A 141,170-nucleotide genomic window follows, 5' to 3' on the forward strand; every position below is an offset into this window, starting at 1 on the left:
CAGGAGCGGCTGAGGCGGCCGCACCGCGCAGCTCTCAAGGATTGGACCAAGTTCCTGCACAAGCCCGGGTCTCAGTTTTCCCATTCGTAAATCGTTCCTCCACACAGGGTTGCGGTGAGGATTAAGTGAAGCTGCCCGGGTGGAGGTTTGGCATAGAGCAAGCACAGCTATGATGATAAAGCGTCTGCATGCAGTGCAGGAGACCCAGGTTCGATCGCTGGGTCGGAAAGATCCCCTGGAGAAGGGAATGGCAACCCACTCCAGTATTCTTGCCTGGAGGATCCTAACTGGAGGATTCCTGACTGGAGGGCTCCAAAGTGAAAGCGAAAGTCCCTCAGTCGTGTCCGACTCTTTGTGACCCCATGGACTGTATATGGAATTCTCCAGGCCAGAATAATAGAGTGGGTAGCCTTTTCCTTCTCCAGGAGATCTTCCCAACCCAGGTCTCCAGCATTGCAGGCAGATTCTTTACTAGATGAGCTACAAGGGAAGCCCAAAAGGCTACCAAAGCCCAGCTTTGGTGCAGAATCACCGTTATCGCCGGTACCCCGCCGGGGCGCAGCGCGTCTCCCTTCACCCGGAGGGCCCGGTCGGATGGGAGCTGCACCCTGAAACCACGCCTCGGATGTCCCGCCTCTAAGGGTTCGGGAGTCCCGGCTCCTTCGCCCTTCCAGCGCCTGCTCTTCCCTAGCCAATCGGGAGAAGATTTTTTTTTATCCCGCCTCCTTCGGCTGCACCGCCAGCCAATCAGACCACGCCATGGAGAGACAGCGCGGAAATGGCGAAGCCAGCCGGCCCAATGGCAGCGTCTCGGGAGGCAGGCTCCGCCTCTCGGCGGACGGGCCGCGCTGCACCGGACGGAGCGGCCGCGCTTCAAGGTGGGTGATGCGGTCTCAGCCCTTAAGGCCGCGTCTAGGCAGCGCGGCGTCGGGGGGCGGGGGTGCGGCCCCCGTGGGCCCTGCCGGCTCCGCGCCCAGGTTTCACCTCGGCCTGCTCAGCACCCGCGGCCGCCGTGTCCTTGGGCGTGCAGCCGGGGGCGGGGGTGACCGAGACGCCGGCGGCCTCCAGGGCGCATGCGCCGCCGACTCCGTGGGGTCAGAGGTCAGGAGGAAAGTTAAGGAAGGAGCCGGTTTGGGCACCTGACCCTGAAGTCAGCGGTCGAAAGAAATGGGCCCGCCAGAGGTCGCAGGTCCCGGGAAGGGCACTTTGCGGCTCTGGCTAAGTGCCAGGCTCTGGGCTAAACCCGTGGCCTCTTCGAGCCCCCCTCCATCCCCCTGACCCCCTTATCACAGAGGAGAAGACCCAAGGTCATTCGGCAGGCAGGGAGGCAGTTCCAGAAGGACCTTGATGCGGGGGGCAGGGGAGAGGAATTTGATCTTGAGGGTTATTTAAGCCTTTAAGGGGTCCCAGCAGGGGAAGGCTGGGGGATGTGAAGGGTGGGGTTTGGCCTGGTTCACATCAGGAACCCTCCCTTCAGGATGCGACTTTGGGCAAGTCACTTAACATGACAGCGTCTCATCCGTGACCCCTAGCACTGTGCCTGGCACGGCGAGCTCTCAATAAGTGCAGGTGGCAGTTGGCAGCGTTACCTGGGTCAGGTTGGAGGTTGAGAGGGGCAGCTGCTGGGAACAGGGAGGCCATCTGTGCCTCTGGCAGGAACGAGGGTGAGCAGGGGCCGAGACGCCACAGTGGCACTGGGGTCAAGGGTCAGGGCACCAGCCGTGCTGGAGTTTCATATGGGCAGGACCACACCTGTCTGGGACCCACCTGTGCCTGCCTCTCTTTTCACACCCCACAGATGCGCTGCCTGACCATGCCCACGCTGCTTCGGGCCCTGGCCCAGGCCCAGGCCGCACGTGCAGGTAGGACCAAGGGCACCTTTCCTGGGGGTGGGTGCCCAGCCTCCCGGCATGAGGTCACATCTGCACGGCGTAACCCTTCTCCTTGCAGGGCGTGCCAGTGGCCGGGGCCTCCACAGCAGTGCAGTGGCAGCCACCTACAGTGAGTCCCGGGGTGCCTCGAGCCTCAGGCTGGGTGATCATGGTCCTGCCGGGGGCAGGGGAGAAGGCCTGGGTTCTCGTCCTGGCTTTGCTGGGGGCTCCCCCTCTCGGAGCCTCAGTTTCCCCTCTGTAAAATGAAGCGGGTGATCAAGATGATTCATGGGGGTGGGGTCTGTTATTGCAGGGTGTGGGGGGGTGGTCGTGGTCCTTCCCTGTGGCTATACATGTGATCTCAGACCTCCCTGCGTGGGACAAGGAGGGGACTGCCAGGTGTGAGCCCTGGGAGCCTGTACCTCCTCCTCAGGACCCGAGCACCTAAGCCCCACCTGCGTCCCCTCCGGGCCTGAACACAGGCGGAGGGGGAAGCAGGCCAAGACTGCCCCTGGCCGGAGGCCAGCCTCAAGGGTTGCTGAGGCAAGGGGCGTTTGGTGAATGAACAAGCCCCCCAGGGACCCAGCTCTTACGTCTAGGAGGCCAGGCCTCATCTGAGCTGGAGTCCTTGAAGAGGGCCTGTGCGCGGTCCCTGCCATGGCCTCTCTGTCCGCCTCCCCTGCAGAGTATGTGAACCTGCGGGAGCCCGCGATGGACATGAAGTCGGTGACCGACCGGGCAGCACAGACCCTGCTGTGGACCGAGCTCGTCCGAGGTGGGCCCGGGGGACGGGAGGCTCGAGGCGGGCTCAGGGTGGGTAGAGATGTGGGAGGGAGGAGGGCCCCCCCACCATGCCCGTGCTGCCCTCAGGCCTGGGCATGACCCTGAGCTACCTGTTCCGCGAGCCGGCCACCATCAACTACCCGTTTGAGAAGGGCCCACTGAGCCCGCGCTTCCGCGGGGAGCACGCACTACGCCGATACCCGTCCGGTGAGGAGCGCTGCATCGCCTGCAAGCTCTGTGAGGCTGTCTGCCCTGCCCAGGTATGCCCCGACCCCAGCTGACCACCACCCTGACCCCGGCTGCTGGGAGGGGGCGGCCACAGTCTGCTGCAGAGAGAGAGAGACGTGGGCAGCCCTGGGTCCCAGTTCTCAACCCCCTGCTGGGTGTGTCCCCAGGGAAGTCCCCTCCCGCTCTGAGCCACTTACCCCGGGATAGGAACCATGAGGCCTTTTTGCCGGAGCCGACTCAGAGGTGGTGAGTCAACGGAGGGAAGCTTCCAGTCCTGAGCAGACCACAGGACACACTTGGGGCCTGCCCTTGGGGGTCTGGTCGTGAGTGTGAGAGCCAGGCCGGAGCATCCACTTTGACATGGTGCAGCAGCAGTGTCAGGAGCCCTGCCTACATGTGCGCCCTTCACAGGGCCAGACCCGGGGCCACTCGGGCCACAGCCGGGCCGCCCGCTGCCCCTGGCTGCAGCTCCTTTGAGCCCCTGGCATTTGGTTCTGTCGGAGGGTCCCTCATGGACTGCCAAGAGTCACAGCCTGTGGGTGCAGAAACAGACAAAGTGGGGAGCGCTCAGGTGGTGGATGTGCCCGGCAGTACGCAGCAGGCACAGGGTCCTCACTGCCAACACAGCGTCCCCCTCCCAGCGGTTGCTCCGGCCACGTCTCTGTGACTCAGGACGGCTCCCGCCCGAGTCCTGGCTTGTCTCCTGCATCACTCCCAGGTTCTGCAGCCGTGAGCTGTGGCCTTGCGGCCCCCAGTCTCTGGAGCACGTAGGAGCACCCCCAGAGATAACAGTGGCATCCGGGCAGTGAGTGCCGACCACAGACCAGCACTGTGCCAAGCTCACGACCTCTCTCTGCAGCAGCTCTAGGTGGTCAGGGTTATTATCCCCATTTTTATAGAGGAGGAAACTGAGGCACAAAGAGAGAGGCTACTAGGCAAAGGTCCCTCTGTGAGCAGTGGGCCTTACGCTCCTGGGGACGTCTCAGGGCCATGGCCACATCCCTTTGAAGGTCCTCGCCTCTGCGGAAGCCCTGGGCCACCCCTTCCTTCGGCGGTGCCAGGCTGCACCTGGGAACTGAGAGTTAAGGACCCGTGTTTGAGTCTGGGCTCTGCCCCTCATTTACTCCTTGGCTTTGGGAAGGCCCTCCACCTTTCTGAGCTTCAGTTTTCTTATCTATTAAGTGGAGATAACTAGGTGTAGTTGGGAGGGTTGTTCAACATGCAGCCAGCAGAAAGTGGGCATTATTTACAGGGTGAAACCCCCTGGGGCTGCAGGTGCTATGGTGTGCCAGGCAGGCAACAGCCCTCTCCTCGTGGGACTCGCGTCCTCGGGCAGGAGGTGCTGGCTGATAGCAAATGAGAGTGTTGGCTCGGGCAAGCATGCAGAGGCCGGCCTCATGGCCGTGCCACGTGGCCTCTTAGGAGGGGAGTCAGGAAAGGCCCACGAGGGCTGAGAGTGGACAACAGAGGGGCCTTTCTGTAGGCCCATGGAGGGCTGAATCCTGTGCCAGGGGCCAGTGTGGCTAGCAGCTGACAGTCCCCTGTGCCACCGCCCAGGCCATCACCATCGAGGCTGAGCCGCGGGCTGATGGCAGCCGCCGGACCACGCGCTACGACATCGACATGACCAAGTGCATCTACTGCGGCTTCTGCCAGGAGGCCTGCCCCGTGGACGCCATCGTGGAGGTGAGCGGGGCCCCGAAGTTGGGGAGGAGGGGGCAGGAGCTCCTGGGAGGGGCCTGACTCACCTGCTCCTGCTCCCCGCCCACAGGGCCCCAACTTCGAGTTTTCCACGGAGACGCACGAGGAGCTTCTATACAACAAGGAGAAGCTGCTCAACAACGGGGACAAGTGGGAGGCCGAGATCGCCGCCAACATCCAGGCCGACTACCTTTACCGATGACCGGCTGGCCGAGGCCCCTCCTGCCCAATAAAAAGCTCTGACCTCCCCCACTGCCTCTGTCATGCGTCTGCTGTCTGGTCCGGGACCGTCCGCAGTCTGTGGCTTCTTCCGTTGGATCAGATCCTTGGACCAAGTTGCCTTCCTGTGGGACCTGCCAGGCCCTCCCTGTGGCTGGGCCCCAGCCCACAGCAGCCTGCGGTCCACACGTCTTCCTGGGCATATTCCACAAAGGCTTAGCTGAAGGTCGGCTCAGGGCACTGTTTGCATAATCCTGTGTGTCCAGTTGGTGAGGCCGGGGCCTGTCCTCTCCTGAGGACCACCCACAGCTGAGACTCTTGAGAACCTAGAGCCTTCTGAGAAAGGGGGCTCTCCAGAAATAAGTTGGGCAAAGTCTCATTTGTCCAACCGCAGGCAGAAGTACATCAAGTAGCAGGAACTTGGAAAGGCCAGGGCATCCTTGCCAGGGGTGGAGGGGGGGAAGCCTGCTCTGGGGTAACAGTCACGAGGGGATGACACAAGCCCTGCTGCCCGTGAGCTGGCTTTGCCTGTCCTCCAGCCACATCCCTTTTCCTCCCCAAGTTCCTCAGAGCAGACTGCTCGCGTGGCCTCTGCTGCTCAGGACTTCCTGCTTTGTAGCCCCAGCAAAGCGATGTGGTCCCTTCTGGGGACCAGTGCCAGTAGAATAGCCCCCACAACCACCCCTTCTGACTTGGTGCTGAGCGGTGTGAGAACATTTCAGTTCATTCTCAGCAGTGAGGAAGCTGGCTCAGAGAGGTGAAGTGACTTGCTCAAGGTCACACAGCTTGCATCTTGAGGAAAAAACTAACTGAGGTCTGAGAGAGCTCAAGAATTCCCTTCATCATTTCCAAAAGTGCTTTTTTACAAAACACTAATCTCCCCAGATGCATCTTAGAAGGGGGAGGGTGTTCTTTGGATCAGTAAGTGTAGGAAGTGCCCCAAGGGGCCTCCCCTGGGACAGGCTCTGCCCGGGAGCATATTCAAGGCTCTGAGAAGGCCTGCAGCAGAGAAGCCCAGACTTTGGCCAACTCATTCCTGGAGACCCCCCTTTCTCAGACCACCTGCTGACATAATGGGCCTGCTTACCAGGCCCTACTGGGCCATCTCCCAGGACCTGTGTGGTCCCACCACTGGCCAAGGTTTTGGGGACCTTACATCCCACAGGGTGGCTCAGAGGTAAGAAGTACAGGACCAGAAAGGACAACTTGAGCCGTGGCAGTGTCAAGGAGTCCAGGACTGTTAGTCCTGGCGGTTGCTGGCAGCAGGAACTCCAAAAAACAGGCCAGCTGTCAGAGGCAGGCTTGAATATCCTAAATCACTTCTAGTTTTGCTTTTTTTCAGACACAGCCAGTATTAGATGCTTGACATTGAGTCTGTCTGTGCACAGGGAAATTGTTCACTCAGTCATGTCCAACTCTTTCTGACCCCATTAACTGCAGCACACCAGTCTTCCCCGTCTTTTCCCCATTTCCCAGAGTTTGCTTAAACTTACGTCCATTCATCCGATGATGCCATCCAACCGTTTTGCCCTCTGTTGCCCCCTTCTCCTGCCCTCAATCTTTTCCAGCATTGGGGTCTTTCCTAATGAGTTGGCTCTTTGCATCAGGTGGCCAAAGTATTGGAGCTTCAGCATCAGTCCTTCCAATGAATATTCAGGGTTGATTTCCTTTAGGATTGAATGATTTGATCTCCTTGCTGTCCAAGGGATTCTCAAGAGTCTTCTCTAGCACCACATATGAACCTGTCCAGCCCCTGACTTAATTCCTTCCCTCACTGCCGGGTCAGAGTGCAGCTCTTAAGGCCATTTTGAACCATGTTAAGAGTTCCAGTTTGCTATAACATAGGAAGCACTGACCTGAGGCCCCCAGTGGCACTCAGTTCAGTTGTGTTGAAGTTTCTCCTTGAAAGTAACCCTACCAAAAGTGTCTCCTACTCTTCCGAAGACACCTTGGCTGTGACTCAGTTTCCAGCCCCCAGCTCTGGGGCTCCATTTGCCCACCCCTCAGAGACCCTTGGGCTTCCCTTATAGCTCAGTTGGGAGAGAATCTACCTGCAATGCAGGAGACCCAGGTTCAATTCCTGGGTCGAGAAGATCCCCTGGAGAAGGAAATGGCCACCCACTCCAGTATTCTTGCCTGGAGAATCTCATGGACAGAGGAGCCTGGCGGGCTACGGTCCATGGGGTCACAAGAGTTGGATATGACTTCGCGACTACACCACCACCACCACCACAAGAGGCCCTTCCTCTGCTGGGGGTTCAAGGATCACCAGATCTGACGGGCCCCAGTGGGTACAGTCTTGGCCCGTCCAAAGTGCAGGCAGCTGGACAGTGGTGACCCACAGGCTGGGACCGGACAGGCTGCATGAAGCTAATTAGGAGTAAGGACACAGGGACAAGTCCAGTCACAGGAGGAGCGCCAGTGAGGGCAGAGCACTCCCCAGTGCCTGCTGGCTGCGGTCTGCCGCCTGGCCCTCGGGGTCCTGCTGCCTCTGAGGGAAGAGGCTCAGAGAAGGGCAGCCGCCCACCCAAGGGCCCAGAGCACTGGGCCTGGAGTCCAGGCGGGTGCTCAGAAACAGGAAGATAGAAGGACCTGTGTGACTACAGCCTCACTCAAGAGGGAAGGGGTCCCAGAGGTGGGGACACGTGGGTCCGGCCTGGGGCCCGAGCGTATTGGGGGGTCTTGTCAGCCACAGGCCCAGGTGGTGGAGGTCCCGACATGTAGCCCCTGGGCCTGGGCTGGGCACCTCCCCACATCCCAGCCTTGTAGAAGTGCACGGTGGACGCCAGTGTCTGCCCTGGGGTCTGGGCCTCCTCGCCCAGATTTAGGCGGCTCACGGCTCTGAACGGTTTCCCACCTAGGGGGCGAGCAAGCGAGGGCCCAGCCCGAGGCCTGCCTCCCACCCGCCCTCGGCCGGGGCTCGCGCACCCGCTCCAGGACTCCGGGGGCGGGTCCGGGGCGGCCTGGGGGCGGGGCTTCCATGGCTCCGCCCCTCCCGGCCCCGCCTGTGGGGAAAAGTGAGTTGCGTGGGCGCCGCGGAGGCAGAGAGAAGTTGAGCCAGGAGATCCGAGTGGAGTCGAGCGGTGCCGCGTGCGGCCGACCCGGGGTGAGTGCCCCAGAGCGGGCTGCGGGCCCCTCCGCTCTGCCTGCCGCCCTCGCTTCCCTCCGCCCCGGAAGGGAGTCTTGGCGCCCCCACCCGTGTGGTTCAGTAGAGGCAGCTCAGTCCGCAGGCCCGCGGGTGTCAGCCCTTGTTGGGGGGTGGGGGGTGGGGGTGCACAGATGCGACTCAGAGGAGGAAGAGGAGGAGAATGGGGGTGTTAACAGCCTGTGATCCCTCGTATTGAGCTCTGCTGGGCCAGGCTCTCCTCAGAGCTTTCTCTGCTGCATCTTCTTGGGAGGGAGGAACCCATTCTACAGATGTGGAAACTGAGGCCCAACCCAACGAGGAAGAGGCAGAGTTAGAAGAGAGTGCAGACCCTCGCCCGCAGCGCGGCTCATCGTGGCGAGCCAGGGTCTCAGAGGAGAGGTGTCTGGGGAACTGGCCTTAGCCTCCAGCCTCCCAAGGGAGGAGGTGGGGGGGCACAAAAGTGACTAGTCTGGACCCTGAAGGACCTCGGCCCCTTCATTTGCTCTGTAAATGTCGCGGGTGTGGGTCCTGGCCCAGGCAGGGGCCAAGGTAGAGGAGGGGGAGGGGATGAGCCGGTGGAAGGCTGAAACCCCAGGGGAGGGGTCTGACCAGGTCTCTGGACTCCTGTGCTGACCACCCAAGGGGAGGGCCAGGCCCCGTGGCCCTGTGAGCCGGGTACCAGGCCAGACTGGTCACAGCAGCTGTCCTGGACTGCTGCCCACCGAGATCCCGGATCTAGCTCCCTGCAACCCCTCATTTGGCCAGCCCCGCCTTGCAGGGAGCCTGGGGCAAAGAAAAACCCTCCCTCTGAGGACACACTTCAGGCCGGAACTTCCAAACCTGCAGCCCGGAGACCGGGCTCCTGCCTGACTTGGCCATCTGCTGACCCGTCTATAAAACAGGGGTACAGTGCCCCTCACCTCCAAGGCCTGCTGTTAGTTTTAATTGAGGTAGTGGAGGTGAGGAGGTACATGGGGACCCTGGTTATTTTTATCTCCTCACCAGGTCCTGCTTCTGCTGAGTGGCCGAGTCCCGTTCACCCAAAGAGGAAGTGGAGGCTCAGAGAGGGTGGGAGAGTCCCCCAAGGACACACAGCTAACCCCAGCTTGGGCAGGGCTCAGAGCCTCTGTCCCTGGGCCGTCTGCTCACCCTCCCCTATTCAGGGCCCCCAGCCGTCTCTCGCCATTCTCTCCAGCTGGGGAAGGGGCTGCTTTTCCTATTTATTCTTAAGTTAACCAGACCCAGGGGAGGAAGTGACCCGCTAGCGCGCCAAACGTTCACCCTCAGCGGGGCCCTCGCCTGGCCCTGCCCCTTTCCCACCTCAATGGAAGAGCTAAGGAAATGGAGTCCCACAGAGGGGCCGGGGCCGGCCTTGGGCCCCCAGGGCAGCAGCCGTCAAGTCCTGGCCTGTGGGCTGAGTGTCCACAGGGCCCATTGGAGGCCAGGGGAGCCTCCCCCGCCGACGTTGGAGCAGGGCCCCCACCAGGCCCTTCCTGCCCATTCAGTTTCCATAGTTTCACTTTCGGTGGTTTCGACACCTGGAGGACTCCTCCCTGGGCTGCGGTTGGGCTGCCCAGGCCCCAGGGGAAGGTCCTCTGTGCTCAGAGGCCCTGCCTGTCCACGGAGTCTTCCCCAAGGCCCAGGGGTGGCCCCCACCCCCTCAGCACACGGATGCCGCAGGACAGAGGCAGGCTCCGACTGCCCAAGGGGACAGGCCAGACCTCAGCCCCATGTCCTTGTCATGGATATGCCCTGGGGTGGAAAGGCGAGGGCTCCCCCTGGCCACGGCGGGTCAGGGGGCCAGCGCTGGAGGTGGCCTTTGACCTGGGGCCCTGAAGAGGTGAGGGCAGGTCACGGAGTGGGGACAACAAGAGAGGGGGCCAGGTGTGAGAAAAGCCAGTGTCGCCAGGAGCTGGGGGTGCAGGGGTCTCAGACAAGTCAGACCCAGCTGGGAAGGAGCTTGGTGTTGGACTCTGGGTCTGGCCGTGGCGTCAGCTGCGCCGCCTACTTCTGGTGTGACCTCAGCACCCGCTGCGCCGCCCTGGGCCTCAGTTTCCCCATCTGTCAGATGGGGTGATCACAGCACCTTGCAGGATCATAGGAGCGTGGAGTTCCTAGGCGGTGGGCAGCTGCCTGTCTCCTGCCTCCCAGCCTGAGCTCCCAGGCCTGCCTGCCCCGCAGGACCATGGGCTCCATGTTCCGGAGCGAGGAGGTGGCACTGGTCCAGCTCTTCCTGCCCACGGCTGCTGCCTACACCTGCGTGAGCCAGCTCGGGGAGCTGGGCCTGGTGGAGTTCAGGGATGTGAGTGGGGCTGGGATGGGTGTGGGGGGAGGCCTCATCCCTGGGCATCCCAGAGGGTGGACCATCACCCTGTTCTGACCCCCTGCCCAGCTCAAATCCCAGCGGCCTCTGTCCCTGGGTACTCTGTTCTCAAGAAGGCTGGCTTTACTCACGCTTGCCCCAGCCTGGGTTCAGCCAGGCCTCCTCGGCCCTGGTCCACGTGGGGCTTGGTTGTCCTCAGCTGGGCATCGAGAGGGTCATGGTGTGGTCAGCACCTTTTGGGGGAGGCAGCTATGGCCTAAGGAGAGCCAGCCTGGCCCTCGTGGGGGACCTCCTTGGCCCCCCGGCCTGGAATACTGATCCCTCCATGCACAACCACAGCTCAACGCCTCGGTGAGTGCCTTCCAGAGACGCTTCGTGGTGGATGTTCGGCGCTGCGAAGAGTTGGAGAAGACCTTCAGTGAGTTGGCCCTGGGCCTGCACACCCCAGGCAGGCTTCCTGGAGGAGGTGCCAGTGGAGCTTAGTCTGAAAGGAAGAGTCCCAGGCACCCAGTTGGAAGGCAGAGAAGGGAGAGCCAGGCCAGGGCAGCTGGGATCTGTGGGGTGTTCCTGAGTGAGCTGAGCTGATGCCCAGGCCAGGGTTTGGACGAGCCCTTGAGCGCCGAGTGAGAACTCAGGACATCATCCTGCAGATGCTGAGCACCACCTGTAGGTCTCTAAGCAGGAGAGAAGCATGGACAGAACTTTCTCTGCTGCCGGTGGACTGGGGTGAGCAGAGGCCACCAATCTTGGCTCGGTGCCCCAAGGAGTAGCTTTTCCTTGGACCTGGGCAAGAAGGACCCCTGCCCTAGGTTGTGTTCCAGAAACCCCTACCAGGAGGACCCGGCACGGTGGGAGGACAGAGCGTCTGGTTAATGGTTGGCTTGCCTGATGGGTTTTAAGTACTCAGGCAAGTCCTCCGTGGGCCTACATGCAAGCTGCTCTCCGAGGCCCTGCAGTGCTAGGCCGCCTGCCGGGAGACCGCTGTTGGACCCAGGCCAGGGGCTGGGGAAAGAGGGAGAGCAGCCCAGAAGAGCCCCAGGGCAGGGAAGCAAAGTAAACACACAGGGGTGGACGTTTAGCCTGAGGTTTTCCTGGGGTCTTCGACTCAGTGAATCAGTTGGCTGGTGGCCAGGGGAATTTGAGGTGACGTTTGGAATCCCCTAGATGTTAGCCAGCCCTTGGCTGTGTGTGCGCTCAGTTGCTCAGTCATGTCTGACTCTTTGTGACCCCATGGACTGCAGCCCACCAGGCTCCTCTGTCCATGGAATTCTCCAGGACAGATTACTGGAGTGGGTTGCCATTTCCTCCTCCAGGGGATCTTTCCGACCCAGGGATCGAACCTGGGTCTCCGGTGTCCGCTGCACTGGCAGGAGGAATTCTTTGCCTGATGAACTGCTGGGGAAGCCTTCCAGCCCTTGGCTAGTAGCAGCCATTAGCTGGTGGCGGCCCCCGAGCGGTGCTCCCTGACACCCCTCCCCTCCGCACCCAGCCTTCCTGCAGGAGGAGGTGCGGCGGGCTGGGCTGACGCTGCCTCTGCCCGAAGGGGGGCTGCCGGCGCCCCCGCCCCGCGACCTTCTGCGCATCCAGGAGGAGACTGATCGCCTGGCTCAGGAGCTCCGGGACGTGCGGGGCAACCAGCAGGCCCTGCGGGCCCAGTGGCACCAACTGCAGCTCCACTCGGCTGTGCTGGGCCAGGGCCACAGCCCCCCGGTCAGTGTAGCCCCCCGGGCGGGGGTGCAGGGCAGGGGTGCCGGGCCCCCCAGGCTGGGGCTCACGGTGCCTCTCGGCTCCTAGTCGGCAGCCACGCACATAGATGGGCCGTCGGAAAGGACCCCCCTGCTCCAGGCCCCCGGAGGGCCGCACCAGGACCTAAGGGTCAAGTAAGTGAGGGGCAGCTTGGCGCTTTTTCCGATCAGCGCAGACTCCCTGTCCAGTGCTCCCTCAGACTGTCCCCTGCCTCCTCCTCCCTCAGGCCTGGGATTCCCCTTGGCCCACGTGTTTCTTCCCCTCCTAGCTGTGTGTGCGCCGGGTGGGCTTCTGCCTACCCCGTGGGGGTGAGGGGTGGTGTGCCTGGCCCGGATGGGGAGGCGGGGTGGAGGGGAGGGGAGGTCGGCGCAACCCCTGCCCAGCCCCGCCTGGCCCCGCAGCTTCGTGGCCGGTGCGGTGGAACCCCACAAGGCCGCAGCCCTGGAGCGCCTGCTCTGGAGGGCCTGCCGCGGCTTCCTCATCGCCAGCTTCCGGGAGACGGAGCAGCAGCTGGAGGACCCGGTGACGGTGTGCAGGCGCGGGCGGGGGGCGGCCTGGGTGGGGGTGCGCCCCCCGGGGTGGGGACTGCAGGGTGACCTGGGCCCCCCTCCGCAGGGTGAGCCTGCCACGTGGATGACCTTCCTCATCTCCTACTGGGGCGGGCAGATTGGGCAGAAGATCCGCAAGATCACTGACTGGTGAGCCCCCCGGGGCCCTGGGTGTCCCCCCCCACCCTTGACGCTGAGCCCACACCATCCTCCACACTCATGCGGGCGCGGCCTGGACCCCGGGCCCCGCTCACCGCCCGGCTCCCTGCCAGCTTCCACTGCCACGTCTTCCCATTCGCGGAGGAGGAGGCGGCCCGGCGCGCGGCCCTGCAGCAGCTGCAACAGCAGAGCCAGGAGCTGCAGGAGGTGGGTGCCCGCGGCCGCGGTGGACCTCCGGCCGCCACCCCGCCGGCCCACCGCCCCCCTGACCGCCGCTCTGGCCACAGGTCCTGGGGGAGACGGAGCGCTTCCTAAGCCAGGTGCTGGGCCGTGTGCAGAGGCTGCTGCCGCCCTGGCAGGTGCAGATCCGCAAGATGAAGGCCGTGTACCTGGCCCTCAACCAGTGCAGCGTGAGCTCCACGCACAAGTGCCTCATCGCCGAGGCCTGGTGTGCCACACGCGACCTGCCCGCCCTGCAGCAGGCTCTGCAGGACAGCTCGGTGAGTGGGGGTGGGGGGCCTCCCCCCCGCCCCACTGCCAGGCAGGGGCTCCTCCTCACAACACGCTTCCCATTCCCCGTGCCATGGGTGTGCTGCCTTTCCCGGGGCTCACCCTCCTCCAGGGAGTCCTCCAGGATGACTCTGGCCCCGCAAGCCCCCTCCCCACCCCCACTTCTCCCTGAGGCCCTGGGATGGGCCGTCGTACCCTGTGGGCCGTGCTGGGTGTTAGAACCATGTTGAGATCCAGGCTCTGCAGGCCCTGGCCCTGTGACCTTGGGCTGATTGGAGGGAGCCTTGGGCTCATCTGTGAAATGGGTGTGCTGACCCTGCCTGCAGGGGGTGGCCACGGTAGGCAGGGTCACCGGTGGCAACAAGGGGCTTGCTCTCCCCAGCCACCTGGATGGGGAGAAACATGCTTGTGTCTCCCAAGTGACTTCTGGTCCAGTCTCTGGCCATCTCTAAAGCCTCCTGAACAGGGGGCAGGTGGGGCTGGTCATCCGGTTTCACAGGGAGAGAAGGGGCTGCCCCGGGTGAGTCCCCACAGTGCTCTGCCTCTCCAGCTCTGCCTGGCTGGGGAGGTCCGAGGCCCCTGGAGGCCCCTGCATTCAGCCTTCTCTGTCTGTCTGTCTGTCTGTCTGCCTGCTGGGTGCCCCAGAGCGAGGCGGGTGTGAGCGCCGTGGTTCACTGCATCCCCTGCCGGGACATGCCCCCCACGCTCATCCGTACCAACCGCTTCACGGCCAGCTTCCAGGGCATCGTGGACGCCTACGGTGTGGGCCGCTACCAGGAGGTCAACCCCGGTGAGGGCCGCCGCCTCCCGCAGCCCCGGCCTTCGGGAGGGTCAGCTGCTGCCCTGGGTGGAAGGCTGGCAGGGCTGCGTCTCCATGCTGGGGCTGCCCCAGCCTCCTGGGATGAGACACGCTCTGCTTCTCATGCTCTCAGGGGGCGCCTTGGGGCCTCGAGTTTATCCCCAGAAAACCCCACCTTGTTACACGTACAAGGGAGCCAGCTGAGTTGTGCAAAGAACAGTAGTTTTGCAGTAGGAGTGGCCCGGGTTTGAGATCCTACTTGCTTACTTTGATGAGTTTTTTAGCTTCTCTGAGCCTCAGTTTCCTCATCTGCAAAATGGAGATAACAGTTCAGCTCTGAGCAGTCTTGGGAAGATGAGTGGTCACCAAAGGTTGCAAACCAGTGGCCCACGAGGCCAGAATCAGTCTGCTGGTGTGTTTTGTTTGGCCACGTTGTCCAGACATGTTGAAAGGTTTGAGTTGGGTACAGCCCTAGGTCAGGTTTTCCCAGAAGCAGATCCTGAGGTGGGGTCTCTGGTGCAAGTGGTCTCTTAAGAGAGGTGCTCCCGGGAGAAACCAGTAAGGGACCTCAAGGGGATGGGGAGGCATGCGGGGAAGGGACGGCTGAGCAGGGCCAGGCCTGGGTGAAGTCCGGCCACACTGGAGCGTGTCTGTCTCAAGGCCGACGAGCAGGGCTTCCACATCCAGCGCCCTCAGTTGTCAGCCAGCCCTGGTGGGCGGGCAGCGAGGCTGTCAGCTCCTGGCACTTCCCGGGTGCTCACCAGCCTGGCAAGGCTGCTGCTTGTAGACTGGTGCACCCAGCAGGGGCCCACATAGAGCTGCCAAGGGCCCCGTGCCACCCGGGCCGCACGTCTGCTGCAAGTACCAGGGAGTTTTGGCAAAAGTCTGCATTTTCCTAAGACTTTGGCAAAAAGTGAGAGATTTGGCAGCATGGTGCCCGCCCCCAGGAGGCTGGAGCTGGGTGTGGCCACCCCTCCTGTTTGGGTCCATCCTGGGGCCAGCGGGCACTGGCTCCCTCTCTCCCTGGCCCTGGCCACCTTCCCGAGGCCCGTGGGACCTGGCCTGTCACCCGCCCGGTCCCTCTCCTTCCAGACAGCACTCCCCCTGAGGCAGGCTGGCTGCCGTGTGCCCAGTGGCCCAGCGTCCCCAGTGTCGCTGGGTGAGGGCTGCAGGGCGTCTCCGTGTGAGCCTGGAGGAGAGGTCTGGGGGTGAAGCGTGAGGAGGGCCCTTTCAGGAGTGGGACTTAGTCCGATGCCAGGGAGGGGTCCTGCCTCACCCAGTGGGCAGGAGAAAGGGTTTGGGGCCCCCAAGGTGGTACGAGCAGGACCTGAGGGTGGAATCTGAGGCTGTGTGGACCGAGGCCTGGATCGCATGTCCTCTGGGGCCTGCTGACCCTCCAGGACAGCACCTGGGAGCTTGATGTGCGCTCCTCCCACCCGTTTCGACTGCCCGTAGTTCCTCTGCCTTGGCAGGTGGCAGTCTGCTTGGAGCAGTCTGATCCCCAGATATCCACGGCTGCTGATGTGCCCCCAGCTCTCAGCAATAGCTCTGGGGAGGTATTCATTTGCTCTGGCTGCCGTAACGGAGCATCCCCGATGGGGTGGCTTCAACAGTAGGTATTTATCATCTCTCCATTCTGGAGTCTGGAAACCTGAGATCAGGGTGTTGGCAGGGCTGGTTCCTCCTGAGAGCTTGAGGGGGCTTCTGTTAAGGCCTCTCTCCTTGGCTGGCAGGCAGCCGTCTTCACGTTCGCATGGCCTTCTCCAGTGTCTGTGTCTAAGGTCCAAATTCACCCATTCTCTAAGGGCAGCAGTCATATTCGATTAGGACCCACTCTACTGACCTCGTTTTCACTTGGTTACATCTGTAAAGATTGGATCTCCAAATGAGGTCACTTTCTAAGGAGCTGGGGGTTATGACTCCAACCTACCTTTGTGGGGGCGGGGTGCACAATTCGACCCATAACTGGGATGTGCATTAGAATCCTAACATCTGTGAGAAATTCTCCCTATTTGCTAAAGGGAAGCTAAGGCCCCAAAGATGAAGTGACCAACTTGGCCTTCTGGAACTTGCCACGGGCCAGCCAGGACTTCCACTGGGCTCTCTGTGCTTCTGCTTAAAGCTCTTTTCATAAATAATAGCTAGAACTAATGAGTTTATATTGCTTATTTATGGCCTGCTGTCTCATTTTTAATAGCCCCAGAAAGTAGTGGTATTGTTATCTCCATTTTGCCCATGGGTAGATGGAGGTTCAGAGAGGTTAAGACACTAGCCAAAGTTTGCACAGCTAGTAGATGGCTGGCTCTTGCATGCGGGCAAGTGGTGTGGCGGCCCTGCCCGGCAAACACCACCTTTGTGTCTCCTGAGGCCCTGGACCCTGGCTTGGGGGCCTCTCTACAGGGCCGGGGTCCTGGCTGACAGTGTGGCCCGTCTGCCCACAGCGCCCTACACCATCATCACCTTCCCCTTCCTCTTTGCTGTCATGTTTGGTGACGTGGGCCACGGGCTGCTGATGTTCCTCTTTGCCCTGGCCATGGTGCTGGCCGAGAACCAGCCGGCTGTGAAGTCAGCACAGAACGAGGTGAGGGGTGGCGGGGGGCTGGGGGTTGGGGGAGAAGCAGGGTGCAGGCATGGCTGGGGCTGGCTCTCACCATACCCACACCCCCAGATCTGGAGGACCTTCTTCGGGGGCCGCTACCTGCTGCTGCTCATGGGCCTGTTCTCCGTCTACACCGGCTTCATCTACAACGAGTGCTTCAGCCGCGCCACAGCCATCTTCCCCTCGGGCTGGAGCGTGGCAGCCATGGCCAACCAGTCCGGCTGGAGGTGAGGCCCGGCCACTCCCCTACTGCAGTCCTGAGGCCCCTAGGCCCCTGACTGCCCCCTCCCCGCTCTTGTCACAGCGATGCCTTCCTGGCCCAGCACCAGCTGCTTGCCCTGGACCCCAATGTCACCGGCGTCTTCCTGGGACCCTACCCCTTCGGCATCGACCCTGTGAGTTCTGGCCATCTGTCTGGGGTGGTGTGGGCGGGAGGGTGGGTTGGGGCTCTCCGCTCAGGGTCCCCCAGACCAGGGCCTGCCTGGCAGGGCCCACACTGCGGCCACTTGAAAAGCAGAGAAGTGAGTCCTGATAAGGACAGTGTTCTGTGCCAGGCAGGCACCGTTCTGAGGCCTTGTTGAAATGATTTTGTGTCCAGTCCTTGTGACAACTCCATGGAGTGCATGCCAGTGCACACTCTCCCCGTTTCATACATGAGGAAGCTGAGGGTACATGCCCAGAGTTGCCCAGCCAGGAGGAACTGGGGTAGGGGCCCAGGCTGTGCTCCGAACCATGCCGCTCTGCTGCCCCTCATCGGGTGGGTGACGGATTGTGCAGGGGGCCCTGGAGGGGCACACACAGGCCGATGAGAGTGACTCGGGTGGGGAGGCCCCTTTGTGACCCCCTGGCCCTCCTGCTCCCCCAGGTCTGGAGCCTGGCGGTCAACCACCTGAGCTTCCTCAACTCCTTCAAGATGAAGATGTCCGTCATCCTGGGGGTCACCCACATGACCTTCGGGGTGGTCCTGGGAGTCTTCAACCACGTGTGAGGGCCGGGGTCCTGGGGTTGGGGGGCCTGAGCAGGGCCAGAGTGGCCTGGTGACCCGACGCCCCTGCCCCAGGCACTTCGGCCAGTGGCACCGGCTGCTTCTGGAGACCCTCCCTGAGCTGGTCTTCCTGCTGGGGCTGTTCGGCTACCTGGTCTTCCTGGTCATCTACAAGTGGCTGTGCTTCACGGCCGACAGCGCTGCCACGGCCCCCAGCATCCTGATCCACTTCATCAACATGTTCCTCTTCTCGCGCAGCCCCACCAACCGGCCGCTCTTCCGGGGGCAGGTGGGCGGGGCCGGGCCGGTGGGCGGGGCCGGTGGGCGGGGCCGGGGCGGGGCCGGGTGGGCCCACCCCCACTACGGGGCCCCGCCCCTTGGTGGCAGGCTCCTGGTCTGAAAAGCGGGATGCAGACCTGAGGCCGTGAGACGAGGAGGGAGGTCGGAGGACCAGCAGAGATGGTCCAGCCGAGGGGGTGCTGGAAGCCTGGGGTGCCATCCTCCCAGAACTCCGTGTGGGGCGGCGTCCCTGCTCCGTGAGGGGCCCCGGCGGAGGAGTTGGGGGCAGGCTCCTTGGGCTCCGGGAACCGCGTGGCGCCCTGACTCCCGCCCCTCCCTCGCAGGAGGTGGTGCAGTCCACTCTGGTGGTCCTGGCCCTGGCCACGGTGCCCGTGCTGCTGCTGGGCACTCCGCTGTTCCTGCGCCGGAAGCACCAGCGCCGCCAGTCTCGGAGGCGGCGACCGCTGGTAGGGGCAGGGGAGGCGTGTGGACTGGGCGCGGAGGGTCGCGTCCGGGCCGTGAGAGCCCGCCTGGCCTGTGCGTCTGCTGATGCTGCTGCTCCCACCTCCAGGATGAGGACAAGGCCGGGCTTCTGGGCCAGCCCGACGTGTCTGTGGCCAGCCAGAACTCTGATGAGGAGAAGGCCGCATGCCCCGGGGACCAAGAGGAGGAAGAGGTGGGTGTGGGACTCCCTGGGTTGCAGGAGGCCAGCGACCCGGCTTGCCCCTCACTGCTGCCCGTCCCCCCCCAGTTTGTCCTGTCCGAGGTGTTCATGCACCAGGCCATCCACACCATCGAGTTCTGCCTCGGCTGCATCTCCAACACGGCCTCCTACCTGCGCCTCTGGGCCCTAAGCCTGGCCCATGCCCGTGAGTCCCGGCGCCTCCCCCCACACATCTCCTCCCGGCACTTCCCAGTGTCCCTGTCTGGAAAGGGGGGGTGGGGAGTGGGGTCCCCTGCTGACCCTCGGGGAGGATGGACTTTGGGACGCCGAGGCGGTTCCCACCGCTTCCTCCCTCACCTGCAGAACTGTCGGAGGTCCTGTGGGCCATGGTGATGCGAGTTGGCCTGGGCCTGGGCAGGGAGATGGGCGTGGAGGCCGTGGTGCTGGTCCCCGTCTTTGCCGCCTTCGCGGTGATGACCGTGGCCATCCTGCTGGTGATGGAGGGGCTCTCGGCCTTCCTGCACGCGCTGCGGCTGCACTGGTGAGAGGCCACGGGCTGGTGCGGGCAGCGCGGGGGGCGGGCTGGGGGGCAGGGGTCCTCACCAGCTCTCTCCTCCCCCAGGGTGGAGTTCCAGAACAAGTTCTACTCGGGCTCCGGCTACAAGCTGAGCCCCTTCACCTTTGCCGTGGAGGATGAGTAACGCCCACAACCTGCCCTTACTGCGCGGAGCAGGAAACAAATACCGAGGCCGTGGACTTCCCTGGTGGTTCAGCACTTAAGACCTCACGCTTCCAATACAGGGACGGTGCTTCCAATACAGTCCGATCCTTGTTCAGGGAACTATGATCCCAATGCCACACGGTGCGACCGAGTTAAAAAAATAATAAAAGACGAAGAAGGCCTAGGACCGGTGTCTTGGTCTTGTCTGAGAGGCAGGGCCTGGGAGGCTGGTGTGCAGGAGCCTGGGCTCTCGCTGGGCTGGTCCTTCCTCGGGAGCCTCTTCTGGTTTGAGGGACACCGTCCCAGCCTATGTCTCTCTGAGGTCTGTCTTTGCAGCTGAAGCTGATATGGGGCGTGGAGAGGTGGGAAGCACTGATCTAGGATCTGGGGCCTCAAGATGTCACCAGAGGCCCAGAAACACATCTGCAGGGCCCCCAGACTCGGGGAACGGGGGAGAGGGCAGAACTAGGACAGATGACAGATGTGTCTAGCGCATTTTAGCTCAGGATGACTGTTGTCCCAGGCTGGACCAGGGGGAGTGAATGAGCTCCCTGTCCTTGGAGGTATGCAAACTGTAGGATGATGTCTCGGATACTCAGGGTGTGGAGGGAGGTGCTTGGCATGAATTGGCCAGATTCTCATGTCCTTATGCTGGCGCTGGCCACTGGCACTCACGAAGCTCTGGAGCAGAGAGCAGCCTGGGGCACTGTGTGACCCGCATTGCACAGGAGACAGTGCATCAGTCCATGGGGGATGGCGGGTCACACCCAAGGCCACCTTCCTGCAGATGTGGGCAGAGGCTGTCCAGGGCACCCCGAGTGTTGCCCAGGGCTCTGAGGGTCAAAAAAGGGCTGAACCGGACCCCACGCCCTGCCTCCCTTCCTGTCCCCAGAGGCCACCATCTTACCCGTTTCCCACCCCCCCCACCCTGGTGGGCAATCCTGCCCCCTGGTTGTCCAGCTGCTGGGGGAAGGTGGCACCCTGTGGGCGTCTCTGACCTGGGACCCACTGCTGGCTGGAGGGCAGAGCCAGTGCTTCCCAGAGGCCTCACACTCTTCTGCGGAGGAGCTGCCAAGTGGTTCTTCCGGCTGCAGGCCCCAGGAACAAAGGCTGCCTTGAAGGCAGAGACGCTCCGGGCACAGCGAGCAGGGAGGAGGCCCCACCACTGTGGCTCCATCTGGCCAGCTGCTGGGAGGAGCCTGTCCCTCTGGAGTCCAGGGCTGCCCCGGCTCAGGGCCCCAGGCCGCTGGGCTACAGCCCACATGCCTGGCAGAGACTCGGCTCCAAGAAAGAGAAGCATCTGGTTAGGAACAGAGGGCGGCGTGTGTCTCAGGAACTGGACTGAGCCCAGGACTCCGAGCTTCACCTTCCTGGGGAGCAGAGTGAGCACTCGCAGGTGGGGCAGGTGCCCAGTGCCGAGCCGGGCGTGTTTCGGGGGAGGGAGGTGTGAGCCAAGAGAGAGGCTGGCCGCACGGACAGCTGGCAGCCTGGCTGAGCGCGCTGGGAGCTGTGGGACCAGCACACCCAGGGCTTGGGGTGGGGCACCCCGGGGCTGGAGGTCACCCTCAGGAGACGCAGGGACGGGGTGGGGGGGCGGGCACCTGCGCCGGGGACAAGCCTGACCCCTGCTCCCGCGAGTGTGCAGTCTGACCCAGGAGGACACTGAGGAGATGGGAAGCCGGGATGAAAGCAGTGAGGAGGGGGCGAGGGTGGGGCTGAGAAGAGAGCTGCCACCCGAGCCGTGACTTCAGAGCGGACTCGACCCTGCGGGGCGCCACCCGGCAGAGTCCTGGGGTCTAAGGCAGACGGGGCAGGGGCGGAGGGCCTCGTGGGCACAGGCAGCAGCTGGGGGCTGTGTCCCAAGACCTCGCACAGAGGGCACAGCATCGAGGGCCCCTCCCGGCCACGCTCCAGACATCTGGAAGGACGGGCGGTGGTCGCCCTCCACCTGCCCGGCCACCCCACCGTCCCGCCCATCCTGCCGCATCGGGAGCAGCTGCGTCCCCCCAACCCAGAGACTCAGGACACATCCCAGGTGACGGCAGAGATAGGCTTTTATACTTTTTATTGTTTGTATAGTACAATCTTTGTGGTAGCAGGAATGTATGCACAAAAAAACAATTCAAATAAGAGTTCAGAGTAAAAAACAAAAGGATTTATCCCAAAGGACATTTAATATACATGGACTTCACAGCTATATTCTATCCATGCCCCCGACTCCACCCATGGGCTGTGGTCTCCCACTGGGACGGCCGTGCGATGACCACATGAATGGGCAGCGGGCACGGGCACGCCAAGGCCCCAGCACCGGGGTGGCAGGAGTTTTCCGAGGGCACGGGCAGGACCAGGCCTGGGGGCGGGGGGCTAGCCCTGCCGGAGCAGCCCCAGCTCCAGGCTGAGCAGGGGGGGTGGGAGCCGGGGGCAGAGAGCAGGTGGGGGGACAGGTGTGTCCACGTGGCCCTCGGTGGCCATGGCCTGCCACCCGCCCCGAAGCCAGGGTTAATAAAGCACTTTGTTAGAGGGCATGGGGAGGGGCACATCCAGTTGGGGTGAGATTCACCGGCGGAGGGAAGTTCGGACGACAGGAAGCAGGTAGCCACGTTCCTCACAGCCCCCGCGCCCCCCGCGCCGTCGGGGGCGGTCAAGCCAAGGAGCATGGTCACAGTGTCACCGCCCCCTCGGGAGCGGGCAGTGTCTGCACGCCCATCACAGGGCCCACTCAGCGCTGTCCGCCAGCACGGCCATTCACATCGTGTAAAGATCAACATTAACCACAAAAGGCACCTGCGACAGAAGCGTCTTCTCTAGATGAGAGGGGTCTGAGATATTGCACTATTGCACTAGTGTACTATAATTCTGCTTCCCAATCTCAGAGTCCTAGTGAGGTCGTAAACGAGATAAGAAATAAATGTTACTCAATTTTAATACAGTCTTTCGTATCATACACATCTGTGTTGGGCGGCGCGACGTCTGAGCCTTCCGGCCGCGGGTACAGTGGTCGGAGCACAGAGGCGCCGCGGGCTCGGCCACCCCCACGCCTTCCAGGGATGCAGGCAGGAAGGCCGCACATGGTCACACCCCGAGCCTCCTCTTCTGGTCAAAGTAGGCATCGAACCTGGCTTGGGCGTACTCCTAGGAGACACAAGCAAGAGTGGCCTCACCAAGGGTCCCACCTGTCCCCGGCACAGAGGGAGCCGCTGCGGGCCGTCCAGCAGCCGTGCTGCCCCAGGGCCATCCTCTCCCACTGGCAGCCCAGCTCCCCGCTGCGGCCTGCCGCGCTGGCCCGGCCCTGCCGACCCAGACAGGAGACGGGACGTCCGTCTATGGACCTGGCGCTGCCACAGTGCACCAACTCATTCACTTCCAACGCTACGGACACAGGCTGACAGCCCCAACAGGCTCCTCTTCCAAAGCCCAAGGCCCTTGGGCGTCAGCAAGTGTGGCACCAAGGTGGAAGACAGGATGCGTGTGTGTGCCACGTATGTGCTGGGATCACTGCGGCACGCTTACTAAAAGGAGGGAGTGAGCACACCTGGCCAGCCCGCGTGTCCCTGGTCTGTCCCCCCCGTCGGTCCATCAGTGTGGGGACAGTTTCTGAAGGACCACTCCAAGTTGAGAAGCCTGCTGTGCCAGCTGATTATAGCATCACCTTAAAAAACCTGAACACTGAGGGAGAATTTATAAACCAACACAAACTCACTCATCTAAAACGTGCGGTGTTGGCTAAAGCACACAGCCAGCCTACCACCAGCACCGCCGTCACCCTCCGAGTTCTCGGGGCCTCCGCAGTCAGGCCCTCCAGGCTGCAACAGAATGCTTCCACGTGAACGGAATCATCAGACACGGCCCCTCTGGGGTCAGGGACACTTCTGCGTGGCTGGGGAGGGCAGTGTTCGTCCGTCTGGTGCGGAGCAGTTCTCTGTGACATGGCCCCAACGCAGCGTGGTCACACAGTCGTCTGATGTTGGGCACGTAGAATGCTCCCGGTCTGCGGCTATCAGAGCATGTGAATTCGGGTCTTGGTGTGCAAACAGGCTTCCATTTCTCTTGGCTCAGTACCAAAGAGAGGGACTGCTGGGCTGTATGGTTAAGTGTGTATTTGACTTTAGATAAGAGGCAACTGTTTTCCACACTGGTCACCCCCTCTTGCAGTCCCACCTGCAGTGTGTGACATCACCTTCTTGCCAACATTCAGCATTGTCGGTTTAAGTTCTACCCACTGACACGGGTGTGCAGGGCATCTCTCTGGGCTTTAACTGGCATTTCTTTCATGACTATATCAGCAGAAGAACAGATGCTTCCTGGTCATTTATCTTCTGCATCGTGTTCAAATCTTCTGTCCTTTCATAAAGTAAGTTGTTTGCTTTCTTGCTGAGTTATGAGTTCTTTGGACATTCTAAACACAAGTCTTTGTCACATGTAAATTTGCAATATTTTCTCCCAGTCTGTGGCTTGGCTTTTCATTTTAATGATGTCTTTCAAAAAACAAAAAGTTGTAAATTTTGAATCAGTCCAATCTATTGTATCTTTTTTCTTTGATGGTGAGAGCTGTATGTAACCTCCAAAAATCTTTGCCACAGTCATGAAGCTTTTCTCCCATTTTAGCTTTTCCATTTAGGTCTATTATCTGTTTCAAGTCAACTTTTGTGTATGGTACAAGTTCAAAGTTCATTATCTTTTTTCTGTACAGCTTATTCAGTTGTTCCCATGTCATATTTGGAAAATCTAACCCTTCCTGCAATGAACTTTCTTGGCCTTTCTGGGGAATACCAGTTGCCTATGTGTGTAGGAGTCCATTTCTGGAACTCAATTCTATTCCATCTGATTTATGTATGTCTTTATACCAACACCACATGATCTTAATTATTTTGCTTGGTAAACTGTGAAATCAGGTAGCATGTCTTCCAAACTCTGTTCTACAATTTTGGTGTTTTAGTTATTCCAGGGCCTTTGCACTTTCACGTAAGTTTTAGAATCAGCTTGTCAATGTCTATCAAAAGCCTGTGGGGTTTTGATGGCGTCATGGAGACGCAGAGATTGGTTTGGGGAGAATGAACATTTTAAGTCTTCTAAATCCAAACATGTGGTTATTTCTCTATTTATAATTAATTGTCAGTGTACAGATCATGCATGTTATTTTAAGTATTTCACATTTTTTATGCCAAACTATTAAATTGTTTCCAGCACATGGGAATGCAGCTGGCTTTTGCATATTGACCTTGTGTCCTATGACCTTGATAAACTCAGTGATTTAAACAGCTTTTCTATTGACTCTTTTCTATCTTTCCATGTACACAATCATGTCACCTATAAAATAAAGGCAGTTTTCTTCTTTCACCTTCCTGTACGGGCGAGAACTCAGCACGCACACCCTGGCCTGCTCTCCACCTGGGGCACATGTGGGAGGAACGTCTGGTCCTTTACTGTTGATTGTCACGGCCCGCTGTGGGCTCCCATGAAGCCCTTTACCTGGCTGAGGAAGTTCTCCGTTACTAGTTTGCTGAGACTTTCTGTCGTGAACAGGTGTTCCAAATGACTGAATTCTGTCAAACACTTTTCCTGCGTTCACTGAGGTGACTGCATGATTCTTCTCCTTTCTTCTGTTAACATGGTGAATTACATTAATGGGTTTTTCAAATGTCGATGGCAGTCTTGCATTTCAGGGATAAATGCCACTTGGTCATACAATAATTATCCTTTTATATATATTGGATTTACTTTTGCCAGTACTTTGGTAACGGCTTTTGGGTGATGTCCATGAAGGGCACTGATGTGCAGTCTTCTTGAAATGTCTAGTTTTGGTGTCAGGGTCATGCTAGTCTCGTCAAATGAGCTGAGAAATGATCCCTCCCCCTTTATTTTCTAAAAGTTTCTGTTAGACTGTTATTTCTTCCTTAAATGTTTGATAATATTCACCAGGACCTGAAGTTTAGTCTACAGGTTTTTGATTATCAGTTCAATTTAATAAATACATGGCCATTTATGATGTCAGTTTTGGCCATTTTTATCTTCCAAGAAATTGGCACGTTTCAAGCAAGTCGTCAGATCTGCAGGCAGAGTTGTTTCTCACTCTTGTACTTTAACATCTACCGACTTTATGAGGATGGCCTCTCTCTGTACCTGGTTTTGGTAATGTCTGCCTTCTCCTTTCTTGCTCAGTATAGCCAGATATTTTTAAATACTTCTGTGGTATCACTGACTTTTTCTCTATTTTTAATATTTTATATTTCAATGATTTCTGCTCTTACCTTTATTCTACTTCTATATACTCTGGGTTTAATTGGTTTTTCACTTTTTAGCTTCTCAAGGTAGAAGCTTATGTTACTAGTTTGAGAACTTTCTTCTTACCCAGAACAAATGTTTAAGCTACAAAACCAAAAGATTCCAAACACTGTTTTAACTGCATCCCACAAATTCTAGGATGTTGTGTTTCCACTCTTGTTCAGTTGCTAAGCCATGTCCTTTAAAACCCCATGGACTGCAGCACTGCCAGGCTTCCCTGTCCTTCACCATCTCCCAGAGTTTGCTCAAATTCATGTCCATTGAGTTGGTGATGCTATCTAACCATCTCGTCCTCTGCTGCCTCCTCCTTTTGTTTTCAATCTTTTCCTGAATCAGGGTCTTTCCCAATGAGTCGGCTCTTCGCATCAGGTGGCCAAAGTACTGGAGCTTCACCTGCAACATCAGACCTTCCAATGAATATTCAGGGCTGATTTCCTTTAGGATTGACTGGTTTGATCTCCGTCCTGTCCCAGGGACTCTCAACAGTCTTCTCCAACACCACAGTTCAAAAGAATCAATTCCTTGGTGCTCAGCTTTCTTTATGGTCCAACATGCACGTCTGTACACGACTACTGGAAAAACTATAGCTTTGACTATATGAACCTTTGTCAGCAATGTGATGTCTCTGCTTTTTAAGACACTGTCCAGGTTTGTCAAAGCTTTCCTTCCAAGGAGCAACTGTCTTTTTTAATTTCATGGGTACAATCACCATCCACAGAGATTCTGGAGCCCAAGAAAACAAAATCTATCACTGCTTCCACTTTTTCTTCTTCTAAAAAAATGGTGTTTCCATTATAACTCAATTAAAATGTTTTCTAATTGTCCTTTTAATTTCTCCTTTGACCCAGGCTTTATTTAGAAGTATACAGTTAATTTCCAAAAAGAATTTTCCAGATATTTTTGTGGTGGTTGGTGATTTCCAGTTAAATTGCACTGTGGTCAGAGAAGTTACTCTGCAGCAAATGTGAGGGCTCACAGCCCAGCCCGTGGCCTATCCTGATGAAGGCTCCCCATTCTCTGAAAAGGAAGTGTGTCCTGCAGCCGCTGGGGCTCCGCACATGTTTGTCAGGTCGAGCTGGCTGAGGTGCCGTTCAGGTGTCAGACGTCCCTGCGGCAGGGCTCCTGGCTCCACCCGCTATCGCCAGGGGTGCAGCCTACCAGGTGAAGGCGCCCCTCTGTTCTTTCAGCTTTGTCAGTTTCTGCTCTATGACTTTCGTTCTGGCCATGCTGTGAGGCACGTGAGATCCCAGTTCCCTGACCAGGGACTGAACCCATGTCCCCTGCGGTGGAAGCACAGAGTCCTAACCACCGCACCACCAGGAAAGCTCCTGCCCTGTGTCTCCTGAAGAAGACAGGGGCACGCACACTCAGGACCTCTGTGTCCCGCGAGTGAACTGATGCCTGTTCTAGGATGCAACCCTTTTCTCTGTCTTCGGTGGTCCTGTTCTGAAGTCCACTCAGTCTTACAGTAACATCTGGTCATGACTCCAAATCCGCTTTAAAAAACCTGAATGTTCTCGTCTACGAGCGTCTGTGTGTTACCAAAGCTTCTGCCCATCAGCAGAAACCATCCTCATGGTGGACTGAGGACAAAAGGAACCGGCCGTTTCCCACCGCAAGTGCCAAAGCCAGGTGCCGCTGCACTCAGGAGCACCCCTGCCCGGGACACCCCCACCACTCACTACGGAACGAAGTTAAATGCAGGGTCTGTGCCAAGGACAGTTCTCAGGATAGAGTAAAAAGACAGCCTAGTATGGTATAAAACTTGCTGCAAAAAGGGGTCTAATTCATTCAGCTTCCAGCTCTTAGGCCAGGCACTGCAGGCTAGAGGATGGGGTGGGAAGAGATGAATAAACGAAGGCGTGGGAGGCACAGGCCCCCACCGCCGTCAGGGGGACTGAGGTCGGGATGGGTCTCGAGGGGCCGGATTTCTACATCCACCATCCGAATCACAGGACCACACGGCACTCCCCTGAAGCGGGGAGGCGGGGATTGTGGGCCCGGGAAGGGAGGGCAGCTCCAGAGGCAGACTCCGCACCCGCCACAGGGGCTTCCACTATGCGGCCGGGGGAGCCCGCTGTCCCGGTGTTGGTCACAAGGCACAGGCAGGCGGAGGGGAACGCGTGACCCTCTGGAAGGAAGAGCCGTTTACCGCCAGGTGCTCGTGTACAAGGACGCATTTCCCCTGGGAGGAGAAGAGAAAAACCACCCGCAACACATACCATGTACCCAAATTCAATGGAGGAAATCTTGGCCTGAACGATGGACCAGAGTCCCCAGAAGAAATGGGACGCGAGGGCAAACCTGTAAGGACAGAAGCAGGACGTGCAGTGAGACGGGGCCCGGGATGTCACTCCCTGCCCGGCGGGCGCTCTGACTCGGCGGGGTGCAGGGGACAACATGCCCCAGCAAGGGTGGCGGGAGCCCTTGGCCAGTCGTCCCCGCCCCCAGCCGGCGGCCCTGAGGGGGTGAAGCCCCGACAGCCCGTCCCATGTTGGGCACATGGGCCAACACTCACGGGACCCACACGGGGGCCCTGGCGGCCGTGCTGGTGAAACAGGGCTCACATGAGGAATGAAACCCTCTGCACGGAGGTGGGCGCCGGTGGCCCCCAGCACACACCAGCGATAGGAGGACAGCCCGGGCCTGGGGGACCTGCTGCCGGTCCTGTCCCTCCTGCCCCGGAGGTGGACTGGGGGAGGTGTGGCCAGGTCCCACCTCTAGGCTGTGCCATGCCTCTCGCCACCGCGAACCCATACTCCCCTCCAACAATGAAGATGAGTTCTCACTCGGGAACGAGCGCTTCGGGGCTTCTGCTGCTCTTGCCCCTGACCCACTGTATCCCTGGCACCACCATTCTGTCTGGGCCTGTCCTCCATGCCCCCTTCCTATTTCCATCTGTTCAGGAACCAGAGAGGGAAGCTCTCTGCTGCAGGAGGAGCTGAGGGGCCGCTGGGGTGGCCGCAGCTCAGAGAAAGGAGTGTGGACACTTCTGAGGCCTGCGAGGAGGGGGCTCTGTGCCAAGGGAGGGGGGTCACAGGGACTCCAGCCGTCCCTGGTACCACGGAATCTCAGGGGAGAGCCCAGAGGCTAGGGGTAACTCGGCCCTCTCCACTGAAGAGATGAGAGAGGGTGAAAGCACCGTGCTCTAGACCTCTGTGGGATCTGGGGGCTCCTCAGCCTTGCTTCGAGGGCTGCCAAGGACACAGACGTTCGGTTATTTCCTCGTATTACCTGATGGAGCCCCCACTCCAGGAGCACGCGTGACGGGAGGGCACAGGCCCTGGGGCTGGGCAGCGGGGTCTGTGGCGGGGATGCCGGTTCGGAACGCCACCCCACGCACTGATCCTGTGCACAGACCCCTCTCCTAACTTGCTGTGTGCTGAGAGCTGAAGGATCCTAACACACTCAGCCACATGGGCCAGAACCAAATGATCTGGTGGGTTTTTTTTGGCAAACTACAAGACCCATAGATGTAGGGTTATGAGGAAGCTCCTAAATATTCTTATTTGCAAGGAAGCATCCCAAGTGCGCGCCTTGAAGGAAGCTACTGTGACAGATCAACAAAGGAAAAGTTACCTATTGACTTCAAGCAGCATTTCTTCTTCTATAACAGACTTTTCTTCATTACTGAGGTTTTCAAATTCATTTTGGAATGCAGCCAAGTAATTGGAAATAAAATGGAGCTTTAAAAAAAAGTAATGACATTAGGATCAATGATGGTTAAAAATAGATGATGTCAAAGTTGTCACTCAGTGGACACCCTGCGTGACTCTTCCAGATGTCAGAGAAGCCTGCAACGTTCCTCTGCCCAGGGGCAGGGATCCAGGGAGCTCACCCACCTCGCTGGGGTGCCGGGGTGACAGAGAACGAAAGGACTCTCCAGGCCGTGCTGTTGCCGAGACCACTACTACCTCTGCAGAGGGTTGTTTAGGTAGAGTCGCTCTTCTCCTCTCATCCACACTCCTGTCTCCCACTGTCTGCCCACAAAGCGAGGCCAGCCAGCAGCCCACCCCCCAGCCTGGACAGCACTCCACGTGGCATGGGCTTGAGGCGCCAGGGCACCCTGACCTTCACCAGTAAATACTCCCTCAGGGCAGGAGCTGGCCCGGGCGCTGCGAAGGGGCCTTTTTCCACCTCTCAGATGCCTTGACTATCTACACACTCATGTCCGTGCACTAGCAGCGTCTGATTCCAGGCCAGGGGAGACGCGGTTTACCCTGATGTTCTACCAGGTGGCACCATGGGTCTGCGTGTGAGTAGGATTTCTGAGAGTCCCTGTGCTTCACTATTTCATGCTCTATCAAAAGGTGACAGAACATGGCCAACCACTGCATGTTTGCTTTTGTGAAGAAGAAAACAGCCATCAGTCTTTCTTCCAGGCAGGAACCCCTGCTAACTGGTTACCCGGCTGGAAGTAACCAGTACCTCTCCCTCCCCAGCCTGCCCCTCTTTCATCCTCCTGCTCTGAAATCAGCTTCCCACACTCTGCCCCTCCTCCACCGGAAAGCATCCTTCACGTTCTAGCACTGTTCCAGGCTGGGGGCCGTGGATTCTGCAGTAAACTTGGTACAAGACACCTATTAAACTCTGTGTGGCAGGCACCAAGCTGAGCATCGTTCCCGCACAGTGACTCACTCCCAAGACACAGTAAGTTCCACAAGATGAGGAAACTGAAGCGTGGAAACAGCAGGTTACAACCAGCAGTGGCAGACCTGGGATTCAAATCCAGGCCTATTAGTTTTTAAAACCCATGCTGGAACCACCACCCTAGATGGTTGATTTCTGGGAGACTCTAAACGCTGAAGGTAGCAAATGAAGACAGAAAATCTGAAGAGACTGAAACCCTAACAAAGTGGTAATTAAGTGGCTTTCCCTCCCAAAAAAGTTCTAGGCCCAGATGGTTTTATGGGCAAAGTCTACCAAACTTTCAAACGGCACCATCTTATAAAAATTTGCTCCAGAAAATAAAAAGGGACACTCATTTTGTAAACTAACATAATTTTTTATTCCAAAAGCAGGTATGAATAATTTTTTAAATGAACATTAAAGTCCTGTTTCATATACATAAAACTGCGAAAATAAGAAACTGCCTAACTGGATCAAACCAAGCATCACAAAATAACGTAACTCAAATAATTTATTTTAGGAATTCCAGTATCGTTTAACATTTTAAAACACCTCAATGCACTAAAGAGAGAAAAGCATGAGATGACCTCAGGAGATGGCGACAGGGTAGGTGACCAAGACAGACACTGTATGTGATTGTTAAAACCACTCAGAAAACAGAAATGGCACTTCCGTGCCTTTCCACCACTGTGCAGTGAGGATGGTCACACAGCTCTGCCTCCACTAGAATGAAATCCTTCTTCTTACTGACAATCTCCCCTTACTGGTTTCAGAGCTCCCTCTCTGGAGACAGCTGCCCAGCGTCACAGCAGGAAGCTGAAGCCTGCTCTGTGCTATCCTCCATGGGCTCACCAGCCTTCCTGCCCACACAGCATGACCCTGAGGTTCCAAACCATCCTGGTCACTTTGGACATAAGCAAGGTCATCGGGTCAGCCTGAAACGTGGCCAGAGGGAAGCGGCCCAGCTCTGGCTGCACAGTGTTTCAATGGCTGCCCCTGAGCACGGGCACCTGCTGGAGATGATGCCTGTGCCCAGCTCGGGCGGGTACTCGAGAAACCTCTCCCGAGTGAGCTACTGCAGCAACTGACCATCTGTGTCCTCGCCCCCAGCCCCTGGGCAACGCTCTGATCAGGCAGGGCTCCTGGGAGAAGGCTGACCTAAAGCAGGGCTGCCCAGCACGGACAAAGCTGAGGCCCTGCAAGGCTGGGAGAGTCGGGGGTGGTGTCCCCTCTGCCCAGCCTGCTTGCTTCCACATCGCAACCTACTCATCCTCAACCCAAGGCTTGGGCCATGGCTTACGAATAGAACAGAGAGCTTCCCGGGAGAAGTCCCACAGGACTGACTCCAGTCACTGGACTCCTCTCACCCAGGACAGGAAAGGGGGCTGTGGGTGCTGCAACAGCTGCAGACTTTTGTCTGCGCAGAGTGAAACACAGAGGAAAGTCAGTGGCCCCCAAAAGGCCAGAGGGCAGGGCAGAAAAAACTGGAAGGAGTTATCAAGGAGACTGTGATCCTCTCTGACTAGCTACAGGCCACCTCTGGCAAAGGACTTTAAAAGGCTGGACTCCAATACTGTTTGTATCTCGACACAACATTTTAAAGCAAAAGGACCTGCTTAACCAACCAAAACAAGCATCTTTAGAAGTGGAGCTGCAGTCAACTCTAACTGGGTAAACCGACATATGTATGAGTCACTCACTTCTCAGCAAGTGTGCATGCCTGAGGCGCCTACCTGTTGCTTCCTGGTAGGGTACTTCAGGATGTTTGCTCTGAAAAAAGGATACTTTTCATGATTATAATCATACATCCATTCACAGAAATGATTCCCAACGTCGAATCCCCTGAAAAAGAGTGAGAGGCAGAGAATGAGGCAGCAGGCCTGCCAACGAGCCCTCCCCAGACCGCAGGGTCCCGAGAACACGACTATGTCAGCGACAGGCCCGCCAACTGGGCAGCCCCAGCGACCACAGCGCCCAGGCCCACCGTCCGGAGCAACTGCTCGGGAGCCCCCTGCGGTCAGCGCTCTGAGGAGCCCATGTCAGGCCAAGCTCTGGACTCTGAGGAGCCCGGGGCTGCTCCTCACTAGCTCAACTGAGAACAGGCTAAGTGCCCATCTCACCCACCGGGACAGAAAGCACCAGCCCCCAGCGAGGAAACTCGCAGCTGAGGATGATACCGTGACCCAAGGTCTCCTTCAACTGTTTCATACATGTATTAAGATGCTCACAGAAATAAAAACATTTAACATTACCTATAGTTGTAACTGCTGTATTCAAAATCGATGAGCATGAGTTTCTGTTTTTCGGAATTCTCCCTGCCATCCAGCAGTAAGATGTTACCTGCAGAAGGGTTTGGATGACATGACGTTTACTCTGGGCGTGTTCCGTCACCAAAGATGCAGGTCCTCCAAGAGCTGGGCCAAGAGTGGTTCTGATCCGCTCAAGGCATCCTACACACGAGCCTGCCTTCCCACACCCTGCCCAGTCTGACTTGTCCAGCAATGATCAGCTAATTAGTAAAAGGTATTCTGGCTCAAACTGACATCTTACTGATGACAAGTCTTCACCAGGGGATGTTCTCAAAATTAAAAACAACCGAAGAGCCTGGAAAGGGCCCAAGGGTGGACCTCAGCCAGCTGTTCTGGGAAGATCAGGATGAGGACAGCACGGCAAAGCCAGGTGCCACGGCAGTGTTGGGGAGGGAAGCCCGCCGGATGGGGCCTCGGAGGAAACTGTTTCAGTTTGAAATGACACTGAGTAAAGTCTGGTTACAGTCAGTGGTACCTGGCATTGCAATTTAAAAAAAAATTTTAATAGTTTTTAAAAACAAATTTATTTCTTTGACTATATTGTGTCTTAGCTGCAGCATGCAGGATCTGGCTCTCTGACCAGGGACTGAGCCCGGGCCCCCTGCATTGGGAGTGTGGAGCCTTAGCCACTGGACCATCAGATAAGTCCCTGCAGTTTTTCAAAGAGGAGAAACCCAAGGTCATTAGAAGCACCTGAACCAGCGCTGAGAGAGCAGGGGCTCTGGCCAGTGCAGTACATGCAAGGTGCAGAGGCCTGGGCCCCCACGCTGGTTGAGGAGGCCATCTTGCTCTTTAACGCTTCTTCACATCAACAAGGTCACACGTTGACCAAAAGGAGTTAAACACGGCACAAGCATGTGGCTCTGTCGATCCCAGATCTCGGTTTAGTGGATCCTCTCAGGATTTTTTCTTATGGAAATGAGATGATCTCACGTATTTTTCTAAAACTTGCTCTTTCTGCTAAATGTATCCCGGAGGTTTTTCTGTTGGTCTGTATAGAACTCAACCTCGTTATTTTAATAGTCACACAACACACATGCACAGCTGGGCCATAAATCCATGCATCTCACCCCCTCCTCATGGGCCCCTGGCGGTTATCACACACACTGGAGCGAACCTTCTAAGCAGATACACAAGGCCCAGGTTCTGCACCACGGGCAGCGTTTCTTACCTTCCTGACAGTCATTGTGACAGAACACGACGGGCGATGGAGTGGATTCAAGCAATGACCTGGGAGAGGAAGTTTCTGCTGTTACTTCTCAGACCTGCAGCTCCCTCCCCTGGCAGGGCCTCCCTGCCCGGGGGTGGGGTGGAGGGCCTCCTCCTTGGAGCCCTCTGACCACGGAGGCCGAGCAGAGCCCTGTGTTGGGTCTGTTTGGGCCTCTGGTTTCCTTCATAGCGCTCATCACAACCTGACACTATTTTATTTACTTGTCTCCTCTCTCTCCCAACAAAAGAGACGCTCCCTGCAGGATGTCTTGGTCATAATAGCTCGGAGCCATTCCTGATGTCCGTACAGCAGATGCTTAAACTTGTGAGAAATGAAAGATGGAAATACTGACACTCAGCTATGGGTGAGAGTCTAGAACCCTGCACGCCCCACAGCCTAGGGATACCCCTATAGTCTACTCAGAAACCTGTGTCAAGCTTCCTGTTCCGTGCCCTCCCAAGCTTGGGCTCAACTGTATCCCTTGTCTGCTGACACCCTCCGGCCTGTCCCAAGGGTTCTTGCTTTTTGTTTTTGTTTCAGAAAAAACCTATTGCCCTAGTCACTGACCGGGCCTGGAATTCTGGCATTTTACCTCCTCCGTGAAGCCTTCATGGATGATCAGAGGAAGGTGATGCCGCTCGTGTAAAATTGAGACGGCAGAATTAACCTGTTTAAACTCATCCCACCAACCCCACGTAAGACACCAGGCCTGAGACGATGCTTGCAGGGTTGCCTGGCAGCAGACGCAGTGACTCGGGGCGTTGCCATGTCTGGGCAGACGCACTCGCCAAGGCAGGACATGGAAGCACTCACTCACCTCAGGTTTTCCAGCTCCAAAGGCAGGTTGTAGCTGAGGAACCTGTGCAGCTGCTTCGCTTTGGACTCCCCCGTAAACCTAATTCTCAGCACTTGATTCAGGTATCTTGGAAGAGAGGGAAGCAAAGGATCAGGGCTCAGTTCACCATGATCTCGGCTCGGGGCTCCCACTCAAGAGACCATGCAGAATCTGCAGGGCCCCCGACCCCAGAGTCTAGGAAGTTGATTTTCTGCCCACCCAGCCTGTTCAGGAGCATTTCTGCAAACACTCCTCTTTCATGGCTCAGGAATTGATTTTTACATGCTAGAATGATTTATTCATGAGACCATAAGTGCCAGCAGACAGCCTGTGCGCCGGGGGACTGAGAAAGGCCTCTGACCCTCAGGGCAAACAAGAACTGCTCCGGAGACTCGAGGAGCCCTGGGGAAAGCCATGGGAGAGTCACGCGCCTGACCACTTACTTTTCCATTGTTCCAAAGAGCCATTTTGGTTCCTTATTGAATGGCATTTTCATACCATGAAATCTGGCCATTTTCTCAGCTATTTCTGCAGAAATATCTGGCAAACTTAATTCTTCAGTGTCTAATCGCCGGCTCTGAAATAAAAGAGGAGTGAAAAGATGGCATTTATCCAGGTAAACTTGACATGTGAGGTCACATGACCCTAGACCTAGAGTCTCTCTGGGGGCATCTCAGTCTTGTCCAGGGAACAATTCCTCCTGAAGGGGCACCGTGCCCACAGACAGCACTGCTCAGGGAGGGGCGGGCCACCTGCAAAGGTCCACTTCTTGGAGAGAACATCCTTCCCACGTACAATCGTAGCACCCCTAGGCCTGCCTTCCAGTCGCCCCACCCCATGCTGAAGGGGGCCTCTTCCCCGGGCACAACACGCCGGGCGCGTCTCCAACAGTTTACGACGGGATTGCATCCAGCTCTGCCGCCAGCTCGGCCCCTCCGCCTGCCCAGCTGGCCCGCGAGGCGCGATGCTCAAGGCAGCTGCTGACCGGAAGCGTTTCCCGCTCCGGCCCTCGGGCAGCCTGGCACCCAGCAGCTCCAGGCGGGGACCGTGCCCACGACCCTGACCGGCAGACGTTAAGGCGACACTGACGACAGGCCAGCACAGGGAGAACGGGCGCATGGCCCTGACTCTCGGAACCGGGATCGGAGCCGGGCCCGGCCACGTGAAGAACCCGACAGGCGCACGGGGCAGGGGAGGCCCCACAGCGAAGCAGGCAGCGGGAGACAAGGAGGGGAAGAGCAGCGGCCCCGCCCCTGCAGGGCAAAGACACGTGTCAGTGCGGTCAGGACCACCTCCTGCAGTGGTTCTGTGACCAGGGCCAGGGAGATGAGCCCTGGGTGACCGGGCCTGGTTCCAAGGCAAGCAGCTTTAGAGGGCGATGCAGCGCCAAGTTCCACGGACAGCTGTAGCTGGCGATACCGGGGTCGGTCCCAGATCACCACGGTCACAGTGATGCCACAACAAAGCGAGTCACGTCAATGTTTCCGTCTCCCAGCATGTACAAAAGCTATGCTTACGCTACACTACAGTGCATTAAGTGGCTATAACATTATGTCGAAGAGTCCCACAGCGACTTAATTAAAAAGTATTTTATTGCTCAAAAATGCTAACCATTGTCTGACAGTGCGGGGCCACCACAAACCAATTCGTAAAATACGCAGTATCTGCGGAGCTTAGTTAAACAAGGTCTGGCAGTGTGTTTTGATTTGGATGAATGTACCTTTGCAGGAAAGACAGAGGTTTTGATGCAAATTCAATAGAAATCCCGCTTTTGTTTCCTGTGCTAACACAGGCCACACTATTTCGGATCACGGTGCCCGGGCCCCTGCAGTGATGACACAGACTGCACCTTCTCTGTGGGCCTCCCCCAGCCCCGACCAGTGCCCCCACACTCCTTACCGGGATGAACTGCTCCAGGCGGCCTTGGGGGAAAATGCCGAAGAGCTTCGGCCCCAGCGACCTCTCGGCGAGAATGGCAAACATGACGCTCTCCAGGACCATGGCCTCGGCGCCCTGAAACACAGTGGCACGCAGACGGTTACCGGGTCAGCCACATGCCCGGCGCCAGAAGCCCTTCCACGTGAGCCGCTCATCTATTCCCACAGCGACTCTGATTGGGCACTGTTACTACTACTGTTGTTATTGTTATTAATACTACACTTGTTGTTACCATCGTCGCCCCTACTTTAAATATGAAGAAACAGATTGGTAAACTGCAGGTTTCATGCTGGCAAGGACTTCCCAGATGGCTCAGTGATAAAGAACCCCCCTTGCCAGTGTAGGAGACCTAAGAGATGCAGGTTCAATCCCTGGGTTGGGAAGATCCTCTGGAGTAAGACATGGTAACCCACTCCAATATTCTTGCCTGGAGAATTCCATGGACTAAGTAGCCTGGTGGGCTACAGTCCAAGGGGTCGTAAAGAGTCGGACACATCCGAATGACTAACACTAGGATGCTGGTAAGCATCCCACTCTATTGATGAGAGTCAAAATTCTAGTTGAATTTAGGTCACTGGTTCCAAAAATAGAACAGTATCAATAGTTTACCACTTCAATTTAGTCTCACCCTTGGCATCTCATCAAAGGCCACACAGTCCACCGTCCTGGTGAAGGTTAATTTGCTTTTCGGCTGACAGCACCCAGTGAGAGTAAATAGGCAAAGGGCCCTCCGCCCAGGAAGCTATGCCTGGGATTACTGGTTCAGGCCTGCTCTGTGCTGGAGCATAAAGCAGTCAAGGTTTCTGTTTTCTGCTTTTACTCCCAATCCTGTCATTTAATGTTTGTTTGAAAATGAAAGAACACACCAAGTCACAGACGCTGCTACATTAGTCCTAATAACTAAGTGGGATCTAGAGTCATTCTGCCTTCAAAATCCATCTTTTGTTCTCAATTCAAATCCATTCCTTAGTCCTCTTCCCTTCAGCAGCAAATCATAGCTTAAGAGTGTCCATCTGTTGGGGTGGACGGGTGGGAAGAAGCCCTACATCCAGTTCTCTGAAGGAGCTTCTGCAGGTGGAGCTTCTAGGTCGATGTGTCAGGAGGGGTGTCAGGTGTGGTCTGGAAACACTCAGGGGTGACCTTGTCACCCCTTGTTCAGAAAGGGGCTGGGTGGACAGGATCTCAGAGAAACACTGTTCACATAAAACACAGTTTTTAAAATACACTCATTTTACCAAAACAGATGGAGAGACTTCACAGGACAAACTCACCAGGCAGGGACATGATTCTGAGGTTGGCGATAAAAAAACAAAAAGGAACAACTGCTTTCAAAGGATATGGGACACACATCAAGGTAAAAGGTGACCCAGTCACTTTATATTTGGGGGACTGGGTAATCCATCCACCACCTCGTGTAATCCCCACGACTATGTCTGACCACCTAGTGAGTTATGACATCACCGCCTTGCCAGGTCTAACCATCACCACCTTGAGAGGCCCCATCCCACTAACCTGCAGTTCTGTACATATTACTGCAACGAACCAAACTGCGTCCTCCCCAAAGTCCTAGGTTCGTTCACGCCCTCACCCCTAGTGAGATGCTATTTGGAGATGCCTTTGGGAGGTGCTGAGTTTAGATGAGGCTGAGTTTAGATTAGTTTTAGAGGGCGGAGCCCTAATGCGTCCGCACCTTGTTAAGAGGTGACTCCAGAGAGTGTGCACCCTCTCCCAGGCCCTCTCTCTCTCTCTCCCTGCCGCGTGAGGGCACAGGCAGAAGACGGCATCTGCCAGCCAGGAAAGGACTGTCACCAGAACCCAGCTGAGTGCTGGCACCCTGACCCCGCCCGCCACCCTCTGGAACCATGAACAGTAAACGTGGGGTTTTTCCTGGCAGTCCAAGCAGATGAAGACACCACCATCCAGACACAGCATCGATCTGTCAGGTTCATGGATTTGAGGAGGATTTCTACCAGACAGGTGCTACTCCTTAAATCCTTAGAGAATGACAACAAATTCCTAACAGCTCTGCTGAACTGGCAGAATGTTTTCTCTCTCTCATCTGACCTCACGGCAAACCTCGGCAGGAGGTATGGTCAGCGTGGGCCTGTTTACCTCAAGGCCAGCTTCAGAGACACCCCGCAAGCAAAATGGAGGCTCACATCGTGGAAAGGGGGTGCTGGGATCAGGCCGGGAGAAGGCCATCCACAGGCAGTGGCTCCTGGCAGCCCCCTGCCCTCTGTACAACCTCCCACTTCAAAGATCCAACCCCCTCCCAACTGTTTCCAAGAGCAGGACCAGGGTATCCTCTGTCCTAAGTAGCCAGAATTCTGTGAGAATTAAAGTTTGGTTTTTCAACTTTTTTTGTGTAGAGTAACTAAGCTGGAGGGCACTGGGGACACATGCACCCAATCAGAAATGGCCCTTTTGTCTGAAATGTCTAGATCTGGACACGGATTTAGCCCAGGCCATGACCTCAGGAAGTCCGGCGCTTTGCTCGTGCAGAGCGCGGGAGCTGCCTTCACCCTGTCGCCGGTGCTCCTGCCCCGGCAGAGCCCACACCGTCAGCACCCTCCTGAGCAGAGTCAACCAGCGCCAGGATGGCAGAGAGAAGAGCGAAGAGACTTTGGAGTGTCCCAGTTCCCCTTGGCATTGCTCTGCACAGTGTGAACAAGAAACACCTCTGTTTTCCTGTGATGTCATAGGTCAGCATTTATCCACAGCAGGGAGAAGCAGAGTGAAGAGTTGGGAGAGGGAGAAAATGAAAGAACACACCAAGTCCCGGAACGACAGCAGGTAACCTCGGGTCTCCAAACCTTCAAGGAAAGCGCACCCAGGGAAACATGGGTGTGAGGGCCGCGACCCGATCTGCTGCCCATCACCTGGGCTGGACTCTGACTGTCCACCCACAGCTGGTCCTGCTTTCTCAGGAGAGAAGACAATACCTCCACTGGAAACGATTCACGCTGGCTTCAGAAATATACATTTATATACTCCAGCCCCAAGGAGACAAGAACTGGACATACGTGGCCACTGCTTGGACGGCGCCTGCCTTCCAGGGACAGAAGCAGCCAGAAGTGAGCAGGGCCATCGGCAGACTGGGGCACACGCAGGGAAGGAGCAGAGGGCATCCTGACGGAGTGTGAGGGCGGTGGCCACCCTCAAGGAGAGATGCGGACCCTGGGAGGGGCCGATGTGCGGAGCAGAGGAACCCAGGAGGAAGAGGACGGAACCAGTCTGGAGGAGCCCCCAGGGCTGCCCAGGGGTCTGGGCCAGATAGCCCTCGGCGTCAGAACAGCATTACATGAACTGGCCCAAGAGGAGGAAGCAGCATGGAGCCCGAGGACACCCCACGTTTGTAGCAACGCTTTCACACTGTACATGGCAAGCCAGTGTGCACATGTGCGCACACACACATACACACATGCTTGAAACAAACCATACATGCTCACAGCTCGGCAATGCTTTCCAACATTTCCTACTCTAGTTCACTTAAGGAAGCAACAAAAGGCTGACATCTGACGCCCCAGTGGAGGTTTACAGCCCACCCCGTGAAAGCGGATGGAGACGGGGCGGTGGGGGAGGGGAGACGCCTGCTGTCAGGACGGGGCAGCGGTGTTTGCCGGCGAACAGGGGGCAGAGGAAAGCGGCCACATGAGTCACTGGTAACAAAACCTAGAGTGGTTCAGGAGGCCACGGGGACAGGGCTGAGAATGCAGCTGGGGCAGAGGAGCAGAAGGGGCGGGAGGAAGTGTGAGACTGTCTTTCCACTTTATCCGTGTGGCTTTATCTCTGAGAAAAATTAAATCCGGCAATAATACACAGATTGTAACAACAACATGACCCTCCTGAGAGGATACAACAGTGCTTCCCTGGTGGGGAGGGGGAGTCTGAAGAGGAAAGAAGGTGGGACACACCGCCACTGCAGGCCAGGGAGGTGAGCCAACCAGACTCGCAGGCCCCCTAAGCAGAAATGGAGTCGGGCCTCCTGCAGGTTTGAGGGAGAGGAGACAAAGGCCAGCCATTCAAAGAGGCTCAAAGACCAACCACCTTCCCTGTTCTGACCACCGACTGCCCACCTTCTGACCCAAGGGGATCATAAACAAACAGCACCAACTACTGCTGTCTGCTGGGCCCCGAGTGGAAATCTGGCTAGGAAGCTCCGTGGGGTCAGGCCTCCCGGACCTGGTAGGATAAAGCTCACCTAACTTGGATCAGGAGAGAAAGCGATCACCAAAGGACTGTCAGCGAGAGGCCGACATGATCAGATGAGCAGTTCAAAAATATGGCTCTGGTGATGACGAAGGGAATGGTCTGTGGGCAACAAGAGTGGAAGCGGGAGCCCCGAGGGGAGCTGGGGCAGCTTGGACTAGCCAGGTTCACAACCTGGGTGGAGAGAAACTTACAGATCCAAGGTCTGGTTCAAAGGAAAACAACCAACAGAGTTGTGGGTGGGACATGGGGTGAGGGGAGAAGAGTGACGGAGGTGACTTCCTGCTTCTGGCCTGCCCAGAAAGGATGGACTGAAAGAGAATGTGGGTTCAGTCTTGGACCTGGTGAGACACCCTGGGAGACAGGGAGCAGCTGGGGTTAGCTCCATTGGCTGGAGGAGCTGCAGATCCCTGGCCTCCAGGAGAAACGAAGGACCAGCTTTGGACCAGGTGATCTGGGAAGAGTAGGGAGGGATAGGGCGTCGGGCCTGGGGATTTCGAGTACTTAAGACAAGAGGAGAGGGACTTCCCTAGTGGTCCAGTGGCTAAGACCCTACATTCCCCATGCAGAGGGCCCAGGTTTGATCCCTGGTCAGGGAACTAGATCTCACATGTCACAACTAAAGATCCTGTGTGCCACAAGTAAGATTCGGTGCAGCCAAAGAAATAAATAAATACTGAGGGGGGGAAGACAATAGGAGAACGAGCCCAGAAAGAAAGCAAGGAAGGGATGGAGTAAAGGAAGGGCCTTCGCTTGGTGCCCCTGAGTCCCGGCCCCTTGGCTGCTAAGAAATCAAGGTGAAACAAGAATTGAAAATACACTTTGGTTCAGCGTCACGGAGGGCCTAGTGACCCAACAGTTTTAATCCCAGTATAGACAGAGGTCTGTACGCAAAGGCCCAGGAGATTGAAGACAGAACATCAGCTACTATCCCCCGACAGCAGCTCAGTCAGGGTCTCCCCTAAGAGCACACAGTCCAGACCCTCCAGTCTTTGGAGCTGGGCCCAGGCAGAAGATCCATGGAAACTCGAGAAAGAACGTCAATACTTTTATTCCATTATAATCTCAGCTCTCTTAAATTCCTGTTTCTTGATCATTTTAATAATTAGTATTGCTGCTGTTCTTCAGTCGCTAAGCTGTGTCCGACTCTTTGCGACCCCATGGACTGCAGCACTCCAGGCTTCCCTGTCCTTCACTATCTCCCAGAGTGTGCTCAAACACATGTCCATTGAGTCAGTGATGCCATCCAACCGTCTTATCCTCTGTCTTCCCCTTCTCCTCCTCTGCTCTCAATCTTTTCCAGCATCAGGGTCTTTTTCTAATAAGTCAGTTCTTCATATCAGGTGGCCAAAGTATTGGGGCTTCAGCTTCAGTCCTTCCAATGAATATTCAGGACTGATTTCCTTTAGGATTGACTGGTTTGATCTCCTTACTGTCCAAGGGACTCCCGAGAGTCTTCTCCAACACCACAGTTCAAGAGCAACAATTCTTTGGTGCTCAGCCTTCTTCACAGTCCAACTCTTACATTCACACACAACTACTGGAAAAACCATAGCTTGACTAGACGGACCTTTGTTGGCAAAGTGATGTCTCTGCTTTTTTTTTTTTTTTTTTTGTCTCTGCTTTTTAATACACTGTCTAGGTTGGTCATAGCTTTTCTTCCAATGAGCAAGCCCCTTTTAATTTCACAGCTGCAGTCACCATCCACAGTGATTTTGGAGCCCAGGAAAATGAAATCTGACACTTGCCACTTTCCCCCCATCTATTTGCCATAAAGTAATGGGACTGGATGCCATAAAGTAATGGGACTGGATGCCATAATCTTTGTTTTTTGAATATTGAGTTTTAAGCCACTTTTTTCACAATAAGAGACAATAAGAGAGGGATTTCCCTGGTAGTCCAGTGGCTAAGACTAACTTCCAATGCAGAGGGCCCAGGTCTGATCTCTGGTCAGGGAACTAGATTTCACATGCCATAGCTAAAGATCCTGCATGCCACAATAAGTGTACAATGAACAAAACCAGTTTATTCACATGCATGTAGGTATTTCTTTCATCCACAGCGTGTGTGTGTGTACACACTGCACACACACCTCCGCACACTGGGAGAGTGGGCTGCACAACAGTCACTCCCTGCAGTGTGGGGGTCACAGCACTGGACTCCCCACCTCTGAGTCTCAGGGCCAGGTGGTCTTGACCTGAAGCTCCTCTGAGCACACACACTGCTGGGAGTGAGACCCCGCAGTTCAGAAGCAGCCTCTGGACCCGGGCACCACACCGAGAGAGCTTCCCTCGGGGCTCAGATGGTAAACGGTCCACCTGCGGTGCAGAGGGAAAAACACTCCCGCCTGCCCGGGGACGGGCAGCCCCTGAGACCCCTGGGCAATGACAGAGTCAGGGCAGCGCGGACGCCAGGCCGCCTCCACGTCGGAACATCATGCGCGCCAGCCACCCAAGTTGCCGTCTCCTCGCAGCTCAAGTGCCGTTCAGCTCCCTACAGTCCTCCCTACACCCTCGGCAGGAGCCGGGAACACGGGCTCTTCGCGGCCTCTTCCTGAGGTGGCTCCCAGTACCCGGAGCCCCTCCTCTGGGACACAACCAGGACTCAGGGACAGCAAGGGACAAAGCCAGAGCGGGGCCGAGGCGCGGAGACCCCGTGCCCGCTTCCTGCCGCACAGGGACCCTCGTCCACCCAGCGCTGCCCGGCCCACCACCAGCTCACACCTCACACCGGACGCAGGGTGGGCTGAATTACTTACTTGAAATTCACTGTCTTTCTGAGCTTGTTCGGATCCCTCCTTATTACAGGACCGCTACGAACGAGAAAAAGCAAACACTTCCGGTGAAATGGGGAACGCTGAGCAGGCACTCACTCAGCAGCCATCAGAACAGTCAGGGTGTACAAGACAGCACAGATCTTTAAACGAGGGTTTCTTGCACAGTCTAAATGCACCACCAGAGTCCCACACTCGGACCGACACCTGAGGAAGCCTCACTGCTTCAGGAGGAAAGGGAGGCGCTGGGGGGTCCGCATAGCCGCCACCTCACCACCACCCTGGTACCTTTTACAATTTCATCGTTGGAGGAAAGTCAGCGGAGGGAGCTTTCCCGTGAACGCCCGGCCGGCTCACCGGTTTAGCCAGGTGGGTCTTTCGAGGCAGCAGCGGCCCAGGAAGACACTGTCCCACAAGGCCAGGGGGCACAAGGCCCGTGGCCACCGAAGGTCAGCACTGGGTGGACGAGGGTGCCCCGTGCGGGCAACAGGCCTGCTGGTCGGGCCGCCACTAGCTCAGCGTGGAGTCTTCTCCACCCGAGAGAGGCCGAGCCAATTTAATACAGGCCCTAAAATTACTTCATCTGTTAACGTATTGAGAGAGACTTCTACAGCCCTTTCCTCAATGAAATTGCAAGTGAGCGGTAACCAGGAGTCTATCAGGAACACACCCGGAGTCTGACCTTCCACAAGCCACTGTCTGCCTTCATCGGCCCCTCACGGCAGATCTGAGCCCTTAAAAGCAACCCCCACCCAAGTGCTTTAAAAACCTTCACACGGTGTTTAATCGGGAGACAGGGGAAAGCAAGGGAGAAACTTACGTGTCCTGTCAAAGTTTATACTCAAATATTGCCCCTAGAAAAATGTTATTTGTTTAATTTATTAAACTAAGTCTGCTTAAGTCAGACACGGAGGCCCATAAAGGAAGCTCTTACAGAAATTTAAGGTAAAAGATTCTTGAACATCCCATGAAAAACATACCTTTCCATTCCACAGCTTTATCAAAAATACCTGTACCAAGGGTAGAAAGTGTGGACAGGAAAAAAAAAAATGCCACGTTAAGCACCACCAGCTACTCTAGCACCATTCAAAACACCTAGCCAGACAGAGCGACCACTCCCGTCCATCAACACGGGAATAATCTCCCACAGACATCTTAATGTACGTTCTGTACAAATAGTGTATGTTCCAGTTTACTCAATATAAAAAGTAAACAAAGTAATGTTCATATGAAGTTATCTGCAAAGACTTGCACTTACACATACTTGGTAATATCTTTAGCTCACAGTGAGTACACTTTGTACAAAGTGCAGGAAGTACAAATGGGGGATATATGCGATTTTCTTTTGTGTAATCTGCATTTCTCTGATGGAAAGATGTTACAGGTTAAATCCCGTTACAATGAAAACTGCAAAATGAAAATATTACAGAGACAGTTTTTTACTCTTGCTGATGGCTTGACGTGGGGTGGGACAAACGCTAGGGAGGAGGAGTAGGTACTCACTCCTTCCCTAAGTGCAAAACGCCCTCCTGACTGCAGCGTGGCCTTAGCCTACACTCCAGCTGGCCCCTCCCCAGTGGCCCACAAATTCCTAATGAACAGGGACTCCACCTTTTCTTTATTGTTGGTCTTTCCCAACAAATCCTGGTGCTCACAACATTTTGTGGATGGCAGGACCAAATAAACACTCCTGCGCCATGAAGCTCAAGTGGCTAGGAGTGACCAAGGGCGATGGAGCCTGGCGAGGGGAGACCCAGGTCTGTGACCCCAGAAGTGGGGAGACGGGCTACAGCATTAGGTAGGATACCCAGGGGGCTGCAATGCCCCCCAAAGATTAAATTCTTGTGCTTTCTCTCCCCAAAGGACACTAAGAACAGAACAAGTTCTATGATCTGATAGTATACATATTGATACTTCATAGGAAGAGACAAAGAAGGAATTTGGAGACCCCACTGAGGTCTGCAGTAACGGGATTTGACCTGTACACACTTCTAGACTGTGGTTATTTCTATGCTGTTATTATTTGAACTGTATCTTCTTAGGCAGATACAGTTAAGGGGTTACTGAGCCAACACAAGTCCCTCTCCCTTGCCTAATGGTGCTCTCAACAACAGCGAGTCACCTCATCTGAGTTACCAATTGTCTTAGTTCCCAAGGCCATTTCTTTTTAACAAAGTAGCGTCATTAGGTAGAAGTAAGTTCTATGAATACTTTCCCCATCCGCCCACTCCATTCTGCCCTCCGTGAATCACTACCCACCCCCCCATCAGAGCACCATCAGGAAGGCAAGACGGACTTCTGCTGTACCCAGCCCTCTGTTCCGTTTCCTCAGTACAGAATGCTCAGGGTCCCTCGATCTTGCAGGTAAGAAGAGCAAAGCAGGCTGAATATTCACAGAAAGGTGAGGGAAGTGGCCTTCCGCAGAGAGAGCTACCGAAAAGGAGGCCTTTCTGCCCAGGGAGAAAGGAGGTAAAACTTAACTTGGAATCTCTGGGATTTGATTTCAGAGGCACAGATTTAATCAAAGCAGATATTAAAATACAATATACAAATACTTAACATGACTCTGAGTTCTTCACCAACTAGCTTGTACATTAATAAAAATTAGCTTTCATTAAGTTATAAAATAAAGGTGAGTTTTAACATTTATTAGAAATATGGACACTAACTCATTTAATATTAAATAATTGTTTTAAAATTTTCATTTTCGACACTACTGTGGTCATGTGTTTAAAATCAGCTTACATGAGTACAGGCTGAAACCTGCATGCAAGAAATACTATGAAATCTGGAAGAACCCTAGAGAACAAGTGAGGGTAAAGACGAAAGAAAGCTGGGCAGAGACACAGACAAATATTGGGCACCTGGGGTTCGCTACGCTCTTCTGGTCTACTTCTCTATACATCTGAAATTCTCCATAATAAAATGTTTTTTAAAATAAACACTGAAACCTAAGAAGTCAGAATGTACCAGATATGCTAAAGAAGATACCCAACTCTAGGAATAAACTAAAAACTCCTGAATTGTACACTTAAATAAGTGAACTGTATGCTACAAAGAGAGAAGACATCCAATGATAATAAAAATACACTGTCACCGGTTTCCTGCCGTCTTTCTTGTTCTTTTCTTCCTAGTTTGGGCTTGGTTTTCAAGAGAATCTACAAGTATTCATTATAATCTAAGTATTCATCAGCTCTGCTGTAGGAAACAGGCTAACGGGATAGTAGTAAAAAAGGGGGTGTGGTTTACATTTTGTTTTAAAGTCACAGAAGAATTTAAAAGCTGAAACAGAATTTTGGTTGGCCAAGCATCTCTAAATTTAAACTCTAAATTCCTAAACACTATTGGCTAGGTAATAAGATGAGACCAAACTGGACTCTGACTTTTCACTTTACATACACCTATACTTAGAAAGTATTTAAAGGTATGCTATTTCTACAGGAAATATATTTGGTACAAGGTTTCAAATCTTACTCTTCTGATGAAATTGCATTTAAAGGATTTCATACTTTAAAGACTATGAAGAAAGTAAGTTACCTAATATTCTACACTATAACAGGGTTATTTCTTTACATTTGTTTAAGCCAAATAAACTCTCATTGCTTGGGCAGTTGTTAATAAAAGATTCTGCTAATGATGAGGGAACTAGTTTAATGATTAAACTACTTTAATAAAGCCACATTTGCTGGATGAACAAAAGCAGCATCCGAATTTTCCCTGGTCTGTGTACGTGTCGCTGTGTGTGTAAATAGAGGGGCATGCAGCTACTTCAATATCATGTGTAAAACCTGAAACATTTATCTTCACAGTGCATTTAAAGACCCACTACTGCATTAGCTGCTTGTGGGGTAGGTTGGGGAAAACTGATGAACCAACTGAGAAAGAAGAGTGACAAGTCTTCACTAGTATACTAAGCTGGAAATGGTATTTAAAATCAAATCATCAATTACAGATAATGTCAGAAGGAGGAGGTTGTACCATGTTAAACATGATGGTGGCTACAGAGATAAAAGATACAAACGGGAATCTACACACAATAAGGGCAAGGATCATTCACCTATTGTCTCTTTTAAAGGCTCGTATAAAACAAAAGATTAAGTTGGCTGCAGCCTTTTAATAAAAGAGCTTTGGGATCCAAAAATGAGTAATTAAGAAAGAATAAGCCAAATGTTAGCTAGACTCAGCTTCTAGGGCATCTAAGACTCGGTCTGGGAAAACCTTCCCTCTCTCCACTAACCAGAGGGTCTCCTGCTGAACTGCGCCCCGAGGGACTCCGGGCTACCAGGGTTCACCCTGGGCTCCTGCCCGCCTGCCTGTGGTTCTGAAGGTGACTCAGCGGAGAGAAGAGGTTCTCAGTGTCGGGGCTACACCTGCTGCCACCCCTGTTGGCCAAGGTGGCAGGAATGCACAGCAGGGATGCGGCTCTTCAGTAACCTTCTGCAGTATGTTTTCTCCTCAATATCATGGACCCTAACCTTCCTGCTTCCTGATTTCTATGAAAACATTCTATATTTACTGCTCTTACGGCTTCTTCCACCATTTTCTGAAAATATTTTACAGAACACATTAAGATGTGAGGCGACAACGAAGTGGCCTGAAGTATAGCTTGTGTGATTCTCTAGTGAACACACAGGGATGGTGAGAACTGAAATGGATGAAGATTTCCAACATTTCACTGGAGTCTAGAGTGTGTTCCATCTACTCAAGGACCTATCTAAAACAGTCTGATCCCACTGAACTCTGCAAAACCAGATGATGTGACCAATATGGAGAGGAGACTAGAACTTCTAAGAGGCCCCAGGCAGACCTGAGCTAGGAGGGAGGCAGGTGAGTGCAAGGCCAGGTAAAGAAGGTGGCTTTCCGAAGGTGACTTTCTCAAAACTGAGGGCTGACCCCAGGTGACCTGCCGCCCCAGGACTCTGACGGCTTCGGGTTCCTCCGGCATGAGCACCCCAAGGTTGACTTGCAGGCAGCACGTTCCCAGGAACAGATCCTGTGTGTCCTCCCACGTCAGAGCAGCACTGCTGAGCTTCGTAAAGGCCCGGGGTGTGGAGAAGGACACTACATGATAAGGGCAGAGAAGGAAGCTTCCAACTCCAACCACAACATCAGTATGTACGTGGCATTTCCTGAAGGCTGAAAATGGCATGAGAGAAGCAGCAGCTGAATACTAGAAATGAATTTTCAAGCTGAGGCCCATAAACGTCTATAATTACTAAATGTTTGTCATTTTCTACTGAGGAAACAGAAGAAAGGGATCAGATTTGCCTGGGACTGAAAAAAAAAACAACCACCCCAAAGTGATATATTCAAATACATAGCATTCTGAAATCTTAATTACTGTAGCTTTTTAAGCAAGCACAAACTGTAGCTGGTGCTACTTAACAAAAGCATTATAACTGTGTGTTTTTTTTTAAAAACATTTCTTGAAACCAAGAACTGAAAGAAAGAAACGAAAGCTGTAGAGAAGGCTCCCACTTCAGAGGACTCATACTATACCGTGAACCGTGTCTGTCACCTGGAAACCAGAGTGCTCCACGCACGATCGCATGGGCAGCCTGCAGCAGAGAACACATGCACATACAGCTAAAGGCGTACATTCCCCACGCCCCTCAGGCCACCCAACACAGGACACTCCTTCCCAGAGGGCGGCTGCAGTCACACCAGCGTTCCAGGGGCCAGACCTCTGTCCTGGCTTCATGCTATAAACCCCACACATTTAAGACCAGCAAGACAAAAGACACTTGGCACATGTCAAAATTAGACAAAGTAGCCTGTGGTTTATTTCGTTATCAAAAGAAGGCACCAAAGCAGGTATGGAAGGTGGTACCACGGTAGGGGGTAATTTGGCAACTGCCTTTGAGAGGATTCATGGAAGAAATGCTAAGTGAGACCAAATGGGAACACGCAATACTAGAAAGATGCTTCACTTCCGGGAGGAAGGTTTTGACTGCTTTACAATAGATATAATTACACCATGCTCAACATAGAAGGGGTTTTTAAAAGTAGAGTAAATTAGGTCACAATGACCTAATACAATGAGAAAAAAAAAACCCAATGCGCCGTGTTCATCCGGCGGGAACGTGTGCCCAGCCACTGGGGACTGAGCTGGGCTCTGCGTGAAGTGGGGCGGCCACCCCATCTCGGCTCCAGAACCAAGTGCTGCTCACAGGTAGCTTCTCGGGGTGCCAGCAGTTTACCGCTGACTACCTGTGGGCGGCTCCGGACTTTATCGTGCCTGAATTCTCAATTAAGCTGGGGTTAAGACAGGGACGGTGACTTTTGGTTTTCTGGATTCAAAAAAGACTCTGCCCCAGACAGTGCTCTTTGAGTCCCTGAGACATATCTGCGTTGTGCCTTGATGCCTTTCATTTTATTATGGTTAGTACTCCAACAAGCACTAATATTAGCCTTCTATTACTCAGAGAACAAAAACAAAAGTTCCCCAGACAACACTCAAGAGATCTAGGGTGTGTTACAAGCGTTCAGGCCTGTGAGGCCGTTGGGAAAGGCCAGGCCAAATCTCTCCATTCATGCAGAGAAGGGGCCGGCTCCACACAGTCACTGTTCTGACAGAGGCGGGGACGAAGCCTCCTGAGACTTCCACCCACTGGCACAGGTCACATTGAAGGGACAATACGTACTGACATTTGTGTCTTCCACAATTCATGATAAATAAGCAAACTGGTTATTTGTAATCAGCCAAACTCGCTTCTGGGAAAAGGCTGCTGCTGGACGATGCAGAGCGCATGTTCCTTCCCAGAAACCAGAAAGGAAAAAAAATCACGTTACATTGGCAGCTGACGTCATCAGTTCAAGCTCTCTTCTAGCAATTATACCTCTTCCCACAATGGCAAAGACTAAACCAGGACTTCTCAAGGCTTCTACTCAGCTATCCTACCTGCTTTAGTTATGGTCGATTTTATGGTTAATTTCAGTTTCCATCGTCTATCCAGCTAAGGAGGATAACCTCCTTTTCATTAAAGTTAGAGCTGGCCCATGGGAAATAGACACTACATTCTACTGACGTACACTGTTTGAAGATCAGACCAATATTTTTGTGTTTAATAATCTACAAACAATATTGTGTGGTGTGGCAGTTTTTCAAGCTGTGTGTGTCTGATCTTGTTTCATTCTCAAAAGGGCCCATTTTCCTCTTGTCCAATGCAGGACTTTCATGCGCCCCTAAAATTAACACGAATCCTGAACAGAACCTCCAGGGTTCAGCTGGGAAGTGTGCTTCTGATTCATCTCATGGAGAAATGGGGGCTGGCAGAGACAGCTGTGTGGGGACAGAACTGTTGGCCTTAAACACGCCGGGAGGCTTCACCTTGGCCGTCTATTGTTTAGCCCGTGGTGAGCTACACCAGAGAGCATCTCAGGGCTGCTATGGAAACAAGGTCAGACATCTCACAATACCAAGACGAAGAATGAGAAAGTCGAGAAGCAACTAATTATTTTAAACCAAGTTACTTGTGAATGATTGTAAATGCAAATTTTAAAAGTACTATTGAATATTCGCTTCTCACAGAGGTAAAAAGTCCCAGAGCTGAAAACAAGGAGGAGAAAGGGAAAGAAGGGATGTGTGAAACTCAACCAGGCTCTCATGTTATTAAGCCAAACAGCTAAACATTGAGAAAATATTACATAAGCTGATCATCACATGCTGTCATGATTTGTCATGTTTCAAGGAAGGAGCTTATTCTAACCCAGCTTGAAGGATGTGAAAACTGCATTTATATGGCCAATGCAGGAAATACCATAAATGCACACACATGTATAGGGACGTGTGTGTGCTTTCCTCTAAGGCAGAGCAAAAAATAAGGCAAGCATGACGTATGTATTGTATGATATTTCTGTCTTTAATCCATGCATTCATGAAAGTAATATGACTTATTATTTGGGTTTCATATTTGCTCAGCCACATCTCTTAATGAATGCAAATCCTGACAAGTTACTATCAATTCTGGCCATTTTTTCAGTTACGATGGGAATATAACCTGTAGACTATAAATACCCCTCCTCCCATAGGAGGCCAGATTCACCACAAAGAGGTGATCAGCAATATGACCCAGCAACAAAATAAGTAATAGACATTTTTAAATCTGACTTGAAAATAGGAGAAGAGGAAGAACTCACACTTGTGGTAAAATCCTGGCCCCAGGCCACGAAAGCCCAGCTTTTAAAGCACAGGGCGCTGCACCTGGATAGTGTCTTACTGGCCGCTGAGTCTCCACCCCTGACTCCCCACTCCTCCTCCCTCTTAAACAGAAGTCCCTGCTCAGAGATCCTGAATTTCTCTCCCTCCTCGTGCTGCCCAAGTGTTCAATAGCCAGCAGTTGACAAGGGCCATTAACGTCTGAAACTCTTAACTGGCAGCAAGAGCCCCTGCCAAGCCCAGAAGAACGTGGGAACCAAAAATATTTGAGGCTGTAGGTTTCACAGTTTTTACTAAGTTCATACTTCAACAAAAAAAGTGTACTTGAACTAGGGGCTCAATCAAAAGTGTACTTGAACTTGAGTAATTAAGTGAAAACACCGAGTCCCACCTAGAAAGCAAAGGAACAGGTCTTTTTCTAACAAAAGCAAGTCTGTTGTCTCATGAGTCAATTGTGAGGCCGTCAGACGCTTGCTCAGTACCGATCTTGTGAGCAACCTGTTTCCCTCTCTACCCGTGTGCTTTCAAGCATAGCTTCTGTGCTTCATCAGCAGATGCAGTTTTAGGAATGGAAACTGACAGCCTAGTAAAAATAGAACTGAGAAGCTAAATGCAGAGTGCTGCCCCCACCTCCCCCGTTAGAACTGCGTGTAGAACATGCTCTGATCCATTAGCTCAGTAAAAAGTCAAATTCATTTTAAGTGGCGTCCATTATTCTCTATTTTTCTATTGAGTTACCCAATAATCTTTCTTTCCCTTTAAAAATAAATTGGGACAGAGAATTCTGTTAAATTCTATTTCCAGACATGTCTATTGCACTTAAGCACTGTAATGTAATAATTCTAGACTGCTAAAATTTCAAAAAAGGTAGATATTAACTACAGATGATGAATCTTCATTTTTTTGGGGAAAAGAAAATTTCGGGGTGCACGGGCTATGCTGCAGCTGGCTTTCTCTAAGTTGCCCATCCTTAACATGGCACGTTCTAGAGCCGTGCTGGCCAACACAGCAGTCACCAACTACACGGGACCGTGTCCATTTAAACGAATTAAAATTAAATAAAGTTTAAAACTCCATTCCGTGGCTGCCCTTGCCACATTTCAAGTGTGCCTAATGGCCACAGGTGGCTGGTGACCGGTGTCCTGGACAGCATGGATCAGCGTATCATCCCCTTTGGACAGGGCTCCGGGACCCCATCTGGCTCAGGGGGGGCACACAGTGCACGCTGAACACGCTCCTATTTAAGTTGAAACAGGAGCCTCAGGAATCAGAGGTAAATAACAGTCTTATTGCCTGCGATTCCAGGAGGTGGATATTAAGGTATTTTTAAAGTGTTGCTTAAATGAAAGCATACAAAACAAACGAGCCGAAATGGGACTTCACTGTTACAGAAAGTCCTCGGGGGGAATGGCTGAGAGCTGATTTCACTAAAAGACCAAAAGGACGTAAATTGAGTATTTCAAGAACTTCTCTGAGACTGCAACTTGATTAAATAAAAAAACTGAACCGCAGGGTCAGCGGGCAGAGCCGGGTGTCAGTGAGAACCCAACTCCACGGCAGCTCAGGCTTCCTCAGACGTGCGGGCTGGTTTCCAACCTCAGACCCTCACCCTCTGAGCCTGACAAGCCTAACGGGAAGCTACCTAATGGGAAGGTTTGGTCACATCATGACAACTTTTTAAGTGCGTTAACACCCAGAACGGCAACTTTATTATTTCTAAACATATAATCGATTATCACAGGTAATGGACATGACCTGCTTTTTAGACTGAGCTGAGAGAGACTAGTCTTAGAAAAAAAACTAAGTGAGAAAACTAATTTTCCATTTCATGAGGATCAAAACGGGCCCTTCCGAGGAAGATTTAAATGGATATAAAAATTCTGCCATTGCAATATACACGCATTTATATGTGTGTTCAGTAAAATGATAAATTCATGTATAGGTTTTTTTTAACCCAGACATTTGAGATATAATTGGTTAAGACAATTCAACAAATAAGGTACTTTAACTGAATGTTAAGATTCAATTATTTAAGTCATATAAAAATTCAGAAAGATTAAAAATCTAACAAACTCAAAGTTTTAAAATAAATCTCAAAGGGAGGTACTTACTAAATTCAGCTTCACTGAGCTTGTTCCTTTGCACTGAGGTTATCCTGTAGCCCCTTTCTGACGATGCTAAACAAACCATACCTTCCCCACATTGGAACCTTACAACCTAAGTCTGAGCTGAAAATTTCAGTGTGGGGAAAATCTAGGCATCATCAAAGCACTATTACAGATTTGACCAACACTGTACTTTTTCTGGACTTAAAAGTGGTACTTGTACTAGTTTGCTAACAAATAGTAAGACAGAATTCACTTGGAATAATAAAGAAAAAAACTCAGGGGTGCAGCCTGATTACAATAAAAGCCGTGTTTTTAAATAATTTCCACAGCACCACTAACACATCTTAAATCTCCTCCCAGGTAATCAGGCTAAGAGGATGAGAACTGTGGCCAGGCACCCCACCCCGAGCAGCCAAGGGACTCACCATCTTCAGGATCGCCCCGTACAGCCGCAGGAGCACCTTCCGAGGCTCGTCTCCGACGGAGGCCAGGGTGTCGGGCAAGGAGCACTGGAACAACATGTTGCTGAGGCCACCTCTGTTGGAAACAAGAGCACCGTAAGCAGCAGAACCTGAGGGCGAGCCAGGTCACTCTTCTGGAGTAGCTACGGGCAAGAAGTCGGCTCCCGCCCACAACACCTGCCCGCACCTGAGTCTCCACTCAGTCTCTCAGGGCACTCGGAACACAGATGAACTCCACAGTTCTCAGATCAATTCCACATGCAAACTCCCCATCGGTCCTTCTAGGACAGCCATGAGGGAGGTTTTGGTTTTTTTTAATTTATTTTAATTGGAGGATATTTATTTTAATTGGAGGATAATTACTTTATAACATTGTGATAGCTTCTGACATACATCGACATGAATGGGCCACAGGCATACCTGTGCCCCCCACCCCCCGCATTCAGAACCCCACCCCATCCCTCTAGATTGTTCCAGAGCACCGGCTTTAGGTGCCCTGCTTCATGCATTGAACTTGCACTGGTCAGCTATTTCATATATGGTAACGTATATGTTTCAATGTTCTCTTCTCAAATCACCCCACCCTCACCTTCTCCCACTGAAGCCAAAAGTCTGTTATTTACGGCTGTGTCTCCTTTGCTGCCCTGCATGTAGGACCATCAGTACCATCTTCCTAAATTCCACATATATGCGTTAATATACAGTATTTGTCTCTCTCTTCCTGACTTACTTCACTCTGTACAACAGGCTGCAGGTTCATCCACCTCATTAGAACGGCTTTTAATTGCATGTAGCATCTGCCTAAGAGAGGGACAGGGGGCAAGGAGACCCTCCTCAGCCCTGGAAACTGGGGGTGGGGGTATCTCAGATGTATCCCTTCCAGTCCATGTTCATCTGTGACCCCAAATTTCCATCCTGTTCCCATCACTGCTGAGTTAAAATCTTGGAGCCATACCTAAACCATCCCCCCCGGGGCTTTCCACTTGAAGTTGCAAGATCCACCCATTCTCAACCAGATTTGACTAACAGCTATTTCAAACAACTTGCAATATTAAGAATTATTGGAGCTCTCAGAGGAAAGGGGAGATCTCAACAAAACCAAAACCTTTCACATGACTACCGCAGACAAGGGACACTTAACAGGAAAGTGTAGCCTTGGGGACAAATCACCTGCCTGGGTTGGAAACGATTAGTTAGTGAAGATACTGGAGACTTAAATGAAGGAACACAAACCACTGTGCAGTTAGGAACTCAAGACCCCAGGCACCTCAACTGTAGCAGGCTTCAGAGTCCAGTCAACAGATTGTGAAGAGCTATCACCTAAGCAAAGCACGATGCTGGAAGCTCAGATAACACAATTGCCTCGAGACACTTCCACTCCAGGGAAGCAAGCAGACACAAAACTATAAGAGAGATTACAAAATTGCAGGACAGTGTCTACACCAGATGCTCAGTGAACCCTGGCCTACACCTGCCCGTCAGACGCAGCTGCATCACCCAGCAATGCTGAACCTGTGCGACTTCTGGAGACAAAGTTATGAGCCAGCCGGAGTGCGGCTTTCTAGGACAGCAGCCCCCAGTCTCCAGGGCCAGCTGCCTCTCTCCCTGTCCTATCCACCAACAGTCCAGGGAAACCATGCTCCCCAGGGGAGGCTGAAGCACAAACCACAACGGAACCATCACACGCCCAGACAGGGGTCACGGCACACAGTGGGAGGTACCGCCAAGAACCAGTCCGAGAGAGAAAGTTCCGTTTGTGTGGAGGAGAGCGATAACTGGGAGATGTTTTTATCTGGAGGTGTTACCGCTGCTGCACAAACGGTGGCCCAGAGTCGTGCCCAGCTCCACTCCCGTGGCGGACGGTCTCCGCCCTTCCTGGGTTAGAAAGGCTGGGCCGTGCCCGGGGGCAGCCTGCCTCGCATCAGGACTGTACTTAGCAGCTGCCTCTGCAGCCGTCCAGGCCTGTGCGGCCAAGGGCCAGCACAGAGCGCGCAAAGGAAGGGTCTGAAACCAGCGCCGGACCCGCTCACGCGCTGGGCCCCTGCCCCGTCCATCCCGCGGTGTGGACCGGCTGCCAGGTCGGTTCTGCGATGATGCTGGCGTCTTCGGGGACACCCCTCCGTGAGCAGCGGCTCCCGCGTCACCGGGTTCTGGCGGCAGGCAGACCTGCCCACGTGCTGTGGTACCAACCCGCCCGCTCCCGTCCTCACTTCTTTGGGCAACCCCAGCACCAGCCTTGCGGTCCCCCCAGGGTACCAGCCCAGAGGTGCCCTCGGAGGTCGGGGTCCCAACTCTTGGGCCCCCCCTCTCAGCTCCCAGGTCCTGGTCACCCTTGCCTCGTTTCCCCAGCCCCAGGGGTCTGCCGCTGCACACACAGTACTCCTCACCGTACTCACCTGTGCTCCCTGTTTTGCTTTTCTGGTTCTCCTCCACCTGTTCACCCAATTTCCTATATCAAATTCTCTAGGTTTGCTGAAGTAAGTGTTGTTGTTCCCATTTTCTTGCCAGGATCCTGACTAGCACACGTGGCCAGAGCTGCAGCGGCTTCTTAAACCATGAGGTTAAGGGCCACATCCCAGGAACGGCGCGGCCATCAGCCGCGAGGAGTGCGCGTCCCCACTGAGCCCGGGAAGCTGCCGCACCGGCTCAGCCTGGCGACTCCCGGGCCTCTTCCCTGCAAGAGGGAAGCGAATTTCTAGGTGGTTTAAGCCACTGTGGCTCTGGGGTCCTCTGTCACAAGCAGCTAAGCCCAACACTAACGGATACCACCTGCCACCTCACCCACTGACTCCTGTTCTTCCAGTCAAAACTCCTCACTCTTCTCTATCTACCTACCTACTATTTAAAACCAAGCTGAAGTCCACGCTCCTCAGGAAGCTTTTGCTATCTTCTTGCTAGCTCCTTGAAGGCAGGGGTCATGTCTAGCTTCAATTCTCCAGGCCCACAGCCCCCAAGGGAAGACGCTAGACACCTTCTGAAAATGACAAGGCCCGCGGCACTCTCCCTTCACCGGTCTCCTCCCTGTTACATCATAACTGACCATCCTACACTGTCCTCTAACAGGCTGGCGGGTTAGTCCCGGCTCTCTAATGAGACTGAAAGCTCCCCCAGGGACAGTCCCTTTCTCCTGAGGGAGGCCGTCGTTTAAAAGAAAAACCACAGGCTTCCGGGTCAGGGAGCCAGAGATTCAAATCCCAGCTCTGCACTCACTGTGAGACCTCGGGCACAGCGCTAAAGCTCTCTGACTCACAAAAATCCACTGCTCGGTCAAAGAGCAGCACCTCACGTAGTCACCGCAGCAGGCAGGGTCACGGGGCCCGGGGACTGCGACGCTCCGAGTATCCGACACGGCGGGACCATCTCAACCTCCCGACAACCTCAGGGCGGCCGCTGGGCTGCCCGCATGGCACGCAGGACGAAGTGGAGGTGCAAAGCAAGGCGGTGGCCGAGCCAGGAGGGAAGGCAGGCGTCGGGCGCGAGTTCCGGGTTTCACTCTGACGCTGAGAGGGGCGGGAGACAGAGCAGGAGGGCGCCACACGCCGCGCCGGGCACACGGCAGGTCTGGGCACCCCCGTGGGTCACAGGGGCGTGATGTCAGAACGAGTCTGCAGAAGTCTCGCGTAAGACAAATGACTGCTCCTGTGGTCACATATGGCCACAAACTTCGTGGCTTTAAACAGCACACATTCATTGTCTTACAGTTCCGGAGGTCAGGTGCCTGAAAACAGGTCTCACAGGGCTAAAATCAAGGAGTCAGCAGGGCTAGACACCAACAGGACACACCACCTTCCAGGAAACACAAACACGGCTGAAACAGAGCTGGGGTGAGCAGCAGGAGTCCTGGGTTCGATCCCTGGGCTGGGAAGATCCCCTGGAGAAGCAGTGGCAACCCACTCCAGCATTCTTGCCTGGAGAATTCCACGAACGGAGGAGCCTAGCTCCTCTCCACGGCAGAGGAGTCTGCAGTCCACAGGGCAGCAAAAGAGCCGGACAAGACTTAACGACTGAACAACAACAACAAATGAATTTCAAACAGGGGTCACCGGCTGGGATCAGGAGTCCGTGTTTAACAGGCACACGGGTTCAGTTTAGGAAGATGAAAACATTCTTGTGATGAATGATGATGAATGTTGGTGACAGCTGAACAACAACTGACTGACTCAATGCCACTAAACTGCACACGTAAAAACGGCTAAGATGGTAAATGCTATAAGGGGACGGCAGACGACAAGACGGTTGGGTGGCATCACCGACTCAATGGACAGGAGTTTGAGCAAGCTCCCAGAGATGGTGAAAGACAGGGAAGCCAGGTGTGCTGCGGCCCATGGGGTTGCAAAGAGTCACACGTGACTGAGTGACTGAACACCACCACCATGTACATTTTACCATAATTTTTAAAAAAGGAGTGAAGTCCTGACACACATGCTACAACACAGATGAACCTTAAAAACATGCTCCACGAAAGAAGCTAGCACAAAGACCACACACTATGCTTCTATTCATATGCCATGTCCAGAACAGGAAACCTACAGAGTGGGTGCCTAGGGCGAGGGTAGAAGGGGTCTGAAGGGGCCTGGGTTTCCTTTTGAGGTGAGGAAATGCTCTAAAATTGATTGTGGTGATGGCTGCATATACCCATGGATATATTCAAAACCATACACTAAAAACCACTGAATCTACCATTTAAGTGGGTGAATTATATGATATGTGAACTGTATCTCAATAAAGGTGTTTTAGGGAAAAAAAAAAAAGAACTTTTTTCCTATGTAATGATTTTTTCAGAACCAAGTAAATTGGAATGTGCTTCCACATAAACATTTCACAGATGTAAATAAGTCATTTTAAAGAATATTTTCAACAGCTTATTTAAAGAAAAGCAATCACACAGCATCTGGGAGCCTCTATAAGGGACTATTTTCCCAGGAGTCTGATATTCAGAATATCAGTCCTAAATATTCATTGGAAGGACTGATGCTGAAGCTCCAATACTTTGGCCACCTGATGCGACGAACTGACTGACTGGAAAAGACCCTGATGCTGGGAAAGATTGAAGGCAGGTGGAGAAGGGGACGACAGAGGACAAGATGGTTGGATGGCCATCACCGACCCGATGGACATGAGTTTGAGCAGACTCCGGGCATTGGTGATGGACAGGGAGGCCTGGCGTGCTGCAGTCCATGGGGTCACAAAGAGTCAGACATGACTGAGCGACTGGACTGAACTGAACTTCCCAGGAGGCAAGCTGGCTGTGCACCTCAGTTCGGGAAGCCCAGAAAGACAGGAGAAAAGGCAGACTCAGAGACAGGCTGGCCCAGCAGCCTCCACCTTCCATCACGAGGGCCCGCCACATCCAGTCCTGGCCACCACGGGCGTCTGGCTGCCAAGCAACAGGACCGGCATGACATCAGCTAAAAGCCCTAGTTTTCCTTCCTGTCACATACTCTCCAAAGCTCAGTTCACAGCGAGAGCAAACAGATGAGCTACTGTTCTAAGCTGTGTAACTCAATTCAAAGTTTATCCTTGGACTCCCGAAGAAGACAGGCAGGCCGGCTTGGCCAGAAACAGGCCCACAACCTGGAAATCCTTCATCTCATGTATTTTCTGTAGCCTCTTGCTCAACATGCTCTAGTGGGAGGAAGGAAACCATTGATGATTTTGTGTGTGTGTGTGACAATCAGATGAAACCCCGACAGGCCACAAAAACGGCAGCAGAAATACAACAGCTCATTTACCAAAACCCCAGGAACACTGGAGGACTCCAGGGAAGTCTGAAACCCATGCTTTTTGTCGTGTGGCAGAGCGCTTTATAATAAACATATCTGCCATAATTCAATTTATGAGGTAACGGAGATACTTACATAAGCAAAATATCAAAGAAAATGAAAATAACACCTTTATTTCATATTCAACACATGTAAGTAAGCAAGCAAGCCATGGCAGATAGGATGCTGAAAAGAGAGGTCCCTGCGGTGGGAATTCTAACCAGGGCCCTGGAGATCCAGCTGAGTGTGGTCCCTAATCTCCACCCCACGGTCCCTCAAACAGCACCAACGGGACTGCCTTTACAGACTGTTGATCACACAGGAAAATCATTTCAATTTCTCTTGAAACTGATATTCAATTTCAATTGAAATATACAATTTCTCTATTCAATCTCTCTTGATATTATGAAGAATTAACTTACGGGCTTCCCTGGTGGCTCAGTGGTAAAGCGTCTGCCTGCCAGTGCAGGAGACAGGGGTTTGGTCCCTGATCTGGAAGATCCCGCAGCCGCAGAGCAAACAAGCGCATGCACCACACCACTTAGCCCGTGCTCTAGAGCTGCAGCTACCGAGCCTGTGTGCGGAACTCCTGAAGCTCCGGCACCTGGAGCCCGCGAGCCACCAGAGAAGCCCCTGAAGTGAGAAACCGTGCGCCCAGGCTCCCTGCAACTGGAGAACAGCCCTCGCAGCAACAAAGACCCCGCAGGGCCAGAAATAAATACATAAAATAAACTCAAAAAAGAAAAAAGGGTAAGAGCCAGTCAACAATGTTAAAAAAAGAATTAACTTACAATGAAGAATAATTTGATGTGTCAAATAACAATACACATAGAACATAAAGGATATCTGAAAAAAAAATGCAAAAACAAAATGAGGAACACATCCCTAACTGAAGACCCAAACGGCTACCTGGATCACACGCTGAAGAAAATGAGTTTGTGATCACAGAGCCACAAAGCGGTCACTTGGGAGAGCTTCGATGCTTCCGGCACCTTCAACGTCACCTACGCACAAGTGACAAAGAACCTGCGTGACCCAGGCATAGCTTTTAAAACTCAAATTTAAGTTTATCAGTTTATTAGTTGTTGAAGCAACTAAAGTAGGCTATTTTAACATGCATTAAACATTTTTTGACTTTCAGACTTTAAAATCGAGGTTCCAAAAATTTCTGTGTACAAGGATCTGAAAGACCTTCCCAAAATAAAAAAGATAACTTCCTGCCCAAATTCTATTATTCAAATATTATCAGTTTGAATACTGTGGTATATATATTTTTTCTTGTCATTTTCCCAAGCTCTTTTTCCCAGTTTCTTTCTATTAAAGTTGGAATCACGGTGCATATACTGTTCTGTTAAGTTGCTTTTCCGCTTCTATTATGAGCATTTTCCATCAATTCAGTATTAAAAACATAATTTTTAATCATGCACAGAATTTCACCTTAAAGACACAGCATGGTTTAACCACTGCCTACTGCTAAAGATAAAGAGTTTTTCCATTATTTTTAACTTCTATACACAACCCTATAAAATGCATACCTATATGTCAACCTTTATGCACAATCTGAGGAGATCCTTTAAAGTTGGGTTTTCTGGGCCAAAGGGCACTACCATTTTAAAATTTCCTGATGGCTGCTGTCAAGGTGTCCCAGAAAAGAGCCACACCAGGTCACTCCTCACCCATTAGTGGTGTCAGAACTCCTGTCTCATAGCTAGATGGACCTGTTTTTGTTTTAATTAAAACCTGATATAGCAGAATATAACTTTTTTAAACATTAAATTGCTAGTGAAGATAATGAAATTTTTTAATGCTTCAAGATATATATAAAGTTAACACATGGCATGAAATATGTTAAAGTTAAAAAAATACTGCAAAGGGAATATTTGTAAGTACAACAATATGGGAAAAGAAAAATCATTAATTCAAGTAAACTATGAAACATACTGAAAGTTAGCCAATTTAAAGGGATTTCTTGAAACATCTTATGATCTAAATCATAAATAACTTCCCCCTAAACTGATAAACATCAATTCATTACTCCCCTCAAAGTCATACAATTAATTATGAAATCATTGAGAAAAGAAAACTGGAAAATGTAAAACAGCAGATAATCTAAAAATGTAGTTGATCCAAAAATGGATCAAAGAAACGGTGTCTCAATAGGCATCATATTGATTAGACTGACTTTAAAAGAACGAAGACCAATTCCACAAAATCAGTGCAAAACAAAAGCCCCATGAAACTAAGATCTGGCATCTGATGATACTTACCCTCAAGGCTTCTCACAGCAGGAACTATCATTATGCTTTCCTGATGTGAAAGGTCTTCTTAAAACAGAAGACTAGATGAACCAGTTCCATTTGGTTAAATTGGAACCAAAATGTTTCAAAACACACAGGATTATTAACCCTCCTATCACAAGTACATCTGTCACACAAAATGCTCTAACACTTTAGCACTTACACCAAACACACAGATTATGGAAGATTTCAAAAGTCTGCTTTAATGATCAGACTCATTTCAGAATGAAACAAGCAAATTTTAACATCAATGTAAAATGGTGGTTACCTCTGGACAAAGGAAAGGAACCCGAGGCCAATTTGGCAAAATGTTCAGATTTGATAAAGCTACTTTATTCTTTTTAAAATTTTGTTCTTTACTACTTTACAAATGTAATTTTTAATAAAGAGAACTTATCTTGCATAAAAATTCATGGCATCTACAACACAATCACCAGCATATGCTATAATGAACTCTTTTCAAAAATCAGTTGGCAATTTAGCATATGTATAAAACCACGATCACCGGTAGTAAGGGGAAAAGAAGGTGCTGGTGAAGGATCACAATGGGTCAAAGCAATGGCCTCTCAATCTCAACAGCGGTATTTGTGGGGGTCCGTGGGGATCCTCTGACATAGGCCTCAAAAAATCAGCGCATGCTGCTGTGGGTGGTGCTAGGTCGCTTCAGCCGTGTCCGACTCTTTGTGACCCCGTGGACTGTAGCCTGCCAGGCTCCTCTGTCCATGGGATTTCCCAAGCAAGAATACTGGAGTGGGCTGCTGTGCCCACCTCCAGGGGATTTTCCTGACCCACGGACTGAACCTGCATCTCTTCCATCTACTGCACTGGCAGGGGGGTTCTTAACCACTAGTACCAGCTGGGAACATCTTCAAAAAGTTAAACACTGAGTTACTGAATGATCCAGCAATTCCACTCCTACACATATACCTAGGATAAATGAAAACATATGTTCTCACAAACACTGTACACAGAATTTTGTAACAGCCCCAAAAAGAGAAAGAACCCAAATGTCCATCAATTACTGAATTAATAAACAAACTTTGGTATATCATGTAATGGAATATTACTCAGCCATAAAAAGGAATGAAGTACCAATATACGCTACAACAAGGATAAACCTAGAAAACATTATACTAAGTGAAAGAAACTGTCACCAGAGGCCACACATACTGTACGATTCCATCTATATGAGACGTCCAGAAGAGGCAAATCCATAAAAATCAGTCAGTCAGTGGTTGTCAAACTAGGGAGAGGGGAGGATGGGAGGAGATTGCTAAAACAGTAGAGGGTCTCATTTTGAGATGATGAAAATGTCCTGGAAAAATCGCAGTGAATGCTGTATAACTGTAAAAATACTAAAAAACACTGAACTGTACCATTTAAGAGGATGAATTTCACACTATGTGAGTTATATCCCAATAAAGCTATTATATTTTCCTTTTCTAAACCAGTGATAACTGGTTTATTAAGATCAACCATTCATTGATTTACCTGAATCTATGAATGACCATCCTCTTTAATATTAAGCTCCCTGTGTAGGATCTGTGGTGATCACTATTCGATTAAAATCTGCTCCCAAGTACTGAACACTTTCAATGAAACTGCCAGAGCTTAGAGAAATCAAGCCCATGAAAAAGACGCCTCTGATTTTAGGATCTGGAGAAAGAAGTGCTACTAAGGGCTTTGGAATGAGAAAAGTTACCAAGTTTCAGGAAACCTCTGTGGTTACGCTGGGTTTCCAGCTTCCCACACCTATCTGTAACTCTGTTCGGAGGTGGCCCCTGTCCCCCACCAGTTCCACCAGAAGTCCTTTCCTCCAGTCCTGCCATGACTCCTTGCTTTCCTCCCCACGTATCTTTTGAAGGCCTTTCCCTCACCACCCCTGCTCAGTTGAGGCCTGTCAGGGAGCGCCCTCACACAGAGCCTTCCCTGCCACAACCCAGTCACCTTTCACAAGCCAGGTATCCAGGCCATTGTAAAAACTGTCAAGAGAAAACATTTCAGAATCAAGCCCAGGGAGGGAAGGTTGGCCAACACCTGCCTCCTCTGCCCTTTGCCTTCCTCCTGCTGACTGGCTCACTTCCATGTGCTCATAATCCCTGGACTTCTCAAAGTTTTAAAATTACGCTTTAGTAGCGACCACCTCTGCCCTGGGGGGCTTCTACAGTAATCTTTAATGCAGCGTCCTGAATTCCACCCCTGCGCTGCCAGGACAAATGTAGTGCAGGAGAACTAAGAGAGGAAGACTCGGAAGAAATGCAATTTCCAACAGTCTATGTGCACGGGAAAACAATAAAATGCCACCACCATCGCTTCTGGTATTAATTACCGCCATTATATGTGCACCCAACAGAGCCCTTAGCATCCTTACCCACAATCCACAGACAAAGGTGACTCACAAACCCGGTCTGGCTGCAGTTCTCATCGGTGAATCAGGGTCCCTGGCAAGGTCAGACACCCCCGCCTTCTCCACGTGACGCGTCCATACGAACGCCACGTGGCCCTGGACTGGGACAGCAGGCCCAGAGGCTTCTAACGGACAGGAGCACTGCCTGGACCTGAGGGTAGACCTGTCCCTTGACTGGATTTCTCACCTAAAGGACAGGACTCATCAGCACACTCAAATTCATTTGACATTCTTGCCAGACATCATATTCTCAGCATACTTTTGCACATACTTCACAAGCAGTAGGTAGTGTTGTAGAGAGCTGCTTGTCACAAAAAAATGTGGGCAAAAAATAGAGACAGGTGTATGTAATCGCTGCCAAAACTGAAGTGCATGCCTGAGGGAACAGTGAAATAACCATCACACTGTGTTACAACCGGCAAGGAGTCACCACCTGTTAACACTTTAACTTCTGGCAAGTTACTCAACCTCTCTGGGCCCCCAGGGTAAAGAATACCTCCTTGAGGGACTTTTCTGGCAGTCCAGTGGTTAGGGCTCCGTGTTTCCACTGCAGGGGGCACAGGTTTGATCCCTGGTCCAGGAAGGAGGATCCTGCCTGCCATGCAGCTTGGCCAAGAAAGAAAAAAAGAATAATACTTCTCCTGGAGGCCTGGTGCCCAGGTTAACTGAGATAAGCACAACTACCATAACCTGGCAACAGTAGGCACTTAACGAATGGAATCTTTTATTACCATGATTAACTTAAGAAAGCAGAAGCTCTAGTCTTTAACTGTCCTGAAAAAAATCAAAATGATATTTCAATTAAAATATAACACTATATGGCTATTCAAGAGAATAAGACAGCTCAGTAATTACCAACACAAAACAATCTCTAAGACACAGTGCTGCTTTTAGTGCAAAAAAGTGACCTACTGTGAGTATTAACATTAAAGGGAGGGGAAGTCAGGCATTCCCAGCCTCTGGAACATTGCAACTCTCGAGTCTGCTGGAGAAACAGGTAAACCCACGCATGCTCTATGCCTGACGTCTCTCTGGAAGAACTGATAAAAGGAGGGACAATGCTTGCTTCTAGGGAGAGGCACTGGGGCCAGAGGTGGGAAAGACACCCTTCCGTAAAAATTTTTGAATTTTTACACCAGTACACCGATTACCTGCTCAAAGATTTTTTTTTTAATATAATGAACAAAAATAATCTTTATTTTCTTTTTCCAACTGTCTTCTCCAATCACTGCACAAACAAAAAGAAGGGAGCTATCCCACTCAACTGAATTTCCTGGTTAATCACCAAGTCGTATGAAGTACCATCCTAACCACAAGATAATCAGAGGTTAACAAATGAAATACTCTTGTGTAAAATCTAAAAACTCTTCACACCTCCCCTTCATTCCTGCCTTAAATCTAGGGTGGCAAATACGAGGTACCTGTTAATGTTTCGAGCCCCTCACTGGTCTGCGGCCCTCATCATGAACACAAAACAGCACTGAAGAGTCCCAGGAGGTAAGACACACACACAGAGAAGCTCAGATGTGAGCAGCTCCCAAGGCAGACCAGGAAATGTTCTGAATTCTTAGTCTTGCTTTTTCTTATTTTCACACTTTCTCTTTAGAAAATTAAGGGAAATGTTTAGTAACTTTGGCTCCAGTTAACTGAAACTTTCCTGCTGATTTCCTTCCTCTAGTCACATAACAGATAAGACCCTGGGTATGTTTCAGGACTTTTAGGCCCAGGCCTCATTTTCAGCCCTGAATTTCCTGGCAGAGTCCTTAAAAAAACCAAAGTATTTTTCGCTGATGGCACTCTATAATAATAATGATGAATTTGCTTCTTGGTGATTTTTCTAACCTTCAACTCGAGAGCCAGTTCTAGATTCAGCCAACTTGATTTTTTTCTGACTTGTCTTTTTCTACATTAGCCCCACTGTTCCAGAACCTACAGCATAACCCTTTCCAACTGAAGACGACCATGTTACACAATAAAAGGGCTCGGGGAAATGTACATGCTACCTACACACAGGGCAAAGCCCCCAAACCTGGTAGGGCACAAACTTGATCGAGACCCCCTTAATTTGCTAATTGTTGTTGTTGTTCAGTCACTGAGTCCTGTCCGACTCTTTGTGAGCCCATGGGCTGCAGCACCCCAGGTTCCCTGTCCTTCACTAACTCCTGGCGTCTGCTCAAACTCATGTCCATCGAGTCGGCGATGCCACCCAACCGTCCTGTCCTGTTGCCCCCTTCGGTCCCTACATTTCCAACAGGCTACTGTCACATTTGGAGAAGGAAATGGCAACCCACTCCAGTCTTCTTGCCTGGAAAATCCCATGGACTGAGGATCCTGGTAGGCTACAGTCCATGGGGTCGCAGAGAGTCGGACACGACTGAGCGACTTCACTTCACTTCACTTCACTGTCACATTTGGGATAAAGTACAATTCATTTCCAGACTTAATGGCAGTGGAGATTTTCAAGGAGGGAGAAGATGATGAACACGTCCCCACGTCCCCGCCATGAGGCCAATGAGGAAACACTGCTGACTTTTTATCAGCTCCCCACTTAGGGCACTGCTGCACTTTCCCCGGAGGCCAGAGGTGGCAGAAGCACTCCCCACTCCAACACCGAGAGCCAGGAAACCTGACTGGAACACAGGGAAGCCAAGGAAAGTGGCTGCAGCCCCAGCAATGGGAAAGGCCATCCTCCCAGCCCTCTGGTCCCTCTAAGGCTCATTCTCCAGGTGGACACCTGGCCCAGCCCGGCCCTCCTCGCTCCAGCCAAGAAGCTGCAGGGCAAGATGGCATCTTGCTTGCACGGCTATTTCACAAATCCTTCCCGACTCTTCACCCACCTTGTGAAAAAACACTGAAATTTTTGGGGGGTGTTTTTCAGGTATTGGCTGTTAAGACTGTCAGTCAAGTTTGGTTGCTCTGGGAAGTTCTCATAGATGGAAAATACCCTCCACGTGCAGAAAGGAGGTCAAGTTTGAGTCCACGCTAAGCCCGTTAAGGCGGAAGAGCCCAGCAGATCTGACTCAGCCGAGCTGAGCTGTGTCACTCTGACGTGGCGGCAGGAAGCCGGTCCACGCGGGGCAGGCGCTGGGCACCTGAGAACGTCATGCCCGGAGCGGCGAGTACTCACCGGGGACAGGAAGTGCTGGCCCCGTTAAGTACAGTGATACAGAGAATGCGGGGCAGGGCCTGCGCCCAGCACGCAGACTGTCCCAGAGAAACCACCTCTGAAAGTTCTGGGGTAAAATCAGCTCACTAGACAGCGGTTCACTGGGTAACACAGCTTCTGTTCTAGCAACGTGTGTTCAAGTAGCTTTACAAATGGCTTGGATCCTTTATCTGTAGACTTACCCAAGTCTTAATGAGGTATTTGTTTGATTCTACAACGCTCTACTTGAGGAAAATCCACGCTGTGGGGACACTACACTTTGGTGCAGTGCCCAGGGTCTTGCAATACGCCATTCCTAATGTCAAACATCCAGAGTGCATTCCTTTCCAATCTGTAAGTTTGAGGTAGAACACACATAACACACAGTCTGCCATCTGAGCTATTTGTGACTGTCCGTTAGGTACATTCACACTGCTGAGAATCACCACCTTCCACCTCCACAGCTCTTCATCTCATAAAGCTGACCCCCTTTAAACACAAACTCCCCATTCCCCACCCCAGTCCCTGGCACCCACCAGGATACTGTGTCCCCATGAACTTGACTCCTCTCGGGAACTCACAGCAGTGGTGTCAGGCAGTATTTGTCTTTTGGGGACTGGCTTATTTCACTTAGCATAACGTCCGCCAGGTTCACCATGCTGTAACATTTCAGCATCTCCTTTTTTATCAAAGCTGGATAATATCTGATTGTATGTATATGCCACACTCTGCTCATCCATTCATCCATCAAAAACATCTATATTATTTTTAATCACTTGCAAAAAGAGTCAGCTTAAATAATGAGAAACCCAAGATGCTGCCTGCTCCAGGGAAGCCTTTAATACAAAGGCTTACACTGCTAAACTGCAGTGGTTAGTTTCTGGTCTGCACCAAACCGACTGCACTCTGCTGAAAAACAGAAAGTTACTGAAACCTCTGCAAACTGTCCACAAGTTACCTGGTTCAAAACCCAGCACACACAGGACTTGGCCTCCCTAAGGCTCAGGGCCTGCACCCAGGAGCTGCAAAAGCACCATCTAAAAGTCAAGAGGACCTCACTCATGGTCCAGTAGTTAAAGACTCCATGCTTCCATTGCAGAGGGCACAAGCCGGATCCCCGGTTGGGGAACTAAGATCCGACATGCTGCACGGTGTGGCCAAAAGAAAAAAATGAAATAAAATTATAAAGAATAAAATAAATAAATGTCAAGATGACTAGAAAAAAGTTAACATCATAACCAATACCTAAGCAGAAAAAAGTATCCTAAGTCCATAGGGCTGTAAGCGGGGAAGATGGAAGACAGGATAATACTGAAACATATTTAGATGATATCTAAATTCCTGAACATCTAAATATCTAAATTCCTAAATACCTGAATTTAGAACACAAACAAGGTGGGGGGCGCAAAGTGCACTTTTGAAAAATTTCTTCTAACCATCTAAAATTCAACTTGAACCAACCACAGCTCAGGGGGAAAAACCCCTTCAGCTCCATGACAGCACGGCTGTGCCATCATCGGGAGCAGGTGTCTGAGCGCCCAGCCGTCTCAGCACCGAGTCTGCGGACACAGTTAAGGCAGAGGCTTTGTCCCAGGTGGGCCGCTGGCCCTGCAGACAGCTGCAGGGCCTTCAGCACGTTGCTCAGTAAAACAATGTAATGGGGTCTAGTGCGGAATGACGTCAGTCGGTTGCCACCAATTGCAAAGCAAAGGTTAATTTTGGGGGGGGGCCCACACTTCAGGGCACACGGGATCTTGGTTCACTGACCAGGGACTGAACCCATGTCCCCTGCAGTGGAAGCACAAAAGCTCATTTATTAAGGGTGTGCCGGGTGGAGAAAGCTCCGTCTTCAGTCCTCTACTCCAGGCTGCACAACCCTCAGCCCCATCGCTACTGGGGGCACGAGAGGAAAGCGCTGCGCTGTGCGCTGTAGGACGTTCAGAACAGTGTCCCTGCCCTCTACCCACCAGGTGCCAGGATCTCCACCACCACCATGAAACCGTGACAATCAAAAGGTGTCCAGACATGACCAGGTGTCCTTCAGAAAGTATTCTGAAGATACCCATTTCAAGCCACCAACCTGAGCGTCCTTGGGACACAGCCCGCCTCTGCCTTCTCTTCCCACCTGCAAGGTCCTTCCCCCTCTCAGAGTGAATTCAGGGATGCTCTCACTTTCTCCACAAAGTGCCCACATCCCTTCCAGCCCACCTAGACCTCCCAGGCCTTACATTTTATTGTTTCATCACCAGCCCCTGGACTACTATGATACTGAACAACAAAAAAAGGGTTAGGCGCAGTGAGATGATTGAATGTTGATATACAGGGAGATGGCAGTCCAGCTACAGACGCACAACAGGCTGATGGAAAGCTGAAGACGATGGCTGTCCTAGGGCGGTACAAGACTCCCTGCCAGTGGGCAGACGCTGAGATCAGGGAGCGGGGAGGTGGCCAGTCTAGGCTGGTGGCCAGGGCTTCACTGGAGAAGAAAACTGGAAAGGAGAGCATGGGCATCAGGGTCAGAGCTGAGCAAGCCAGAGACTAGACTGAAAGAAAACAACTAAGCAGTTACAACAAGGTTATATGATACAAGGTTAATACACAAAAGTCAGTCTCCTTCCTATATATGAGCGATGAACAAGTAGAAACTGAAATTAAAAACATATTATTTACATTAGCACTCCCCAAAATTAAATACTGAGGTATAAACCTAATAAAATATGTACAAGATCTATATGAGGAAAACTACAAAATTCTAAAGAAAGACATCAAAGAAGAACTAAATACATGGAGACATGTCCCATGTCTGCGAAGAGTAAGACTCAATACTGTCAAGATGCCCGTTCTTCCCTACTGGGCCTATATATTCATGCAATCCCAATAAAAATCCCATCAAGTTATTTTGCGGATGTCAGTAAACTGATTCTAAAGCTATATGGAGAAGCAAAAGACCTAGAATAGCCAGCTTGATGTTAAAAAAGAACAAAGTCTAAGAACTAATCCTATCAGATTTCAAGACTTTACTACAAAGCTATGGTAATCAAGACACTGTGATACTGGCAAAAAAAAAAAAAAAAGACATAGAGATCAATGGAACAGCATGCAGAGCCTAGGAACAGACCCACATAGTCAACTGATCTTGACAGAGAGCAAAGACAAAACTGTGGAGAAAGGACAGTCTTTTCAAAAATGGTGCTGGAACAACTGGACATCCACAAGCGAAAAATGAAATGTAGGGAATTCCCTAGTGGTCCAGTGGTTAGGACTCTGAGCTTTTATTCCAGGGGTCATGGGTTCGATGCCTGGCTAGGGAACTAAGATCCCCCAAACCTCGAAGCCCAGCCAAAAGAAAAACGAACTCTAGATACAGACCTTATATCTTCACAAAAATTAACTCAAAATAGAGCATTCCCGGGTGGTCTAGTGGTTAGGATTTGACACTTTCACTGTCATGGGCCTGGGTTCAATCTCTGGTTGGGGATCTGAGATCCTGCAAGCTGTGCAGTGAGAAAAAAAAAAAGAACCTCAAATTGAATGACTGACCTAAATGTAAAATGCAAAACTATAAAACTAGAAAATCACACTGAAGAAAATCTAGAAGACCTTGGGCATGGTGATGAGGTTTTAGGTACAACTCCAAAGACAGGATCCATGAAAGAAATAATTCATAAGCTGGACTTCATTAAGATTAAACAATTCTGCTCTGCAAAAGGCACTATCCAGAGAAAGTGAAGACAAAGCCACAAACTGGAAGAAAATATCTGCAAACGACAAATCTGATAAAGGTGGCACTCCGTCACTCAGTCGTGTCTGGCTCTTTACAACCCACGGACTGTGGCCCGCCGGGCTCCTCTGTCCATGGATTTCCCACGCAAGAATACTGGAGTGGGTTGCCATTCCCTCCTCCAGGGGATCTTCCCAACTCAGGGATCGAACCCACATCTCTTGTGTCTCCTGCACTGGCAGGCGGATTCTTTACCACTAGTGGCACCAGGGAAGTCCTCTGATAAAGGACTATTATCTAAAATATTCAAAGAACTCTCAAAATTCAACAATAAGAAAACAACCTGATTGAAAATGGGCAAAAAACCTAAACAAACAACCAAGGAAGATATACAGATGGCAAGTACGCATATGAAAAGATGCTTCACATCACTTGTCATTAGAGAATCACAAATTAAAACCAGATCCCATTACATACCTTCTCAAATGGCCAAAATCCAGAAAACTGACATCAAACACTGATGCGGGCGTGGAGCAGCAGGAGCCCTCACTCATGCTGACGGGCATGCGCAGTGGCACGGCCTCTTAGGTGGCTTCTTACATAAACACTCTCACCATATAATCCAGCAACCGTGCTTGCTCTTTACCCCAACGATCTGAAAAATTATGTCCACACAAAAACCTGCACAAGGATGTTCCTAAGAGCTGTATTCATAACTGTCACAACTTGGAAGCAATCAAAAATATGCTTCAGTAGGCCAATGGATAAAACTGTGGTACACCCAGACCATGGGAAATGATTCAGCATTAAGACTATCAAGCCATGAAAAGACATGGAGTAAATGTAAATGTTTATCAAGTGAAAGAAGGCAATCTGAAAAGGCTATACTGCATGAGTCCAACCATATGACATTCTAGAAAAGGCAAACCTATGGAGACACTAAAAAGATCAGGAGTTGAGGGGAGGGTGGGATAAACAGAGGACACAGGACTTTGGGGGTCATGAGGCTCTTCTGTAGGAGCCTACAGCGGTGGATACGACACGTCATTATGCATTTTTCCAAAATGCACCACCAGGGGTGAACCCTAATGTAAACTGTGGACCATGATACTGACATGTCGGTGCAGGTCCGTGGACTGTAACAGGGTACCACTGCGCAAGGAGAATGACCAACACTGACGGCGGCTGTGCGGGAGGGGGAGGTAAAAAGCGAACTCTGTACTTTATGCCCAACTTGGCTGTTAATCTAAAACTGCTCTAAAGTTTATTCTTTTTTTCTTTTTTGGAAAGAAGTAAAGCCACCTAAAGGACCAAATTTTCAGTGCGTAGTAAAAACAGAGTGTAAATGAAACTTTATCTTGAAAAATGAAACAGAATCATTTATGTTTTTACATGTAACATAATGTAGGTTATAAATGGAACTATGACATAAAAAGGAAACCAAGTAGAGAATTTTGGCTTAATTTTTCCAAAAACATTTACGATGGCACCATAAAGCACAACTCACTCCTTCTTTAACTTCTGCTGTAGAATTGTGCAAATACAGCTGAAGATTTTACCAGTCTTTTTCAAGGACCTCTCTGTCTTGATACTCAAACGATTCAATTTTGAAGAGCTTGTGGTACCATCTACCCCATCATTTCTTAACTAGTAGTTGGCCGTGGAGGGACATGTGTGAAACTTTCAGTCCTCAAACATTTCTTTCTTCAAACTTACAAGACATCATGCATCTTTTGCAAGATTAACAATTGCATTTCACAACTGTGACCGCTTTACCAACCAGCACCAAGTGTGACAATAACACTGATTTGATGGCAGAGGTACAAGCTGATGTTCAGCTATGACGTCCGGGCACGCAGAAAACTCTCAAGTGGTCAGCTCATTACAGACAATTTTCATGTTACGATAATTTTTCTCTTTCCCTATACCACTCTTAGCTGGAGGGACTTGGGCAACCAGCAGTCTGATGACAAAGATCCCTGTCATCACATTAGAAGGACAGAAAAGAAGCCAATTTAAGCTAAAATCCAGGGGCTAAAGTTAGGCGCTTTTCTACTGCTGGAGATGTAAAGATGCACATGACCTCCCTCTAAAAATTCAATCTAACACAGTTGAACAAATAAACAGACAATACGGTAAGTGCTGTGACACAAAGGTGTCTATGCAGAAAGTGCTATAGAAGAAACCTAAGGAAGAAATTAATTCTTCTGGCTCTCTAACTTAGGCCTTGAAGGAGGTATTTTGAAAGCAGACACCGGGCTGCCAAGTAGAGTGTAGGAGCAAAGAAAGGCCTGGAAACACAAAGCTCATTCAAGAAATACAAGGTCAAGTGTAACTAGCTCAGTTCGTTGTCGCTGGTTCGAGGAAAGGAGAAATTTATAAAACAATAACAAAAAACGAACCACTCTGAAAAAGTAAGGCTGGGGCCCAAGTGTAACACATGCAAACAAGTTTGGATTTTATTTTCCAGCTACAGAAGCCACAGTAAACTTTCAAACAAAGGAGTCAGGATATTTGAGAAATCCCTGGCAATGGGGTACTGAACGAGGGTGAGGCAACCCACAGCACAAGCGCCTCCTGTTCCAGGGTCTGAGCCAGGACAGCAAGGCAGGAGCAGACGGGCGGTGTGGGCGCAGAAGCAGGTCACCAGGGTTTAGCTGCCATCGACTGTTGACAAAGGCTTCCAGAGAGAATGAGAAGACTGAGAATAACCCTGGGGCACCAGCAGGCTGCTGTTAATATTAATAGTTCAAAGAAAAAGGAAAAAAAAAAGGCAGGAGAAGCATATTCCAGGGCGGGGGAGGAGCAAAAGGGTTAAACGTGGGACAGACTGGCTGGGCTGAGCTGGGCAAGCGCTCATAAACCGAAGACGGACCAGCACCCAGCAGAAAGCCGGGGCTGGAGACAGGGGCCAGGGGATGTGATCGCCAGAACCTAGAAAGGAGCTGGCTGTGGAGGGCCACTGAATTTCAACCAGGTGTACCCCTCTCCCCACTCTGAACTGTCTCTTCTTTTTTTTTTAAACTAGGCATCACCCACTTTCTATACCCTAAAACACATCATTTCTCCTCATTCAACTCATTCCATAACTACATTATTCCAGAAAACAGAGCTGACACCACATCATACAACATTATTCTAAAAGGTCCACCAAGCCAATAGGAAAGCTGTGTCTTCCAAGATTACCAATTCTTGGAGAAAAGAAACAAAACATTCTTGATGAAATAAAAATTTGTATTTTAAGGCAAGACATGAAAAATTTAAACATAAAATTCTTCTCTGCCCATTTCAGCCTCCTCCCTCCCCTCTGGGGTATTACATTCTTAACCAGCCCTACCCAATGGCAGAAATACCCACTCAACCATAAAGATCAATTTCCTTCTTCTGGAGTCAACCACGAAACTCCTCTCTTGATCCTTTCTGTCTCAGTCCTCTCAGGGCTCACTCACCCTGCATGTGCAGACATCTTTGGTGAACTTTAGTGCCAATACATCATTTCCCTTAAAGTATATCATACATAGATATATCATATTTACAATGCCAATACATCATTTCCCTTCAAGACAGCAATTGACCCAGAAGAGACTGGGCTGCACCTAACACAAGATCGTAGTTTAAATACTCACTTGTGACCTTGTTAATGTCACTAGCTATATTACTTGCATTCTGCCTATTTTATAAGATTACTGTCTCCTGAGTTACCAAATGTGTGACTAAGCCTCCAATAAAATTAATGGCCATTAGATAATTTGAAATGATTGACTAAGTATATAGCTCTGTAAAACCAAGATTATAGTAGTATAGCTCTACATGTGGGAAGAAGCAACAAGAGGCAGCTGTTTCTTAGAGCATAACAGACTACTAAGATACATGGTCCAAGGCTTTTGGTTACTATTCAGAGGGCCTAGTCCACTAACAGCACATCAAGGAAATCCTCCCCTGATCTGGTAATGAGCATTGCTAGCACCATGGAGTTACTCACCACATGCCTCCTAAACCTTGGTTAAATTAATACCCAAAGGGAAAGGACTGTAGAGAATCTTGCCTACCGTCCAGTTCTATAAGAATCAAATCATTAGCCACTATAGTCACTGACTCACATACATCCCAAAAGGAATTCAGGGCAAAGATTAGGATGAGGTACTTCTTGCTCTAGGAAACATGACAGAATTGGCCCTCAGATTGTTTCCAGGAGAAATATTTCACAAAGCCGGATTCCGGCACCTTCCCACACTGAGATCATTAACACAGATGTCTGTTCCTCCTGATTAGCAGCAGCCTTCTGCTGAGACGTGTACTTGTTAGCAAGGTCGCTCTTGGCCACGTACACACAGCTCCCCACACCCCCAACAGTTCTTAGAGCTCTCAGAGACTGTCTCTGGGTTACGAGGCTCAGCCTCACTCAAATAAAACTTCCCATTTCTTTCCTAGATTGACTGATTAGTTTTTTCATCAACATCCTCTAAGCTTTTAGATTGTCAGATTTGTGCAAAACCCAAAAGGTTTCGTTAATGAGTGACACTCCCCAGAAAGGGGTCACAAAAACACCTACAGCTGGATCCAGGGTGTCCAGATGTTTTCAGAGGCAACAGGAGACAGCACTGGAGTAGGCAGTGGGTTCAAGAGGCTGGGCAGCTCGCCCTAAGGTCGGCTCAGAGCCACTGACCTCAGGCAAGACACTGCCCCTTTACACCTTCCACTGTACAGCTGGATGATCTGAACAGCACATGGGACAATCCTCTCACAGAGAATTTTCAGGCCTAACTAAATGTGATAGCTTGGAAGAAAGTTTCATTTGGGGAGGAAAAAAACAAAAAAACAAAACCTTGCCCTAACGTTTAATTAGGCAATTCTTGGGCTTTCCTTTCTCTTCAACTCTCACTGCTCGTAAGCATATCTGTAAGAAAGGCCACTGGCACAAAAAGAAAGTGAAGGTCAGTTAATTCTGCTGCATTTGCGGCTCTGGTGAAACACTGGGCACAGAAAAGGAATCAAATGACGAAAACTGGATTTCAGAATTATTGGTGGCAGCCAGCCAGCCAGTTTCTAGACACTGCACTCAACCTGGTCAAACAGTTAAAGAAAATTAGCAGTAAAGACCACACATTTTTAAATGTCTCAACAGAAGGAAGCCTACTAAACGCTAAGTGGTCATCTCAAAGGTGCAGTATTGACAAAAACCAAATTTATGTTTTCTGGTTAAGCCTGAATACGTACACACACACACACACATACACGCTTCTTGTAATTTAAACTTATGATTAAGTTTTCTAAGCTTAAAAAAGGGGGCAAAATCTTTTTACCTTCCTCTTAATAGTTATTTTTAGAGCCACATATCCTAATTTTGGCTTGTCACCCACCTACATGTCTGCAAGGTTAGTGAGGAATGAACAGAGGCCACCCCTTCACCGCATACAAATGTCTCTTTCGGCAGGAAAGAGATCTAATCTTGGACTAGAGGAACTAAAAGCAAAAGTCACCAAGTGATTTTTTTTTAAGCCGGCCACAATATCCCTCCTTCATTCAAGGCCCTAAACCCAAAGGGACTTGCTAGACATATTTCGGGCTTCCTGGGTGGCTCAGACGGTAAAGAATCCGCCTGCCTATGCAGGAGACCCGGGTGCGATCCCTGGGTTGAGAAGATCCCCTGGAGGAGGGCATGGCAACCCATTCCAGTATCCTTGCCTGGAGAATCCCCATGGATGGAGGAGCCTGGTGGGCTACAGCCCATGGAGTCACAAAGAGTCAGACATGACTGAACGACCAACACTTTCACTTCTTTCAGACCCATTTTAAGCTTCTGTACAAAGTGTACTTTGTGACCGAACAGTATTGTTCTCCTTAGAAGAGACCTGCTTTCCCACGACACTGGTATGTTTTCAACAGCCTGCCTTCAGGCCTGGGGTGGGAGGGTGGCCTTGAGGGGCCGCGGGGTCCGTTTTACTGAATCTGGCCCCTATTTCAGAAGGGCTAGAGAAAGGAGGCTTAGTCGGCCGCAGAGCCCCCCGGTCGGGCCCGCGCCCCTTTCATCGGGCCCCGCCCCCGGCCGGCGTCACCTGACCGCCCGCCCCCGCCGCCACCGACCTGATGACACTGATGTGGAACTGGTCCTCACGAAGGCCCCGCCAGGCGCCGGGCAGGAACTCCTTGCACCACAGATAGGCCCTGCGCCGCGTCCGGGGCTCGGGCTGGTCGTCCGCCGGTGGTGGCGGCGGGGGCGGCGGGGGCAGCGGCAGCGGCGGCGGCGGCGGCGGGGGCAGCGCGAGCGGCGGCTGCCGCCCGCCCAGCTGCTTGGGCTCGCGGTCACTGGCGGCGTCGCGTTGCTGCCCCACGCCGGGCGCCGGGGCCGCGCTGCCGCTGCCGCAGCTCAGCAGCAGCCCGAGAGGCGAGGGCTCCGCCTCGCCCCCGTTGCAGAACTTGGTCTTCATGCCGGGCAGGCGGCCGAGGAGGCGCGGTCGGCCGCAGCGCGTGAAGGCGAGGCTCAGGGTCCGGCCGGACGCCCCCCTCACGGAGGCCGGGCGCCGAGGCCGCTCGCCCCCTTGCTGACGGGCAGGCCCGGGGCGCGGGCGGCTGGGGGCGCGGCGGACCGATGCGGGGCGGCGGCGGCGGCGCGGAGGTAGCGAGTGGCGGGCGGCGGCAGAGCTCCGCTGGTCCCGTTCGCCGTGGCGCTCGCTCCTATACCGCCGCCGCACGAGGAGCGCCGGCCGCGTCACAGCCCGCCCTCGCGCTCGCCGCTGATTGGCCGCGGCCCGCCGGCCCCGGCGCATCACAACCGCCTCCGCCCTCTCCACGCCGCCTTCCCATTGGCTGCGGGAGCACACCGGCCCCGCCCCGCCTCCCTGCCAGTCCCGGGTTCTGCGGGGGAAGGAGGCGGGGCCTATAAGGGGCGGGGTCTCAAGGGGGCGGAGCGTCGAGCCGGCTTCTGGGGTGGCAGGGATGGAGAAAGCTAGTAAACCCGCTTGGGGGCTCTCCGAGAGCGGTCGGGGGTCGGGCGGCCCTTGAACTTCGGGAGAGCCAGACCTCGGCTTTGGGGGCTGAAACTTTGCTTGGACCCCCCTCAAAACCTGCAGGACAGCAGAAGCTGGGGCCTGGCAGGGGGCGGGCAGGCAGGAAGTGGGTGCCCAGAGGCCGGCTTCTCTTTCCCCACGACCTTGGAGCGAGGCACCTCCTTCTGCAGCTCCGTACGTGTGTTTTTAGAACGTTTCCCGGCGCCGGCTCCGCTCTCCGCGAAGCATGGCCACGCCCCGTCCAAGCTGGAGCGTGAGAAATTATTGTCCCCGGGTCAGAAGCCGAGGCCCGAAAGGGGGAAGACAGGTTCAAGGCCGCGCCGCCGGCCCTACCCTCTGAAGCCTCAGTTTCCCTGTCCGTGGTGCTGAGGATGCCTGGGCCTATGGGCGCGGGGCGGGCGGGGCGGCTTCCCCGCGACCTCCCTGAACACTGGCCAAAGGTGAGTGTCGCGGGGGCTCCTGGCTTTGTGGAGGCCGCCCCGCCCGCCCCCGCACAGGAGGCAGTCCCGTGACTGTGACTAACACACCTTTGCCCGCGGAGGTGGGGGGGGGGGGGGGGCGGGTCAGGGCCCCCCCTCTCCATTTACCCCATGTGCTGCCCCGGCGCCCCAGTCCTTTCCAAAAGTATATTGGAGTACGGATACATTTAAAAATTACGGATCCTCTTTTCCCTGGTTGCTTAGGAAATTCAGCGCCTGGCATACAGGAAATGGCTTATGTGTGCGGATTTCACAGTCTTCAGGAAGAAAACATCTCTTCTTAGCAGTGTGTGCTTGGCTGCACTTGCTCCAAGAGGGAAAAAAAGCGGGGGGGGGGGGTTCATTGAACAAAGGATTATGATGAAAGGGGGCTTTTGTCAAGACAGCTGTGGAGGTGGGCCTGGACACTGAACTGGACGGAGCTGGAAGCCAACCCAGCACTTTGGGGAGAGGAGGAGCTGGATGTTGGGAAAGCTGAGAAGTCAAGGTCTCCAGTCAGGCCATTTAGATAAGAGGGCCAAGGACTTTGTCTAAAAATACCAGCCCTGAGAAGGTGGGGCTGTGGCTATGGTCTGCCCAGGTGACGGGCCTTTATTGCCACTGTCCCGTGGCAGCGGCCTGGTAATCTCACAGGAATGCTTGAAACGTGGCCGGGAGGAAGGGGTACAGGAAGTGAGGCTGGGCCTCTGTCATTTGAGGGACTCTGTCTGCTGGTTTGGGCTATTAGAACCCACAGCTTCCTGTGGGATCACAATTCGTTGTAGGAATAAGAAATTTCCTCGTTAAAGGTGTTGGAAAGTTATGTCCATTACTGCTTCCATTTAATGGATGTGGAGACTGTCCTGTGAAGGCTGAATGCCTCAGGCGAGGACCCGTGGCTACGGTGAAGAAGGTGAAGAGCAAGGCAGGTGTCCTGGTTCCCTCATGTGAAAAGCATCGTGCCTGTATGGATACAAAACTTCCCGCAAGTCAAACTAAAGTCCTGGACTTGCTCTCAATGGCCCATCCTGGGCCCGGCCAGTCAGGGCCCACCCTTAGCCCTGGGGTTGTCAACTCCACGCAAAACCTCCATGGCAGAGACTGTGGTAGCTTGGCATGGTAATGCTAAAATATTAAATTTTACATTAGGGGGTATTTGAGCTGGGCTTTGAAAGGTTGAGAAGACATCTCTCCTAGGCAGTCAGGAACCTCAGGCTGCTTTTACCTCTGCAATGAGAATAATAGGAGCAACTTTCCTGAATCATCTGTGATGATGTATCCAACACACAGTGGGTGTTTAGGAAAACTGTCAGACACATCACCACCCAAAGGAGAAATCGAGAAGGATAAATATGCCCACAACCCTTGAGGTAGCACCCATCCCCAAGACTTCCTCCCCAAACAAGAACTCGTAAGCAGCAAAAAGCCCCGAATACGTGTACAAAACTGGCCATCACCACGTATTTCTCACTGAAGAAAGCTGGAAATAACCTAAATGTTCAGGAGTGAAGCTGGTAGGAAGGGTTCATTTTTCCCTTGAGTGCCTTCAGTATGCCAGAAATATTTGCTGAAAAGGTCTTCCCTGGTGGCTCAGTGGTAAAGAATCCACCTGTCAATGCAGGAGACACAGGTTCGATCCCTGGTCTGGGAAGATCCTACATGCTGTGGAGCAACCAAGCCCATGCACCACAATTACTGAACCTGCGCTCCAGAGCTCTAGTTGCTCCTAGCTCTAGGGGCTGCAACTATTGAGCCCACGTGCCGCAGCTCCTGAAGCCTGCACGCCCTAGATCCTGTGGTCTGCAGCAAGAGAAGCTGCCGCAATGAGAAGCCCATGCACTGCAAAGAGTAGCCCCCACTTGCTGCAACTAGAGAAAAGCCCACGCAGCAATGAAGATGCAGCACAGCCAAAAAAGAAAACGTTTTTAAAAAGAAATATTTGCTGAACAAATGAAGTCCTGGCTCAGCGCTTGCTACCTTTATGACTTTGGGTTGAGCCTCAGTTTCCTCAGCTGTAAAATGGGTTATCATTCGCAGGGCACAGGGTTGTTGTGAAGGGTGAACGGGTGGATGTACAGTATGTGTGCAGCGAGCAGGACACCCCAGCCCTCCTGTTGTTACGTGCAGTCGCTGCTTGGTGTGGCTTCTTATCCAGCAGCTGACATTGAGTCATGAATAATGCACATCCTTGTAGCAAACCAGCCTCGGAAGACAATACTGTGTAAGACGAGAATGCAATGTACATTCTGATCACCAAAATGTGATCGTTTGTGCACACGTGGACAAGGCTTGGAGAGAAATTTGCTACGGCAGGTGCTGGTGCTGGGAGGAGTGTGTTCCAAGCGTAAAGTCTTTTCTTCTAGGAGATCAGAAAAAAATTTCTGAAAGCTCCTTGATGCTAAATTCTGTCTTAGAGCAGACACATGGTATGGGTGATGGGCCTTAGGATGGATCAGGGAACAGGGGAGTGGGGGAGATTGGGAGGTCCCTGCCCAGTCTCTGGCCTTCCTGCAGATTGGTTCCTGTGGTCTAGCCTGAGAGGCCTGGCAGGGAAGTCACTGGGCAGACCATAGGCAAGCTCCTTACACTTGTTTCCAGCATCTTTGAACTTTCAAAGCCAGCAGTATGTTAAGTATAATTAGCACTTCGTCTCTCAGGTGAGAAGGTTGAGCTTCACCCTAGAGGTAAAACAATGTCCAAGGCAGGCAGCTAGTAAGGACAGGACCCAGGGACCCACCCAGGACTCCTCCCCTGAATATAGGGGAACTCCATCCTTCTGCACCAAAAGCACCTTTGACCCAGAAAGTCCTAGGCACTTGGCACAGTGGGGATTTCCTAGAGGACTGCAGAAGGAGAGCCCTGGTTGGGCTCTGCTTACCACCCCCTCCCAGGCTGCACTCAACCCAGTCACCCCAGTTTCAGTTCTGAGCCTTAAAATATTAATGTGGGTGGAGAGAGGCCATTGGACTGAAATCCTAACTGCTCGAGATTGAATTACAGCCCCTGCCAACAGTATGACATAGAACTGGGCCCTTCACTGAGTGCCTGGGTTTGACCCCTGCCCAGGATGCTCTGTTAGCCTGAGGCCTAGCAGGCCCAGCAGCTTCCAGAGGTCTCTGAGCCTTTCTGAGACACGATTCTACCTTACACCTAGCGTCAGTGCTTCAAGGCCAAGGCCACAGGCAGGACCGAGGGCCCAGAGAGTTTAATGAAAGCAGGGGACTTGTACACCCGTGTGTCTGGTGGTTGGGACAGGCTCTCACCCCACCCCATATGCAGGTATCCTGAGTATAGTATTAGAGGTAAAAAGCTGTCTAGAGCATTTGCGTCCACCAGCTGTGTGACCTAGGACAAGTTACTTACCCCTTTAAACCAGATGGAGATGACTGTTTCTGCCCTCCAAGTTTGGTGGTGGTGGGGAAAGCCATGGAAGGAGCCAGGAAAGGGCTGGGTTCAAGGTCAGGGCCACACAAAGGGTAGCTGTGCACTTGTGCTGGTCGCTCGCTGGATCCCCACCACCTGGTGTTATTAATAGTAAGGGCGGCCCTGCAGCAACTCATCCCATTAGCCAGGGGCTGGGGCAGGGGACTGAGGTTCAGAGGAGGTGGGAGCAAAGAACTCTGTTCATAGCAATACAGAGCCTCCCAGAAGTCTACCAGGGCCTGGGGCTTTTTCCATTCTTTGAGGCACCTAGCACTTTTCAAAAATGAAGAAATACAGGCAAAACTTGTTTTATTGCTCCTCAAAAATACATTTTTTTTTTTTCCAAATTTGTGGCAACCCTGTATGGAGCAAGCCTATTGGTAGCATTTTTCCAACAGCATCTTCTCACTTCATGTCTGTGTCACATTTTGGTAATTTGGGGAAACACCATTATTATTATATTTGTTATTGTGATCTGAGATCTTGTTTTTGTGGACAAGAATTACTGCCCGCCATTTCGGTAAACAGTGAATGCTGTGGCCATGGGAGCCATCAGTCACTGTGGCAGCCCCCTTGCTGTGCACCCTGAGGGGAATGCAGGATGGAGAAAGACAGAATACTGGCGCTAGACAGCTGAGATGCCTATCAAAGGAATAATTGCACTGAGCCCAGATTCTTGCATCTTGCCATCCAGAGAAAACACTAAAACCATTAACTCGAGATGTCTGATTTTTGTGATTAGCAGTAATCTTTTGATGTTTGACTCTAAGTTTCATTTATTTGTTTTTTTCAGCAAAAATCCTGTATACCCCAATTTCTCCCTTTGCCTTTTTGGAACGTTTCCTCAGAGCTCTCTGAAAGGCTGTTTCCCAGACTACACTCCTCAGGAAGGTCCCCAAATAAACATACCTCTCAGCTCTTAGGTTGTGCATTTTTTTCCCAGCTGATATTGATAGATTTGCCGCTCAGCGAAGGCTCAGATGATGGTTAGCATTTTTTAGCAATAAAGTATTTTTTTAAGTACGTGGATAAAGAATGTTACCTGCCATATCAGTGAACAAAGGATGCGGTGGCCATCCAGCCATCAACCACTGCAGCCACGCCCAGCGGTGCACCCTGAGGAACCGGGATGGGGAAGAATAGGATACGGGCCCTAGATAGTTCAGGTGCAGAGCAGAGGAATTATTTCAGACTAATTAATTAGACTCTTACATCTTTCCATACATAGAAAAGCGCTAAATTCATTAACTCAACATGTCTCGTTTCCTTTACTTAGCAGTAATCTTTGAATGATCCCACTACCTGGTTTTTATTGCAAAAACTCCTCTATACCCTGGTTCATTCCTTACCTCTTTGGAGCAGTCCCTCCAAGCTATCTCAGAATGTTCACCCAATAAAACATAATTCTCAGGCTTCCCTGGGGGTCTAGTGGTTAAGAAGCCACCTGTCAATGCAGGGGACACAGGTTTGATCCCTGGTCTGGGAAGATGCCACATGGCCCAGAGCAACTAAGCCCACGCACCTCAACTACTGAAGCCTGCAGGCCTAGAACCTGTGCTGTGAAACCAGAGAAGCCACTGCAATGAGAAGCCCAAAACTGCAACTAGAGAGTAGCCCAAACTCACCACAACTAGAGAAAGCCCACAGGCACAGCAACAAAAACGCACCACAGCCAAAAAATTTTTTTAGAAAACTGTAATTCTCAACCTTTAGGTTGTGGATTTTTTCAGTTGACAGGATGTATACTGTTTTTTAGACATAGTTATTGCACACTTAATAGACTGTGGTATACTAGGAATATGTGGTATGTGCACTAGGAAACCAAAAAAAAAAAAAATTGTATGACTTGCTTTATTTTGATACTTGCTTTATTGACATAGTCTAGAACACAACCCGCAGTATCTCCAAGGCATGCTGGTACCTCAACACAATTGTCAAAACTGGGGCATGGGGCTTCCCTGATGGCTGGGTAAAGAATCCACCTGCCAATACAGATGACGTGGGTTCAATCCCTGACCCGGGTAGATCTTGCATGCCCCGGAGCTACTAAGCGTGAGCACCACAACTACTGTGTCTGCTGTGTTCCAGAGCCTGGGAACTGCAACTACTGAGGACCGTTTGCCCTAGAGCCCGTGCTCCACAATAAGAGAAGCCACGGCAATGAGAAGCCTGCGCTCTGCAAAGGAGAGTAGCCCACAGTCACCCCAGCTGGAGAAAAGCCTCTCAACAACAAAGACCCAGCACAGCCAAAATAAATTAAAAAAATTTTTAATCTAAAAAAATTTATTTTTTTAAAAACTGGGACATATTTGAAACACTTAAATTGAACAAATCAATGCTTTTTTTTTTTTTGCCTGTGCTGTGTGGCGTGGGGGATCTTAGTTCCCAGAAAAGGGATTGAATCCACGCCCCCTGCAGTGGAAACATGGAGTCTTAACCACTGGACCACCAGGGAAGTCCCACACATCAGTGCTTTTAACACACATGCAAAAGCTCCTGCACAAGATAATTTTACTGTTCCCAAGTTAATAGCAGGATTCATTAAAAATAATTATGGCTTGTGGCTCACTGAAGAACATTGTCAAGCCTGACCACGTCTCTCTGATTATGGTTATTTAAAAATAACACCAAAAATCTAACTCTGAAGCCCTAGGGCACAGGAAGCCCTCCTGGGGCCCCCGAGGTAGACACAGGTGGGTTTCCTGTGTCCCCACCGGAGAGCCTTCCAAACCCACCTTTCTATTTTGGTGGAAACCTGTCCCCCGGTTTTGTGCCCTAGATGCCTTATTTTTGTGACACAATAAACACAGTTGTTTGGAAGATCCCTGTTTTGATGGAAGTCACCCTGTGGGGAACAAGACCCCTGGGCAGGAGTCAGGAAACCTTGGTTCAGGAACCGTGCCCCACCGGACTCCTTCCTGCTCAGTCAGGCCTGGGCCCTGCGGACTGGACTTGTGCCAGGTGGCCTCGGGGTGGCTTTCCTTCCTGTGGAGAACAACCAGCAGGACCCAAGGGCCCCTTGAACAGATGGGTAAGCTGAGGCTGGGGCACAGGCGGGAGTCAGTGGTCCTGTCTACCTGGGATCCCATGGCCCGCGCTGCGCCCCCCTCCACTCCCCACTCTCCTGGGAGGGTCTCTCCCCCTGGGAGGGTCTCTTCCCCAGGAGCATCTCCGGTCCCTAGCCTGGGTGCCCCTAGCTCTGTCCTTGGTGACCCCCACTCCCACCTCAGTCTGAAGGAGCCTTCCCCGGGGGTGGGGCTCTGCGGCGACCCTCTGTGTGACCTTGGCCGATGCCCAGCCTCTGAGCCACCTAACAGGGCAGAGGGGCACTAAGCGGCAGCCTTGGAATCCACTGGGTCCTAGAAACCAGCAGCCGTACCCAGCAACCCCCTACAGCTGCCAGGCCAAATTCCAAGGCCATGGGCTTCGGGGAGGAGGGCGGGGGAGGATTCCTGCGCCCCGCCGGCCGCTGTCTGGTGAGAGGGCGCTGGGCCGAGGGGCGGGTGGCTGGGGGCACAGGCCTCCCCTGCTCTACAAGCCCCCTCCCCGGCTTGGGACCCGGTGGGAGCCGCTCCTGTGTTCGTCAGGAGCAGCTAAAGGCTTTTCCGGTTTTTTCCTACCGGCTTGATGAAGTCGCTTTTGCAATTACAGCTTATATTTACCAGATAACAGCTAGGCACCGCCCGAGGCTCTGGCGCCAGACTGGCCGGGGGAGGGTGCGGGGGTGGCCGGGGGCAGCTCCTGGAGCCTTGGGGCAAAGGTTTGACCCCCGGAAGGCAAGTGGAATCCACTAGCAGATTCTCCCAGGAAGCCAGACCTCCAGACTGGGGCCCCCGCAGCGACCCCCTCCCCCAAAGGCCCGCAGCCTTGGTCCTCCTGCCCATGAGACCCCCACCCCCACCCCTGCCCCGCCTCACCTGTGCTGGCCGCTGCCTCTACCGACCCCTTAGTCCCCGTCCTCCTCCAGGGGCTGCTCCTCCGTGAATGCATGTGCTGGGATACCGGTGGTGGTGGGAACAATTTGAGCCCCTACCTCATACAGTTGTTAGAGGATTAAATAAGTGAATAGTTACCAAGAGCTTCAAACAGAGCCTGGCCCACAGCTGGCAGTGAAAAGAGAAAGAACTCTGTGCTCCTGGCCTCTTGTCCACACGTCCACCCGCACTGAGTCATATGCCGGGGGCCCTTTGCTGTTTCATTATTTAATATGAGACATTATTTAATATGTCTCATATTAAAAAGCAGAGACATTACTTTGTCAACAAAGGTCCATGTCGTCAAAGCTATGGTTTTTCCAGTAGTCATGTACGGATGTGAAAGTTGGACCATAAAGAAAGCAGAGTACCAAAAAATTGATGCTTTTCAACTGTGGTGTTGGAGAAGACTTTTGAGAGTCCCTTGGACTGCAAGGAGATCAAACCAGTCAGTCTTAAAGGAAATCAGTCCTGAATACTCACTGGAAGGACTGATGCTGAAGCTGAAGATGTGAAGAACTGACTCATTGGAAAAGACCCTGATGCTGGGAAGGATTGAAGGCAGGAGGAGAAGGGGACAAGAGAGGATGAGATGGATGGATGGCATCACTGACTCAATGGGCATGAGTTTGAGCAAGTTCTGGGAGTTGGTGATGGACAAAGAAGCCTGGTGTGCTGCAATCCTGGATTGCAGAGTCGGACACGACTGAGTGACTGAACTGAACTGTGCTGTTTCACCACCAGAAATAGCCCTTTACAGCATCCGGCTTTGGATCCACCAGCTCCTATTGTTTGATCTAAGTGTGCTCCACTGGGACCTTCCCCAGCTACCACTTCTATTCTTTTCTTTCTTTCTATTTTTTAAAGTATTTATTTATTTGGCTATGCTGGGTCTTAGTTGCCCCATGCAGGATCTTCAAACTTCATTGCGGCATGTGGGATCCAGTTCCCTGGCCAGAGATGGAACCTGGGCACCCTATGTTGGGACCACAGAGTCTTAGCCACTGGACCCCCCAGGGAAGCACCCTGGCTACCATTTCTGATCTTTTTCAACCCTCGGATCAAGCTGCAATTACCACGGCCTCTTAACCCCACCCTCCTGGCAGAGACTCGTTGAGAACTCCCACTACCTGGGCTCCCTTCTCCTTCCTGGGAACATGGGAAGACCACACTTCCCTGTAACCCCTCCCCTTGCGGTGGGCTAGGACCACGAGACTCCTTGTGTCCTGGGGGAGCCTCTCTGCCTTCCTGCTTCCCTGGATCCAGGGGGAGAAGCCAGGGCAGGGGCACTCCTTCCAAAGTGCCTGCTTCAGGACTTCTCTGGTGGCCCAGTGATTAAGACTCTGCTCCCAAGGCAGGGGGCCCCGGGTTCAATCTCTGGTCTGGGAATTAGATCCTGCTTGCTGCAACGATGATCCTATGGGCCGCGACTAAGACCCAGCGCAGCTGAAAACAACAACAACACGGAAACCCCAAAGTTCCTGGTTCCCTGGATCTCCACGTGGAAGGCAGGCTGCCTGCCCACACATGGGTGGACTGTGGCACGCTCGGAGGTCAGACACGCCCCTCCAGGGCCACGGAGGTTAAATGTTTGACATGCCTTCACACCTCCTTCCCACTTCCTGGTGACCTGGGAGCTGCAGAGTGAAGGCAACAGCATCATGAGAAGGAGAGGAACTAGATCTCACAGTGACCCCCGGAGGAGAGACCCCTGAGCAGGAACCAAGAAGGCTTTTAACATGAGCTTGAAGCAAAGCTTTGTGGTACTCACCAGGGTGATCGGGGGCTCTTTGTTACAGCAGCTGGCCCCTCCTAGTACATCATTCTCTTCCTCTGTTAATTACATCCACCCGGCAAACCCCAACTCGAGGCGAACCCAACTGACTTCTCTTTACCTGCGCCTCTCAGCTGCCCCTGGAAAGCTGAATGTTCTGGATTAACATCCTGTGACTGGTTCTACTGGTTTTCTTTCAAATTCATGACCATGGGCCCAGTGGGGTCCTCACACCGTCCTACTGCCTGTCCTAGGAACCTGGACTTGCTCATCTGAGACAACCAGCCTTACCATCTTAAACATTCTTAGGTGTCCTGCTCAGTAGCGTTAAGTAAAATCACATTGTTGTCCACCCAGTCTCTGGAACTCTTTTCATCTTGCAGAACTGAGAACTCGGTACACATTAAACAACTTCCTATTCCTCCTTCCATCTGGCCCTGGTGACCCGCATTCTATTCTCTGCCTCTGTGAATGTGTGTATTCTAGGGACTTCATATAAGTGGAACTATGCAATATGTGTCTGACCTATTTTAATTCTTTTTAAAAAATTGTTTATTTGGCTTTGCTGGGTCTTTGTTGCAGCACATAGTATCTTTAGTTGTGGCATGTGGGATCTAGTTCCCCAACCAGGGATTGAACCCAGGCCCCCGTGTTGGGAGCACAGAGTCTTAGCCACGGGACCACCAGGGAAAGCCGTGACCTATTTTATTTAGCACAATGTCTCTGAGGTTCGTCCATGTTATGGCATATATCAGAATTTTAATCCTTTTTAGGCCAAAAATCATTCCAATGTATGGCTAGATCACGTTTTAAAAATCCATTTATCCGTTGACGGACACTGGTTGTTACCACCTTTTGTGCGTGCTCAGTCTCTCTGTCCTGCCCAACTCTTTGCGACCCCTTGGACTGGGGCCCACCTCTGTCCATGGAATTCTCTAGGCAAGAATACTGGAGTGGGGGCCATTCCCTTCTCCAGGGGTTCTTCCCAACCGAGGAATCGAACCCAGGTCTCTTACAAAAAGTCTCCTGCATTGGCAGGGAGATTTTTTTTACTGCTGTGCCACCTAGGAAGTCCCCAAAATACTGGATGCTAATACATACTGTAGACATTTTAAGAAATCTTCAAAAGGTAAATACATTTATAAAAATACATGTGCCTTGCCATTCATTCAATAAATATGATTTGTTTTAAAATAGGTCACAAAAGTTCGATTTACCAAAATTCTATACCTGTATCCTGCCTTTTTATTTCAGTCTCAAATCTGACTTAATATCAAAAGCAGTAGTTTAAGAATTGATTCATAAGATTAATCCCAAGAGTTACTGGGTAGACTTCAAATTATTTCACTCCTTATAAATATAAATGACTGGAAAGTCTTGACCAGTGGTTTCTTGCATCAGATATATCTGGGGGGCTGCTTAAAATGTGCATAGGCTCTACCTAAGAACTAATGACTAAAGGTCTTCCAGAAACTTTTTTTCTTTTTAGAAATTTCAGGTGATAATATGCAGCCTAGTGTGGAAGCCTCTGACCTGGATCACCAGACCAGTGGTTCTCAACTTACAAGGTACATCAAAATCACTTGACAAAATTTTTTAAAACAGGGAAAAAGAGAAAAACAAACAGATTTGCTTCAGTAGACTGAGAGCGGTGCCCAAGAACCAGGATTTCAAATATTCATTGCAGTCGGACCGCAAACCACTCTAAGAAGCAAGGCACAACCTTTGTCAGGTTATGAATTCACATTTCAGCTACTGTGAATAATGCTTCCAGGAACACTGGGGCCCAGATACCTGTCCATGTGCTTACTTTAGTTCTTTGGAGGATGTACCACGACGTGGAACTTCTGGGTCAAATGGGAGTTCTGCGTTTAGTGTTTTGAGGAACTGCACCATGCTTTCCACAATGCATGGGGGTTGTGCTTTTCCCACAATTCACCAACACTTTTTCTTTCTCGCTTCTTTTTTTAAAATAGGGGTCCTAGGGACTTAGCAGGTGGTTCGGTGGCTAAGACTTCACGGTTCCCAATACAGGGGATCCAGGTTGGATCCCTGGTCAGAGGGCCAGATCCCACACGTTGCCACTGAGAATTCATATGCCGCAATTCAAGATTCCACATGCTGCAACTAAAGTAAGACTGGGCGCGGCCAACGCAGAAAAAGAAAGGCATCCTAATGGGTGTAAAGTGATAGCCCCTGGTTTTTTTTTCTTTTTGACCATGCCACGTGTATTGTGGGGCTTCCCTTGTGGCGGCTCAGATGGTAAAGAATCTGCCTGCAATGTGGGAGACCTGGGTTCGTCCCCTGAGTTGGGAAGATCCCCTAGAGAAGGGAATGGCAACACACTCCAGTATTCTTGCCTGGGAAATCCCATGGACAGAGGAGCCTGGTGGCCTACAGTCCATGGGCTCGTCAAGAGCCGGACACGACTGAGCGACTAACACGTTCACTTTCACGTGTCTTGTGGGATCTTAGTTCCCCATCCGGGGACTGAACCTGGGCCCTTGTCAGAGTAAGTGCGGAGTCCTAATGCCTGGACCACCAGGGAAGTCCCTCTTCTGGTAGTTTTGACCTACATCTCCCTGGTGATTAGTGATGTTGAGCATTTTTTTATAAACTCATTGATCATTTCATATCTGTTAAAGCTTTTCATAGAGATAAACACACAAGCAAAACATGGTGCCCAGTCTCTTCCTCTATTTTGTGTGTGCTAAGTTACTCAGTCATGTCCAACTCTTTGCGATCCCATGGACTGTAGCCCGCCAGGCTTCTCTGTTGATGGGATTCTCCAGGCAAGAATACTGGACTATGCCCTCCTCCAGGGGATCTTACCAACCCAGGGATCGAACCCAGGTCTCCCGCTCCTGCATTGGCAAGCGGGTTCTTCACCACTAGTGTCACCTGGGAAGCCCCTTTCTCCTTTGCCTTCTTCCCAAATTTCATCTTGGAAGCTGCTTGTGAGGAGGTCCTCCCTGTTCTTGTTGGTCACCTTCTCCACCTTGGGGTGGAGCCCCCAGAGCCCTTTGTTCATACCTCTCAGGGTCAGGAGGCTTGGGGGGCAGTTTGTTCTACTTCCTTCAGTCACTCACCCCTTTCTTCCCCCAGGAGTCTCAAGCCACATTTACAGGACTCAGTTTTGGTCCCCACATTCTGAAAGCCCCTGCTGGACTCAGAAACCACCAACGGTCTGAATCGCTCCTGGGCAGTGGCATCAACTTGGGTACCACTCTTTCTGCTGCCGGAGGTCCTGGATAACCGCATCTCTGTCTTATGGAGAGGCAGGCACCGGCTTTGCCCTGAACTGATGGTCTGCCCTGCAACCTCCTCCTCCTTTCCTTTCTCCAGGAGACAGTTTTGACACTTGCTCAGGGACTTCTGAGAATTCCAGAAAAACATCTACTTCTGCTTCATTGACTATGCTAAAGCCTTTGACTGTGTGAATCACAACAAACAGAATTCTTAAAGAGATGGGAATCCCAGGCCACCTTACTTGCCTCCTGAGAAATCTGTATGCAGGTCAAGAAGCATCAGTTAGAACCGGATGGAACAATGGACTGGTTCAAAATTGGGAAAAGAGTATGTCAAGACTGTATATTGGGAGGGGGGATCGGGATGGGGAATACATGTAAATCCATGGCTGATTCATGTCAATGTATGACAAAACCCACTACAATATTGTAAAGTAATTAGCCTCCAACTAATAAAAATAAATGAAAAAAAAAAAGACTGTATATTGTCACCCTGCTTATTTAACTTATATGTAGAAAGCATCATGTGAAATGTCAGGCTGGGTGAATCACAAGATGGAATCAAGATTGCCAGGAGAAATATCAACAGCCACAGATATGCAGATGATACCACTTTAATGGCAGAAAGAGAAGAGGAACTAAAGAGCTTCTTGATGAGGGTGAAAGAGAAGAGTGAAAAAAACTGGCTTAAAACTGAACATTAAAAAGCTAAGATCATGGCATCCAGTCCCAAACAGATGGGGGAAAAGTGGAAATAGTGACAGACTTTATTTTCTTGGGTTCCAAAATCACTGCAGATGCTGACTGCAGCCATGAAATTGAAAAATGCATTTTCCTTGGAAGAAAAGCTATGACAAACCTAGACAGAGTATTAAAAAGCAGAGACATTACTTTGCCAACAAAGATCCATCTAGTCAAAGCTATGGTTTTTCCAGTAGCCATGTATGGATGTGAGAGTTGGACCTAAAGAAGGCTGAGCACCAAAGAACTGATGTTTTGGAACTGTGGTGTTGGTGAAGACTCTTGAGAGTCCCTTGGATAGTAAGGAGATCAAACCAGTCCATCCTAAAGGAAATCAACCCTGAATATTCATTGGAAGAACTGATGCTGAAGCTGAAGTTCCAGTACTTTGACTACCTGATGCGAAGAGCTGACTCATTAGAGAAGACCCTGATGCTGGGAAAGATTGAAGGAAGGAGGAGAAGGGGACGACAGAGGATGAGATGGTTGGATGGCGTCACTGACTTAATGAACATGAGTTTGAGCAAGCTCTGAAGGACAGGGAAGCCTGGCGTGCTGGGGTCAAAAAGAGGCAGACACGACTGAGCGACAGACTAGCAGTGACATGTGGGGTCTTCCTGGGGTTCACCCTCCCTTGTGATGCAATTCTCACACCTGCCACTTTCCAAAGGCCAGGGCAGGGGTATAGCCTGCCCTTTACTCCCCCAGTGCTTCCAATGGTTTTGCAGCCCCTGAGGGCCTGAGTTCAGTCCCTCTCTGCTTGAAATCTTATTTTCTTGGTTGAAACTTACCTAAGACAGAACCTGGTAAGGAAATAGTTGGGTGAAATGAACACAACCTACTTCAATTAAAAAGACAGGAAGTAGTTGGCGACACACCGGCTTTAGAACAGAAAAATCAGGGTTCAAAAACCAGCTCTGTCAGTTCTGTGGGTCTGTGGTATTTTGTGCGTACGTGTAATTTGACCCAATCACTAAAGGCATCTTCTTCATTCAGAACATGCCAGTGGGGAGGTCCGCTGTACAGGGCTGTGGGAAAAATCAAGATAAGATAACAAATGGAAAATGCAAGCCCAGTGCCAACATTTAAGTGACAGCAGGCAATTAGCTGTGATGATGAGGATGATGATTCCCATTTGGCAGATGAAAAAAGTGAGCCTCAGAGAAGTGACATCATGTATCCCAAACCACACAGCCAGGAGATGGCAGGGTGTGGATTGAAACCCAGGAGTAACAAAGGCCCTTCCTGCCGCTGTGCGTGCCCAGGCCTGCTGTGGGCAGCGTCCCACGGGAGGTGCAGCCCCTGCCAGCTGTCCGCTGTTCTACCCTGGGGCCACCAAGTGGAGCTGGGCAGCCCTGGCCCAGGCCTGAGAGCTTCACAAGGCAGGGGAGGGAGTTGGCTGTTGGCAGAAGCTTGGAGCGGTCATTGAAGGAAGTAGTTGGGGACACTGGCTTTAGAACAGAAAAGCTAGGGTTCAAACCCCGGCTCTGTTTGTCTTGTGGGTCTGTGGGTTTGGGGCCCAGTGCCTGGCCCTGGGTCACGCAGCAGTTCAGTGACCTGACCACCAACCTCCAACCCCATCACCAGGCCTGGCTTGCCCGGCACAGTAGCGAGGTGTTGAAGGCCTGGAGGATCTGGGCCACGGGCCCAGGTACCTGGGGTTGCAAAGCCGGCTGAATCCAACCTCCCCCCCACCCCCAACAGCCTCCCGGCTCCCCTCCTGCTGATGAAGCAACCCCGGTGGAGAGAGAGTGCCCCTTGCCTCAGGGTCCTGGCCAAAGTCCCAGAGTTGTGTTTTGTTGCCCTAACTTGGTCATAGTTCCCGGGGACAGGTCCTCTGATTGGCCAGCCCCAGAGTCAGGCAGGGATGTGTGGTCCACCCTGAGTCACATGAACTCAGAATGTTCCAAAGAAGGGGAATGGCCTCCCGGAGGGGCAGGTAGCAAGTGACCCTGACAAGGGAACCAGGGCCCCTGCCTGTCCTGTCCCAGCCCTGCTGACAGTGGCTTCTTTGCCCCCTGGGCAGCAGGGGCTGGTGGACTTTGGAGGAGGCGGCCAAGACGTGCTGGGGCAGCTGACCGTCAGCCCAGGTCCGGGAAGCCGTGGAGGAAGGCATGTCCTCTCGGGGGAAGGCAGCGTTTGGTCGTCTCCCTGCACACAAACGCTGAGTGCCCCGCCAGCCTTCGTTGCAGGGGCCTCCACCTCGGGGAAGGGGGACCTCTTCCAACAGCCAAGGTCTGGGGCTTATCAGGAGCTGAGCAAATGCCAGGCACCAGGCTAGGTGTGAGTCCCTGGCGGCTCTGACGGTAAAGAAACTGCCTGCAATGCAGGAGACACAAGCTCAATCCCTGAGTCAGGAAGGTCCCCTGGAGAAGGGAATGGCAACCCACTCCAGTATTCTAGAGGAGCCGCACAGAGTCAGACACGACTGAGTGACTAACACTTTCACCTTCATGCTAAGTGCACGAAGCCAGTCATCTTATTTAATCCTCCCCCAAGCTCCGCAAGCATCCGTTTTACAGATGCGGAAACTGAGGCTCAGAAAGACGAAGGTTGCAGCTGGCACGTGACTAAGCCCAGGCTCAGAGCCAGGTCTCTCTGACCCCAGAGGCTGGCTCTATGACCGCCCTCCCCCAGGCCTCCCCTCTTAATATTTTTGAACATATCTTCCATATGTCATAAAAGCAGAGGTCGGGGGCCTTGTCTGAGGCCTCTGCTCTTCGCCCCGGGAGGGGGCTGCTATGGGGGTGCGGTGAGAGGGTGGGAGGGGTCTTCCCTCTTGGAACAGCTGAGAACCTTACCAGCCCCTCCCCTAAAGGACACTTCCTCTGAGAAGCCTTCCCTGCTGTATTCACCACTGTCCCCTGTGTACCTTGTCCCCTGGGCCGCCCTCATCAGAGCCCCAACCACAGAGTGTCCATGTGTGTGTGTGTATGTGTTTGTCTGTCCCTCTGTCTATCTGTCTGTGGACTAGGAGTTCCCTGGGAAAGGGCAGGGACAGGGGATTCCTGGGTGCCCAGGGTGGCTCAGCAAACACCCCAGGAGTGTAGGAATGATGGTGGGAGGGAGGCATCGCATCACAAAGTGAGGGGTCTGGCAGGTGGTCCGGGGCTGGCAGGGGCCAGAGTCCAAGATTAGGCCCTTCTCAACCCAGCTGACTCCGAGGCCTTTGGAAGCCACGTGGCCCATAGCTCGCTGCCTCCCTGGCTGCAGTCTGACCCAGGGCCTCAGCGCAGGGCAGCCCAGCTTTCCTCTTCTTGGGCTGAGAGCCAGATGCCAGCCCCGCCGGCCCCCTGTCCTCAGTCTGCCCACTGTCCGGAGGGCAGGCAGCTGGCAGGAGGGGCGGGACTGCCCCCAGGGCCTCTGGGCAGCCCGCCGCCTTGGCCCCCCGTATTCCTTATCTCTGGGGTGGGCAGCTGAGATGGCCCATCCTCTCGAGCGTCCAGCTTGGCTTCGTGGCCAGGATGCACTTTCTTCCCCGTGGGGAGGGCGCTTGGCCCGAAGAGAGAGAGTCAGGCCCTCCTGCCTGCCCTGCCCCTACCGTGGCAGACCGTGGCCTGCAGGGGCCCCTCTCTGAGCTTCCTGGCTGCCCCTAGGCTGATCTGGAAGGTTCGCTGAAGCTGGGTGAGGCTGGGTTTGTGAGCTCGGGGCTCGCAGGGCCGCGTGGGAAGCCCTGGGAAGCAGGTGTTTCTGTCTCCAGAGCTGGGGGCGGGGTGCGGCCAGGGGACAGCTTGTGCCCTACTCTCCTGCTGGCCCCGGCTGGCGGTGGCAGCTGTAGCACGTGGAAGCGGAGAGGCCGCGGCCTCCGCCCACGTCCCTCTTGGCCAGCGGCCCCCCCAGCCCAGACCTGGGGGGGTTCCAGGCTCTGCTCTCCACCTCCTCCGCCCCCCCGGGAAGCCCCTGTGTAGAGTCGAGCGTCCTGGGGCCACGTCTGCTTCGGCCCCTGCTCCCAGCGGCCCCTGTGTGTCCAGCTTTGCCCGGAGGGAGAGGCTGAGGACAGGAAGTGGGAGTAGGTGGGGGGGGCTTGGAAACCCCTCCCATCACATGTGTCCCCTCACCCAGGCCTTCTTGGGGTTGATACCTGTCCAGCCACGGGGACCCCTTAAGGGTACCAGGGCTTGGGTTGAGCAGAGAGGAAATCAGGGTGCGGTGGGGGGGCAGAGAGGGGTCCAGGCCAAGGGAAAAGCAAGCAAAGACCGCCAAGGGAGCCCCAGATGGGACTGACGGAGCCCCACCCTGTCCCCATACCAGCGCTCCCAGCTCAGCCAAACCTCAGCCTGACCCAGACTCCAGTGGGCTTTTGTGAAGCTGGTCTACTCAGCAACCCAGGCTCCTCCTCCTCCAGGAGGGCAACGAGGGCCACCTGTTGCCTTTGTGTGTCTCTCCCAGAAATCCAGGAGACCCCAGGAGGCCTCACCTCCCCAAGGCCAAGGCCCACTGCTGCCTGGGGGAGGGGCAGAAGGCTGTGGGCCCAGCACTGGCCTGGGGTCTCACTACCCAGCTTCCCCACCTGCAGCTCCAGGGTTGGAGAGAGTTGAACATTAACCCCCTTGGCAACTGGCCCCGGCCAAGCAAACACCTGTTATCACATGTCAACAGGAGCCGTCTCGATGGCCGGGCTGGCCGCTGACTCAGGGCACAGGCAGCGGCCTGGGCACTGCCTACCGCGGCCAGCGTCGGGGCTGACCTGCCTCTACCTCCCCGAGTCCAGGTGCTGCCTCTGCCTCTTGTTTGCCGTGTGACCCCTGGCAAGGCACGGTCCCTCCCGGGCGCAGTGTTCCTCTCTGTAATGATGGCCTCCTGGGCTGCGGGGCCACAGGTGGGGCTGGGGTCCAGAGGAAGACTGAGGAGGTCTGGACTGGACCTGGGTCTGACCAGCTCCCTTATTCATATTAACTGTATCTCATTTGGCAGACATACAGGTATCCGCTCTACTCGTCTCGCGACTTTCTGTTTGAAGTTTTTCAAAACAGACATTTGGAACCACAGGGTCCTGGCTCTGCCATCTTCCTGCATGACCTTGATCAACATGCAGCATCTACTGTATTCCCTCAATTGTAAAATGGGGAGAATTGGACTCCAAGGAATCAAAGCATCTGTCCGTTACTGATCACAACGCATCTTTCTGCTCCATAAGCTGGAGCATAAGTTCTCCATTTTACAGAACAGGAGACAAAGACTGAGAAATTAGGAAGTGGTGGAGACAGAATTTGCCCCAAGGATGCCTGACCAGAACACTGCCCACTCACCCTACCGGTGCCCTGTCTCCCTCCCACCCCCACCCAGTCTCCTCGGGGCTGCGGGCTGGGTCCACCTCTAGTATTTCCTTGAAACTTTCTAGATTGGCCACAGTGAACTGCTCATCATCCTTCCCAGAGGACACCCTGTCCTTCCTCATCTCTAGGACTTTGCACGCATTGGCTGCCTGTCTTCTCTTTGAGTTTATGAACTCCTATTCACCCCTAGGGGCCCTTCTTAATCTTGAGTCCTCCTTGAAGCCCGCCTTGATTCCCCAGTAGAAGTGGGTCCCCTCCTCTGTACTCTATCAGACTACTCACACACCAGTCAGGCACTTCTCATCCTGACTTGCTGTTTGCGTCTCTGCTGCTTGTGGGAAGGGCTGGGGCCCCATCACTCCTGTGCCTTTGGAGCTGGGGTTGGGGTCTTCATGTCTTCGGTGCTCAAGGAGGGAGGGGCGTCAAGGGAGCAGGTGGACCTGAGACCCTATGGAAGCCTTAGAGGAAGGGGGATGGATCAGGGTGAGCGAAGGGAGAAAGAACTGGGATCACCTGGCACCATATTAACAGTGGAGAGCAGTGGACACCAGCTCCGGCCACCGGTGTTTTGAGGCTGGGGTGGAGGAGGTTGTGATTTAGGCCCTCTGAGCAGGGGTCAGCGGGAGAGGGGGCTTCTCCCGTGGCTCAGCGGTAAAGCATCTGTCTGCAATGCAGGAGATGTGGCAAGAGCCGCGGGTTCCATTGCTGGGTCGAGAAGATTCCCCTGGAGAAGGAAATGGCAACCCACTCCAGTATTCCTGCCTGGGAAATCCCGTGGATAGAGGAGCCTGGCAGGCTACGGTCCACGGGGTCACAAAGTCGGACACGACTCACTCAGAGCCTAGACAATAACAACAGCTGGTGAGGGCAGAGGTCAGAGGCCATTGAGGGCAGGGGGTGTCACGCAGGCTGTTGAGCTGGCACTGTTGCCTAGGGTGCCAGGCGCCACATGAAGGCCCAAGCGGTGTTCTCACTTAACCCTCAAGCATCCCAGAGCCACGCGTTACCCCCTGGTACAGGAGAGCAGAGGGCACACGGAGCCAGGAAAGGGGCTGCCTCGGAGCCGTGTGGGCAGCCTGGGCGGTGGGCGGGGGGTGGGAGGCCAGCTGCGAACCTCCAGCCGTGACCCCAGACAGGGTCACTTCTAGGGCCAGCTCTAGTTCACCTGGAGGCTGGCAAGTCATCCGTCCCTCACCCTTGTACCCCAAGAGGAAAAATGCGGTTTAACTGGCAAGAGCAGGAAATCATCTTCTGTTTGGTTTTCTAGGAGAGCGACTGCGAAGGCCTCCTCCACCTGCCAGAAGCGGGGAGGGAAGGTAACAACGGCCTTGGACTCGAGCCCGGGGACCTCTGCCAGCGGCCGCGTCCAGCCCGCAGCCCCAGGGAGGGCCAGGGAGGAAGCACAGAGCCCGACCTCCCCAGGCCGGGGGTCCGAGCCCAGGCGAACCCGCCTCCTGGGTGGGCTTCAGACACAGAAATCAGCTTTCTGTCCTAGAATGGAGCCCAGCCGCCCAGGGCTGTCATCACAGCGTCCGAAGTCTGTCCCGTGAGAGGCCAGCTGCCCGTAGGATAGCACAGGTGTGCTTCAGGGAGTAACACAGAAACCTGCTTGTCGGATCTGGTCCTTCCTCCCCACCTGGACATTTGTGTGCGTTTGTGTGAGGTCATTGTCACCACTGCAATCACAGGCTCTCCAGGCTGGAGGAAACCCTGGGCTTTTTCTTCTGCCGTCCAGAGGCATGTATGATTCACTTTTTCACATGCAGACAAGCCTGCACCCTTTGGGGGCCCCGCAAACTTGGGTGGGGGCCTCACCCACTCTGGGCAAAGGGGAGGTGGTCACCCCGCATATCTGCACGATAACCTTTGGACAAAGTTCTCCCGGCCCCACGGAACCACGTGGAAATGAAGGTAAAAAGCAGTGATTGCTATTTGTCAGCAGCCAGGGGAATTCTTAGGAGACAGACGCCTGCAGAATTGACCCGGAGAAGGTGGGGCCTCCAGACTCAGGCTGGAGTGACCCTTGGCTCTATGACCCTCACCGGCCAGCGTGGTCCTGGCTGGACTCCACCTGGAGCGGTGTCCTGGGGCCACAGCGGCCACTTGCCACCAGCCACGTGGCCTCGGGCAGACTGATTCAGCCTTTCTCTGAACTGTGGCTACTGAGCACGTACTACCCCAGCTCTGGAGGTGGACAGGGAGAGTCCATGAGACGCCCCTACAGCCTGAACACGGTGCCCCCTCCCCGTGTTTGTCCCCCACCAGGCTCAGCTCTGTCTGGCTTCAGGAGTGCTTGCTTGCTTCCCAGGGCTCACAGACATGGCCATCCCCTGCCATCTTGGCTCCCTTGGTTCTGTTCAATGTCCTGGCAAGTCAGGACCATGACACTCTCCCCCAAACCCCATTTAAAATGCAACTCTTCCAGCCTCGAGAACCTGACTTCCGACCTCAGGTTCTTGTCCAGCTACTGCTGAGCTATTCTGACCGCAGGAGTACCTCCAGGCCTTGGGGAACTCTACTTTCCCTGGCCAGAGGCCCACTCTGGCTGCAGACTCTTTTTCCCTAACCCGAGTGCAGGCCAGCCATCTTCACTCAAGCCCTTCCCCCCCACCCCTGAAGCCTCCAGCCCTGCTGCCTTCTGAGGTCTCCCACCTGGCTGAGAGCCTCACCCCTGTGCTGAGAAGTGCTGCCACCAGCCTTGGCTCCCGTGGGTTCCTACAACACTGACTGGTACCTAGACCTCTGTGATGCTTCACACTGGGCTTCTGCAGTCAGCTCCCTTCCCCTTTCTTGATTTCAAATCTTCTTCATGCTCCTGAAGCTTTGGGCCCCGCATCTCCTCCCAATCAGATGACCTCACCTCCTGTGCTGTGCTGTGCTTAATACTCAGTCGTGTCTGACTCTTTGAGACCCCATGGACTGTAGCCTGCCATGGGGATTCTCCAAGCAAGAATACTGGAGTGGGTTGCTATGCCCTTCTCCAGGGGATCTTCCCAACCCAGGTCTTCGGCATTGCAGGCAAATTCTTTACCAGCTGAGTTACCAGGAGGTCTGACCTCACCTCCTCAGTTCAGTTCAGTTCTGGAGCTCAGTTGTCTCTGACTCTTTGTGACCCCATGGACTGCAGCACGCCAGGCTTCCCTGACCATCACCAACTCCTGGAGCTTGCTCAAACTCATGTCCATCGAGTCACTGATGCCATCCAACTATCTCATCCTCTGTCGTCCCCTTCTCCTCTGGCCTTCAGTCTTTCCCAGCATCAGGGTCTTTTCCAATGAGTCAGTTCTTCCCATCAGGTGGCCAAAGTATTAGAGTTTCATCTTCAACATCAGTCCTTCCAATGAATCAGACCTCACCTCCTACTTCAGACCAAACAGAAACCCAGTGCTGGAACTGGCTCCCCCTTACACGGACTGTCTCTTTTCCTCTTGTTGCCAAGACAGACCTGTAATCCTAAGACGACCCCTCCTCACCGACTCTGAGGAAACCACACCCCACCACCAGCCTCACCCTGTGGAAGTTTTCTGTCTCCATGGTCAGACCTGCTGGTCCCCACCTCCTTCCTATCCTCATCATTTCCACCTTCAGTCAAACGTCCTCTCCGCCTGCTCTCTCCTCAACCTGCCTGGCTCCTCCTGGAAGGGCGTCCCCAGACTGGGCTCCCGCAGGTCATGAGGACCACAGAGAGAATGCACCTGCCACTCTGGGCGGAGCCTGCTCAGGGGCTCAGACCAGGGCAGCCCTCCTGCACGCCTGAGCAGACCCAGCAGTGCTCTGCTTCCCCTTAGCAGGATAGGGTAGGTGACCCCCAAAAGAGAAGCCACTGTCCACTGCAACTGAGCAGGAAAACTCACTAATCTGACAAGGAGAAAACAGGGTAAAATAAAAACCTTACCAAAGTTATTTTGATGAGGCTGCAGACTCTCTTCTGTCTTCCGGGATAGCAGCTTTCCAACTGCTTCCAAGAACGAAAGCTTAACACCCTGGGACAGTGCGAGGGTCAACGTGCAAGAAGGCAGGTGGTGGGAGCTCGAGCGGGAGACCCTCCCCCCGCCTTCCCAGTTCTGCCCATCCATGTAGCCTGCCCCTTCTGGAAGAGTCAAAACCCACTTTCCCTCTGGGCCCATCACTGGCAAACACAAGCGATGCCCAAGCTCTGTGACAGCAGGGAAGGGAGGAGGCTGGAGACCTTCTCGTCCTCCCTTGCAGGAGATCACGCTTCCTAGTCCTGGGGTTCACCCAAGGTCAGCAGCAGGCTTGCACCTTGCTGAGTGCCACTCCGAACACTGTGGGAGCACGTTCAGTCGGCACTGGAGAAACAACTCACATGAGGCCTCTGGGCGGCAGGCCACTGGTTATGGAGAAGGAGCAACTTGCTTCAGGGCAGACAGCAGACTCGAGCCTCTGAAAGAGGCTGTGGATTTACCAGGCCACCTCTTAGCTTTTTGTCACACTGGGAACCCAAGTTCATGGCCTGGTTGCAACTCTCACACTGACTGCCCTGAGAGTGGACGCGGCTCACCCTGCAGCTTAACTGGCAATAGGACCAGGTGTCCACGCTGACCTACAGGTGCTGCAAAGAGGTGGTCTGGGGGTGAACAGCTTGCTCAGGGTCACCCACATGTTGCAGAGCTGGGCAAACTCAGGTTTCCTGATTCCTAAGTCAGTCTTTTCTCGACTAGGTTTTGCTACAGAAACTGGGAAAGAGGGACCCACACAGTCCTATTTGCGCCAGTTCTGTCCAGTTCAATGTGGGAAAAGACCAAGAAGTCAGGAACCATTAGTTAACTTTCTCAGGTTCAAGGGCTGGGAGGGTAGGCAGTTTACAAGTGGTCTCCCCACTGAGAGGAACGTATGCTCACCCCAATCTAAACCAAATGGCAAAAGAGCAGATCAGGGCTCGGAAAACTCAACATGCAGAGATACTGAAAAGCTTCAGCAAGTGTGATTTTTACAAATTCTACTCTAAATGAAAACCTCGTGGACAAAGTCACCACTTTGATCTTCTCAGATACAGTGAACACCGGCCAAACTGTTTTAATTTCCGAATTTATTAAAATGATTAACCTCAATACTGCAAGTGCATGTACAAAATATTTGTAAAAAATGTTTTTTAATGAAACGTTAAAGAACTTACCTCAAATGCTGAAAAAGTCCTTTTTTTTTTTTCCATTCTTTCAGTACAAGGAATACATTGTATCTCAAAAGTATTACAACTCAGCAAAACAATTTAAAACAGTAATTTGAAAAATGATTGAAAATTGAATACTTTACATATATTTCTACGATCGTTTCCTAATTCTTACAATGCCACAATCTTTACCAATCATTGCATAAGCTCAGGCTAGAAGTTTTATTGATTGCAACCTTTTCCAAGTGGTCGGCAGTGTGTGGACTTGGCCGTTCCACACAGTCCTACAGCATAGGCAGGCCAACACCGAGGCCCCTCACTGTAAAAACGGAAGTCAGGTTTCCCTGGAAGGCGTCGGCCATGGCCGCCGAGCGCTTGTGCACACCGCCTCCCGAGGCAGTGACCGCCGGGCCTCACTGCTCCGGACCCACGGGAAGCTCAGCCCCCAAAGACGGGGCCTCAGTAAAGTTAAATGTCATAAATAAATTACTAAAGTTAAGCTTAAAAAATGGAGAAAAGTGGGAAATGTGGTATTGTTACTTTTTCCTTTAAGACTGAAATTCCTGAAGTGGCTATTGTTGGTATTCCAAAAGAACGGTTCAAGATGTAGTCTCTGAACCTCTTCCAGACTGCAAACTAGGTGGGGTTCCCACCAATCAGGGTGACTCGCTGTGCTCCGGTGCCTCCCGGACGCAGGGTCTAAGCGTGACCTTCTTGGTGCGTGAGCCCCCCTGCCCCCCACGGCCACCTGGAGACTCGGGAGGGCTGGGTGAGTCTGTAAAGTGCTCTGCGTGCTCGGGGACAGACCTGTGGGACCGCCCTACGTCGAGAGGTGAAGATGCTAGATGGAGTGAGCCGAGGGGGTGTGAGTGGGCGAGGTGGGCCGTCTGATCCCACGTTAATACCTGAGGGATGTAACTGCACCGTAACAAACAGGGACGAGACGAGAGAGAAGACCACGGAAGTCATTCCTTCAAGGACGGAAGGAGCGGAAAATTTTAAATTAGAGAACCTTTACGAATATTACCAATTTCTACTTGGAATCTACTAGCAACAGTTTTAAGGAACTTAATTTAAATTATGTCCTCAAGAACCTAGAAGCTGGCAGGAATCACGAAGTCCTGACAGCAGAGGTTTTCCCACTGGACTGCTCATTACCTGCAGAGGCCTTTCAGTATCTCAAGATATGGGCTACTCTTCTAGACACTACACGAATTCCCTAAATTGATTTTACTCAGGAACACTGTATATCCGAAAGCACATGTACACATTTCCCAGAAATAAAGAGACCCACTGGTGTCAAACACCTGCTACAGATTTATATTCTCAAATTCTTTTTCCAATGATTTGTAAAATAATCCAGAGAAATGGAAGGTTGGTATTGAACATAAAGTAGTAATCAAAAATTTGCTCATTAAGTTACTTAAACATTAATTTCTCTTTTCAAAGTGCTTCAAAAACAAATTAAATCTGACTCCTCTTTTTTGTTAACTGATAATATAGTAAAAAAAAAAAAATCTTTGATATTTTCAAACATAAACTAACATAAGCCAAGAACTCCCACTGATGCAGTGCTTAAAACTATATATTTATAATTTCCTATTTTATTGGCATGAATATTTCTAAACTTAAAAACCTTCCTGGTAAGTTCTTTTAATTTCTTATGACAAAAATTTCTCACAACACAAATATTTACAACATATACACTGTTTTCAGTTCTTTACACTGAATTTCAAAGACGAACATTTTTATAGGTTACCACAGAACAAAAGCTGTGACTCATGTTTTTATTTCATAAACTATTATAAGTTAAAGTGAATAGTTTTTTTTTTTTAATATTCCTTGTAGCATTTTACAAGTGCAACAGAAAACTCGAAGACCCAAATTAAGAGAGCTGTAATGTAGTTCATTAGATAAATGTTGCTTGTTGTCGTCACATTGTTCACAGCAAATCTTTTGAAAAAATAAGCACCAATCATTCTTGCAAAGAACAATTTTATCTAAAAGGATTGAAAAGTGTTAAATACAAGGTCTTTTAATTTACATGACAAGCAATAAATACGCTGTATCGAAACTCATCCTGCACACTGCTACCCTTGTACATGTAATGTACTGAAAATTAGCTGTCACGCGTGTAATTGTACTTTTTTTTTTTTTTTTTTAAAGAAACCAATTTGAGTCCCACCCAATGGTCTGCTATTTAACCAAGGTCACAAACAGTACACCTGGGCCAGCAAACAGTGTGAAACTGACAGAACTCCAAGGGGGAAACACCTAGCAAATAAATCAAAAAGCCAAAGATCATTGCTGGTGATATTAGCATATACTAGAAAACCTTAATATGCTGCTGCTATGATTTGTTTTAAATTATTGTTTAGTCATATATTAAAGAGCCAGTTGATGCTTTTAAAGTTAAAAAAAAAGGAAACTGTGTAGCCACATTATTGGTTTCAATGTCCTGTGTGGAAAGTTGCTATCACTGTACAATTTTGCTTGAGCCTTTATTTTACAACAGGGCTTTACCTCTAACTCAGAATTGCACATAAGAAGGCTATTTAAAAAGTACAATAAAAATTTGCACAAATCAGACTTTTTTTAAGAAGAGTCAGTACGCTGTACACTTTCTACAGTATTATGCTGATAAGTGATGAGACAATAGAAGTGCTGCCACTAAAACGTTTTCAGTTGAGGAATAATTGACTGGAATTTTTTATTTCTTTAAAGTAGTTATCCCGGGTCAAGTTAAGACCAAGAGCTTATTATGCGTTAAGCCTCAAAGACTGATCTTCTCTCCTCCTGGAAGAAATGTCAATATCTATAGAGTCTTTCCCAACTATGAGCCTCAACCGCTTGGCCGGAGGCAGAGGGATAAAATCGTCTTCAAAGTCATCGTCATACTCCTCATCCTCGTCGTCTCCCTCTGAAGAGGAGGAGTCGTCTGTGCTCTCCTCCTCGTACTGACTGTAGTCATCCACTTCCATACGCGACTCCAGGAGGGACAGGGGGTCACTACAGCACACCCCGTTCTCGTGAAGCCCCTCCGTATACGGCCCCCTACTTTCCTCGTCCCGCTTTAGCTGGATTTTTAATTTTGTTGAACTACTGCCTGATCCTGAGTTAAATCCATTGTTGAGCTTTGCTACATAGAGGTTATTATCATTTTCATGGTCTTTACTTAACTTGATGCTGATTTTTGAAGAATTCATCCCATCGCTCTCTTGGTCATTTGTCTTGCTGCTGCTGTCATGACGTCTGCGAAGAGTCAACTTGGGAATCCCAGAGTTATTTTCCAGGATTAACTGTGCATCATACCTCGTGATCCGCCTCTTTTTTTTACTTTTCACAGTTCGGAAGCCATCTTTTGTTTTGAAGCTCTCTGATGTCACCAGGGATGCACCGACAGGCGAAGGGGCCCGGGCCCAGTCTGCATAGCTCCCGGGCACGCCCTCCACGCTGCTGTGCTCTCCGGAGTCAGGGCGGGCCCCCGCTGCCTCGGGCCCCGTGCCGGGCCTGCCCGGGGACTCATGCACGGGACTGGCTTCCTCTGCCTTTGCCAGCTGCCGCACCAGCTTCGCCGGCTGTGTCTTCTTTTTGGACATGCTGCTTTCGCTCTTAGGACACCTGGCTTCCCCCTTCTGTGCAGCTTCGTGGGCCAGCTCTTCGTCCATCGCCGCGGGAGCGAGCTGCTCGCCACCATCTGGGCAAGGTTCTGTCAAGTCACTTCTATAGTCATCCAGCGTATTTGGTTCAAGCTTGATGTCGGAGGTCTCCTTCAAGGTCATCCTTGTCCTCATGGACCGCCTGGTTGTGTAGGTGCAGGGGGCGCCCTCCGCGTGCGAAGGGGTGCCTCGTTCCGAGTTCTGTCTGTGCTCTCTCGCCGCGTGTCTGGTTAAGCACCCACTGGCCACCGTGGCCTCCACTGGTCCCTCTGGCTCCTTCTCTTTTTTAATGGGCAAATTTTTGTAGAGAACGACTTTAGGCTCTTTCAGTACCAAGTTTCCCATTTCGAGTTTTCTCGAAGCACTCTTCGGCTCTAGCCGTTTGCAATGATTTCTTAATTTTATCTTTGATAGTAAAGGCTTTGCAGGTTTTTTCAGTTTCTTTGGTACCCTGGAATTATTTATAGGAGTTAGCTTAGATGAGGTAGAGTTGGAAGAAGCTGGAATTCTTGATATAGATTGCCTTGTTAATGTTCTGCTCTTGCTGTTCTTTTTTACACCAACTGAAGATTTTCGGTTAGAAGCTGTAAAGTTAAAAGAAAAAATAAGGGTGAAAAACAGTCTTGGTAACCCAGTAATGTTCAACAAAACAACGCCAACACCCAGATGATTAGCTGTGAAGTGTTTCAATTCCACACACAGGTGGTACACAGGCCCCAAGTGAGCTTCTGTCTGCACACAAGCAATTCCTACAGTTTTTCTTTACGTTATCCCTCTAATTTCTGCCTCTAACTTAAGAAGCACTGATTCACGTTCCAGGGAAGTAAACTCAGGGTTAAAGGGTTCTTATAGCACAGCAAGGGCCTAGATTTCATTCTAAGCTTGTCAGGGCACTAGTCCAAACTGAGAATTTCTTTTCCTGATTTAATATTTTACTGCAGAGAACATCTGAAGTAAAGCTAAGCAAAACCAGTATTTTTTTCGTTCACAAATTCTTCTTAAATTCATCATTTAAAATGTTTCCATTATTCATTAACTCAGAGCATAGTACTTGACCAGTAATCCAGAACAGCAACAGGTGACTAAAGGGCTCCAGGAGACAAATTCTATTACAATGTCTTCAACTGAGAAAGAGATCCTAAGAACCATACGCAGAATGCCAGGCTGGATGAATCCCAGGCTGGAATCAAAAAGACTGCCAGGAGAAATATCAACAACCTCAGATACACAGATGATACCACTCTAATAGCAGAAAGAGGAACTAAAGAGCCTCTTGATGAGGGTGAACAGGAGAGTGAAAACACTAAGACTCAACATTCAAAAAACTAAGAACGTGGCATCCGGTCCCATCACTTCATGGCAAATAGAAGGGAAGAAAAGTGGACACAGTGCCAGATTTTCTTTTCGTGGGCTCCAAAAACACTGTGGATAGCAGCTGCAGCCATGAAATTAAAAGATGCTTGCTCCTTGGAAGGAAAGCTATGACAAACCTAGATAGCATATTAAAAAACAGAGACATCACTTTGCTGACAAAGGTTCGTATAGTCAAAACTGTTTTTTCCAGTAGTCATGTACCGATGTGAGAGTTGGACTATAAAGAAGAGTGACTGCTGAAGGATTGATGCTTTCGAATTGTGGTGTTGGAGAAGACTCTTGAGAGTCCCTTGGACAGCAAGGTCAAACCGGTCAATCCTAAAGGAAATCAACCTTGAACATTCACTGGAAGGACTGGTGCTGAAGCTGAAGCTCCAATACTTTGGCCACCTGATGCAAAGAGCTGACTCACTGGAAAAGACCCTGATGCTGGGAAAGATTGAAAGCAAAAGAAGGGGACAACAGAGGATGATGGTTAGATAGTATCATCGACTCAATGGACATGACTATGAGCAAAACATGGAGGACAGAGGAGCCTGGCGTGCTGTAGTCCATGGGGTCTCAAAGAGTTGGACACAACTTAGCGACTGAACAAGAACCACATACTGTCACTCCCAGTAGATATTTACCCCAAATATCACACTGTTGAAGCTGTTCCCTTCAGGGCTGTGAGCACCTGCAGAGACTCTGAGGCTGCAGGGTTTAGCTCACCCCATCCCTCCAGTGACTGCCCACTGATGACTAGAGTGAGAGAAGGAAGAGTAACACAGCTGGAGTCACACTCGGGACAGGGGGGACCCAAATTCCTCCCTCTGGACAAGGATCCCAAAAGGCTGTAACAATCCCCATGGGGACAAAACCTGGAAACTAATATGACAGCTGAAGGGCTTCTCAAAAGGCTTACATGTGACTCGAGGCTAAGCTCCCTGCATGGTGAACCTCTGACCTTGCCGCTGACTTTCTGCCTTCTGTTTTTCTCTCCGCTTACACACTGGATCTGTATTCATAGTGTTTTACAGGCGCCCTTTTCTCCAAGACGTCGTCTGCTTCCCATCCCCCACCTGAAGACCTCTTCCCATCAAAATACCTCTTTAAATCATTCACTAGGGATGTTGAGATGACCACACTAATCCTCACCACCTCTTAGCAGGAAACAGAATGAAAACCAGTTTACTATGGGTAAGCCCAGTACATTTCCCAACAAGACTATCATTCATTCCATGCTGGGGGTCGCCCAGGGCAACTGCTGTTCCTTCTGCATGGCTGAGCAAGTTAGGTTACCATCAAGTCGTTTTTATTGACAGAGAAGCAAGAATGCCTAACAGAGTTCCCAAAGTATCAGACCATCAAGAATAGAAGTCTCTGTACTAAGGAACTGGTTCATAAGTGGCTCTGGGATCTCCAAACAGCAGAATCCCAGGAACAATATCCCCTGACTGAACTAAGAACACACTTCTCCCTTATTTTTGGAATAGTAGTAGCAGTAAAGTTTGGTGCCATTCAACTTGAGAACCATGGTATCATGAACTGGAATTACCCAGAACTTGCCAGAAATAATTTTTAAAGTATAAGGATATCCAGGGAATCCTTTTGCTAAAAGATTTCTTTATGCTCATAAGGCTTCCTACAAGGTGAATGGAGGTGTGTTTATTGATGGAAATGCACCAGTGTGCTGGTGTTCGTTGTTCTCAATGTGGTTGCTGGTGACCTCTCTCCATGGCTCTTCAAGGACCGTTCTATGATCAAGCTTCTCCTTTCAGACCTGCAATCACTCCTCTGCAATGATCATGTACTTCTTGTATCCTTGACAGCTATCACCCTGCAGTTTGGATCCAGTTTATCGCCCTCAAGAGACAGCTTTGGCCAATCTCTCTCACAGCCTCCTTGCCATGAAAACCCATGAAGACGTTTCAGCTGGGACCTTTGCTGTTTCTCTGCAGAAGGAGACACTGCTAGCCACTCTTCTTCCTGAACGGCCCTCCTTGCCTGTTCACAAGAGCCATCCCCTGGCTGTCCCTCTGCGTCCCTGGCAGGCTTCCTCCATCTGCCCCGTGGCCTGTACTCCGTGACCTGGACCCCTTCAAAACTGTCTCCCAGGGATAAGCGGCCCCTGTCCCGGCTGTTCACAGTGACATGCTGGCAGTTCCCATGCCATGTTCTCTAGCCCAAATCCCTCCTTAATTAGATTCACCTTACCCCTTGGACCTTGATCTCCCTCTAAGGTGGTCTCATAAGCCCCTCACAAGCCAATATGCCCAAAGGGAACTCACCACCAAGCCTCATGCTCCTCCTCCTGTTCTCCATCTGGTTCAACACCACCACCAGGCAGTCAGCTGCCTGAGCAGAAACAGGGAGGTCATCCCTGATGCCAGCCACCACGTCCCGAGGAGCTCACTCCTGCACTGTCGCTGGACCCGCCTCCCCCTCCATTCCCAATGCCACCGTTTCCTGCCGTAACTCCGGCACCAGCTCCTGCCTGTCCCTGCCCCCTACTGCTTTCCCAGCATTCCACTCCCCACTACAGCCCAGGGTGATTTTCCTGGGACTTCTGGTCGCCTCTGGGCTTGAAACCTTCCCGTAACCTAAGACCGAAGAATAAAGTCCAAAATCTTCAATTCCGGTCACATCCCTTCTCTTCCAGCCTTGATGACTCTATTGACCCAATCCTACACTGGTCTTCACGTCCTCATTTGGGACGGTCCCTCTGCTCTGAGCACGGTCCGCTTGGCCGACTTCTCACCCCCTTTCAAGACTCAGCTCAGCAAACACCTCTCTCAGGAAGCCTTTCATGACTTTCTTGACAGGTTACCCTCCTAGGACTCCTCACAGCACCTGAGGTTCTCCACACTCGGCACTTCCTTTTAAGCCCTGGATGAATCTCACTGTGTGGTGATTCTGAATCTCGGCTCTCCCCCTTGCACCCCTCCTTTCAGGAGGCTGTTAGCTGACTGCAGTGAACCACTGACAAAGCACTTTAGTATGTCTGTGTTCTAAAGAGCACAACAGAGACTGTAGGCGATGCTACATCTTTTTGCCGTAGAGTTCACTTACATATTTATGTATTTATTGGTGTATTCTCATTTCCTTTGAAAAGCATTATCTTATCAAAAGCCCAGCTCAAAGGTGTGCTCAAGTCAAAGGACAGAAATAGCACAGCTGGTAAGACAACTGTGAGTAACGGGACTAAGTGCCCAGGGCTCGTCACTGTCCCATGGAGGCGCCGCTACCCTCTATTGCATGGGGAGTGCCAGCAACAGCGGGCTGAAGGAGAGGCGCTGAACTAAGAAGAGTCTACCAAGAGACTAAAGATCCTGACACAGTGGGGGCGGGCAGGGCAGTGGCTCCCCGGGCTCCAGCACTAACACCCCATGTGGTACCCTTCCCTCATGGGGGACAAATCCCAACCGCATAAACCTGGACAGTGCTTTGGGTTGGAGACACACACCCTTAGCCGTTAGTATGTACTAGGTACAGTGCGGGATGGCCAAATTAGTATGACCTGAATCCTAATAAGCATTCTTTGAGGTAAGAGCTATTACCCTAAGTGAAAACCAGGGTCACGTGGACTCACGTGCCTGTCAGGAGTGTCCATCTGGTAGGCGGCAGAGATGGGATTTGAACCGAGGTTTCTGGCTCGAGGGGGACCACACTGTCAGGTGGCCTCTAAGGCACACCACAGAGCTGTCATGGGGCCAGTGCCAGCTCCTGGTAAAGGACCTGCGGTGTGGCCATCATGGCGACCTCAGGGTGCCCTCAGAATCATCAGGCAGCTCTGCGTGGGCTTCAAGAATGACAGCCAGAAACAAGTGCAGGGAAACAACGCCAAAGCACCCCAATGGTTTGGGCTGCATCTACACTCTGCACTGGAAGAGCCCCAAAAACACACACAGTGGGACCAAGGGAACACGAGGCCTCACACAGCTTGAGATGTTCACAACAGGGGGTCTAAGGACTTCAGTTCAGGGAATTTATCAGGCACCACAAGCAGGCTCCACCTCACGGGACCACCATGGGCATGTCTGCCTGGAACAGGGTGTTGGAAAGGATTAGGAAGCAGCCTGTAGGCTCAGCAGAAAAGAGCATTCAGATTCACTAGTGATGTCTGTGGCAGGACAGAGAGTGACAAGTGGTGGCCCAGTCCGTCTCCAGGATGGGTGCTCCTCAGTCAAGCTGAATGAGATGATTCTGCTGGGGGGAGTCCTTTGGGACTTGCACTCACATCCTGAGGCAGCACTGTGGGGAGCGGCCTAGCCACTGAGGCACAAGAGCCAAAAAACCCAGAATCTTCTAGTAACAGCATATAGTTCAGGTCTGTGGACTGATTCTGTGAAAATGGATCTCTTGTCTCCTCTCTGGATGCTAAAGCAAACAGTCAAGTTGTGGTTCTTGAGAAGACTCCAAAACAGGAGCTGCATGGAAGGAAGAAGTAATTTTTTCTTCCAACTAGGCAGAAATGTTTAAGAACATGTATGTTGTTCAAAGAAAGCAGTTCCTCTCCAGCTGTGAGCTGCTGAACTCTAAGCAAACCGTGGGATGAGACGGGTACTTCCAGCCTGTACACCTAGGATCTGCCCATGCCACCCAGGAGAGAGGCTGGGCAGCTCCGGCCTCGCACCCACTGCAGACTCAAGGGTCCTCCTTTCAACAGGCAGAGGAGCACGGTCAAGACACAAACACCACAAGAAATACAGCCTAAAAGAATACTTGGAAGAGCCTGAGAAATATTGCTACAAATATACTTAGTGAACAAGGTTCTCAGAGATGGCTGGAGTAAGCCTCGAGCTCCTTCAGAGCCCCCGGCCATGTCCAGTAACTGTCTCAGGACCCTCACAGTTACTTACGCCAGCTCTTGAATTACTCAAGACAACCATTCTGTAGAAAGGTAATCTGAATAAAGGAAGCACCCCAATATGAGCAGTCACAGTAAAGTGCTAGTTCTAGTCTGTAATGCTGAGACTACTGCTCAAAGGATTACCTGCTTCCTCCAGCCTTTAGGAAGTGGCATGTAGTCCTCAGAGTTACTGTGTACTGGTCCGGTTCTGGAGCTGAGGCCTGAAGTCCCTGACAGAAGGGCCTGAGCCTCACGCACTTTTCTATCTCTTTAACAATAGCAGACTTTGAACACGTATTTGGTTTATTAACATATATTCCCTAGATGGTCACATAATAGAACACTCAGCACCTTCCAAAATTTTTTTCCCCTATTTTGATTTTTTACACTAAGTGGTGTACTGAGTTCAGTACCTGCACATCAGTAACAGAGTTAATGCATCAGAACACGAAACACCCCAGCAACGCCACAGAGCTGTGTGGACAGCTTCGGGGCCATCTCCACTCGCGGGAGCAGCTCACTTTTAAGTGTTATCATGTAGACACTTTATACAAGGGGCTTCAAAGTCTCCAGTTTCACCAAGGAACCAGACTCAGAAAACAAAATGTTGATTATGCTGCATTTATTATTAAAACCAACAGTCAACAGTGAATGACAAACTAACTGCTCTTTTTGGTTCACTCTGGACGTTAAAGACTGAAGAGGAACAGAGCACTGCCTCCCGCACTACAGAGGGCAGCCCTGGCCTCCGACTCCAGCAGCAGGCTGATTCGGAAGCTCGCGGCAGCGACACTCACCATCATGGGAGACGCCGTCCCTGCTCTCTGGGCCTTTCTGTAGTGGAGAGCACCCAGAGGGGGCTCAAAGCATCAGAAGACAGGTAAAAAGTCTCCAAGAGTCAGACCTCAGAGGGTACTTACTGCTCAGAAGTATGTACAGACATTTACAGTGCCAAAATAGGCATACTCTGGGGACTATCAAGTTAAAACTTTTAAATTTTATTCCTATCAGAGACAAGACAGACTGAAGAGCCTACTGCTTTAGTGGCCACTAGAGCAAACTGGTGTCACCCAGATGAAAACCAGTAGTGAGCAGAATGGTTCCAGGATGTCAAAGCTCCACAAACATGATGTGTTTTCTTATGCTCATTTGGGATTTCTTCTTTCTTTTCTCTTTATTCTTCATTCTCTTTTTCCAGTTCCATTAGGTCTTGCCCCCACAAGCCACTGGGATCTTAAAGCTTCTCCCCTTCTCCTTTCCATCTCTCTTCCCACTTTCGGCAGTGACTGTGACAACTCGTCACAGTACAGTGACATTCAAACTGCTGCTCTACCACAACTCTGAGTCTGGGGACTGGTGGCTTGGCAACTGGGTCAGTTCATTCTGAAAATGGCATGTGGGTAGTAAAAAGGTGGAAGCCTTGAGACCAGAAGCTATGAACCCCCCAAGTCCATCATCCCTGCTAACAGACTGGTCAGTGCAGAACAGGCAAGTGCCTGTGTGCTGCTGCCCCGGCCTCTGTCTTCTTGCAGACCTAACAACACCATTACAGAGACTAACACCGTGATAGCTTTCTGTCAAACATGACAACCCTGGAACACATGACGAAGAGATTCAATGTCCCATTACCAAGTATTCAAGAAAAGCAGACAATTCAGCACCATCTGAAATCTGGAGGCATGATAGAGACTGCTTTGTGCTTGAATCACTTCTAGAACCTTGCAGTGCTGGTGAAGTGCATGAATCCCAGGGCTGCTCTCAATGTTCAAAAGATCAAAGCTACTAAAGCATGCTTTAGAAAGCAAACTCTGTGAAAACACTTAAGAAAAAAAAAGATATGCTTATCAAACCTCCCTTACTTACTTGCATTGTTTTTTTCCTGAGTGGTATCTGCATCAGTGTTAGAGCTGACAGATTGACTGTCTGAATTTTTGCTGCTGTCACCTAACTTTTTAAGCCTATTTAAACGTTTATCTGTTTCTCTGAGTCCGTATTTGCTATTGATAACAGGAGCAGGCGCAGGCAGTCCCACTCTGGATTTAAAAGCACCAGTTCCCCGTCTGAAAAAGAAACAGCACAGGTTACACAAACAGCATACTCACTGCCGTCAGCCTGGTTGCTGAGAGCACCTGTCCACATCAGGTCAGCAGGTGAGATGAACTGATGAGTTTTAATCATCATTGCAAGCTGCCAAGTCTAGGACTCTCAAAACAAATACGGAGATAAAATTAATGCCCCAAAGCCCCAGACTTAAAACACTGTTAAGACGATTGTCAATCACTTGAGAAGGTATTGGACCCTGCAGAATTTCAAGTGTAGGTAAAAATAACCCACCTGTTAATTATACCCTAGCTTTGTTCTGCATAATTTAATGCTCCATTACTAAATATTGAAAATGAAGGAATTAAAAGAGAAACTAGAGAATTTCCATAAACTAAGCCATTACTTAGAAGATAATGTTAGAGACAAATAAATTCTAACTGAAATTTTATATTAGGAAGCCTAGGCTATCTTAGTGAAAATCTCACTTCTGGAATAATGAAAACTAAAATTCCTCCTTTAAAGTTACTGGATGAACATCATTAAGTTAACAAAATGTTACTAAATAAGAGACATTTAAAGACCTGCTTTTACCACCAGCTAAAAATGATTTGTAACCTGCTTTTATTATTCCTATCCTTGTTTAGTCGCTAAGCCATGTCTGACACTTTTGCGACCCCATGGACTGTAGCCCTCCAGGCTCCTCTGTCCATGAGATTTCTCAGGCACGAACACTGGAATGGGTTGCCATTTCCTTCACCAGGGCATCTGCCTGGCCCAGGGATCAAACCTACATCTCCTGCATAGGCAGGTGGGTTCTTTACCGCTGAGCTGAAAGGAAGCCCAAGATGGGCCATACTTAATTACAAAACAAATAATCATGGGTAGAATTATCTGGAAATTAATTTTTTCAAGTAAAATGACTATTCACCTGCTTCTCTACTCCCTTGATTTCTTCTTTTTAACTTATGACAGTGATATGTGCTTGCTGCAACAGGTGAGGCCACCTCTGGCTCTGCCTCCCCAACGCGGAAGTTCCCCGAGCTCCCAGCCATCTCTGTGTGCAGAGCCCCAGCACCTGTGTTAACCACTGCCTGCACCTCATCTGCTGCTCTGCCGCAAGCTACACACCTAGACCCACTGCTGCTTCTCCTTAAGCGAAAAAAGAACCCTAACAGGTAATACCACACATTCCACTCAGGAAGCAGCTTTCCTCCTTTCCTCCTACCCCAGCTCTCTTATCGCTATATTGTGCACAAGCATTTCTGAACTCAACATGTTTTGAAAGCTGTACCTTTTACACAGACTAAACATACCATAATCTATTCAAGCACTAGATGGTGATGACTGAAACCTGTCGGTGTTTTGGTGTCTGCTTGCCACCATGAACGTTGCTGCTACGTTGCTCTTGAAACCAAATCCACACTAACTAGTGCTCCTATTTCCACAGGACAGATTCTTCCATATGGAATTGACTGCCAGATAAAAGGGTGCTATTATTTTGAACAAATATTGCCAGAAGGAGTTCCCAAAAGGTTAAAGCACTTTACAGCCCTACTGACATTGTGTGAGGGCTGGTCTCTCCATATCCTCAGCCGCAGCACAGAGTATACTTTTAAACATTACCAATTTGATGGTGAAAACGAATACCTAGCTACTGTTTTACTTACCTCGTTTACAGCTATCATTTTCTGTGTGGCATCCTCCATACCCCTCTCTTCTCCAGTGGCGTCTACCTCTTCTTTATGAGCTCTAGGAGCTTTTTGTCCTTAGGATATAACTTGGCCATATGTGTGCTTTTTCCTCCCTTCAAGTTTATCATTTATCTAACTTGCTTTTGGCTATTCAAAAATGTTCATATTCACCATTTCTTATACTAACTTCTTTCAGAAAATTCCACTACCCCAAGTTTAGACATAAAAGCCTCCTAAAATTTTTCTAATCATTTTACATAATTTTTAAATTTAAAATTTTAATCTATTTGGAATTTATCTTGCATATGGTATGAGATGGGAGGTGAGCTTGGTTTTCTTCCAGACCCATCATGAATTATACCACCACCTTTTATTAAAGAAATCATCATTTCCCTACACATGGTATTAAGATCTCATACACACCGAGCTCTGCTTCAAGACTCGTTCATGTCCTCTTACCTATTTGTTCATATCTGAGCCAGTATCATTAGGTTTTGAACTCAATTATTTCACAGTAATTTTTAATACCTATTAAAGCAAACTGCCCCTAAGTATACTTCAAAATGTGGTTGTCATCAGACATACTTTCATACACTTTAAAATACTTTGGTCCTTCGTATACTTTTCATACTTTAAAATACTTTGGTACTTCATATTCTTCAATCCCTCATTAGATTTTATTCTTCAAATTCTCCAGTTACATTTGCAGTATCTACTTATGAAAAGTATTACTACTGTGTCAGGATGGTTACTGCCCAGAAGCATAAATCAAATATCTTCTGGACACTGCACCCACGATGTCAAGGCCTGGGAAACACTCCGCTCTCCCAACCTCACCGGCCCCGTCCTCACCCCTCAGCAGCCGGCACACCGTGTGTCTCCCTTCACAGCACTGCTCTCCTAGCTGGCACTGTGCGAGCCTCGCTTACCCTGCCTGGACGAGGTCTAACCTGAGAACTATTCAGCAACTCGGAGATGAATAACTGAAAGAGTTCCTTTGACTGGTCTCATTCTCTCGCCTAATTTCTGCAAAGGCAGAAACAATTTGTTCCTGAGGATTTCAAGAATATTCCCAAACAACCTTTAAATCAAACTCCCCGATAGTCTGATAATAGCTGTGCCTACTGTTCCCTACAAGGCCTTTCCACTTAAAAGCGATTTGCACATTTCTCTTTATTTCTTGCACTAACCCTGTGGAGTAGGCAGGATCAGCCCACCTGACCTGTGAGAAACAGTCTCAGGGAGAACTAAGCTGCCCAAGAAACATGCAGTCCTGAACTAGTGAAAGAGCTGGCTCATGGCTGGTGTGGATTCCTGTGTATGCGGTTACATTTTGTAGGAAGACTCCTAAACATATTCAGCGTATCATTTGCTCCATTCCTTCACTCACCAAACAGTTATCAAGCACATAGTTATCACTACATGTCAGGTACTGTTTTGGATGCTGGCAACATAGCAATAAACGAAAAAGATAAAAATCTCTGCCTTCATGGAACTTACATTCTAATAGGAAAATAATCAGAAACCACAAAATACTTTTACATCTAACACCTGAATATTAACTGTGTGTTTTATATACTTTTTGTGAGATAAATTTAATCCTCACAACAACCTTATGATACCCTAGTGTTATCTCCATTTCACAGATGGTGTAATTAAGGCACAAAAGCAGCTAAGCTGCCCAAGATCACACAGCTAATAAAATGTAGAGTCACAGGATTCCAACTTAGGGAGTCTGATGTCAGACCGCAGCTCTGTCTATACCACGCTGTCTCTACAAAATGGCTTTAAAGCATTATTCGACTGTAATTAAACGACTTCATGGGTGAAAGGGTCTTTCTGTTGACTGGCCTAAGATTTAACCAATGTCTGAACCATTTTTGTAATTTATAAAAAGATAAATTTTATCCTCCCACACTCCCAACCCCCCTTTCCTGCTGCCCTTTCAAGTCAAGGACCCGGGAGCTGGGAGAGAAACAGCTGGGGCTGTGCCACGGCTCCCCGCTCTGCTCTCACGACACAAGAGACCGCGGGCTGCCCAGGAAGGAGAGGAGGCCGAGCCCTGGGAAGCAGCACGCCTCCCGAGGTGGGGGCTGGCAGCAGGTGTCCACGGTGAGAGGGACAGCAGCGCCCCCCATCCTTGCTCCCGCGTCCAAAAAACATCAAGTGGCGAGAGCGCAGGCTCTGAGGCGGGCGGAGCCGGGCCTCTGCACCGCAGCACGGCCGCTCTACCATCCTCTCCCAGGACGGCTGGGGACCGAGTTCAGGAGGGTGAAGCACCCGGAACCTCACACAGCACGTACAGCGGGTTCAATAAACCTAGGTGTGCTCACCTGAAGAAGAATGTGTACACACACACACACAAGTGTAACTGAACCACCGTGCTGTACAGCTGAAACTAACATGACTGCGAATCAACTACACTTCAATTAAGAAACTAAAACCAAATGCAGGAGTGCTCCCCGTGGGGCTATGCCAACCCAGACAAGCCTGGGAAGCTGCCTCTGCGAGCTCTACAGACACGTCGCCACCAGGAGATGAGCAGTGTGGACAAGGAGTCCTGCTCAGTCAGATGTGGAGGGTTTCCACAAGGACCCGTCTTGATGTGTCACAAAAGGAAGGTCCTCATCAAGCTGTAGAACTCAGAAATCGCGAAGAGCACGTGCATCAAAACACAGGACTTCCAGAAGACACAGCCTGGGGTTTTTAAATGATTATCAGTGGTGAATCTCACCTGCCATTCTGGAGCAACCCCACCCCGGAACTGTGTGTGTGTGTCCCCCACTCTCTCCTGAAGCATATCTATATTCTGACTCACTCATAAGGGGAACAGCTGGGAATGATTTTAACATTTTAAAAGGCCAGGCGCTCGTGCCCTTAAATAGTTCTGTCTTCTCTGGTTTTGCTCCTGTCTGCTGTCCTGGGTGTGATGCTACAGAACACAGAAGACTATCCCTGCCATCTAAATGATGAGAAGACAGCGTGCACTCATTCTCACAGTCATCAGGCATTAATCGATACTTTACCTTTCACAAGTGTAACACTCGCAGAACTCATTGTTTTCTCCAAAAAACCCATCTCCATAATAGCAAGAAATTTCTTCTCCAGGTTCAATATCTCTTAGGGCCTTCACACATGCTGTATCTCGGCCAGTTGATACAAACTGAAATAAAATGAACTCATTAAGAAACGCATACCTGAAGCAAAGACAAAATACTTGAGATAAAGTATTTTTTATGCTTACCTTACAGTTAGGTCTGCAATCTGAAAAATGTCCAAAAGATAAAGTCAATTAACTGTAGATAAGATCTGAAACACGAACAATTATAGAAATCTGAAATAAGCTTTCCACATAATTTTCCCAATTTTTGATAGAAGTTTTTGATCTCGAGTTAAACTATAGGAATACTAATTTTCATAAGTTTGTGCAAAAAGAATTTTCATTTCCAACCCTCCTTTAAAGGAAGACAGATAAGGCTGCTCTCAGTTATAGCAGCGCTACCCAACACCAGAGCTAACGCCTCGGAAACAGAGCTTACCGTGGTTTATAAACGCAGCGGGACCAAGCCAGAGCTGGGCACAGTTTTTCCGTGTGGAATACATGACACTGAAGTCGTTTTCTCCATGTCTAAGCAGCATGTTCTCCTCAATTTCTGAAAGTTCGGCAATACAACCCACCAGTAATTCTATTTTGTCATTTCGTTTCCTATTTAAAATATGTGATGGTAAAAATTACTAGTAATTATAAATAATAAGGCTTCTTTTAATAAAATAAGCCTGTCCAATAAATACCAGGAATTGAGAAGACCTAGCTGTGCGTGTTTTAACTGACTCGCGTTGACCGCACCTGGATTTCATCTCCTCTTCCCTGGAAGCCCCACAGCCTTGCGCAGCTGCCTGATCCCTACAAGAGACCAGGAAGTCCTGCAGGCATCGTGCTACCTACACCTCTGAGGCCCCTGTGCCCTGCAGGCAGGAAGGACTCAAAAAGCCGCTGCACTGAACTCAGCTTGCTGACCCTGAAGAAGGACACAGATGAGCAGCAGCAAAGGGTCAGGAGCACCCAGAACTGGGGTGCCGCCCTCTGGAGCAGCACCAGCCAAATGCAGTGCGAGCCCGACACACACCAATCTAGGGGCTGTGGGAAGAAAGCAAAGTCGAACTGGTGAAAGCACTTTCAGTAGAATGTTTTAACCCAATACAACCCAAATGCTATTTCAGCAGGTCATAGCATGAAATACGAATGAGAAACACAATATAAAATCTGACATGTTTACCACAGCTGCAGCACTTCTCAACTCTTGAAGACCAGCCACATTTCCAAAGTCCAATAGCCATGCATGACTGGGGGCCACTGTCCTAGATGGTGCAGTTCCAGAACCCAAGACCTCAAACCTCACATCCATCTGCCAGGCAGGGAGCCACGAGAGCCCAGCAGCAGGCTGGGTACCATCCCACGGCAGACAGACACTCTCGCTCACGTACATACACATATTTTTTTCAAGAGGCCAAGAGTCAGGCTCTTTAACGTTCCATTTTCAGGTAACTGACCCTAACATTTTTGCTATAAAAAATGTCGGGGGTCATATAAGAGGGGGGGCTACAGGTTTCTTCTGGGAGGTAAGGCAGGGAATAGGCCTTCTTCTTTCTAATGAAGAAAGATATAACCACATACTCTTTCCTGTACAGATTTCATCCCTCCTACCTGGGGTCAACTGTACTACATTTATTTGAGCTGGCACACACCTGTATTTTTAGCAGGCAATGTGCTAGTAAGATTTTACACATGAAATTCCTTGGACCATTAAAACTTCATACGTAACCTTTCTTACAGTCCAGTGAAGGACTGATTCTGGAACCTAGGTCATCTAAGCCCCGCACCCCTAACCTTCCAGCAGTCCCTGAACAGGCATCTGGACTTGTTAAGAGGAAAACACAAGCACCTGACTTAGAAGTAGGACCTGGTTCAACTCAGACTCCAACTCACCACTGTCTCAACCCCAAGTCACTGGGCTGAGGCGCTGGCCTCGCACTGGCTCCTTTAGGGCGAGCTCTGGTTTTTGCCCTTCCCACAGCTTTCTTAGCACAGGAATGGTAATTTGAGAGAGAACTTTAAACAAGATTATTTTATGGGTTTACACTAGTATAATAGTTACCACTCTTTCGTTGCAACTATTTTGGCTCCATTTTGTTCTGAAGAGTATCTATTACAAGGCAATATTTCAAATCCACTGTCAGTTGCAAACATTCGCAAATAAATAAATACCTAAAACAGAAAAAAATTTTTGACACTTACTTCACACTAAATTATTTATCTTGCCAGACTCTCAGAATTATAAAAGCAAACCACCACCATCAATGAAAAATTTAAGATTAAGTAATAAATATTGTTATTTTAAAATTTCACAAATTTGTATACATGGTGACTTGGCTATGTTACTCTTAAAAGTTCACAGAAAGTTTCACTTCTAGACAACGTAGTTTTCTCTATGGATAGTCATAAATTATCTTATGTGTTATTAGACCTTCATATTAATTAGTTTTATGAAAACTGGATTTAAAATTTCAGTGTTCACTAAAATTTACATTTTAGTTTCCTTTAATCTTATCCAGACAGATAAAAGTATTAATTTTTTCAATAAACTCACATGTTCCTTGAATAATTTCTCCTGCATTTTGTTCTTGTTGAGAAAATAGTGCCGTGCCCATTCTCCTGAAGTCAGACATTTGAAGGCTTTCTCCAAGTGCTCATCTTTCTTAAAACGTTCAATTACTTCTTTGAGTTCTTCCTGCCTTCCTTTAATAGGCCGAAATCTGAAAGAAATCAAAACAACAACGTTAGTTATCTTCCGTCACCCCTGAGCCACTGCTAAAAGAGCTTGAGAAAAAAGTAACCTAAAAACAACAACCAGACCTAACAAGAGAACAATAAGTAATCTGGATAATGAGTCCTAAAATAATACTGATCACCAAGAAATATAACTTCCCTTCCTCAGACTGTACTTTAGTATTTTTATTTCACTGTTATCTCATTAACCAAGAGGTGACCAGGTGATTAAAATGAGAGCTAATTCAGACTTTTAACTGTCATCTAATTTGGGAGATACAAAACAAGAGATCTAGGATAGAGTTCATCTAATTGAGTTGGAAGGACAAGAATTTTTTAAAACATGAGGAATCAAGCCAGAAGAGTGCAGTGCACTGAGCTTTAGAAGAAGGATGAAGTAAACAAAATTATGCCATAAACAAAAACACCCTCTATGTACAGAGTTAGAAAAACCCCAAACTAAGCATCCTGACAGGTCTTGAAACACACCTGGATGTTCCACCAGCCACGTCAACGTAGTCTGTGATAACTGCATTCCAAGAACAAGCACTGTGCAAGAGTACAACTCGAGAAGTGGCGCTGTTGTGGCGGTGATGGGAGGAAAAATTGCTGGGGTAAAATTTCAGAAGGCATCTATGTAAAACCAGCTATAATGACTTCAGAACACTACATGGCCAGGCACGTCAAACACACGATACAATCATGGCCCAAGTAAAACTTAAGTTTTACTCATTTTAAAGCTATGTTCTCAATAAAATGTGCACTATGACTAAAAGTTCTTGGAGCTTAACTTCAAAATTTCTTCTCATATTAATGCAGTTTATTTTTCAAAATAAAGCTTTTTAAAAAATTAACATCCAACAACAAAAAAAGGAATTACAGACTGCTCTTCAAGTAAAATACATTAAGATTCAGTAAGATTTTAAGCCACAATATTTCACCAAGGATTACCTTTAGGTGCTGTGCATACAGGTGCTATGGTGAAAAATATAAGCTAGAAGACAGGGCTACTGTTCTACGGAAAATTCTGCTGGGACTGAAAGACATATCCGTGCATCAAACAGAGAAGCAAAGATCAATGTGCAAATACACATGACTGTGGTACAAACAACACTGCTGCAGCACTCTGAAGTGTGGAGATTATACCTCAAGCAGGGTTTGGGGCGGGCACTGATATGGACAATGAAGAAAGTGGTGAATTTAGATTTCTAAAGAAAAAACAGACTATTACTAGAGGCAGGAAGGAATCAGAAGGAGGAAGGCAAAGGAGAGAAATTCTAAGCAGAGGACCTAAGCAGAAATTCTAAGGCTTGATTCAAAGAGATGACCAGGGCTGAGGGAGTCAGCCGGCGAGCAACAGGACAAGGAATGTTCTAGAACAAGGAAGTGGGACCATGCGAGGAACACAATAGGTATAATACAATTTACTGGGCAGGATCTTCAGAGGCCTTCAGGTGGGTGAGCACACTGACACCTCTAGAAGCTCATGAGCCCCAGACTCCAGGGTTAGGAAGCTCTCACGACTCCTAACAGAAGGATCCAAAGGCGCTCTAGAGATAGCCCATGAAAAAACAGTGCCTTATTTTATTTTCCATTTCAATCAGTTAGCACACCAGCCCTCACAGACAGATGAATGGAAGTCCTCTGGACAATTCAGAATGTCTTTAACTAGACTGTCAGACTATGGTGTCAGGGAATCACTAAAACACAGATTTGCAGAACTGTGAAAGTATTCAAACTTCCACACAGTTATAGTATTAAACTACTTTCGAATTGCGGCCATCACAAGTGATTTTTGTCAACACTGGGTTTCACTAAGAAACCCAAACTAAACCCTTCTGGCTGCAACCCTGCACTATGGGGTTATGTGCATATGAAGGACAGATAAGACCACCCAGCAGCTGTTAGCTTAGGTACACCACTCCAGGCAATACCAAATGACGGGGAACAGAAACTCACATTTTGCACAGTAAAGAGAAAAGCAAAAGTTCCCTCTGAGCAATAATCCATGATGTTAAGTGATGGGGCTACAAGCAATCTTCACATGTTCAATGTAGGACTGACCAATGGTGATACCTGTCAAGTAACCGCATGGCTGCACACATCAGAGTCAGGACTATATTCACCTCAAGATCTTAAGAACATGACAAAAAGTAAGTCTCAGACCCGGAGCAGACACCAGCTACTCCTGACAGGTTTCATGTGCACTCCCCACTTTCTGAAACTTCCTATCTAAAGACACCTTTCAGCTATCCTTTTGTCTATTCTCTGCTCGTGCTGGAAACCCTAAATACTCATTGGAAGGACTGATGCTGAAACTGAAACTCCAGCATTTTGGTCATCTGATGAGAACAGCCGACCCACTGGAAAAGTCCCCGATGCTGGGAAAGATTGAAGGCAGAAGGAGAAGAGGGCATCAGAGGATGAAACGGCTGGATGGCATCACCAATGCAATGAACATGAACTTGGGCAAGCTTCGGGGGATGGTGAGGGACAGGGAGCCCTCCATGCTGCAGTCCATGCGGTTGCGAGGAGTCGGACACAACTGGGCAACTAAACAACAAAAACAACATGATGCCAAACAATTTATATGCTAAAACCAACACACAACAACCACCGCTGGAGTTACTAATATTGTACCTTCCACACAACCTGTGACTTTCTTTTCTGCTTTCCTGACTTCTACTGCCTCAAACACAAACAAAACCCCCTAAACTATCCCTTGCTGCCCATTGGACAACAATCTCTGTTTTACTTAAAATGTAATTTACAGTCAAAACTTACTGTCATATTTGGCTGCTACAGGCATGAAATGATAGTGATGAGGAGGAGAAGAAAACAGTACTGGGTGGACAGGAAGAGGAAGAGACAGCTGTTTTCGATAACCAGATAGAACATCAAAATCACCTGGCTGACAGTTCAAGTCAAATCCCTTTGTAACAAAAACTGTGAGGAAATAAAAATTATTTAATAACAAGGCTGTTACAACTATCAGGTCCAAAGCAAAAGGCATAGGGGATCTTGGAAAAAATTATTTTTCTATTAAGAAAAATATGTTCTGTCCTCTCCTTAATACAATCACACTAAATCTCCCATACAAACCGCTTAAAGCTATTCTACACCATGGCTCCTAAAGGTAGAAGAAAATTTAGATGATCTAAAAAGTTATGTCTGGCTCCACAAATGAGGAAAATGAGGCCCAGTGAGGGCTAACTGCTGGAAGGAGGGGACTGTTGCCCAGGCCTTTCTTGGCCTGCTCGCATCTGAAGCATGAGCGCCCTCTTCTGTCCCTTCCCCAGGAGACCGGGGTCTGACTGACACAGCTGAGCACCAGTGCCAAGCCCCACCCGAGACGGAGCTGCCTGGTACCTGCCTGGTGCCCGGACAGCAGTGAAAGGCGTGGAAACAAACTGAGTGTGTGTGTGGCGGGGGGGTGGGGGGGCGGGCAAGAGAAACAGGTTTTTGGCATTTCCAAATCAACACGCCCCTCCTCCCTCTTAATACGATATTTGCAACTTTAAATAAACCAAACATTTATTTTTCTCTTCCCACACTTCTCTGATCCCATGGCCAGTATAGGAATTTTTAAAATATGGCATTTACAATTATTTACTATCAAAAGGGGCAGGGAAAAAACATATGAATTCACACTCCCACACACCTGTTCCCCACTCTTTCCAGAGACTGACTTCCCAGGTTTTCTTGCTATTTGGTTTTTCTGTTTCCAAACCCAAGAGACCACTGTGGCAATGAAGAAAAGCTGCAGGTGTGTATTAGCTGTACTACTGTGCCCTCCATTAGCATGTACAACCAAGAGCTGACTGGAGGGAGAGGAAAGAGGAGGGGGGACAGAAAAAGGGAGCGAGGGAAGGAGGGAGGAAGAGAGAGAAAAATGCTCAAATATTTAAGATATAAAATAAAACCGTGAGGCAACATTGTGAACACATTCCCCCTCTGAAGAGAGTTTAACTGCAAACTGACATTCCGAGATGCTGAGGGGGGGTTCCGCTAGGACAGCTCTTCATTCCTTCTTGACCTGAAAGTAAACAACAACCAGAAACATACCTGGCTGAGTCCTGCAATCAGTGCTCAGCTAATCCCATGGAGTGCCTCCTGATCTTTGGATGAATGATTTCTCTTAAAATTACCCTGTTATGGAGTACAAGTTGTTTTTTAAATACAGCTAATACTAAGACCAAATTTTCAAAAGGTTTGCAAAATGTTCTAAAAATTGTGTTTACGCTGACACCTCCAATTACTTAACATAAAAAAACATTATAATGGCTGAAACAAGTTAGTTTGTGTCTTATTACTATTTGTAATGCTCTCTACCTACCTTACAGGGTTGTTGTGAGAAAAACTGTCAGATTTTGAAAAATGCCTTGAGCTCCTCGAAGGAAAGGCGCTATATAAATGCAAAAACAAACAACAATAAAAAACTATTTGTATAATTTGCACTTGTAATTTCTAAACAGACTTACAATATTAGATGGTAGTAGAAATCCCTAAAACGCTGTGATATCTAACAACTTTAAGAAGCCACAGGTTGGCTCGAAATGATAAAAAAGGCCAAAGAAGCTAAAATTCTTTCCTTCCCACAAAACATTTTATCCTTGATTATACTAAGTTAAAAGTTCAAAAAATTTCTTTATGCTTTCCAGTCAAACACTTGATATTAAAGTGACATTTTAAAGTGATTTATAAGTTCACATTCAACAGTGGATACAAATGATACAACAGTGGACATCAAATATATAAATAATGAAAAAAAAATTAGATGGTTAGTGTAGTGGAATTAGGTAAGTGAGGACTGTGCAGGTGGAAGTCTGTGCCCTAAGAGGGCTCTTCCTATTTCTTCACAATGTGATGTCCCCCAGCTCCTCAGGATACTGTGAAATCACTGATCATGTGGCCTGAACAATGGGGCATCACTGACAACATCCATTCCTGATTCACGACCTTCATCTCTCCACTAGCTTTTTAAAAATCATTAGAGGTATTACTAACAACTCTATTTTCTGGTTAAAAGGATGAATTTAAGTTTTATAAGTGACAAAAGTCAACTAAATCAAAACATTTCCTGATAAACTGAAATTACTATTTTGCTTATGCTATTTCTAGGCATTCATGCCACAACTCTGATTGCCGTGTTAGTAAATACAGGGATAGGCTAAGGTTAGAATATAACCAATTCGTAACATATCCAGTTTGGGAAAATCTCAAATAATTAAACATCTACTGTTTCTGAACAGTATTACTGAAGGTACAACTGAAGTAGAAGGCAGGAAGAGGACATAAAAAAAGAAAAACTAAAATCAAATCACAGATCGATAAACATATGAACAAAGAAGCCACTTATAAGTAACAGCCTGGAGAGTTAAAATCCAAGTTCCAATCACATCCTCCAGTCGCTTCTTTGCACCCCAAAGAAAAAGTCCACAAAAAACTAATAATTTCAGAAATATGTATGATTATTCAAAGAAAACACTGCAGAGTTTCCTTACTGTCTATAAAATATCTTTGAAAATCGTGTAAGTGGCATTCTGGCAAATTCTCACTCAGAAGATAAAGAACTGTAAGTGACAGCTTTATTTTCAAATAACCCCCCTAAGAATGAATGAAGGCTTCTAGTGAGGCGGACAGCACTGGTGCTGTGACAGGCACCAACGGCTCACCGCACTGGCCTAAGCGCTAACCGTGTTACTAAGCCAACGCAGTCTAGGGAGCAGCAGCATTGGCTACAGCATCAGTGGCTATTCTGGGAGCTGTTTGAGCAGAATCAAATGAAGCACTGGAAAATATGAACCTGGGGTACTTGGATATGGTAAAGATTTAAAGTTTTAATAATATCTGTGTGGTAATCCTAAACTTTACATTTTAGGACTACATGTCTTAAGATGAGTCCCAGAAAACTACTGATAAGGGAGTTTCTACCCACTTACCACATGGAGACAAGACTCAGCAGGCTCGATGGTTTGGGACTTTGCTTCCCAAGTGTAACTGGGAGTTTGTGACAAACGGAGACTCTCAGGCCCCACCTCAGAGCTACTGAATTAGAACCTGCATCTTAACAAGGTTCCCAAGTGACTCATATGTAAGCTGATTATAAGAAGCAGCTGTCCAGGAGGACTTTTACAGAAAAGAGAAACCAGTAACAGGTAATTCTTCAGCCTCGGGGACAGTCAAAGCATGAGGGCTTCAGAAGACATGGAGTTCTTTCCCAAGCCATTAAAACTTTTGTTGTAATTCTGATGGAAAACTTTCTAAAAGTGGTTTATATGCTTCCATATTTTAGGATACAAGGCATAATAAACATGATCTGTTTCTTGATGACTCCAGGCCATAATGATGGGCCCTGGAGGTAATATTCTGAATGCCACTAGACTCCTGGGTCACACAGTGAGCGCGTCACTTTCTCTTCCTGGCTGACCCGTGAGTTAAGTACTACTAGGACTCTAGTAGCAGGAGAATGAGCCCTGGCTGCTTCTGTTCACTGGGAAATAGGTGATGTGGACTCAGAGTAATACAAACTAGACTTTGGTCAGGCACTAGGGCATCCAATCCTGCTGATTTTAGAAAATCTATGTGCCCCTTTGATGGCAGGGAACCAGTTAAATAATCTCAAGTCCATTCCAAATTTCACTTCGTTTTAGTAAGTAAAGATATATGATGGCAGGAAATTACATGAAAATACCAAAGGCACGTTTTAACCGGAATTACTTCTTTGGGAATTTAGAATATAATTGATTAATGAATTATCTTATTTTAATTCTAACAAGGGACAGAATTAAAGAGGAAAAAACGAACACATGACTTTCCTCTAACCACCTGTCCCCAACTAATTATTGGTGACCATCTGCCTGGTGATCCAGTCCCTCCAGGGCCATCCCTGACATGGCAGTTACAAAGCATCAGTGCTGGTATGACGCAGCCCAGAGTGAACAGAGGTCCAGAATTTGCTCCATATTCTGAACCCCCACTATCCTGCTTTTCCACCAGATTTCAAAACCCTCTGGACATTAAAAGGCAACAAAAAGTTGTAAAGGTCTGACTTCAGTGCTTGGCAGCAGTTACTTATGAAATTATCTAAAGGTCTTTTTGGGAGCAAGATGATGTTTAAGACAATTAAAGAAATTTAAAGTGTGACAGATTTCAAGAGTTATGTAGTATTTTATATATGTGGCATGAGATATTCAATAAAGCAGTTACAGATTTATTAATATTTTTATCTGCACACTGAATATAAGCACATCTTTACTTCTAATGACTAGCTGAGTCTCAAAGATAAAACATAATGGCAAATTTCCCTATATATACTGGCAATTATTTAAAAGAAGAAAAGTTTGTAATAAAATCATGAAAAAAACTGATACAACCTAATTTACGTAGGAAAAAAATCATCCACATTTTCAAGATTGTACAGGATGCATATAAGCTATTTCTTTCAGCTAAGATAATTCTCATCAACATCTAAAACAGAATATAAAGATATGCCTCCAACTTTATATTTTAATAGAACCATCTCAAGATAAAATAAGAACACAGAATTAAAATACACAGCTTTTGGAAGCTTTTGTTGCTTTTCTTGGCTCACACTTAGAAAATTCTTCTGCAACAAAAACTTTCCTTTAACGTCACTTTAAATTTTGACTTAAAATTAACCATCCATTTTCTCAAGTTCAACGACATCATCTGTTCCACTCAGGATAAAGACTTAAAATTACCTAGTATTCATTTTGTGTGTTTGAAAACCTAAATAGGGATCAAGAACCAAACTGGTTGCGAGGTCATCATTTTCACAGAGTTCCTTGGCAGACATTCCAGAAGATGGTACATATCGACTCTGTCCTTCGAAGCCTGGATTCCCATTACCTGTGAGAAGAAAAGAGAAAAAGTAACTCGCACTGAATACTACTTAAATCTACCTTAAAAACCTTTAACCTCACTGCCCATTCAAGTTAGTAATTAAGAATTAAAACTGCTACTTCAATCAATGTTACCAATTAAAAACTGAGTACCCTTTGCAAAAACAGAAAAACCAAATGCAGTAAATTAACTCAATTACTGAGAGCATTTTTGTTAGATAATATTACCAAGTTTCCCAAGAACAGGGTCTAGATAGCTGTGACACTCTGGCTCAAATGCCTCACTTGCCCATTCAAGGAAGAGTTGAGACACAGGAGACGGTAGCAAGACAGCATCAAGGGCCACTACAGACAGGGCTGGGGTGAGAAGGAAACAAGAGGAACGCAAGACCCCTCTGCAGTAAGTGCCAGAAGGGTAGATCTCAAAGGAGCTAAAAAGGAACATCAAGGTGTTACACCTTCAGCTTCCTGCTTTTGAGCAGATGTATGATTATCATCCCCAATATGCAGGAAATTGAGGCCCAGAGGTTAAGAAACTTGCCTATGGTTATGGAGCTAGGTAGCAGAAGAGGGGAAAGAGGTAGAGAGAGACTAAGAGGCCTGTTTCTAACTAACCTGTTTGAAACAGGTTTTGAAGGAATGGATAAAAATAGGGAAGTGACTGAAAAAGGTACCTAAAGTAAACGGGTTTAACTGTGTAAGAAAAACAATATAAAGAGAGGAAAGGAAGACTAAATTTGTACAGATGAAGCTTCATCAGTGCTGATTTAAGTTTGATGTACATGTCACTGAGTCTTCATGAAGACAGCACATGTAATTACAGAGGATACCAGCAGTGTAACTTTAAGCCTCTCAAAATTAAAAGGTGGAAGAATGAGAGACAAAGTGAGAGGTCTAACCATTTCATCCACTCTTCCAATAAATAAATAAACACTTACATGTAAGTCCCTGGCAAAGGGTATTTGTTTTCAAGTCAAACTTTTGCATGTAGGTATGTGTACAACTATCAAAGTTGTTATATTTCCTACAACAGCTTTATTAAAATTTAATTCACATACAAGTCACCCATTTACAGTATACAATTCAGAATATGGTTTTAAACGTATTTACAGAATTGTGTAACCATCACCGAAATAAAGTCTGGAACATTTTCATCATCCCTAAAAGAAACTTCATACCTACTAGGAGTTACTATCCATTTTCCCCTCCCACACAGCCTCCGGCAACCACTAATCTACCCGGTTTCTATGGATTTGCCTAGCTCTGAAAATTTCACATAGATGGAATCATACGACATGTAGTCTTCTGTGACTTACTTCTTTCAATTAGCATGTTTCCAAGGTTCATCCACATTGTACCATGCTCAGTACTTCATTCCTTATTAAGGCCAAAGAATATTTAATTGTATGAATAGACCACATTTTGTTTTTGATTCATCAGCTGATGAAAACACGGGGGTTGCATCCATTTTGGGCTATGATGAATAAGGTTCTCATGAACATTCAAGTAAAGTTTTTGTGGGTACGTATGTTTTCCAACTCTCTTAGGTACATATCCAGGAATGGAAACTGCTGGGTCATGTGGTAACTCTATGCTGAACCTTTTGAGAAACTGCCAGACTGTTTTCCAAGTGGCTGCACCATTTTATGTTCCCAAAAACAGTGCATGAGGACTCTAAATTCAACCACATCATCACCAGCACTTGTCACTATTTGTCCTTTTGATTTCAGACGTCCTACTGATTGTGAAGGGGTACCCTATGGTTTTGATTTGAATTTCCCTGATGACTAATGATTTTGAATATCTTTTCATGTACTGGCCATTTGTGTATCTTTGAAGAAACGTCTGTCTATTCAGATCCCTTGCCCATTTAAAAACTTAAATTGTCTCTTATTATTTACTTGTAAGAATTCTTTTCACATTTATTTGGCTGTGTTGGGTCGCTGTTGCTGTGTGAGCTCTTCTCCAGCTGCAGGGTACGGGCTTCTCACTGCGATGGCTTCTCACGGAGCCTACGGGCTTCGGTAGTTGCCACACGTGGGCTTGACAGCTGCAGTTCCTGGGCTCTTGAGCACAGGCTCAGTACTGTGGCACACCACCTTAGCTGCCCCACCCCACGGCACGTGGAGACTTCCCAGGCCAGAGATCAAACTGTGTCTCTTGCACTGGCGGATGGACTCTACCACTAAGCCATCAGGGAAGCCCACAAGAGTTATTTATTCTGGATACTAGTCCTTTATCAGATGAAAACATTTTCTCCTATTCTGTAAGCTGTCTTTCCACGTTCTTGATGGTATTCCTTAAAGTTTGCAGCTTCGGTGAATTTCATCTTATCCTTTTTCTTTTGTTCCCTGTGCTTTTAGTGTCATATCCAAGAAACCACTGACTGATCCAAAGTCATGAAAACTCATGCATATGTTTTCTTCTGGGGGTTTTACAGTTTAAGCATTTAATTTAGGTCTTTAGTCCATTTTGAGTTAATTTTTCACATATGGTCTGAGGTTCAGTCTAACTTCATTCTTTTGCATGTGGGTATACAGTTTGGCCAGAACCAATCGCTCAAAAGACTATTCTTCCTCACTTAATTTCATTCTCACTTCTGTCAAAAATCAATTGACTACAAACATGAGGGCCTTCTCTGGATTCTCAATTCTATTTCATGACTATATGTCTATCCACTGCTAGTATAATACTGTCTTGATTACTGCAGCTTTGTAGTAAGCTCTGAAACTGAAAAGTATGAATCTTCCAAGTATGAGTCTTTTTCAAGACTGTTTTAGCTATTGTGGGTCCGCTGAATTTTCTTAAGAGTTCTAGGATCAGCCTGTCAATTTCTACAGAGAAGCCAGCTGAGGTTTTGATCGAGATTACATTCAATCTGTGGGGCTTCCCTGGTAGCTCTACTGGTAAAGAATCTGCCTGCAATGCAGGAGACTGGTTCGATTCCTGGGTTGGGAAGATCCCCTGGAGAAGGGACTACCCACTCCAGTATTCTTGGGCTTCCCTGGTGGCTCAGCTGGTAAAGAATCCACCTGCAGTGCAGGAGACCTGGGTTCGATCCCTGGGTTGAGAAGACCCCCTGGAGGAGGGCATGGCAACCCACTCCAGTATTCTTGCCTGGAAAATCCCATGGACGAGGACCCTGGTGGGCTGCAGTCCATGGGGTCACAAAGAGTTGGACATGACTGAGAGACCAAGCACAGCACACACGGGATGTCTTTCCATTTATTTAGATCTTCTTGAATTTTTCTTCAGTAATGTTTTATAGTTGTCAGAGTATAAGTTTTACACTTTATGTTAAATGTATTGCTGTTTCTTTCTGATGCCATTGTAAACAAAACTGTTACTTTTATTTTTTGATTCTTTATTGAAAGTGTATAGACACACAATTGATTTTTGTATACTTGTATCTTGCAATTTTGCTGGACTCATTTATTATAATATTTTAGTGGACTCCTTAGGACTTTCTATATACACAATCATGTCATCTTCAAATAGAGATTGTTTTACTTCTTTTCCAATTTCGATGCCTTTAAGTTCATTTTCTTGCTTAACTGCTATAGTCAGAACTTCTAGTACAATGCTGAACAGAAGTGATGAGAACGGATAAATTTCTGTCTTATTCCTGATCTCAGGAGAAACCATCCACCATTATATATGACATTAAGCATTATCAGGTTGAAGAATTCCTTTCTATTCCTAGTTTGCTGAGAGCATTTATCCTGAAAGGACGCTGGATTTTGTCAAACGCTTCTTCTACATCCATTGGGATGATAGTACAGTTTTTGTCCTTGATTCTACAGATATGGTATCACATCAGTTGATTCTCAGACATTAAACCAACCTTGCATTCCTGGGATAAATCCCACTTGGGCATGCCACAGAATTCTTTTCATCTGTTGCTGGATCTGGTTGACTAGTATTTTACTGAGGATTTTTGCATCCATATTTATTAGAGATATTAGTCTGTAGGTCTCCTTTTCTTATGATGGTTTTGGTACAAGGATAATACTGGCCTTTTCTTTGTAGGTAGTGTTTTCTGTTTTTGGTTTTAAATTTACTGATTCAATCTTCTTTACTTGCTATATATATATAGGTTTATTTAGATTTTGTATAAATTTCTAATTCAGTTTTAGTAATTTATTACTTTCTAGAAATTTGTTCACTTAATCTATTTAATTTCTTGGTATACAGTTTTTCATAGTATTCTGTTATAATTCTTTATATTTTTCTAAGGCAGCAGTAATGTCCTTCAATCCCACAGCTTCCAGAAGAACTGTTTCTTTCAAATTGTTGTGTTAGAGAAGACTCTTGAGAGTCCGTTGGACTGTAGGGAGAGCAAACCAGTCAATTCTAAAGGAAATCAACTCTGAATATTTGTTGGAAGGATTGATGCTAAAGCTGAAGCTCCACTACTTTGGTCACTTGATGCAAAGAGCTGATTCACTGGAAAAGACCCTGACCCTGGGAAAGGCTGAGGACAGGAGAAGAGGGTGGCAGAGGATGAGATGGTTGGATGGCATCACTGACTCAACAGACATGAGTTTGAGCAAAATCCACGAGACAGTGAAGGACAGGGAAGGCTGCTGTACCACCGTCCATGGACTAGCAAAGAGCTGGACGTGACTTAGTAACTGAACAACAACCATAATGTCCCTTCTGCTGTTCATTCTCCAGTATTCTCTTTTTCTTAATCAATCCTGCTTAAAGGTTTGCCAATTCTTGTTGATCTTTTCAAAGAATGAACTTCTTGAACTTTGCTCATTTTCTCTGTTTTCTGTTTTGTTCATTTCTACTCTATTTCCTTCCTTCTTCCTGCTTTGGGTTTAGTTTTGCTCTTTTTCTGGTGTTTTAAGGTAAAAGGTTAGATTATTGATTGAAATCTTCCTTCTTTTTTAAATACAGGTGTTCACAACTATAATATCCCTCCAGGCACTGCTTTAGCTGCATTCTATAAGTTTTTGGTATGTTGTATTTTCATTTTCAATCGTCTCAGACTATTTACTTATTTCCTTTTTGATTTCTTCTCTAATCCACTGATTATTTAGGAGTGAGTTAATTTCCACATATTTGTGTACTTCCCAAATTTCTGTTATTCATTTCTCATCTAACTCCACTGTGGTCAGAACATATATTGTATGATTTCAATCCTTTCAATTTACTGAGGCTTAAAGTATGGCTTAGTCTCTGTGTCTATCCTGAATGCTTCATGTGCACTTGAAAAGAATGTGTGTTCTGCTCCTGTTAAGTGAAGTGTTCAATAGAAGTCTGTCAGGAAGAGCTGATTTAGAGTACTATTTGAGTCTTCTTTCCTTCATCTTCTGCTTATCTTTTCTATCCATTATTGAAAGTGGGGAACTGAAGTTCCAAATTATTGCTGAATCATCTACTCCTTCCTTCAGCTTTGTGAGTGTTTGCTCCATGTATCCTATGGTTCTGGTGTCAGATGAAGTCACTGAAGTCTTTTATCTAAGATGATGCATCTCCTCATCATTGACACTCTTTTTGCACCATTCTTGCCCAATAACATCCAGTGTAATGCTATTCATCTTCACAGGTTTACATTTATCCTGGGGCAATTCACTACTCTTAGAAGAGCTATGAAACATGGATCAAATCTACAATTTCTTGAACTCTCAATATGTAGCCTCATTATCAACCAAAAGATACTGAGGTAGAAAAGTAATTCATTGTCAACAGTCCTTCTCTGTTAGGATAAACTATTCACCCTAAATAAAAAGAAGAAACGATGAAAATTTTAAAAGCTGCCTTAAGTTCCACATAACATGTAAATGAGGGCTGACTTTATCATTCATATCACTCTGCAAGTTTTCAAAGAAATACATACTTACATTTACATCAAACATAAAAAAACACAGTTTAAACTTAAAAGAAATTTAATAGCAGTCCTTTAATATTTTTAATAGAACAAAGCAACCATTCAGGTATAAATTCTACAGAAAATAATTTAAAGTTATGGATATAAAAACACTATATTAAGAATTAAACGAGTTGTACACAATGTTGGATGAGAATAAAAGTTGACACAAGTCTGAAAGAGTATAAGAACCACATTGTTAACTAAGAATACATAATGACAAAGTGGAAAGAATTCCTGCCCCACATCACAGTTAAAAGAGCGACAGCTGAAGTGTGTACATACATCTGCTCGACCTCCTCTCGCCTGCGTTTCTGCCAGTCTTCACGCTGTCCTTTCCCGCGTGCTGCAATTTTGATTGATTCTGCTGATGGTCATTAGACAACTTGCCTCCATGTCTCCTGCCATTCACCACCATGTTCTTGGATTCTCCCAACCACTTCATACCCACAGACAGCCTGACCCAGGTGCATTTAGTCACTTTCTTCAAATAGCTTAGAGAATAATTTCAACGTTCTCTCCTAACAGAAACAAAACACGAAAAACAGAACAAAATGGGTAGATAAATACATAAAAGACCATGCTACACAGACCCCTGAGCAATTTTCAGAGTATTAAAAGTAACTGAACAATTAGTGTTTCCACTCTTCACAGACTGTCTTGGCTCCCCCTCCTCCCATCAGGCTGAGGCCTACAGAGCCCCCAGACTCGTTCTGCCTTGCTCCTCGCTTGTGCTCCTAATAGAGATTGGTAACTAGTAAGTGTTCAACAAATATTTATCTCTCAGTTACCAACAAGAATCATCTTTGCTTCCTATTATTGTGATATCGAGGTATAGCTAGATATCAATACTTGCTCAAACTACAAGTTTTGGAAAATTGTATTAACTCTGTGAATAAATTACAAGAAAAATTGCTTCTTCTCTTCTTGAGGAGCTGAAGAAAAGGCATCTAAGTTAAGCTTTCTCCACAAGAGTTTTGTTAGTCTGCAATCAGCATTAAGGGTATTTAAGAGACCAACATTCAAATATCAAAATACTGCTCATCATGAAATAACTGCCTTAGCTTTCTCTACATCGGCAACAAAAATTGAAATTATTATATTTGCTAGTACAGTGGTTTCCCTCACTATCTGAATTTTAACTGGCTGAATTTGGGGACAAAATGACGAGGACAGCGAGTGATGCTTATCATATGTAAGAACCTTTGGAAAAGAAGGTATACTAGATGGCATTTGCTGGTAGTGAAATGAGAGAGGATGTCCACATCATCACCTCATTACAAATTACGCTTTAACATAAATCAGACTAAAAAGGCTCAAGGAAAGGACAACAACAGAGCTAAAGGAGTTTTAAGATTTCAGTACAGCTCTTCAGCGTGCAGAGGGTGCTGAGGCAGCACACCCAGAGCCCCCCGGCCTGCAGCAGCAGCGTCCGGAGAGGGGCCCAGCACTGCTGCCCAAGGCGCTCTCACTGCAGCACAGGGCATCTCCCCTCACTTTTCCCAAACACACAGAAAAGTACACGATAAATTATTCTGAAGAACTCCCAGAAATGTATAGCCGGAGATAATCACTGATACCCAACACAAATATGAAATATTAATTTTTACTTGACCTCCAGTCTCTCTGACATCACAGGAATTCTGTGTGAATTCACAGTGAAGTAGAATGTGTGTTAGAGCAACATGCTTAGGTGTAAGAAGGTAAAAATCAGCAGATCCATATCAAGAATACTTTTAAATTGTTCTCAAAGATATATTTTCTCTTAGTTCCTTCACTATTTAAATTCAATTAGTCTACAGCTCTTATTGTACCGATCTTTTGATTGTTCCTGTAGGCTTCACTAAACCCAGAAAAATGCCACAGCTTAAATAGGTAAAGGCAAGTAAAATATTGATACACCAGTTACAAGCTAAATGTTTTTGAACTAATATACTTTATTAAATAAAACAGTATCTCCTAGCAATGATAGAGTATCTTATATTTACACTTAGACAACTGGTCTTTTTGTCTAATTTCTACATGTTCCAGGAAGTCTTCCTTGACCCTCATTCTCAAATCCAGGTAGACACCCTACTATAAAACTGGGTGAAAGCCCTTATGTCGCCTTATAGTGAAGGCCTGTCTGCCACCTCCAAAGCTAGTGGAAATGATGGAATTCCAGCTGAGTTATTTCAAACTTAAAAGATGATGCTGTTAAAGAGCTGTACTCAACGTGCCAGCAGATTTGGAAAACTCAGCAGTGACCACAGAACTGGAAAAGGTCAGTTTTCATTCCAATCCCAAAGAAAGGCAATGCCACAGGAAGTTCAAACTACCTTAAAATCATGCTCATTTCACAAGCTAGCAAGGTAATGCTCAAAATCCTTCAAGCTAGGCTTTACCAGTAAATGAGCCGAGAACTTCCAGATATACAAGCTGGATTTAGAAAAGGCAGAGGAAACAGAGATCAAATTGCCAACATCTGCTGGATCATAAAAAAAGCAAGGGAACTGCAGAAAAACATCTACTTCTGCATCACTGACATCCTAAAGCCTCTGACTGTATGGATCACAACAAACCGGAAGATTCTTAAAAAGATGTATACCAGACCACCTTACCTATTTCCTGAGAAACCAGTATGCAGGTCAAGAAGCAAGTTAGAACCAGACATGGAACAATGGACTGGATTCAAAACTGGGAGAGGAATATGTCAAGGCTATACGTGGTCACCCCGCTTATTTAACTTCAATGCAGAGTACACTGTGCGAAATGCTGGGCTGGATGAATTACAGGTTGGAATCAAGATTGCCAGGAGAAATACCAACAATATTTGATATCAAATATCTCAGATACACACAGATGATAACACTCTAACGGCAGAAAGCAAAGAGGAATTAAAGAGCCTCTTGATGAGGGTGAAAGAGGAGAGTGAAAAAACAGGCTTAAAGCTCAACATTCAAAAACCTAAGATCATGGCATCGGGTCGTTATCACCTCATGGCAAAGAGAAGGGGGAATCATGGAAGCAATGACAGATTTTATTTTCTTGGAATCCAAAATCACTGCGGACAGTGACCACAGCCATGAAATTAAAAGACGCTTGCTCCTGCGAAGAAAAGCTATGACAAACACACACGCCATATTAAAAAGCAGACCTTTGCTGACAAAGGTCTGTATAGTCAAAGTATGCTTTTCCACTAGTCATGTACAAATGTAAGAGTTCATGAATGTGAACTATAAAGAAGGTTGAGCACTGAAGAATTGATGCTTTCGAATTGTGGTGCTAGAGAAGACTCTTGAAAGTCCCCTGGACTGCAAGGAGATCAAACCAGTCAATCCTAAAGGAAATCAACCCTGAATATTCATTGGAGCGACTGAAACTGAAGCTAAAGCTCCAATACTCAGGTCACCTGATGCGAAGAGCCAACTCATTGAAAAAGACTCTGATACTGGAAAGATTGAGGGCAGAGGGAGAAAGGGCCAACAGAGGATGATGGTTGGATGGCTTCGCCGACTCAATGGACATTAATCTGAGCAAACTCCAGGAGATAGTGGAGGACAGGGAAGCTTAGCATGCTACAGTCCATGGGGTCGCCAAGAGCCGGACAGGACTTAGGGACTGCACAACAGTCTGCCTCTGTAAGGGACTGAGAGCTCCTGAAAACAAGAACCTACTTTTCTTTTCCTTAGCACAGCACAAAGTAGATCAAAGGCACTCAACTGATGAAAGAATAAATAAATGAGACTGTGATCTAAATCACCTCACAGGAGCTGGCACGTCCGTGTTGTTTAGACTGTAACTTACAACCTGACCTCCAGTTCTCTTCTTCCTCAAGGTGCCTGTCCTGGCACCGCGGCTGGAGCAGGGCTGGCGCAGGCAGCAGCCCCTCCCCACCAGCGGCCTCCCCAGCACCCACCGCAGCGCTTCCGGGCTCACCCCTGACCCTACTCCAGAGAAAACAGTGAGAAGGAAGTTCATCTCAAGAATGTCCACGTATGCCGATAACACATGACCTACAGATAACGATCAAAGAATGTGTTTTTAAGCCTCTTTTAGAAGTCCTAATACTCCTCAATGATAACAAAAGCTAACTATATGAAATAGAAAAGAGAAATGTGGCTTTATATAGAATTAAGAGACAAAAGAACAGCAAATCAGCTCCCCAGAAAACCCTTCAGCCCCAACCAAGCTCCCAGTCAGAGGAAAAAAGTAGAAAACCTGGGACAAGGCCCAGCAATCTGAGTTTTAGTAAGTCCTCCAGGGGATTTTGATGCAACTCCAGCATCTGAACTACTGTTCTAAGTTACTTGTTCATCTACTAGGGCAAAGAACAGATATCAAATTTTTAAGGAAAATTAAAGAATAAAAAATTTTAATTTGAGGAAATTATACCTACCAACCCAATTTCTCCCAAGAATTCAGAAAGTTCACCAATAAATCATTTTAGTAGTACACTCTGACTCAGTTCATGGAGAACAGACTGAGATCCACTCTAACTTACACATAATTTCAATTAAATGTAGGTTAATGACTAAAAAAAAGGAGCAAATCCGTAACCCGGGGTGTCTGAATTATACTGCAGTCAACTGATAACTATTTTATTTGAAGTTAAGGAACCAAAGAGTAACAAGCACTCTGTCAATCAGAAGACATGGCTGAATTTCACTAGAATGAACACACTGCACGTATGTCTGGGTATATTCCATATTCTAGCAGAGGCGCCAATACTCTCCACTCGTCTGGATAACAACAGTTATCATTACAGCAAAAGGCTTCAGCTCACAATGAATATTCTGTGAAAGCAGTTTTAGTAAAGCTAGCAAAGATGGGGGGCTATGTATATAAATTTTTAGCTCAAAATAAACATATCCTCTACTAGTCATCAGCTGCTCTGCCCTCATGCGTGCAGGATCTGCTCTCGTTGGCATGATCAGTCCCACAAGACGATGAGCTGGAAGAACACTTTCATATTAAAGGTGGAGATGGAATTTGAAAAGCTAACACAAGTAGGTATTTTCACAGGAGAAACAGGAGCTGAAGACATGGGGTGGCTCCCTCTCCCAACAGAGGAGGGGTGCAGTCTCTCTGGCCTGGAACCCAGCAGGTTCACATGGAAATAGTACCATGGTCTTGACTTGGTTGACAGTATCTGAGCCGTATTTAAAAGTTAAAATCACCTCAAATTTATCCCAAAATTGGCAGAAAAAAATTTTTAAGAAAGGAGTACTGGCTACTCCTTAAATGGCCTAAAAAGTTACAAATCACTCTTTGTTCTGATTTCACAATTAAAAAATCATGAAAATTATCACACATCTACTACACTCCAGTCACTGAGGATGCAGCAAACAAGGTTTCTGTCCTCATCTGTGCTTAAATTCTAATGAAGAAAGCTCCAGGAAATCACAAATTGGCAAATAAACGCCAGCACCTTGGAGAAGATAAAACCACTTCTAAGTGGAAGGGGGTGTTCTAGGTGGAACCC

At 49.7% G+C, this 141,170-nt stretch overlaps 4 protein-coding genes and 1 long non-coding RNA gene across 17 annotated transcripts in view; 3 read left to right on the top strand and 2 right to left on the bottom strand.

Annotated features, from left to right (window-relative positions):
* Positions 1-791: 791 nt before the first annotated feature.
* NDUFS8 (NADH:ubiquinone oxidoreductase core subunit S8) lies at positions 792-4,835 on the top strand. Of its 4 annotated transcripts, none has more exons than XM_043452447.1 (7): positions 792-878; positions 1,799-1,862; positions 1,951-2,001; positions 2,557-2,646; positions 2,742-2,914; positions 4,440-4,568; positions 4,654-4,835. In XM_043452447.1, exons 2-7 carry the CDS (start codon positions 1,799-1,801, stop codon positions 4,783-4,785), a joined length of 639 nt encoding a protein of 212 aa, XP_043308382.1. In that variant the 5' UTR covers positions 792-878; the 3' UTR covers positions 4,786-4,835. The 4 variants fall into 4 exon arrangements, with proteins under 4 accessions (XP_043308382.1, XP_043308385.1, XP_043308383.1 ...); XM_043452450.1 differs by lacking the exon at positions 792-878 and adding an exon at positions 1,079-1,101; XM_043452448.1 differs by lacking the exon at positions 792-878 and adding an exon at positions 1,098-1,307.
* A 2,961-nt stretch (positions 4,836-7,796) lies between these two features.
* TCIRG1 (T cell immune regulator 1, ATPase H+ transporting V0 subunit a3) lies at positions 7,797-19,449 on the top strand. Of its 3 annotated transcripts, none has more exons than XM_043452029.1 (20): positions 7,797-7,908; positions 10,023-10,231; positions 10,592-10,670; positions 11,742-11,962; positions 12,047-12,132; positions 12,400-12,526; positions 12,614-12,696; positions 12,819-12,912; positions 12,993-13,205; positions 13,861-14,005; positions 16,456-16,595; positions 16,683-16,840; positions 16,918-17,008; positions 17,479-17,597; positions 17,674-17,887; positions 18,222-18,344; positions 18,449-18,553; positions 18,629-18,746; positions 18,905-19,082; positions 19,164-19,449. In XM_043452029.1, exons 2-20 carry the CDS (start codon positions 10,115-10,117, stop codon positions 19,240-19,242), a joined length of 2,490 nt encoding a protein of 829 aa, XP_043307964.1. In that variant the 5' UTR covers positions 7,797-7,908; positions 10,023-10,114; the 3' UTR covers positions 19,243-19,449. The 3 variants fall into 3 exon arrangements, with proteins under 3 accessions (XP_043307964.1, XP_043307965.1, XP_043307963.1); XM_043452030.1 differs by having other exon boundaries at positions 7,800-7,908; positions 10,111-10,231; XM_043452028.1 differs by lacking the exon at positions 10,023-10,231 and having other exon boundaries at positions 7,831-7,908.
* A 1,861-nt stretch (positions 19,450-21,310) lies between these two features.
* On the bottom strand, positions 21,311-78,226 carry CHKA (choline kinase alpha). Of its 3 annotated transcripts, XM_043451706.1 has the most exons (13): positions 77,591-78,226; positions 54,139-54,250; positions 44,428-44,457; positions 43,433-43,486; positions 36,427-36,540; positions 34,971-35,104; positions 34,510-34,614; positions 33,654-33,712; positions 32,426-32,513; positions 31,907-32,015; positions 29,124-29,230; positions 27,767-27,848; positions 21,311-22,394 (listed from the first exon to the last, which is right to left on the bottom strand). In XM_043451706.1, the coding sequence occupies exons 1-13, from the start codon at positions 77,932-77,934 to the stop codon at positions 22,335-22,337; spliced, it is 1,398 nt and encodes a 465-aa protein (XP_043307641.1). In that variant the 5' UTR covers positions 77,935-78,226; the 3' UTR covers positions 21,311-22,334. The 3 variants fall into 3 exon arrangements, with proteins under 3 accessions (XP_043307641.1, XP_043307638.1, XP_043307640.1); XM_043451703.1 differs by lacking the exon at positions 44,428-44,457; XM_043451705.1 differs by lacking the exons at positions 43,433-43,486; positions 44,428-44,457.
* Positions 78,227-85,396: 7,170 nt separating this feature from the next.
* LOC122430831 lies at positions 85,397-91,626 on the top strand. 2 transcript variants are annotated; one of them, XR_006266388.1, is made up of 4 exons: positions 85,405-85,425; positions 89,632-89,710; positions 90,119-90,274; positions 91,248-91,626. It is a non-coding gene; the product is annotated as an uncharacterized LOC122430831 (long non-coding RNA). The 2 variants fall into 2 exon arrangements; XR_006266389.1 differs by lacking the exon at positions 90,119-90,274 and having other exon boundaries at positions 85,397-85,425.
* A 10,814-nt stretch (positions 91,627-102,440) lies between these two features.
* KMT5B (lysine methyltransferase 5B) overlaps positions 102,441-141,170 on the bottom strand; it is a 53,145-nt gene continuing 14,415 nt past the window's right edge. For 3 of the 5 annotated variants that reach the window (XM_043451197.1, XM_043451198.1, XM_043451199.1), the window contains exons 2-11: positions 135,992-136,227; positions 129,688-129,835; positions 126,300-126,368; positions 121,785-121,950; positions 121,293-121,402; positions 119,676-119,842; positions 119,381-119,400; positions 119,163-119,299; positions 114,266-114,462; positions 102,441-106,781 (exon numbers count right to left, since the gene is read on the bottom strand). In XM_043451197.1, the coding sequence (XP_043307132.1) occupies positions 105,298-106,781; positions 114,266-114,462; positions 119,163-119,299; positions 119,381-119,400; positions 119,676-119,842; positions 121,293-121,402; positions 121,785-121,950; positions 126,300-126,368; positions 129,688-129,835; positions 135,992-136,151 (2,658 nt within the window). In that variant the 5' untranslated portion in view covers positions 136,152-136,227 and the 3' untranslated portion in view covers positions 102,441-105,297. Of the gene's footprint in view, positions 106,782-114,265; positions 114,463-119,162; positions 119,300-119,380; positions 119,401-119,675; positions 119,843-121,292; positions 121,403-121,784; positions 121,951-122,452; positions 124,337-126,028; positions 126,113-126,299; positions 126,369-129,687; positions 129,836-135,991; positions 136,228-141,170 lie in introns of those variants that run through there. The other 2 variants (XM_043451200.1, XM_043451201.1) reach the window with 2 other exon arrangements.

Source organism: Cervus canadensis, chromosome 29, assembly GCF_019320065.1.
Source record: "Cervus canadensis isolate Bull #8, Minnesota chromosome 29, ASM1932006v1, whole genome shotgun sequence".
Lineage (NCBI taxonomy): Eukaryota > Metazoa > Chordata > Mammalia > Artiodactyla > Cervidae > Cervus > Cervus canadensis.

Coding starts and splice junctions, on each gene's coding strand:
- TCIRG1 (XM_043452029.1), top strand. CDS start 10,115: ATGGGCTCCATGTTCCGGAGCGAGGAGGTGGCACTGGTCCAGCTCTTC. Junction 10,232..10,591: donor GCCTGGTGGAGTTCAGGGAT/GTGAGTGGGGCT, acceptor GCACAACCACAG/CTCAACGCCTCGGTGAGTGC. Junction 13,206..13,860: donor AGGCTCTGCAGGACAGCTCG/GTGAGTGGGGGT, acceptor TGGGTGCCCCAG/AGCGAGGCGGGTGTGAGCGC.
- NDUFS8 (XM_043452447.1), top strand. CDS start 1,799: ATGCGCTGCCTGACCATGCCCACGCTGCTTCGGGCCCTGGCCCAGGCC. Junction 2,002..2,556: donor TGCAGTGGCAGCCACCTACA/GTGAGTCCCGGG, acceptor CCTCCCCTGCAG/AGTATGTGAACCTGCGGGAG. Junction 2,915..4,439: donor AGGCTGTCTGCCCTGCCCAG/GTATGCCCCGAC, acceptor GCCACCGCCCAG/GCCATCACCATCGAGGCTGA.
- CHKA (XM_043451706.1), bottom strand. CDS start 77,934: ATGAAGACCAAGTTCTGCAACGGGGGCGAGGCGGAGCCCTCGCCTCTC. Junction 36,541..43,432: donor AGAAAGACAGTGAATTTCAA/GTAAGTAATTCA, acceptor ACTGTGTTTCAG/GGCGCCGAGGCCATGGTCCT. Junction 32,514..33,653: donor TCACAATGACTGTCAGGAAG/GTAAGAAACGCT, acceptor ACCCTTCTGCAG/GTAACATCTTACTGCTGGAT.